This window comes from Urocitellus parryii, chromosome 10 (assembly GCF_045843805.1).
Source record: "Urocitellus parryii isolate mUroPar1 chromosome 10, mUroPar1.hap1, whole genome shotgun sequence".
Classification (NCBI taxonomy): domain Eukaryota; kingdom Metazoa; phylum Chordata; class Mammalia; order Rodentia; family Sciuridae; genus Urocitellus; species Urocitellus parryii.
In genome coordinates this window covers 2,600,736-2,742,970 of record NC_135540.1, presented here as the reverse complement: position 1 = coordinate 2,742,970, position 142,235 = coordinate 2,600,736, and the positions used below count along the sequence as shown (strand labels likewise).

Sequence of the window (142,235 nt, the reverse complement as noted above, 5' to 3'; positions counted from 1 at the left end):
ACCACTTAGCTGAACCGGAGGCTAAAACGGGTTCTTGTTAACATAGTTTAACGTTTTAAATAGCATTACTATTTCTTGTCTAAAAGTAATAGGCTTCTATTCATGCAATCATTTATTTCCTTCAAATAATCATTTGTTTCTAGATTCTGAAACTTTGAGAATCTCATGGGCCAGTTGTCAAAATGCAGATTCCCAGAGCCAGAAGCTATCTTTTAATTGAAGCCTGATCAGGTAAGTTTCTTAATGCTAGCTACACAAAGAGACCCCCTAAGGAGCGTTTAAAACTACCCATGCCCCAGAGCAGAAGCCAGGGACCAAGCAGGAGAGGATGGAAGGAAAAGGCCGGGGAGTGAAGTTGACCAAATCATGCTGTGTGCACATATGAATTGGTCACCTTGCATCCCAATTTTATATATAACTATAATGCACCAGTTAAAAATAAACAGAAGAAAGACGAAGAGAGGAAGGGGGTCAAAGCTGGGCACTGTGGCACACACCTGTAATCCTGGCGGCTCAGGAGGCTGAGGCAGGAGATTGCAAGTTCAAAGCCAGCCTCAGCAACTTAGCCAGGCCCTAAGCAGCTCAGTGAGACTGTGTCTCTGAATAAAATATAAACGAGGACTGGGGATGTGGCTCAGTGGTTAAGAATCCCTGGCTTCAATTCCTGTTACCAAAGAAAGAAAGGGATCAAGGGAAGAGAGGAAGGCAGGAAAGAGGAAGTCACAGGGATTGAATGGAGCAGAACATATGCATTTATGAATATTCCAAAATGAACCCCGCTTTTATACATGACTACAATGCACCAAAAGAGAGGGTTTCATGAGAATAGTTTTAGAGATAAGAAAATTACCAATGCCTCAACATACCCCCATCACTCCTTAGGTTTTAATTTCTGATTGTGGGGTGGTGCCTACACACCAGGTTTTGTTTTGTTTTGTTTAACTCCCTGGCTAAGGCTAGTGTGCAGTCAGGGTCCAAAACCACTCGTTTTGTACATGGAACCAAAATTAACTCGAAAAACCTGCACGTACCTCTTTAGGTCTTTTTTAGACACATAGACTCTTGAACGTGGCAAGGGATCTCACCAGCATAAGGCTGAGTGAAAGAAGCCAGGTACAGAAGAGAAATAGTAATTAGGACTAAGTGCTGAAGGTGTGGGGTTTATTTTGGCAATAGAAACATCCTGGAATTAGTGTTGATTACACAACATAGGGAATATACTAAAAAACATTTAGAGTGTACATTTTAGAGTGGTGAATTTTATGTCCATATAGACAAATAGCCTTAAATACTCCATCTTTGTAATTTCGGAAACAGGCCTAGCTAAGCCAAAGTGTTGGATGCAGGGTAGTGGTTCTCTCTGGGGAGGAAGAGGGAGTGCAGGAGGGCTGGGGCTGGCGCTGCACTTACTCCTGACCTGGGGTGTACCTGGCAGTGTACAGAGGTCGCTTTGTGACCGTTTTTTGAGCCCTGTGTTCCTGACTCATGCTTGGGGAGGCCCAGACATGAAGAGAAGGTTAGAAGATGCCTACAGTACTGAGAGTGAAGGACGGCTGGCTGGGACTCTGCTTCACCAGCAGCCAAAGCAAGTTTCCAGAACATGGGCATGAGTTTTGAGAGTTGAGGTCGTGATGTTGGAGTGCTTATTACCAAAGAAGGGTGTAGGATTGTCTTTGAACTCTTGCTGTAAAATCAGTTCTGTCCTGGATATTATCTTGTGGTAATGGACAGATGATATTTGGGATCTAATTCAGTCTGCGTTTAATTTGTTCTACTTTTTATTCTGGAAATCAAGATGTTAAGAGCTTTGAATTCCCATGGCCTCACCATAGAAACTTGGGCGATTCGGGTATTTTTAGTTGTGACAAGATTTGTTGTTGGAATTACAGAAGAATGCCACCACACCAGACTCATTTCCTCCTTTAATGTCCTAATTTTACAGATGAGGAAACGGCTTATAGGATCTATAAGTTAACTACTGGTAAAGGCCATCCTCACATTTCTTTCCCCACCATTTCATTGTATTTAAGTTATATCTGCTTTTCTAGATATCTTAACATGTTAATACATTTTTCGTAGGTATACTGAGGCATTTTAGCTTTTATTTATTTTCGTTAAAACTTTATGGTGGGGGGGTCTGGGGTTGTGGCTCAGCGGTACAGCGCTCACCTAGCACGCGTGAGGCCCTGAGTTTGATCCTCAGCACCACATAAAAATAAATAAATAAAATAAAGGTATTGTGTCCAACTACAACTAAAAAATAAATATTAAAAAAAACTTTATGGTAGGTGCTGGAGTTGTAGCTCAGTGGTAGAGCGCTTGTCTTGTACACATGAGGCACTACGTTTGAGTCCCAGCATCACATATAAATAAGCAAATAAAATAAGGAACCATCAATAACTAAAATATATATATATACATACACTTTATGGTAAATAACTCAGTCTTTTTTAGATTCCACTGTTTAACTAAGCATCCTTTAATACATTATTAGCACAAATTTTAGAACTTCCTCAAGATCCAAAAACTCCTCCAAAATTCTGTTAGAGCTAATATACAAATTTGGCAAAGTAGCAGGTTACAAAATAAACATACTTTCCTGTAAAACCAATAGCTTGCTTATATACCAACAATGAATCTGCTGAGAAAAAATCAGGAAAACAGTTCCATTCACAATAGCCTCAAAAAAAAATAAAACAATATACCTAGGAATAAATCTAACTAAGAAGGTGAAAGACCTCTACAATTAAACTATACAACACTAAAGAAAAAAATTGAAGAAGACCTCAGAAGATGAAAAGACCTCCCATGTTCACAGATAGCCAGAAGTAATGTCGTTAAGATGGCCATACTACCAAAAGCAGTATACAGATATGATGTAATCCCCGTCAAAATACCAATAACATTTCTTCACAAAACTAGAAAAAAAACAGCCTTAACATTTATTTGGAAGAATTAAAGACCCAGAATTGTCAAATCAATTCTAAGCCAAAAAAGCATTGCTGGGGGCATCACAATACCTGACTTCAAATTATACCACAGAGCTATCCTAACAAGAACTGATTGGTACTGGCACAGAGACAGGAGGATCACCAGTTCAGAGCCAGCCTCAGCAATGGCAAGGCACTAAGCAACTCAGGGAGACGCTGTCTCTAAATAAAATACAAAATAGGGCTGGGGAGGTGGCTCAGTGGTCGAGTGCCCCTGAGTTCAATTCCTGCTAACAATAACAACAAAAAAGTACACATAGACCAATGGTTCAGAATAGAAGAAACAAAGACAAACCCACACATCTACAGTCATCTGATCCTTGATAAAGGTGCCAAAAACATGCACTGGAGAAAGAACAACCTCTTTAACAAATGGTGCTGGGAACACTGTTTCCATATGTAGAAGAATGAAACTAGATTCTTTATCTCTTGCCTGCACAAAAATCAACTCACAATGAATCAAAGACCGTGGATTTAAGCCAGAAACCATGCAACTCCTAGAAGAAAACAGGGCAACACTCCAGCATATATGCCCAGGCAACGACCTTCTCTTTAGGATACCTAAAGCTCAGGAAATAAGGCCCAGAGTTGTTAAATGATATGACATCAAATTAAAAAGTTTCTGCACAGCAAAGGAAACAAGATTGTGAAGAGAGAACCTACAGAATGGGAGAAAATCTTTGCTAACTTCTCTTCTGACAGAAGATTAATAGCTAGAATATATAAAGACCTCAAAAAACTTTACACAAAAAAACTCCAATAAATTTGGCAAATGAATTATACAGACACTTCTCAAAAGAAGAAAAACAAGTGGCCAAATATATGAAAATAAATGTTCAACATCATTAGCCGTTAGGGAAATGCAAATTAAAACTATACTGAGATTTCATCTCATCCCAGTCAGAATGGCAGCCATCAAGAATACAAATAATAAATACGGAGAGAATGTGGAGAAGAAGAAACACATTTACAGTCCCACACTTTTACACTGTCGGTGGGACTGTAAATTACAACCACCACTATGGAAATCAGCACGGAGGTTCCTCAAAGACCAGGCATGGAACCACCCCCTGGCCCAGCTTCCCCTCTCCTGGTACTGACCCCAGAGAGTCAACGTCATCATACCACAGTGGTCTGTGCACACCGTGTTGACGTCGGCAATTGTCAAACTCTGGAACCAGCCTAGGTGTCCATCCAGAGATGAATGGATAAAGAAAATGTGGTGTATACCACAATGGAGTTTTATTAGGCTGTAACGAAGAATGAAATGATGTCATTTGCAGGAAAATAGATGGAGAACATAATGTTAAGTGAAAATAAGCCAAACTCACACGTCAAGGGTCCTATGTTTTCTCTCATATGTGGAAGCTAAAGATGAAAAAGGAAAAGAAGGGTGAGGGTGGGTCTCATGAAAAAGGGAGAGCAGTAGAGGAAAGGCCCACGGTGTGCAATGTGGAGAGAAGGGGGTGCTGGGGAGTGAACACTGGCTAAGTCACATTGTTGTGTTGTATTATATCCCACATTATTAACAGCTACAATGCACCCATAAAAATGTGAAAAAAACCGTCTCGGTGCAAAGTACCTTTCTTTGTTTTTGTTGTTGTTTCACATTAATTTATTTATTTCAGTTAGGTATATGTGATAGCAGAATGCATTTTGACTCATTTTACACAATTGCAGCACAACTTTTCATTTCACCATGTAGCGTCACACCACATGTACAGTCATACATGTACCTAGGGTAATGACGTCCATTTCATTCCACCATCTTTCCTGCCCCCATGCCCCTCACCAACCCTTCCTTCTCTCTGCCCAATCAAAGTTCCTCCATTTTTCCCATGCTCCCCCCCATTATGGATCAGCATTCACTTATAGGGAAAATATTTGACATGTGGTTTTTGGGATTGACTCACTTCACTTAGCATGATATTCTTCAACTCCACCCATTTACCTGCAAATGCCATAGTTTTTTTCTCTCTTTTAATGCTCAGTAATATTCCATTGTGTATATATACCACCGTTTCTTTATCCATTCATCTACTGAAGGGCATCTAGGTTGGTTCCACAGTTTAGCTATTGAGAATTGTGCTGCTATAAACATTGATGTGGCTGTGTCCCTGTAGTATGCTGTTTTTAAATCCTTTGGGTATAAGCTGAGGAGTGGGATAGCTGGGTCAAACTGTGGTTCTATTCCCAGTTTTCCAAGGAATCTCCATACTGCTTTCCATGTTGGCTGCACCAATTTGCAGTCCTACCAGCACTGTATGAGTGTTCTTTTCCCCACATCCTCACCAACACTTATTGTTGTCTGTGTTCTTGATAACTGCCATTCTGACTGGAGTGAGATGAAATCTTAGAGTAGTTTTGATTTGCATCTCTCTACTTTGTTGTGTTTTAGTATTGGTATTACTTTCTTTCTTCCACCTTATACTGAGTTTTCTAAAATGGTAATACTCCAAGAGAATACCCATCCCCCCATCCTCATGCTGTTTCCTTTTTTAGCCACAGGTTGGTAACAGCTGTTGACCACCGGGTTCACTGTACCTCCCATTCCACTGCTGAGATGACAGGGGCACAGGGTGCTGTGACACAGCAAGGAGCCCTGGGCTCCTGTTTCTAGTACGCTTTCCACTTCCTTTGCAGCAGTTCGGTTAATGAGTGAACACAGCGGAGTTCATTTGGGGGAATCACCAAGGCTCTAACTATAGAAAAGATCCGGAAGTAATTGTTCTAGTGTCAGGCTTCAGACATTCGTGCCTGGAGGTGTCCACATGGGGGGCACCCACTTCATAGAGGGAATGAATAATGCATGGAGAATTTTACATATTCCTGTAATAAATTCTGTCACTCTGTGTTTCTTAGTGCACATTCTGTCCTCACCTATTATTTAAATGTGCCCCAAAGCTCATGGGTCAGACACTTGAGACCCTAAAGCGAGGGTGGGGGAGGTCGGGCCCAGTGAGAGCACTGATGCCTCTTAGCTCCGGGCGGGCTCTCTGCTATGGGCCAGCAGTGCCAAGGCCCTCTCCAGATGCCATGGTCCTGCTTTAGAATTCCCAGCCTCTAGAGCTCGAGCTGGGCAAATGGCCCCACCTTGGGCTTTCTGCTGTAGCTGGAGAGAACAAACCTAAGACAGTAATGTTATTCATAATCTACACATTGGCAAAGGCAAAGAGGCCTGCTCTTTGCCTTAGCTCCTGGGGTGGGCTGGGAGCCCTTGGAATGTGCTTTCTGGTCAGAGTGCCTTTGTCTTTCCAGGGACGGGGGCCACCTTCATCACCTAGCAGTGCGAGGTCTGGCGGGGACTTTGGGCTGGAGAATAAGGCATGAGCACACCCAGTGAGGAGTGGACCTGGAGGTGTGGGAGGGTGCCCTGAAGCCTGCACTCCTGGTGCTGATCTGATCTGTCTCCTGCACTGTGTCAACCACAGTGTGAACAGGGCACTTTCACTGAGTCATATGAGACCTTTTAGTGAATCATTGAACCCGAAGGTGGTCTTGGAGACCACAAAATGGCCTTGGGCACTGCCAAACTCTGTTCGGGTATGAAAGAAAAGGTTGGCATCTTTACCAAGTTAATCTAGGTTATGTTAGCAAATCCATTATCTATTTGCTTCCCCAAGCTCTAGGAAAAGGTGATACTTTTATTTTTTATTTTATTAAGAGAGAGAGAGAGAGAGAGAGAATTTTTTAATATTTGTTTTTTAGTTCTCAGCGGACAAAACATCTTTGTTTGTATGTGGTGCTGAGGATCGAACCCGGGCCGCACACATGCCAGGCAAGGACGCTACCACTTGAGCCACATCCCCAGCCCAGAGGTGATATTGTTCATGGTGTATATCTTAGTTGATTTGTGCTGCTATAACAGAATACTTATAGATGAGAATTCATAGCAATAGAAATTTGTCTCTCACAATGTTGGAGGCTGGAAGCCCAAGATCAAGGCAGCAGATTCAGCATCTGGGGAGGGTCTTCTGAGATTCTGCTAGGAACCCTGTTGCTGTAGCCTCGTGTTGCAGAAGGACTAGAGGACAAAAAAGGACCTAGCTAGTTTCCTCCAGTTTTTTGGGATCCATTCATGAGGGTTCTCCTCTCATGACCCAGTCTCCTCAGTCCACCTCTTAATACTATCCCATTAGTGATTAAGTTTCAATGTAAATTTTAGGGGGACCCATTCAAAGTAAACGTAAGGCCACTTAGGTCAAAAATAAGTGGTGGCCAGATTTCACCTACTCTGACTGTGAGTTCTGTATCTGTTTTCTTCCCTTGGGTTATATTGTTCATGCCTTCCTCGTTTATTGGCCACATCAAAAATTGTTGCAGGGGGTACGGCAGCAGGGGGTGGGGGACGGTGAGGTAGGGGTGTGGGGGGGTGGCTGGAGTTGTGGCTCAGTGGTAGCACGCTTGCCTAGCACATGTGAGGCCCTGGGTTTAATCCTCAGCACTACATAACATAAAATAAAGGTATTGTGTCCTACTACAACTAAATAAACAAAATATTTAAAAACAATTGTTGATTGCTTTAGCACCCCTTAAAACTTTCTCCTGGTTAGTTTCCATGAAGTCGAAGGCCCAAGAGCTGAGGCCACAGTCCACAGGTGTCTTGAGCCCTGATACCCAGCACGGTGCTGGATTCCTCTGTAGGAGAAGGAGCCGAGGCAGATTGTGACCAGAGAATGCTGGAGAAAGAGGCTGAGCGGCCCTGCCCTCCTGTGCTCTTGCTCTCTGGTCTTTCTGAACCTCTGCTTCACTGTGGCACAGGGTCTAGACCTGGTCGTTCAGCCTCTCCCAGCTGCCTTCATTCATGGGAAGATGCTCTTCTCAAGGGAAGCCTTGTGCAGAAGCCCCAGCAAGCTGATGTCGGAGGGGAGGGCACAGGGCGCTGGACCACCTCCTGCTGACCGCCCTGCCCGCTCTCCTTGTCCCAGCACCGCTGGGCACCCGCTGCGCTAGTCAGCTGCCACAGACCTGTCGGGCCTCACAGGCTTTTCGAAGCAACAGCAAAATGATGACCCCAGATACTGTCTGATGGGGGAAACAAATTTTGTTGGATTCACAGTTTTGCTTTGCATTTTTAACACGGCATCTGCAGTGTACAGTGGAGTTCAGTTCAACTTCTGAAGAGACAGAACAAAGGACAAAGTAAATTGGAAGCCGAAGCCATCATTTTCCTCCTTCTTTTCCAACTTCAGTCTTGTTAATGCTAAATAGATGGTGAGACATAACAAGCCCAGAAAGCTCCGTGACCTGGGTGCTCATCTTACTTATTATCTTATTTATTTTTGACATTGGGGATTAAACTCAGGGCGCTCTAACACTGAGCTACATCCCCAGCGGTTTTTGTTTTCGATCTGAGACAGCTGCCCAGCTGCCCTTGCACTCAGGACCTCTCGCTCAGCTTCTAAGCTCTGGGATTGAGGCGTGGCCGTGCCCAGCTCTGGGTGCTTTCTTCTGTTGGGGGGCTGCCATCCTGAGTCTGCTGGGAGAAAAAGAACTCAGTGAACATGATATAGTAAAGCAAAACCAAGGGCCAGACTTAAAGTGCTTCCAGAACAGACTTCGAACAAGTCCTCTTAAAGGTCTTTGGAAAACACTAAACCAGGATCCAGTATGAGCACTATTCTGTGCTGTGTCTAACAATGAGTATTTCCATGGCATAAAACGCTAGATACTTTATGAGTAGTATATTAATAAATATACGACTATTGCTACTAGTCTACACTTGTGTGTTTGATATATTTGCATTGCAATTACTAATGTATTTGAACGGAAGCATTCACAACCTTATTTCTTACTTTTTATACACCATAGTTTCTTTCCTTTTTGTTTTCTTCGCTACTAACATGCATATTTAAGTTCCCAGCATTAATCAGCTATGACCGTCCTCTCAGACATCCTCAGCATACAGCTGCTGTCCCTCCTGGACCTGGGCCACTCTCTCCTTTCACATGCCTGGGTCGAGGCAGACACATCCTTGCCCCCGCTGCCAGGGGCAGGAGCCTGGACTGCTTCTCTTCTGAAGGGGCAGATAATCTGGTCCTCTCACTGCCCTTTTCCTTCGTGGTCCTGGGGGGCTTGTTTTCTTTTTGGATTCCTCTCCACCTCCACAATCTGCCTTTGTCTCCTCTGTTTTAAACATGTCTGGGTCTCCAGCATTGGTCCAGGCTACCGTATTGACTGCAAGTCTCCAAGATTTCTTACACCTCACCCCAGTACGTGTAGAGCTGTGATGGCTAATCCAAACCATCGCTGGAAAAGATAAAAGAGAAATTTTACTTCACATTTTCTGACTTAAAATTTACCATGATTTCTCTTACCTGGGGCCCTTTCCCCCTCAGTTATTTCTTGAAGTCATTTCTAGGCTCCTGTTTGATTCACAGCACATTAGTCAAGTTCTGCCTTCTGAGGAAAGTTCTGTGGACTCCCTGCGTCCCAGAGTGTTACCTCATTTCTACAGCATAGCTTCTCTTTTCTTTAATATTTTTAGTTGTAGATGGATACAATACCTTTATTTTACTTATTCATTTTTATGTGGTGCTGAGGTTTGAACCCAGTACCTCACACATGAGAGGAAAGCACCGTACCACTGACCTACAGCCCCAGTCCTCCTCCCCCTCCTCCTCCCCCTCCCCCTCCTCCTCCCCCTCCCCTCCCCCTCCCCCTCCTCCTCCCCCTCCCCCTCCTCCCCCCTCCTCCTCCCCCTCCCCCTCCTCCCCCTCCTCTTCCTCCCCCCTCCTCCTCCCTCTTTCTTCCTTCTTTTGTTTTGATACTGGGTAGTTGAACCCAGGACACTTTACCGCTGAGCCACATCTTCAGCGCTTTTCATTGTTCATTTTGAACAGGGTCTTACTAAGTTGTTAGCACCTCATTGAGGCTGGGCCTTGAACTTATGATCCTCCTGTCTTAGCCCCCTAAGTTGCTGGGACTACAGGTGTGTACCACCGTGCCTGGCTCTACCAGAGTAATTTTTCAGGAGTTGCTTTAAGCATCTTTTATTCCACGCCCAGTATCAAGAGACATGAAAGCAGTGAGGGCTTGAATGATCTGTCGGAGGCCGAGGTTTACTGAGCCCCTCAACTTTTACCTCTCTTAGGTGGAAGTAAAGACGTGAGTCTGTCACCTTTACTCATGAGTCCACAAAAACGAACTGACTCCTGAAAACCAAGGGCAAGAGCTTTCCCTGAGTGCCATCAAAGTAACTGGCTTTTGAGAAATCATACTGTTTTGCAGTGTTTCAGGTAAATGCATTTTTTTAAAGAATTATTCTCATTTTCACTGTGTTGGTATTTCCAGATTCTCAGTTCACACTGTTCTAGAATGTATCCTGATGCTCGTTATTCATTCAGTAAACTTTTTTTGGGGGGGGGGCTGCTATTCAGTGCTAACCACTAGAATCACAAAGATAAGGGAGAGAATAAATACATAGGGAAATCCGGGCCAGACACAGACCATGTGCCACACACAGACCTGGCCAGGAATCCCTGAGGAGGAGCACCCACTCCCTGGAGGAGGGCGGGACAGAAAGGGTGCACGTGTTCAAAGGCCTGGGCATGTCAGCGCAGCGCAGGTCTGTCTGTGCTGGGCGTCTAAATAGAAAGGGAGACTGGCAGGGACTGTCTCCCCAGATGCAGGTGTTTGTACTCATTCTGGAAGCACTGGGAAGCCTAGGAAAGACTCTAAGCAGAGAAGCAGATTTTCTCTAGCTACAGATCTTCTCTAGTTAATCTGCTCCTGGGGACTTGATCTTATTCTCATGCGAGGGCCCTACCTCCATAGAGGCCCTCTGCAAATCGAAGCATCTTTAATGGAGGGAGAATAAAATGACTTCTGCGTAAGAGAGAGACTAGTTTTACAAGGTTTCTCTTTACATTGCAGTGGCTCAAAAGGCCTTAATAAAAATGAGGGCCCCGTGAGCAGAGCCTGCTGCAGCTGACCAGAGCGGGCAGCGTCCTGGGGTGAATACAGCAGTCCCCGTGAGTGCTGTGGCATCCTGCAGAGCCTCTCTTCATCCTGTTGATGATCTGGTCCTTGGCCCTTTTCCTATTCCTTCTGTAATCCAACTTTTTACCTTCAAAGCATTCTACCACATTCACAAATGGGGTCAAGAATGAAAAAAATGGTTGATTTTATAAACATTTTAGAATAGCATTTTCACAGGAAGTCCCTAAATGCCATGTGCTTTCTTGAGGGCCTTGGTACAGAGGTATATTTATGCCCTTCAGAGAGTCAGAGTCATATAGAGAAAATAGATTATTCTCTGCTTCATTCCAATTTTGCTTATTAATAAAATGTGTATGGAATATTGAAACGAAATTTAAATTTATTTTCCCGGTGGTGATGGTGATTGTTTAATTTGTTGACAGTTAAGTGACCAGAAAGAAAAAAAAAATCATGAATTTTCTCTTATATATTTTAATAACTTGAAACAAGTTTTGCCAAATAATCTATACTTTTACTGACACATGAGCTAAAATTCCAAATGTTTGCTGTATGTTTGCCTCTGTGCCAACACAGGTTGTCCTTACAAAGCATTGCTGTTCTAATTGAGATATATTTATTGATGGTATGGCTGAACTTGTCGAGGTTGATTAGGAGCATGGATGACATATAGCTAATGTGTGATTCCATGTATTCATCACTAACGGGAGCCTTATACTGTATATAAGTGTTTACCTTATACTGTACATATTTTTAAGTTTATGAAGTTATAGTTAAGAAGACAGTGTGTTACCAGCATGGCATCATCAAACAGACCAATGATGCAGGAAAACAGCTTCACAGTAGGCCCTATCACATCACAGAAACCTAACTTGTGAGGCAGTAGAGTCTGATGGAAAGTAGCTCTCCCCAGGCCCAACAGCGAGCCTCGGGCCTGTCAGTGACTGCAGGAGTGTAAACGTGATATGTCACAGCCTAGATGTGAAGCACAACAGCTTTGGGGACAGGAGGAACCCTTGCCCTTGGGTTATACGAAGAATTCTGAGATATGATATCAAGAGTATGACTCTTTTTTAAAAAATTAATAAATTTTACTTCAAAATTAAAAGTTTGTGTTCTGAAAATCCCTGTTATAAAAATCAAAAATAAGTCACAGACTGGGAGGAATATTTACAAGTCATGTTTGTGTACAGAAATGCAAATAACTCCTCAAAGGCAACAATTAAGAGAACAACCAATGCCCTAAAAAATGGATAAAGGTTTTTGAAAAGATATGTTACCAAAATGCCTCAAACCAAAATCCATTTTTTTTTAGTATACTCAGAGAGTTGTGCAATCAGTCTTTAGTAGATTCATCGAGTTGGCTGGCCAGCAGAAAGATCCAGCATCATTTGTCAGTAGACTAATACAAGAAAAATGCAAGTTAAAACCGCAGAGATACCACTACATGCCTATTACAATAGCTAAAATTGTTGGGTGGATAATGCAAATTACAAGGATATTGAGGAGCTGGATCTCTCATGCAAACTGGTGGGGTGCAAATGAGCCTAGCCATTGTGGAGAAGATAAAGCTGACCACACACTTACAGTCTGACTCAGAGCTTCTTCTCCTACATTTTTACCCAAGTGAGATGAAACCTGTGCTCACATACACATTTGTATGCCAATGTTTACAGCAGCTTTATTTAGAATCTTACAATGTCCCCAGCTGGGGAAACTGTGGTATACCCATAGGAAGGGGCATGGGATGCACCTGGGTGAGGCTCAACTCACGGCTCCTCGCCGGGCGGTTCTACTCCCAGGCCATCCCGGCAAAGGCAAAGCTCCAGGGAAGCACAGGTCTGTGGCGGCCCACGGATCAGGAAGGACTCACACCCACAGGAGGGCGTGAGGATGTGCCCTGCTTAGAAAACAACCCGGCCATTCCCGCGCAGTCTGCAGGGTTGCCACGCAGCCCAACAGCCCACTCCTGGATGTTGAAAACCTACGTCCAGGCAGAAGCCTGGGCATGCTATTTACAGCAGCATTATGATAGCCGGGTGCCCATCAACTGGCAAGTGGGTACATAAAATCTAGAATGTCTAATACCATAAAATACTACTGGTCATAAAAAGAAACGAAGTACTGACACATGCTGCAATGTGGAAGAACCTTGAAAATAATGTGCCGAGTGAAAGAAGCCAGTCACAAAGGACATAGGACTCCTTCTATATAAAACGTCCAAACAGGCGTATCCGTAGAGGCTGAACGGTCAGCGGTTGCCTTGGACTGGAGAGTCTGGGGTCAAGTGGGCGGTGCCTGGTGGGGCTTCCTCTGGATTGATGGAGCCTCCTAGGCTGATCATGGTGGTGGCTGAGTGTGCTGTCTGAACGTGTGAGAATCACTGAAGTGAGCGGCGTGCAGGGCACGTGGACTGTATCTCAAGGAAGCCATCGTGAAACTGTGGAGTGCAGAGTGCAGTCTTGCTCCTGTCAGGAAGGGCGCAGCTCGGGGGCAGCACTGCCCAGCAAGTGCACAGCCCTGGGCTCCATCCCCAGGGGGTGACTGAGAAAGGGAGGGAGGAAAGAAACCTCAGTGATCAAAAGGAGGTCAGGACTAGAGTGGTGATGAAGATGGAGGAGCTACTGAGGGAAAAGATCCAAGGGTTAGCCATGTAAAAATGTGGAAATCGGAGGTCAGAAGGCCCCCAAGTTAAAAAAAAATCAGAAACAATATATTTTCAACAAATATGTAAAGAAAGTATCTTTACTATGGGGAGAGCTCACACAAATCAATAAAGAAATCATTTGTCTTATTTGATTAATAAATGTATATTATATTCCTATTTATTTCTGCAATAGAAATAATTAAATAATTAGAAGCAATAACTTGGGGGCTGGAGTTGTAGCTCAGTGCTTGAGCACTTGCCTCACAAGTGTGAGGCACTGGGTTCCATCCTAGCACCACATAAAATCAAATAAAGGCATTGAGCCCATATACAACTAAAAAAATTACAGAAACAAACAATAACTGGTATAACTGCCACATTGTGTTCTCTACAGTTTGGAGAAAATTGACAGAAAGTGTGACTTGCTCTTACTTCAGGAGTGAGCATGAGCCTTCTTCCTGCCCTATCTGAAGAGTCGTGGCTGGCTGGTTGACCTCTTTATGGCGAGTTCTTTTGACTCATTTCTCATCTGAGTCCATTCAGCAGGCCCAAAGGCTGCCCGTCTGGCCAGTGGAGACAGGTGCCCTTTAGCGTTGGGCAGTTTGTTGCTGATGTAGACTACAAAAAGGGGCAACCCAAGGTGCTAGTGACCGTGGGCACTGGGAAGGACCAGGAGGAAACAATCACCCTGTGATGAGGCCAGCGCCGTGCCCTGCTGTGAGGAGCGAGGGGTAGCGCAGCGAGGGGGAGAGACCCCCCTGTCAGTCTCCTTGAAGGACAGGGAGCAGCAGAACTGTTGGCTGTCACCAGCTCGCATGCTCACCACCTGAGGGAGGGGCCACCCTGTCAGGCCAGTCTGCAGCCTCAGCCTGTCCCACGTGGCCACTAGCCTCTCCAGGACACAAGGCCATCAGGACCCTGGACAACACGTCCCAAACCCCTTCATGGTCTGCAGAGGCCGTGGTGCCTGCTGATAGGCAGTGGCACTTTCCGGCATCTGAAGGCAGCCCGTGAGCTTCATCTGTGCAGAACGCCTGATGCCTGCTCCCTGTTCCCACCCTGCCACCAGGAGTGACAAACAAGTGTGCACTGACCATTACTAGGTAATAACCAGGAGGTGGCCCCTGGAAGCAGCAGCCCTGCCCAGAGTGTCACGACCTGTGTGGCAGGAGCTCCCTGCTCTCTGCCTGGCTCTCAGGAGGCCCAGGACGGCCGTGGCCAGGAGGACTGCCATGGGTGCATTGGCCTGCTCCCCGTGGCCGCCCGTCTTCAGAAGCTGGCTGGCTGCCTTACGTGTCAGAACCCTAGGAATGCCTGGGCGAAAGCCCTTCTGTTCCCATCACTATTACACCAACGGCCACGGGAGCAGAGAGCTAGGAAACCACAAGACTGTCCCAGACAGAATTCACAAGAGAAGTGGGGCACCCAGGCCTCTTTCTCTGTGCCAAGCCACCTGACCCGCGTGCTTTCCAAACTTCAGGTGCACCAGTTAGACTCCAGGCCTCCGTCGTCAGTCACAGAGCAGGGACCCCAACCAAGGACCTTGTTCCTTAAAGAGAATCTGCAAATTAGCTCCCTTGAGCAACCGTCAGTAGGTTAACATCTTCTGACAGGAATTTACATTTTATTACCTTCTACCTTGCGTAATTGATGAAAACTAAATGAGATTATTAATGTTCTGTGAATAGTGTAATACTTGGCTAAACCTTGCCTCTAAAAGCATTATACTTGCTCCCATTAAATTTACATGGTTCAGTGATGAAAGTTCTCTTAGGCAGTCTCCAAATATGTCTGCGTGGTCAGAAGAGTGCTTCATTAACTCACTTTAAATAGAGTGCTGGATCACTGGGCTTGGAGACTTTTCCGAACTAGAATTATCATTGCCGTATTCTACAGGGTAACACTTTGAAATATCCATTGTTTGTCCAGATGATGAAGACTGACTTCATACAATTACAGCAGCCAGATACTGCTGGGTAACAAACCACCCCTCGACCACCAGTGGCATCAAGAGCACTTGGCTCCTGGGTCTTTGAGGTGGCGAGGTGGTTCTGCCTGGCCCCTGGCACCCAGCTGACTTTGCTTCGTGCTGCAAGTCTAGAGGTAGCTTGACTAGCTCTGCTCAGCACATAGTGTGGTCCTCCCTGACCAGGGTTGGGCTTCATGAGAGTGCAAAAGCCATGTGCCTTCAACAGAGATGGTGCTTCAGATTTTGAATCTTGGTCCTTATTGGCCTTTTTGTGTTTTAATCTCCTCCTGGACTAGCATATGCTGTATGATTCTCTTGGCGCTGGGCGAAGGCAGAGAGCCCTAGCTCACAGTCAGCAGCTGGGGTTCTACAGTGCACTGTCGTAGGCACCATGTTCAGTGGGGTGAGTGTGTCAAATGCATTTTAATGTGTGGGCCAAAACTCACGAGATAACAGGCAGGGTCGCAGGGCCAGAGGAGGCGGGTACACGGGGACATGTGTACTCAAGTCTGGGTGGGGGGCACGGGAGACCTGCAGCCAAAGCATTGCCCCGGCAGGCTTCCAAGGGCGTTCTCCAGGGTGGGTTTAGAGAAGTAGGCCCGTGTCCCGTGGACACGCAGTGCTCAAGAGCGATCCTTGTGTGGTGGGGGTCCTGGGACAAGTCAGGTCCATTGCATGTAGCTATCCCATGAGGGGGCGGCCACCGGGAGGCGGCTATGTAAGGAAGATGCCTGGATGGACTTCCTGGAGAAACTGAGAGAAGGCAGCAGCTAGACATTGTGCCCGGTGTGGCTAGGTCCTACTTCTGTTGGAGAAAGACCACTTTATAACCTGGTGCAGTTGTGCACACCTGTAATCCCAGGACTCCAGAGGCCGAGGCAGGAGGATTGAAAGTTCGAGGCCAGCCTCAGCAACTTAGACCCTGTCTCAGAAGATTTTTTTTAAAAAAGGGCCTAGGGTGAAGCTCAGTGGCAAATCACTTGCCTAGCATGTGTACGGCCCTGGGTGCCACCCCTAGCACCACAAAAAGAAAAAGTCCAACTTATATTCAAAATGGATGCCAAGACAACATAAAATCATACGAATCTGCTCTGCACAATCACATTAGATCTTTGCCTCCTAACAACGAGGGGCACTTACTAAATCTTTGCTAAACTTAAGCGTTGCAAGGATGCTAACTGTGTCCTGGTGTCTTAAGACTGCTGATGATAATGGCACGTACTGTCATGGAGGTGTCACTTGGTGAGACAGCAATTCGGAAATGCAGCATTTGAAACTACAGAGAACACTCAGATTTAACACCTTCATAAGGAAGATGCTGGGGACACCAGTGCACGCTGCCATCGCGTCCCCGTCAGGTGGATGCAGGTGTGTGATTTTGCTGTTGTTTGGTGCTGAGGACTGGGCCAGGCCTGGCCTGCTGAGCACACCCTTGCCCCGGGGCCCAGCACCTTGATCACTTTTCTCTGTGGGAACAGTGAGACCATAAGATGTAGCTGTCATAAATGCTGGTGTCACAGCAGCTCCTGTGTTTGTGCATGTGCTGCGGCTCCCAGCTTGGTCTAGAAGTTAATAGCTTTACTGATGGTTCCCTCCCTTTCCTGCCATCAACTGTCAGAAGTTTGTGGGGACATGTGTGCAGCCGCTCAGGAGGTTCAGGAGGGGGCCCGTCTTAAAAGCTAAAAATCAAATAAAGGGGCTGGAGACGCAGCCCAGTGGTGGGGTGCTCCTGGGCTCCAGCCCCAGAGGCCCGGGGAGCTTGGGACACAGGCAGTGCCCAACACACCGTCCACTCGTCCTCCAGCAGAGGGGATGTGGGTCTCTCTGAGGCTTTATTGCAAGGGTGTCTCTGTTGCCATGAGATGAGGAATTCCTAAAGGCTGTAGGACAGAAAGTAAGTCCCACGGTGGCCTAGTCACCTTAGTATTTTACTCAAGGATTTAATCTCATGTTCCACCCTTTAGTTTGTTCAATCTGGGGCTAATTTAGCCATCTAACAACTAGGAAGTACATTTGAAGTAGGACACAAGGAGATACAGACCAAGCAATGCATCACACACATGGGGGCCTGTTGGTAGATGTGCAGCCAGGGAGCCTGGTGAACCCAGGGAGGGAGCCTGGTGAACCCAGGGAGGGAGACTGATGAACCCAGGGTGGGAGCCTGGTGACCCCAGGGAGGGAGCCTGGTGACCCCAGGGTGGGAGACTGGTGAACCCAGGGAGGGAGACTGATGAACCCAGGGAGGGAGCCTGGTGACCCCAGGGTGGGAGACTGATGAACCCAGGGAGGGAGCCTGGTGAACCCAGGGTGGGAGACTGATGAACCCAGGGTGGGAGACTGATGAACCCAGGGAGGGAGCCTGGTGAACCCAGGGGAGGGAACCTGATGAACCCAGGGAGGGAGACTGATGAACCCAGGGTGGGAGACTGATGAACCCAGGGTGGGAGCCTGGTGAACCCAGGGGAGGAAGCCTGTGCAGCGCCTGTGAACCCTTTGCAGCCGCGATGGAGGAGCTGGCCCCAGGTTTCGCATGCACAGGGACCGCGAAAGGCGGGCAGCCATCCGTGTGCACCCAGGAGTACCAGGAGGCGCCCTCAGCGGTCCAGCGCCACGGCCCCATTCCTCTTTCTTCCAACTTCAGCTTCCAGTCTCAGCTCTGCTTTTCCATTATTTTAAAAATCAAACATACAAGAAAATCACCTCCATAAGCAGACCGTTTCCCACCCTCTCCCCTGGGCAGGCGCTGCGAGTGTGCAGCTGTGCAGTGGGCTCCTGGCCCCCTGGCGTGAGTAACAGGCCTGAGACCCCAAAGCTTTGGGCTGTTTTCTCCAAAGCGCAAATTAATCTGTTTTCCCCAAGAATTATCATGTGATGGTTTGGATCCAATTCAAAGAGAATTCAAACAAGACTAGTATTTAGTTTGTCATCAAGAAAAAGAGAAAAAGGAAAAATCTACATTTTCCAAAAATTTTTTAGTTGTAGATGGACGCAATACCTTTATTTTATTTGTTTATTTTTAGGTGGTGTACAAGATCAAACCCAGTGCCTCACACATGCTAGGAAAGCGCTCTACCACTGAGCCACAGCCCTGTCCCCAAATCTACATTTTCTTTTCCCCCACATCTATAACAAATGCAGCAAGAAGTTCCTTAAAGAAAAGAAAAATGTAAAGTAAAAAAAAAAAAAAAAAAACTAGAATAGCATTCAAACTCAGAGGATCATTGACTCTGATGAAGTTGTAATGTAAACAACCTACAGGAACCTGGGATTTAAAAGCAGCTCCAAGTGCATTTCCAGAGACCACTGTGGGAGCACATGCCCTTCAACCAAGTGGAAAGGCTTCCTTCCCTGAACCCCTAGGCCCAGGGCTCTTCCAGCTCCAGCTCACAGTGGGTCTGTTCTCCAGCCAGGAAACAAGTCAACAGAACCCCAACAGTGACTGCCTTGCTGTCTGTCCCAGCCAACCTTGATCTCTTCTTCCTAACTGTAAAGACAGATGATTTCTTCTGGATCCCATCTGAATCCCTTTCTAGCACAGAGGCTTGTTGTGGAGATAAGAGACACTGCATATGAAAGGGCCCCCCAACTCTCACAAAGTGAAGGCCATGCCATTGCCAAAGCCTTTACTTTGAATAAGCAGACTTCTTCCCTTTTGCTTTTATTCTTCTCTTAATCCATCATTATTTTCTTGATAACAAAACTGCTATGTTAGATCATAATGTTATTCAGTTAGGCTGAAAATATTTAAAATATTTTTTGTTTTGGCTCTCAGTAAAACTAACAAAAGTACCCTAACAGCCAACTTTTACTCTAGACTTGTGTGTTTAAAATGACCAAAAAAAAAAAAAAAAAAAGCCAGATGCAGTGTCACAGGCCTGTAATCCCAGCGGCTCAGGAGGCTCAAGAGTTCAAAGCTAACTTAGCAATTTAGCGAGGCTCTAAACAGCTCGAGATCCAGTCTCTAAATAAAATCCAAAAAGGGGCTGGGGGTGTGTGGTTCAGCGGTTTAGTGCTCCTGAGTTCAATCCCTGGTACCAAACAGAAACAAAACCCCACAATGGAAAGATTCCGCTTTCTAAAAAGTTGTTTTTCTCCCTCATCTTCAATGACTGACCAGCTGCTCCCCACGCTCCTGTCAGGGAGGGCTGGGGTGCAGCTCAGTGGCAGAGCTTGCCTACTGTGCTGGGCGCAGCGTTCCTCCCCAATACCATAAACATATTAATTGCAGTGGAAGGGAAATTACGAAGAGGACGTGCACCTTCTGAAACCATCTTGTACACACCTCACTTAACCCAGCTCGTCACAAAGGTCACTGCAGGTAAAGAACCCAGTGGCGACACTAAGTTGTGCTCTTAGCAAGAGGACTGCAGGCCAGGGACGGTGGCCTGCCTTGGTGGCGTCTCCCGCCTGGGGGTTGGGAGCAGTCTGTGCCAGGGCCAGGGAGAGCTGAAAGGCAGTGTGCGCCCAGTAGGCGGCATGCTTTTGATTGTCTTCTGGTCATCCCAAAAGGTGTCCTATCAGACTGGAGATTTGGCTCCCTCCCCAGCTGCTCTCCCCGCCATTACATTACTATTTTTAATATTAAGGTTTTTGCCAGAGTACCAGTGCCTTCTTCATCTTTAATTCTCAGGTAAAAGATCAGTTTATCCTGAAATATGCCTCAAAGGAGAAATGGAAAGATTCTGTGAAAAGGTAAATATTTCAAGTGCAATACAAAACCCCTCATTCCTGGATGGACGAGGAGAATCAGCTAGGAGGCAGTGCTAGATCTGAGGCTTTTCATGGACTTTGGTTAAAAGCACAACTTTTGTCTCTATTTTACTTCTATTATTAAGAACCTCATATAATAAACCAGAAAATATGCTCTAGAAATTATTTTAAAAGGTTAGAAATTGAATTATAAAAATAACAATAAAATTAAAACACTTAAAAACGTGTTTTTAAGTGTGGGATACGAAATAAAGTAAAAAAGTTATTAAATCAGTTTTGTCATAATGACCAAAAAATGGAGCAACTCAAGGCTAAATTAGCATCACTGGTGAAATGGCATCTTTTAAAAAATGTTTTCTATTTTTATTTTCTGGTACTAGGGATTGAACCCAGGGGTGCTTAACCACTGGACGAGCCTCATCCCCAGTCCTTTTTGATTTTGAGACAGGGTCTCACCAAGCTGCTTAGGGCCTTGCTAAATTGCTGAGGCTGACCTCAAACTTGTGGTCCTCCTGGCTCTTGTGTTGCTGGGATTACAGGATGTGATACTTTGGCCAGTTTCAAATTGCGTCTTGAATTAATTTGTGATGTGGAAGTTAATTCAGTTCTTTAAATATGCATGAAATATGTTTATGAGAGTGTGAATCCATCTGCTAGAAACACGTGCGCACACATGCATGCACACACACAACACACACACAGCTTCTTTGTGCCCAACCTACCAGCTGATGTTTCCTGATTCCATTATCTTCAACGAATGTGCTTTGAATGGCCTCTGTGAGTAGTTAGTCACAGGCAGAGAAGATGGTATAAAGTTAACCAAGACTCTGCTTTTTGGGAAACTTGGAATGTAGCAGAACAAATTAATTGCACGGAGAATAAACGGTAGTAAAAATAGAGTAGAATACAAACCATAAATGAGACCCTTGACGGTAAAGGAGTTCAAGGAGTGTCTTTTTGTTGGGGAAAACAGAAGAGTTCCATTAGGAGCACCTAGTGTGGGCTTCGCAGGATGCTGAGTGACAGAAATGGCAGGACCCTGTGGTGTGAGCCTGGCAGCCACGCAGAGAGGGATCCCCCTGGAGTGGAGGCTCTGTGTGTGTGTGGACGCTCAAGTTCTGAGAACTACTTGAAATGCGACTACAGGCTAGACTAGCTGCTGGGACTGATCAGCAGGTGCACATATCACCCAGCAAAGAGGACACAGTGGAAATGGACAGGGAACTTGAGGCCGGCGACGTCTCAGAAGCAGAATCTTTAGGACCTGTGAACATCAACTTGGTGACAGCAGGTCACAGGTGTAGGCAAGTCTTGCAGGAGGGTGAGTGGAGGGAGAGAAGAGGGAGAAAGGTGTTTACAACCTGGGAGCCTTGGTCTGCTCTAGGCCAGGAGGAGAGCCCCGAGAAGGGGAAAGGGCGCAGGGAACCGGAAAGGAGGCTCTGGCCGCCTCGCTCCCTGGAGCCTGGTGCTCACAGCCTTGCCCACAAGACTTGGCAAGAACAGCCCCTGCGGCCAGACCTCCATCACATAGCAAGTCTGACCCTCTGTGCTGGGTGACTCTGGGCTCCTCAGTCCTCTCTCTGCCCCTCTCCTGCTCTGTGCCCGGGTGCTGATCTGGGTGGACTGCACCGAGGATGGATTCCAGCTGGGATGGCAACAGGATGCACTTGGACACCAGCGAGTGGGAGGAGGGCAGGGATTTCCTCCCCAGACCCCAGCTCCCTCAGTGCAGATCTGTTCCTGCAGGGAGAGAAGTGGTGGCACCTCCCGCTGTTCCCACTGCAGGGTGCCTGCTGTGGTCTGGATCTTAAGTTCCCTGCAGGCCCTTATGCTAAAGCTCTGGGCAGCTCTGGCCATGCTGGGAGGTGGCAAGGCTTTGGGAGGCGGGCGTCCTGGAAGGAAGTTAGGTGGGGGGTGCCCTTGAGGGTGCTGGGACCCTGCTCCCTCAGCTGGCTGCTTACTTGGCTGCAGCACCTGCTCCCACCTTCCCGGGACGTGAACGGCAACCCCTGAAACTGGCCCACACGCTTTCCTCTTTTGTTCATCCTAGGCCTCTTGTCACCATGACAGAAAGCTGCCCCACCCAGGTGCAGGCTCCTCACGCCCTGTGCAGACCTCTGTGAGCAGAATCTGTAAACTCCTGCACTTGCCCAGTTCAAAGAGCTCCTTATCTCCTGAAGGACAGAACTGCTCCCACACCCATGGCCCAAGGGCTTCAGTCCCATCCCAGCTCCAGTCAGTGGGCGGGGCCCCCTGGGAGCGATCTTTGTGGCAGATGCCTACACGTAGGGTTTTAGTGAGCAGCGGGTAATGACTGGGTGCAGCCCGGGAAGGTGTTAGCCATCCTTGTTCTGCATTTTAACAGTCTTGATAATCTCATGCTCAAATCCTCAGAAATTTTTAAACCAAACAAAAGAAGTCTGTATAAGTCTAGCATTTGGGAGGCTGAAGCAGGAGGATCCCAAGTGTGATGTAACCTCAGAAACTTAGTGAGATCCTGTCACAAAGCTGGGGGTGTGGCTCAGTGGTACAGCACCCCTGGGTTCAATCCCAGAACCACACACACATTACAGGAAACGGTCTTGTAGAAGGAGGCTCTGCAGGGAGTCACAGGATAACTGATGGAGTTCAATGCTTAAAGGTAAACCAGCAAGAACCCACACTTGCCAGCAGAGTGCAGGCCCTCAGTGCAAGGTGGGCATTTCTCTGATAAATGCAGGAAGTAAGCATGTCATGCCTCCTAGAAAACCAAGGAGCTTGAAATAGTTATCTGAAGAGCTGTCCTTGAGCTTGCTCACCAGTTTTTCCATATTGGACAGTTCTTCAGAATCTAGAGAGATTCCCTACCATTGCTAAAATTCCTAAAATTCCTGTCCATCCTACTAGGCAATGGCAACTGATGTCCAGCCCCCAGGGACCAGAGCCTAGGATGCCACACTAGTGACACACGCAGCTGAAGCTGCCTGTTCCTCACCCCCCCCCCCTCGTCAGGCCTCCTGGCTCTGTTCCTGCCAGAGTGACTGCGTCCCCTGTCCCACCAAGGAAATGCAATCCTGGGCACACTCCAACCAAGCAGGGCAGCATTCCCAGGGTTCCTCGGGGGTTGCTGAGCCAAGGGGAGAGCAGGAGGCCTCCTCTGACCCAGGAGGACAGAGGCTGGGCTTCACAGTGACCTTCTGGCGCTAGGCTGTGGAGTCATCGTCATTGCACAGCCTTCTGAGCCCATCCTAGGGGGTCCATCCTAGGGAGCCCATCCTAGGGGGCCCATCCTAGGGAGCCCATTCTAGGGAGTCCATACTAGGGGGCTTATCCTAGGGAGCCAGTCCTAGGAGGCCCATCCTAGGGGGCCCATCCTAAGGGGCCCATCCTAGGGGGCCCATCCTAGGGAGCCCATCCTAGGGAGCCCATCCTAGGGGGCTCATCCTAGGGAGCCCATCCTAGGGAGCCCATCCTACGGGGCCCGTCCTAGGGGGTCCATCCTAGGGAGCCCATCCTAGGGAGCCCATCCTAGGGGGTCCATCCTAGGGAGCCCATCCTAGGGGGCCCATCCTAGGGAGCCCATCCTGGGGGCCCATCCTAGGGAGCTCATCCTAGGGAGCCCATCCTAGGGGTCCATACTAGGGGGCTTATCCTAGGGAGCCCATCCTAGGGGGCCCATCCTAGGGGGCCCGTCCTAGGGAGCCCGTCCTAGGGAGCCCGTCCTAGGGAGCCCATCCTAGGGGTCCATACTAGGGGGCTTATCCTAGGGAGCCCATCCTAGGGGGCCCATCCTAGGGGGCCCGTCCTAGGGAGCCTGTCCTAGGGAGCCCATCCTAGGGAGCCCATCCTAGGGGGTCCATCCTAGGGAGCCCATCCTAGGGGGCCCATCCTAGGGAGCCCATCCTGGGGGCCCATCCTAGGGAGCTCATCCTAGGGAGCCCATCCTAGGGGTCCATACTAGGGGGCTTATCCTAGAGAGCCCATCCTAGGGGGCCCATCCTAGGGGGCCCATCCTAGGGGGCCCATCCTAGGGAGCCCATCCTAGGGGGCCCATCGTAGGGGGCCCATCCTAGGGAGCCCATCCTAGGGGGCCCGTCCTAGGGGGCCCATCCTAGGGAGCCCGTCCTAGGAGGCCCGTCCTAGGGAGCCCATCCTAGGGGGCCTGTCCCAGGGGGCTGATTGGGCTGGGCTGGTCCTGAGGAGCTTCGGGAGACATGCACGAGCACTGCCCATGAAAGAACGCACCCACCAAAGCAGGCAGGCTCCCAGCCACCCTGGGCACTGACCCCTGTGCCCACCGCCCTGCCCCTGAGCCAGGACTGTCTTCCTGGGCGAAGCCGTGGACGACCTGCTCAGAGCAGGGCTTGGCTTGCCTGGGCGACAACCAGGGACAGAGACGGAGACATGGGCTCGGCCTCTGGCCTCCCAGGGGATTTCCCGCCTTGCTCACAGGTCAGAGACTGGCTGGGGTCACTTGTTGGTGACGTGGTTTGCCTTGGGTTTCAGTAGCTCTCCTGGGCTTTGTGTTTTGAAGTGACAGGAGAAGGCGTGCCAGTGAGATGGATGCTGTGCAGACCTAGCAGTCGATCTGGGCTTTGGGGCATGAGAAGGTTCTGAAGGTGACACTGGGGAGGAAGGGCTGTCTGGGGACAGCGAGTCTAGTGTCCCCCAGGCCCCAACTGTGGTGCGGGAATGGAGCATTTAACATTCTCTGTCGCACGTAGGCCGTATCTTCCTTGTGATGTCCAAACTCCAGTTGGCTCTGGGTACACTGAAGTCCTCAGACTCTCCACAGCCCCTGGTCCTCCAGTGCCAGCTCTGGTGGGTGAGCCGGTCCTGGGCAGGCTGCCTTGCCAGGAGCCTGAGGCAGGGGTTCTTGTCCAGTGATTGACAGAGAAACTGAGAAATGAAGAAGTTAGCGGAGGCCTCCACTGGGACCTGCCTCAGCTAGCGCCATGGGCCCCACCAGGTAGGCCCACCAGAGATGGGAACTGGCTTTTGTGCTCCCCGTCAGTAGTGCTGGTGCTTGGGGACATGGCTCCTGTGCAGCTGGCCCACTGGTCCCTGAGAAGTGGCAGGGGAGCAGTGAAGCAGCAGGTGGTGACTGGGCTGCCGTTCAGAGCCCACCACACCAGGCTGGCCTGAGGGTGCGAGCCAGCCCCAGGTGAGCTGGGCGAGCCAACATGTCACCCTGCGGCTGCCCAGCCTGGGCTGGGTGCAGAAGCGTGCTCCACACAGGCTGCAGTCCTGACACCTCACCTAGCACGCGCCTTGCCCTGGCTTCAGCCAAGCAAAAGCGGGAGACGAAGTGGAGCAAACCTGACTGGGGTTCAGGGCGGACCAACAGCGTCAGCCCAGCCCTAGTGAGCATAAGTTTAGGCCAACAGCATTAGTGCTTTTCCACACCAAATTAGCACTAGTTTGGACCAATGACAACCGTACTTTTCCAAAACCTAATTAGCATAGTTTGGGCCAATGGTGTTGACCCAAGTGCTGTGAAAACCCGGAGCTGCTTCACCTTCAGCGGCAATGCTGGGGAGGTCTTTTTGCTCTTTGGGGGCTGCATTTCTGTGCTCACGGAGCAAATCCTACTCTTACACTTACTCATCTTGTCTCTGGACTTCATTCTTGCAATTCAGGAAGCAAGAATCCAGAAAGAAGAAGTTGGTGGGGACTTGCTGGGGTCTGCTGCAGCATGGTGGGCATGGCCCGGTGCTAAGAGCTGCAGAGGCCTGCCCCTCTGCAGACCCCACCTTCCATCTCAAAACCTCAGTTGTCCGACAGAACAGGACAGTGAGGCAACCTCTAAACGGGTGGTAGGACTGTGTGCAGTGGAAAGTTGGCCCTGCACACCGCTGCTGGCCAGCAATCGCGCAATCGCAGCCGCTCAGGCTGGGTGTGCTGGACAAGGGGGTACAGGGTGGGCCAGCCGTGCCTCCCAGAAGGCCCTCCCAGGTGCCCATCCAGGAGGCCAGAGTCCTGGTGCTGGTCCTGGGGTAGTGTTCTGCCACTCTGCCCCACTGGTGGTCTGCATTTACCCGCAGCTGCCACACTGATGTGACACAGATGTGTGGCTTGCCTGGTCCTCAGGTGGCCCCATCTGCTGAGGCCTAGCTGGGAGCCATCTGAGGGATGTGGCCAATGCTGTGGCAGCCTGGGGAGCTTGGATTCTTGTGGGTGAAGGAGGGTGCTGCATTCTCACCCAACCACAGGGCTCCCCAGCACCCCCGGGCGCCTCTTCAGTGCTCTGGGGTGCAGCCTGCCCCAGCAGCCCGTGGAGCAGCTGGGGGCCTCCTCCCCTTCCCGGCAGGGCTTCTCCAGGCCTGTGGTGGTCCTCCCTCTGGCCTCCACAGCCTGCTAAGGTTCAACCTCTGCCTGGGGACTGTTCTGTTACCACTTGAAACTCTTGGAGCTAAAAATACCTTTCTCTCTGGACAGCCTGTTTTTTTTTTTTTTTTTCTTTTAATACTCTCTTCTCAGCTGTGGATTTCGAAACTACTCAAAACAAAAGCTGAGGCATAATCGCTCCTTTCTTTCCCTGTTCTGCTTGAGTAACTCATCCTCCCCAGGGCGGGCCTCCCCAGAGCCTCCGAACCGGAGGTTGGGGGAGTGCTGCTTCTGCACAGATGGGGGGAGGCGGCTGGGCCGGGAGCGGACAGAGAGGCGTCTTGGGGACACTGAGGGACTGAGTTCTCTGAAGAGAAGGGTGTGTGCTAAGAAAGTGCCGGGAAGGCACATGGAGCACAAATGTGGAAAGCGAGCCCCGGGAAATGCCCGCTCACTTCACCCCACACAGAGGGCGGTCGGGCCCAGAGGAAGGTGAAGACCAGACCCCGGGAGACGCCTTCACCTGGCACTGTGGCCACGCCGTGATCCCAGGCCAGCCTCAGCAGCTTAGTGAGACCCTGTCTCAAAAAATAAAAAGGGCCGGGGATGTGGTCAGTGGCAGGGTGCCCCTGGGTTCCACCCCCAGTACCACAACAAGGTATCCATTGCTCACCCCGTGTGGCCTGAAGGTGTGATACTCCCAATACCCACCACCCACCACCAGAGGTGAATTCAAAAGTCGTGAGAAAGTAATTCAAAGTATCTGACAGCTATATAAAAACAGTAACAAGAAACAGGTCAGAGAAAGCATGTTTCTTCATTCTAGGAAGGACACATGAAGGGGAGAATCTTATTCTGGTTTAATAAATAGAAGTAATGATCAAAGACAGGTTTAGCCACTTAAGTGAGAAGTCCTGCTACCCGGTGTGTTCCAGAAACTCACCAGAGCAAACGCCACGCCGTCACTCTCAGGGCCAGATATTTGGATCAAAGGAATTTGACAGACTTTTTTCACAAGCTTTTCATGGGGGTTCTGAGCAAGCTGTGCCACTCACACAGCCCGAGCATGCCTGCCTTTCCACTGTGACACTGAGTGACAGTAGAGCCACAGCCGTGAGCTTCATTGGCTGCAGTTCACTCTTGCTCATGGGTCGGAGCTGGGCAGTCACAGGCTTGGATTCCAGTCCTAATTATTGATCCCGTGACGCGCCTCCATCCTACTGTGTCACAGAAAGGTGAGGAAGGGGTTAGGCGGCCCCAGGGGTTCAGGAGGCTGAGCTGAGAGCAAAGGCAGAGGGCAGTGGGCAGATGAGACTGGGGCTGGCTTCAGACCACACTCTGAAACACTCCTTCAGGCTCACTCTAGGCCAGGGCCCAGACGGCACCTCAGTGTCAGCTTGAGATGTCATCTGTGTCATCGTCACCGGCAGAAGAAACAGCACTAAGAAGGGCTGGGATGCAGCTCGGTGGGAACGCGCCCTGAGTTCCATCCCCAGTACCAAGATAAAGAAGTAATAAAGATTTGAAAGTACCTGCAAGTGGGCTGCACTGGCTCAGTGGCAGAGGGCTTGCCCAGCGTCCACTAGGCTCTGGGCGCCGTTCCCAGCTCCTCAAAAAATACAGTTGTTATGATTCCAGAGTGGCCTGAAGGCCTAATTAGCCTGGCCCAAGCATCATTTAAAAACAAAACCCAAAAAACCCTCTGAGGCTCTATCATTTTTCCTACTTTATACGTGACGTTGAGACTCAAGAGAATTTGTTTCAAAGTGATACACCCAGTAAGTAATGACAGTAAGTAATGATGGAAGAATTTTAAACTGAGCCTGTTATCCAAGTCAGAGAATGGTCTGTCCAATAAGAAGTAATTAGTTAGATAGTTAATGTTACACCCATATTATGGACTATTATGCAGCCATTCAAATGATGCTGAAAATATATTGATGCACAAATTATTTTAAACTGAAAGAAAAGGTAAAAATGTCTATTATATGGCTTTATTTAAAATATAGAAAATTATAAAAAAAATGTATAAAATTATAAATGTATGTCTACTTTCCTATAAAGAAATAGAAGCAAATTGAAACTATAGGAACCCTTGTCTAAAAATGATCAAGCATTTCACGATGGGGTCGGCAAGGCTCGGACCTCAAACACAGACCCCGGGCCGTGCCAAGCCAGCTCCTGGGCAGCGGCACCATGACCGCGCTCCTGGTATCCTCCCGACAGTGACCTGTGTCTTGCCCTGGTAATAGGAAGGACGTACTCATGGCATGGCCTGGAGCCCAGGGCAGCCCGTAGGTTGGGGCTCGGGCTCTGCAGATCTAAACCCAGACGTGCCGGGCAGAGCCATTTCCCTGCCGCTGACCTCCTGCTCTGCTTCCCGCTGGCTGTACTTGGGTGCAGCTTGTCTCCCAAGGGCTCATGAGCTGGGGGCTTGGTCCCCGGGTGATGCTGCTGAGAGGTGCTGGACCCTCGTGGAGAGTAGGCACAGGGCACTACCCTAGAAGGGACAATGCCATCTCAAGAGGGGCTTAGACAGTACCCAGCTGTAAGATCAAGTGGTTAAGAGGGAGTTTGGTTTTCTGGCTTATTCTCTTGCCTCCTCCCTTGCTGTGCGACCTCTGTCTCTCACGTGTGATCCTGCCACATGACGCCAGAAGCCAGTGCCAGAACTGTGAGCTAAATAAGCCTCTTTTCTTTATGAGTTATCTAGCCTTAGGTGGGTTATAGTAACACACATGGACAAAGACATTGCCTGAATAATTTGATCCCCAAGCCAGTAAGAGGGTGGAACAAAAATAAGCATTCCTATGAGGGAATGGGGTTGGTGACCCTGAATCAGGAGCCGGAGCCCAAGAGGGGTGGAAGGGCATCTGTGTGGAGTTGGGGTGGCAGTGGGGGATGTCACATGGAGCCCAGGCAAGACCAGGAAAGCACCCATGAGGGTCCGTCCTCCAGCAGGGGATGCTGGAGGCAGAATGAGGTGAGGAAGAGGCCCCTTCAGGAGCAGGGTGAGGAGGAGAGAAGGAAGGTTGGAGGGGAAGCTAATCAACCAATACACTGAGTAAAGGGAACCAGATTTCGTACTGTTGGAAAAGAGTTCCATGGCACATGTCTGTAGTCTCAGTGACATGGGAGGCTCAGGCAGGAGGACCAAAGTTTAAGGCCAGCCTCAGCAACTTAGCAAGACCCTGTCTCCATATAAAAAATGAAATGTGCTCGGGAGGTAGCTCAGTAGTGGGGCACCCCTGGGTTCTACCAAAAAAAGAAAAAAGAGTTACAAATATAAAAAGGAGAAAAATGTAATCGATACTATGGTGTTGTGGTGTGTAAGATTAAAACTGGGTATATCACTTGTGTTTTCAGTAATATAAGTGTGTGAGCGTGTGTCCATACACACGTATGTAGAGGTTTCCAGACCTGCCTGAGAGCAATGTCGTTGCTCTAACAGAGCATACCTAGCCCAGAACATCCCTGATTCCACTCTGTGAGCACACACACACCACCACTAGCAGCAGCAGCTGCAACCAACTTTTGAAGAAATAACTGATTTCAGGTCTAGGGAAGGGAATTTACAGAACAGGCAGTGACATTTGTTTGTGTCTGTCAAAAGTAAAAATGGATTCAAAGAATGACAGGAATCTGGACATGACAGATCTTGGACACGACGGCACCCAACTGGCTGGCCAGCCTGGGGTAAGAGGACCATCAGTGAACCGCAGTGAACCGCGGTGGACGAGGCAAGAGCAGGGTGGGCTCCAGGCCAGCCAGGTGGCTGAGTGAGGCCCTCTCTCAAAATACAATCTTTGCAAAAGGACAGGGGAAGTGGCTCAGAGGCGATGCTGCCGACCCGTGCTGGAGGCCAACGTGGCAGAGACATCATTGCCCGGGAAACCAGACCAACATGTGAGTCCTTCTAATGAGAAAATACCAAATCTACGAAGGAAGAGAAAGCTTTTCCTTACAGCGCAGGGTCACCTCATAAAAGTGGAAGGAGTGGTGACATCGCCAATGCCATTCCGTGTCACATAGAAGCTGTCGAGTGCCTCCAAGGCAAAGCACAGACAGCTTGCCAGGGTGGGAACCAAAGGGAAGGTCCGGACAGACACGGGACAGATAAAGGACGGCTCCTCTGCAGCCTCAGTGGACCCGGTAATGGGCACTTACGTTCCCAGTGACACCTCCCAATCTCAAGGAACGTCCCCATTCCCACGTGTGTGCAAAGTGGGAAGACCTTTCTGGGAAAATTCTCTAACCAAGTGAGAATTAAATTCATGATAAGGAAGATGAGAGTTCAAGAAACACTGGACGATGAATCAGATCACACTCACAGTGAGGTCGAGGATGACGGTGGCTGACTGGGAGTGACTCTGTTAGGGGTTGCGAAACAGGAGACTCGTTTCTCAATCCTCAGGCCATGTCCAGGGTGGCCACGCTGTCATTATCTTGTCCAACGCAAGACCTGGGCGGCAGGGAAGTCTCTCACTTCCCTGGGAGAGGAGGAGAGCCTAGAGCTGGAGATCCGGTGAGAAGTCGGCGAGCAGAGCTGGGCTGTGGCTCAGTGGAGAGCGCTCGCCTGGCCCTGGCGGGGCTCCAGGCTCCATCCTCAGCACCACAAAGAAATCAGTGAGGTCAAGGTGTGTGTCCATCTGCAACTCAAAAAAAGATGTTTAAAAGTCAAGGCTGTGCACAGTTGTGGTGTGTGAGTAGAAACACAGATTTAATAAGACCAGGAGGGCCGGACGGCTGTTAGGAAGCTGAAAGTCTGCAGGGACGAGCAGGGACAGTCCCGATGACTTACTCTCCACGTAGAACGGTGAACGCACTACTGTGCTGAGGGAGGTCCCCAGCTCAGAGCAGAGGCCAGTGGTGCAAATTCCCAGTGTGAGCCCAGGAGGGAAGAAAGGAACAGAAAGGGGTCCGCCCCATCACCAAAGTCAGACAGGGAAGGGACATGGAGAAATGAACAAAGTGGAGGGAATAAAGTCACATGAATGTTGACTGTGAACGCAAAGTGCTCCTACCCAAAGGCAAACGTTGGAAAACCAAATCCAGTCACGGACGACAAGGGTCCGAGTGGCAGCAAGTGACAGATGTGAAGCAGGATGATCTGAGGAGGGTGGCTGGGAAGGTGGGGGTGGGAGGAGAGCCTGAAGCCCCCGTGCCCTGGGCTCAGTCCAGCAGAGCGGCCACCTTCCTGGCCCAGAGGGCAGGGCGCAGTGCTGGGCCTGGAAGGGAAGACACACCGGAGGAGGCCACCAGGGAAGGGCAGTGACTGCAGCTGGGAGCCTCGCAGCCCCAGGGGCGTCCCAGGGAGGGCTGGAGAGCACAGGCAGCAGCTGGCCTGGACGGCAGAGCAGCCTGCGGGGCAGAGAGCAGGCAGGGCCCAGGTGACGACAGGTGACAGGTGCGATTCACAGGATCAGAGCCTGGGGAAGGGGTGGGAAAGGTGTCCAGCTGCCCGCCCTCTGATGGGATGGAGCGCTGGGGGGTCCTGCTCTCATCAGGTCCCTAACTGCAGCAGCACTGGTCCTACCAGCCAGGAGACACGGAATTTATGCCACACCCAAATCTGGGACGTGTGTGTGAGGGGTGTCACTGAACCGCTCACCTGGGTGCCAGGCCACCAGAATATGGCTCTGGGACTTACATGGGCACAGCGGCCAATGTCCCTGCCCCACCATCTATGTAAAGGAAGGAATGGGACAGGGAGGTGGTATGAGGGCCCTGGGAACGCAGTGTTCCAGGGGAGGGCTGCGGCTCCTGGACTGGGGGCCGCAGGGCCCCAGGACACCACTCCAGTCAGGTTGCATGCCAGAGCAGCCCGGCCAGAGAGCTCCCAGAGAAGGTGGAGGCCGGGAAGGGAGATCCGGAGAGCCTGGAGGGCGGGGCCAGGTGATGGCCAGGCTGAAGGGCAGGTGGGCGACCGGAGGCCGAGGCAGCGCTTCTCCCCACTCCCGCACCGGCGGGCGCTGCTCCGTGGGCCTCAGTCCTTCAGTACTGGAAACAGCTCCCGCCTGGCGCGCAGGTGTTACCCAGCTCTTCAAAGACTCTGTGCAGTGGGTGGAGAGTCCCCACAGAGGCCATTTGGTAAATTGTGTATGGGAGGTGCTTCTCCACAGCGTGGCAGAAGGAGCCCCCTCAGCGTGGCCCAGGAGCCCTAAACGCCCAGAGCAGCAGGTTGGCAAACACAGCAGCTTCCTGAAAGGTAATTCTGAGAATACTAATTCTCTCGCTGATGTAGCAGGACAAGAGACTCTAAGGTTGGGGAAGGAGAGAGTCATTCATTTTATGTATGAAACATTTATATAGATGAACCTTTAAATGTATCTGGAAATATCAACAGGAATGCATTTCTAGACTCTGATTGCAGCAGTCCCCAAAAGGGCCTCGGCCAGGGGACAGACACAGCGAGGGCCACGGTGCTCGGTGCTCGGGCTGGAGGCGTGTGGGTGGAGTCCGACTTCTGTTGTCCTCAAGTTGCTTAAGCAAGAAATGAAATCAGAGGCTGAGAAACAGGGACAAATGGGTGGAAGGACGACAGGCAGCCATGAGACAGCACTCAGGAGTTTCACTGTGGAGGAAGCAGGGGACGGGTGGACCCGGGAAGGGTGCTGGGTGGGGAAAGGGTCTGTGCCGCCGCGAGGCTCAGACACCTCTTCAGAATGATGGACTGACAGCTAGTGGGGACACCGGTGCTGCAGAAAGCAGGTGCAGGAGCCGTGGGGGAGGCCCTGAGCCAGGGCAGGCCGGGAGGAGGAGAGTTGGCGGAGTGGACGCAGCCGGGTGGGTGCCTGAGGGTGAACCTCAGGGGGATTCTGTTCTGATGGAGCCCGCGATCCCAGGGAATGAGCAAAGCAAGGGTCGACTGAAAGTGTGGAGTCTCAGACAAAGGCGGTGGAGAAGGAGGACCAGGCCACGCCAGCTTCCTGGGAGCCGAGGTCCACTGGAGGCTGGGCAGGACGGTCTCACTGCCACGTCCTGGGGAGACCCCGCCCGCCCCACCTTCTCGGCCACCTCCCCGGCTCCACTGGCATCTCAGGGGGTCCCTCTGAGAGGAGCCGGTGGTGCTGTCACCCTTTTCACCTCACAGGGAGCTGGCGAGCGGCCGGTGGCCGTGGGCCAGTGTCAGCTCCCGTTCCCTCTGGGCACTCTGTCCTCACAGGAGGGTGTCCGCAGACATGGGTACCCGGGTGCCAGGCTCTGCTCCTCTGGCCGGTTGGTGTGAATGCACCAGGGCGACCCCAGAGGCAGGACGCTCCTCGGCCGCTGTGCAGAAAAATCAAGGAATCAGTCTTTGTGCTCTGAGCCGTGATGCGACCTTTTTTCTTTTCTTTTTTTATTGGTGACTTTAAGTGATGACAGGGCCACACAAATTGCATGACTAACTCTGCTCAAAGCAGCCTACTCCTCTGTAGCCTTTTGCAGCTTGAACGCTGATGTCATGGGCACTGCTTCATAGTGGTGAGGTGAACGGGAGGGCACGGCGGGTTCATTCTAGGGGATCAGGAGATGACCAGGGAATGCACAAGAAACCCGAGGGGAAGCCAACACAGCGGCAGGGGAAAGAGAGGGAAGTGATTGAGAAGACAACAGCATTTTGTTCTTGTTCCTTTAAGAATACATGTTCTAGGCTGGAATCCACAGGCTGGAGGCTGAGGCAGGAGAATCATGAGTTCAAAGCCAGCCTCAGCAACTTAATGAGACCCTAGGCAGCTTAGCAGGATGCTGTCTCAAAATAAAAAATAAAAAGGGTTGGGGATGTGGCTCAGTGATTAAGTGGTGGCTTCAATCCCTGGTAACCAAAAAACAAAACCAAACCAAAAAAGCAAGACCTGTGATATCTGGGCACAGCTGAATACCAGTGGCTCTGGAGGCTGAGGCAGGAGGAGGCCACAGGTGTGAGGCCAGCCTCAGCCATTTAGTGAGATCTGCTGCAAAATAAAAAACGAAAAGGGACGTAGCTCAATGGCAGCGTGCCTGGGTTCAATCTCCAACACACACACACACACACACACACACACACACACACACACACACACACACACAAAGTTATCTGTGGAGTAAATTCAGCAGAAAAGAACAAGGTCAGTGTGCTGGACTGGGGTTTCCTGCCTGACCCCAGAGGCTAGCCCACAGCGACCCCTGTGGTCCACCGGGTCAGGGACAGCCTCTTCCCTTGAAGATGGCGAGCTGCACATCTGCGAGCCTTCGGCCTCTGGTCATGCCTGTCACCGGCCAGCGGGAGCCGGAAGACTGCTTTGAATACTGGTGTTCTGACACCTCAGGGCACATGGCAGTCAGTGTCCAGCAGTGTCTAGCAGACTCAGGAAAAGATCCCGGGTCCAGTGAGGGTGAAGTCCAGATTAAACCAGTGAGGAGCGGGCAGCGTGGGCCTCTGGCTGTCTGAAGGCTGCTTCCAGGGGACCATCAGGAGGGGAGTGCGGGGAAGGAAGCCCTCAGGCCACTTTTGAGACCCACCTGACCAAGCTGCCCAAGTCGGGAAACCTTCGCCATCCAATGGAGGCCTTACAGAGGGTCTTCTGTATGGAGGGTGGGCTGTTGCCTTCCGCCAGCTGCCACCAATAATCAAGTGCAGTGAGACCCGTGGAGGGAAGACCAAGGGACGCGGACCAGCCTGGAGTTACTTCTGAGAGAGTAATCAGAATCCTGCAGAGAGCAGACCGTAACGAAATGGGGATTAATTAAAAGTCCACAGACAACAGGTTAAATAAACTACAGTATTCCACACAGTGAGATAGGGTCATAATAAAGTCATGGAAAGCCAATTAATGACACATGGAAATGTTCAGGATATATGAACACATGGAAAATAAAGTTATGAAAGAGTGTGTTTGGCATGACCCAATTATGTAAAAACAAAATAAAGCAAAACAAAAACTGTCTCTCTACCCTCATCCGTTCCTCTGTCTGGGAAGGGTATACCAGCAAATGTTCCCACAATAATTCTGGCCGCAGACAGTACAGCAATCTTTTCTTCTTTAAGCTTGACTTCATGAATATTCCTAAAGTTACAGAAACAAAAACAAATATATAATTGGATTCAATATTACTGATATTTGAAAGAGAGGATCTCAGGGTGTATTAATCAACCCAACTCCTAAATTATCTATCCTCTTGTTAGATCAACACAGCACAATATCTTTGAAATATGACATTTTAATCCCTGCAGAAATGCTGCAGCATAGGTGTGATTAAAAATTGAACATTTGCTGGGTGTGGTGGTGCACGCCTGTAATCCCAGCTGCTCAGGAGGCTGAGGCAGGAGGATCTTGAATTCAAAGTCAACCTCACCAACTCGAGGCACTAAATAACTCAGTGAGACCCTGTCTCTAAATAAAATACAAAATAGGGCTGGGGATGTGGCTCAGTGGTCAAATGCCCCTGAGTTCAATCCCTGGTACCAACAAATAAATACAAATAAAAATTTAAAAAGTTGAACACTTGATTGACTTTGATATGAAGAACATTTTCTTTTTTTTTTTTAAAGAGAGAATTTTTAAATATTTATTTAGTTTTCGGTGGACACACATCTTTATTTTATTTTTTATATGGTGCTGAGGATCGAACCCAGCACCCCGCGTATGCCAGGTGAGTGCGCTATTGCTTGAGCCACATCCCTGCCCTGAAGAACATTTTCTTAATGATTTGCAAAACTATATTTCAAGACTTGGGTCCTATTCCTTTTGTAAAGAGCTGCTCCACAGGTTGATAAGAGAATTGATGCCAAGGAAGGGTTTATGTCTTGGTAAGTTTTTATCCTACAGCACGAATTTTACAACACATCTTGTGTTGCCTGCCTGAAAGATCAGAAGTGAATTTACTCATGGATTATTGTGAAGACGTGGCCACAGGTCTCCTGGGGTTTGGATCCTGATTGTGTTGCTCAGTTTCAGTTTTTAAAACTCTTCTCTCTTAGGTGTTTCATAGGAAACTCATCTCAAATGATATTTTCAAAACTGACATGTGAAGCACAGAGGTTCCCAGGTGTTCTCAGAAATGGAAATTAGCACTCTTTGTGTCTGGATGCAGGTATGAGCTAGTTTTAAAACAGTTCTCCCTATTTGTTCAGCCTTCCTCTCGGAATCCCGAGGGCTTCTGAAGTCAATTTTCACTGTCACTTCATTACAGTAAAAACTACTGATCAAAACAATGGCTTTCAGACAGTGGGCTGTTTGGGAGAGTTTACATCAATGGGATGCACTTTCCTATCAGAAGGGATATTAGGAAAACATTTGAAGTTTCCACATCTAGCCAAGTCCCACCCAGCTTAGGAAGCTCCCTGCTCATCTCTCCCGTGGCTCTGAGAAGACCTCCCTTTAGGAGCTGGGATTTGGTCCTCTGCTCATGACTACAAGCTTGACATGCCCGTGACCTTTTCTATCCCTGGGGGTGACTGCGGGGTTGGGCTTGAGGTCACGGGCTGGAGAATCACAGTGTGGCCATGTTGGGGGAGGAGAAGTGAACTTGCACTAGAGACAAGGCGGGACTTCCCCGGCCACGAGGGAGTCAGTCCTGCTTCACACAGAGGCTGCCTGCCCTTCGGCGCCAGCGGGGGAGAATCATGGAGAACCAGCCGTGCCCCGAGTCAGTGTCCAGACATGGCATCAGCGCCCGCTGGGCTGTCCTGGGAAGTGTCGAGTGTCAAGTTTGTATCCATCTGTTTATTTAAATCGAGGACCTAAAGTCACCAAGAAGCACAGAGGATTCTTCTGGTGATGACGGAGGCCCTGCCTGCACACAGGAAGTCCACGGCAGCCCTCCTCTCCTGCCCTGGGGGTGGCCTCCGTGACTTCGCAGCAGATGGCGCAGCCTGGACCTCAGGAGCTGGTATGGTCGTGTTCAGCAGGACAAAAATGTGTGCATTTTACTGGGATTTTCATAAGGAAATGGGTTTAATGGGAGTTTCACCATAGAAGGATGCACATGTTGAGTTCCACCACCAAGAGTGAAGGCGCCTTTCAAGACCTGCACTAGGAGTGTGAGTCTTGCGAAGCTTTAAAACCAAGCATGCTATCTTCTCCAGGCTGGCATCTACTTCATAGAGGAAAAAAACCCTTTTCCTCACCCATTGCTAGGATCACGGCTGAGCAGCCCCATAACAAAAGACAGATCAACAAGAAAAAACATACTAATTTATTTCAATTTTTTGTGACACAGGAGCCTTGGCAAACGACCCAGATGAAGAGAGAAACCTGGGTGTTTTCTGCTCAGTTTGGTGAGGAAGCACACTGTTGGGCGGCAGGCAGGGTGACCGGACAAAGGAGGTTTGAGCTAATGGGAGTCAATGGGGAGGGGGACTAGCAAGTGCTGTTAGGTCAGAGCCCTGTGTCCCTGTGTCTTCAGAGGTGAGGGAACTCTGTTCCTCCAGGTGGAGGGAAGGCATTTCTGCAAAGAGCATCGACGACCTGCTCCTGGGAAGGACGGAGGAAGTGAGAGTAGCCTTCCCGCCAGCGCTGCGTTTGGGGGTAGCAGGTCCTGAGCCCCATCAATTTGCTGATCTACAAAATAGACTACTTTTATCTTCATTGAAAATCCATGGGGATGCTTGCTCCCTTTCCAGATGTTCTCAGTAGGTGTCCCCGTGTCACCTGGTGCCTCCGGAGGACTGACAACTGCCGAGGGTTCCACTTGGGCGGGGATAAATCCAACCCTAACGTGGCTCAGCAACTACCCGGGAGTTTGGGCAGCAGCTACAAGAGTTAGATATTTACAGAACCAGGACTTGTGGAAGGAACTTCATTCCATGTTATTGTTACTTAGTTCCTTCTAAAACCTGGCCAGGGGGGAGCACTGGAAAGTTTGATATAGCTCTGAGAAGGTCCACTCTCCAAGATGGTGTTGATTTCAAGAGGAGATCATTGCAATGGTTGTCTCAAGTTCCTGTCTACTCCTCTCACTCCGTCCTTAAGTGCAAGGGGTTAGCTTTCAGCAGAACCACGGGCAGTCATGCTACTTACATTCTCAAATAATCACCAGACCATAAGGATAATATTTAGGTAAAAATAATTAGAACTAATAAAATCTGATAACATGATGGATACAAAACTCATTATTATGAAAAGTCACTAGGTTCCAGTGATAACTATTTCAGTATTTAAAAGGAGAAAAAATTCTCTCACATTACCAAAATGAATTACTTTGGAATTCTTAAGAAGTAATCAGGGCTGGGGTTGTGGCTCAGTGCAGAGCACTTGCCTGGTATGTGTGAAGCATTGGGTCGATTCTCAGCACCACATATCAATAAATAAAATAAAGGTCCATTGACAACCAAAATATTTTAAAAGAAGAAGAAGAAGTAATCAGAGGGGTTGGTGGTATAGCTCAGTTGGTAGAGTGCTTGCCTTACATGCACAAGGTCCTGGGTTCAATCCATAGCACCACCAAAAAAGAAGTAATCAGTATCTTAATGATGAAAAAGTACAATAGTTTATGAAAAGCTTGAAGAAAAACTCTCTAATATTTATGAATGGAAACATAATAAAATAACTATGGAAAATTCCTCCAAACATATTTAGGAATTTAAAATAGTACTAATTTAAGTTCTAGAACAATTTTTAAAACTATAAAACAATATTTAAAATTCGGTGCCTGCCTGTAATCCCAGCAGTTCTGATCACAAGTTCAAAGCCTTCCTCAGCAACTTACCGAGGCCCCAAGCAACTTACCAAGGCCCCAAGCAACTTAGACCCTGTGTTAAAATAAAAAATAAAATAAAATAAAATAAAAAAGGCTAGGGATGTGGCTCAGTGGTTAAGTGCCTCTGAGTTCAATCCCTCAGACAAAAACAAAAATAAAAATAAAAAATAAAATGCATTTGAAAAATAAACATGAGTGTAGCAAATCCTTTCCTTTTATCTATAGAGGAAAATGAAAAAGTTTTAAATGGATCAAAAAAGATTATTGGGCCTTTTCAATGTAAAACAAGTCACTATGTCAAAGATCTGACTTTATGGCCTCTCTGCTTTTCAGTGTCCTTGAAAACCTTACAACTCTTGTAAATCGTGGATCACTGACAATGTACAAGTAAATTGTGTGATGGGCCAGGCTATATGGCAAGGACCAAACAGACTCCATTGTACCCTGAGACTCCATGTCATATAGCAAATGCTTCTCCCAGGGAAAGCCCCACCTCTGTACCTATCAATAGTTGCTTAGCACAGCATGTTTGGCAACACAAAATGGCAATTCTTATACAATGTACCTGTCAGAGATTGATTGTGTAGATGCTAGTAACCATTCTTTACCTTGTACTCAACCAGGGTCATTTTGACCCACTTCCCCTCTGCTTATCATTATGGAAAGTCCCATGGGAAATGCCAGTGTACCCATTGCATTGGTTTTTTAAATTAATTTTTAATTTGTTTTAATTAGTTATACATGACAGTGGAATGCATTTATGTACTTTGATATATCATACATATGTGGGATATAATTTCTCATTTTTCTGAGTGTACATGTTGCAGAATCATACTGGTCATATAGTCACATATATACATACAGTAATAATGTCTGTTTCATTCTAGGATCTGATCTTTCCTATCCCCACATCCCCTCCCATCACTTCCCTCTACCTAATCAAAGGTAACACTATTCTTCTCTAGTCCCCCCGCCCACAGCCTTATTGTGAATTAGCATCTGCATATTAGAGAAAACAGTCGGCCTTTGGTTTTGTGGGATTGGCTTATTTCGCTTAGCATGATATTGTCTAACTCCATCCATTTACTGGTGAATGCCAAAATTTTACCCTTCTTTAAAGCTGAGTAATATTCCATTGAGTATATATACCACATTTTCTTTATCCATTCATTTATTGAGGATACCTAGGTTGGTTCCATAGTTTAGCTATTGTGAATTGAGCTGCTATACATATTGATTTTAAGTCCTTTGGGTATAAACCGAGGAGAGGTATAGCTGGATCAAATGGTGGTTCCATTCCCAGTTTTCTGAGGAATCTCCACACATAGTGGTTGCACCAATTTGCAGTCCCACCAGCAATGTATGAGTGTGCCTTTGTCCCCACATCCTCTCCAACACTTACTGTTGCCTGTGTTCTTGATGATTGCCATTCTGACAGGAGTGAGATGAAATCTTAGTTTTGATTTGATTTCTCTAATTGCTAGAGGTGTTGAACACTTTTTCATATAATTGTTGATTGATTGTATTTCTTCTTCTGTGAAGTATCTGATCAGATCCTTAGCCCATTTATAGATTGGGTTATTTGTTTGTTTGTTTGTTTTTGGTGTTGAGTTTTTTAAGTTTTTTATGTATCCTAGAGATTAATGCTTTATTGGAGGTGTGTGTGGTAAAGATTTTCTCCCAATCTGAAGGCTCTCTCCTCACATTATTGATTGTTTCCTTTGCTGAGAAGAAGCTTTTTAATTTGAATCCATCCCATTTTTTTATTCTTGATTTTACTTGCTCTTTAGGAGTCTTGTTAAGGAAGTCAGATCCTAGGTTGATGTGGCAAAGATTTGGGCCTGTTTTTTTCTTCTGTTAGGCGCAGGGTCTCTGTTCTAGTGCCTAAGCCTTTGATCCACTTTGAGTTGATTATTGTGCAGGGTGAGAAAGAGAGGTTTAATTTCGTTTTGCTACATATGGATTTCCAGTTTTGCCAGCACCATTTGTTGAATAGGCTATCTGTTCTCCAGTGAATGTTTTTGGCTCTTTTGTCTAGCATGAGATAACCGTATTTATGTGGGTTTGTCTCTGTGTCCTCTGTTCTGTACCATTGGTCTACAAGGCTATTTTGGTGCCAATAACATGCTGTTTTTGTTACTGTTGCTCTGTAGTACAGTTGAAGGTCTGGTATTGTGATGCCTCCTGCTTCACTCTTCTTGCTAAGGATTGCTTTAGCTATCCTGGGTCTCTTATATTTCCAAATAAATCTAATGATTGCTTTTTCTATTTCTATTTCTATAAAGAATGTCATTAGGGTTTTCACAGGAATTGCATTAAATCTGTATAATGCTTTTGGTTTTATGGCCATTTTGACAATATTAATTCTGCTTTATCCAGGAGCATGAGATATCTTTCCATCTACTGAGGTTTCTTCAATTTCTTTCTTTAGTGTTCTGTAGTTTTCATTGTAGAGGTCTTTCACCTCTTTTGTTAGATTGATTCCCAGGGTTTTTTTATTTGTTTGTTTGTTTGTTTTGAGACTGGGGTGATTGTGAATGGGGTAATTTTCCTAATTTCTTTTTCAGTGGATTTATTGCTGATATATAGGAATGCATTTGATTTATGGTTGTTGATTTTATATCCTGCTACTTTGCTAAATTCATTTATTAGTTCTAGAAGTTTTCCGGTGGAATTTTTGGATCTTCTAGATATAGGATGATGTCATCAACAAATAGTGATGGTTTGAGTTCTTCTTTACCTATTTGTGTCCCTTTAATATCTTTCTTTTGTCTAATTGTTCTGGCTAGAATTCCAAGGACTATGTTGGATAAAGTGGTGAAAGAGGACATCCCTGTCTTGTTCCAGTTTTTAGAGGGAATGCTTTCAATTTTTCTCCATTTAGAATGATGCTGGCCTTGGGTTTGACATATATAGCTTTTACAAGGCTAAGGTATGTTCCTACTCTCCCTAGTTTTTCTAACACAGAGGTCTGCTGTATTTTGTCAAATGCATTGTTTTGCTAACGGCTCAGTTCAGCTTCTGTACCCTTGCTTGCTTGCTTGCTGGCTGCTATGCCAACTGAGGTATGGTTTTTGTGAGTTTTGCCTTTAACGATCCTAAAACACTCAGGCTCAGGGCTGTTCCTTACAGAGACAGTTATGGGTCCTGCAAGGAGTAGTCACAGGCTGGCTGGCTACATAAAGACTCTCCAGTTTGGACAAAATGGACTTGGTATATTTTAGAGCAACCTGTCCCATTATGTCTAGTAGAAGGATGAGTATCTCTCTGCCCTGCCTATGGGACAAGCCAGCTTTGTACCTATCTGTAAATTCACTCCAGAATTCTTTCTCCTTTCATATTCACAAACATGAAGTCTCTGAATTGCCCTTCAAGTCTGTTGTAATACCTACGGATTCCCTCAATTAGAGTCATACAAAACCTTGGTTATCTGTATGAGATATAAACATCCTTTCACTTTATTAAAGTCATGATTTTACTGTTGAAAAGAACTATGTTTTAAAATGATAAAAGTAAGTTGGAGAAACTTACCCTCCCAGATAAAAAGTATTATGAACTGATTAGATATAAAACCTAGTGGAATGAATGCATACATTGATTGAAAGATCAATGCAATGATTAAAATCCAAGCTGTACCCAAATTAGTTACAATAAATTGGTAACAAAATAATTCTTTTTTTAAATCTGAGTATCACTGGTAAATATATTTATGTGTGTTTATGTGTGTGTGTGTGTGTGTGTGTGTGTGTGTGTAAAAAAAATGTGCCAAAGAGGAGCCCAGGAAAAAATAGCTTCACTGGAAAATTCTATGAAGTATTAAAGAGGAATTAATAAAATTCCTTTACAAATTCAACTGGAAAAAAATGGAAAAGGAGGGAATATTTCCTAATTCATTCATTGAGGCTAGAAATGCCCTCACACCAAAACCAAAGACATGAAAAAAAAAAAAAAACTAGAAGCCAGACCAATATTCCCTATGAATATAGATTCAAAATGCTTCAATAAAATACTATCAAACAGTATCCAGCAACACATGAAGAAGACTAGATATCAGTCCCAGGAATGCAACATTGGTTGGCCACAGGAAAATTACTGTCCAACCACCATATTAAAAGAATGAAGTGGAGAAAACTATATGATCATTTCAATATAAATTTCAAAAAGCATTTGAGAAGATCCCCCCCATACTCCTGAGATTTAAAAAATAAAATAAACAGTCACCTGGGCACAGTGACACTTGCCTATAATCCCAGTGATTCAGGAGGCTGAGCCAGGAGGAGCACCAGTTTGGGGACAGACTCAACAACTTAGGGAGAACCTAAGTTTGTCTTTCAATAAAAGGTAAGGACCTGGGATTGTGGCTCAGTGGTAGAGGGCTTGCCTAGAGTGTGTGAGGCACTGGGTTTGATTCTCAGCACCACATATAAATGAATGAGTAAAATAGAGGTCCATCAACATCTTTAGAAAACATAAAATTGGCTGAGGATGTGGCTCAGTGGTAGAGTGCCCCTGGATTCGATCCCCAATACAACAACAACAACAAAAACAACAACAAAAACCCAGCTCACAAACTTGAAACAGAAAGGAACTTCCTCAGTTGTTTCAAAGGGCACCTGAAAATCCTGCAGTGAAAACCATCCCTAAAATGGAGAGAAACCAAAGCTTTCCTTCTAAGACACCATTCCTGTTTAACACTGAAGTGTCACCTCTCTGAGAACAATTAGGCAAGAAATGAAATCAGTCACCAGAGAGCAGGGGGAAGAGTAAACCTCTATTTGAATATACCTTGATCTTATATAGAGAAAGAACCAACCAACCAAACAAACAAACAAAACACCTGTTAGGACTTACAGTAAATTCAACAAAGTTGCAGAATATAATAACAACATAACAACAGCTGCATTTGTATCCACTAGCAGAGAGCAATCAAAACATGAGATTTCACAAATCAGAGCTATACTGAGATTCCCTCTTACCCAGTCAGAATGGCAGTCCTCAAGATACAAATAACAGCAGGGCATGTGGCTTACGCCTGTAATCCCAGCAGCTCAGGAGGCTGAGGCAGGAGGATCACAGCTTCTAAGCCAGCCTCAGCAAGTTATCGAAGCTGTGAGTAACTTAGTGAGTCCCTGTCTCAAAATAAAAAATAAATAAAAAGGGATGAGGATGTGGCTCAGTGGTTAAGCATCCTTGAAATTCAATCCCTGGCACCAATATATATATAAAAAAATGAAATAGAAAGAATATAAATAACAATAAATGCTGGCAAGGATATAGGGGAAGGAACTCTTATACACTGTTGGCAGGGATATAAATTGGTACAGCTACTCTGGAAATAAGCGTAGAGGTTCCTCAAAGTTGTTGTGCTGGGACTGAACCCAGGGGCACTCTACCACTGAGCTGCACCCCTTTATTTTTTAAGTCCTCTTTATTTTTTATTTTGAGATAGGATCTCACTAAGTTGCTGAGGCTGGCCCTCCACCTCTCAAGGCACTGGGATCACAGGCCTGCACCTGTCTTCATAAGTGGAAAACAGAGGCAAACGCTAGGACTGAGAGACAAAAGTGCAGTGTGGGTACCTGCCAGGAGGGGTGACTCTGGACGGAAGGTGACTGAGGGACGGAAGCTGACAGACGGGCACCGGGTAGGACTCCCAGGAGGCAAGCTCTCCAGGACAGGCAAATCCAGAGACAGCAGAGGAGAGGCTGCCAGGGTGGAGAAAGGGCAATGGGCGACTGCTAATGTGGGATGGCTGTGTGGGGTGACAGGGTCCGGAGGGAGACAGAGGTGAGGGCACATACTGAAAACCACGGACTGCTGCCTTTCAAAATGGTGAATTGATGGTATGTGGACTTGATCTTTAAGAAGAAAGAAATTCATATTAAAACAAAAATCAAATTTTTCTTCTGTAAAGGATGAGGTGAACAGAGACCTCAAGAGCTGCCCAAGAGAGGTTAAATATCTCTAGCATTGGAGAGGGTACTTTAAAAAGCTGTATCAAGGCCTAAAAGTGTTGTGACTTGTTTTCTATTTGTTTGTTTGTTTGCGGTGCTGGGGATGGAAACCAGGGTTTCATGAACGCCAGGCAAGCCCTCTACTGCGGAGCCACAGCCCCAGTTCTGTATTGTTATTTTGAGATGGTCTCATTAAGTTGCCCAGGCTGGCCTCGAAATTCCCATCCTCCTGCTTCAGGCTCTCAAGTCTCAGGATCAGTTTTAAGATTTTAATATCAGTTGAGTCAAGTTTTAGTGCCAGAAATTTATTCTAAAGAAATAATCATGGGGGGCTGGGGATGTGGCTCAAGCCGTAGCGCGCTTGCCTGGCATGTGTGCCGCCCGGGTTCGATCCTCAGCACCACATACCAACAAAGATGTTGTGTCCGCCGAGAACTAATAAATATTAAAATCTCTCTCTCTCTCTCTCTCTCTTAAAAAAAAAAAAGAAATAATCATGGATGTACAGAAAGATTTAGTAATCTGGGTGTTCATTATATCCTTGATTAAAATGAGAAAATGTGAGATAAGCTAAATGACTAATGATGAGCTAACATGCATAATGTTAGGATAATAACTGGAAAGTGGTTGCAATATTCTCTTAATTGAAAGAAGTAGGTTGCAAAACTATATAATAGGATCTCGTTTACTTTGTAGACTCCCACATGCATATTAGAATGAAAATATTAAAATGTTAATAGTGATCATTTGGGGGTGGGAGAATCATTTATATTTATGGAAACAACTAGCAATTCCCTATCACTATCATTATCTACAATTGTAACTTCTTTCTTTCTTTCTTTCTTTCTTTCTTTCTTTCTTTCTTTCTTTCTTTCCTTTCTTTCTTTCTTTCTTTCTTTCTTTCTCCTTCCTTCCTTCCTTCCTTCCTTCCTTCCTTCCTTCCTTCCTTCCTTCCTTCCTTCCTTCCTTTCTTTCTTTCCTTCTTTCTAATGGTTCTCAGTCTCTGTCCCACCGTGAGACCCAAGTGCCTTTGGAGCATGGATCTTTCTGACCTACACCCTGCTGTGTCCTGAGGACTTAGTGGCAGTATGCAGACCCTCAATAGACTTGTTTGTATCAGTGAGTGAATACATTGTTTTCATTGTAAAAAGATCTACTTAAAATCCAACTCATTGGGCTGGGGCTGTAGCTCAGTGGCAGAGCGCTTGCCTAGCTTGCATGGGTTCCATGCTCAGCACCACATAAAAATAAACAAATAAAATAAAGGCATTCTTTCCATCTACAACTACAAAAAAAGTTTTTTAAAAACCCAAACTCATCATCTGCATTATAGAGGGGTGGTCGTGCATAGTCCCTGACACTTGTTCCTCCACAGGAACAAATATTGGCACCTTCTTCTAGAGGCTTCACCAAATCCCCCACTTCTGGGAAAGCTGTGTGGCAGCCACAGTGCTGGATCTTGCATGGCAGCCTTGGTGCTTCCTGCTGGCTTCCTGCTGGCTTCCTGATGCCCTGTCTTACCCCCTTGGGTGTGCCTGGGGAAGATTCCATCTGATTTGCCTCTGCCCAAAGCCACTGCCAATGCTTTGCATGTGGTGGCACTCCATACCTGTAAGTGTTCTGCATTTTGTGACTTGCGTGTCAGAACCCATTATTTGCTACTGAAAACCACCACACGCAACGAACTTCAGTTTTGTAGTTTGGGATCTTCAGGAAATATGCTGTCTCCAAGAAATGCCTAACACTTTAGCCAGGGCAAATGGCAGCCCGGGTTAAGACACTGACACTCTGCTGTGGAGACGAGGGTCCATCCTCATGTTACCACTTCCACTGAAGCTAACGGTGGGTAAAGAGAAGTGATGGGAGGAGAGGGGAGGGCATGGGGAGATAGGAAGGACAGCAGAATGAAACTGCCATTATTATTACTGTGTGCCTATACTGACTGCAGGACCAATGTGATTCTGCAACCTGTGCCTCAGAAAAACGAGATACTATACCCCATCTGACTCAAACGCATGATATGTCAAGGTCATCGTACCAAGGTCATTAATTAGTGTAACTAATTAAAACAAAACAGAACAGAAAGGCACCTTCCCTCTGGGCAGCTCGGGGGGCCCCCTTATCTGGCCTTTCTGTCTCCCGCGTTAGTTGAGCATTTCATCCCGCGTGTCGGGGGCGGCTCCCCGCTGCCCACCCTTCTCCCTCTTGGCTGGAAGAGGCTGCTTTGCTTTGAAACCCAGCGGGCAACCCGCGCCCAGGGGCCGGGCGCACGGAGGTCGGGCGTCCAGCCGCGCGCTGGGCGGTGCGGAGTCGCGGCGGGGCCCCTCTGCGCGGGCGGGGGCCGGGCGGGTCGCGCGCCTGCGTGTCCGCGCGCCCGGAGCCGCCCCGAGCCGAGCCAGGGGGCGTGCGCGGGGGCGGGCGCCTGGGCGTGCGCGGGGGCGGGCGGCGCACTGGGGCCCACGGCGGCTGCGGGGCGGCGTTGGCGGCGTCGACCCAGCGGGACAGCGCGGCGGCCCGAGGCTGGGGGCCCGCGGCCGCGCGTCGCCGGACGGGAGGCTGGGGGGCCGCGGCCGGGGGGCCGAGCGGGTCGGGGGCCGGGGCCGGGCCCGGGGCGCGGCGGCTCCGGCGGCTCCGGCGGCCCGGGCGGCCCGGAGGGACCCCGGCGGGGCCATGGCAGCCGGCAGCATCACCACGCTGCCCGCACTGCCCGAGGACGTCGGCGGCGGCGCCTTCCCGCCCGGCCACTTCAAGGACCCCAAGCGGCTCTACTGCAAAAACGGAGGCTTCTTCCTGCGCATCCACCCAGACGGCCGAGTGGACGGGGTCCGGGAGAAGAGCGACCCCCACAGTGAGTGCCGTCCCGCCCCTGTCCCCGTCCCCGTCCAGGCGCCCTCCCTGCCCCCGCCCCGCGCCCGCTCCTCTCCCGCCTACTGGGTCGGTGGCCTCTTTCCGAGCTGCCGGGCTGCGGGCTCCCCGAGTGGACGGTCCCCCTGCGCCGAGCGGGGGCGCCCCTCCCCTCGCGGGCCCCTGGTGGCGTCGCGATGCCGTAGGCGGAGAGGAGATCCCGCGGGGGAGCCGGCCGCGTCCCCGTCGAGTGACTGCCTCCTTTCGGGTGCGTGCGGTGGTCCCAGGGTCCCAGACCCGAGGGACTAGGGCAGGATTAAGTGTGCTCCATTGGGAAAATACCTTTCCCACATCCTGCTGTCACATTCCCACTCAGTGAGACGCGAGGCATCTGGCACAGTACCGACCCGCGCAGGTTTCTTTCCCTCCTGATGAACGTTGAAAGAGCCCGAGCGAAAAGAGATAAAAACGATTCGGGACTTTGTTCATAAGTGCGACAGACCTTTTATTCAACCATGAACAGACGTGCACAGCCCTAGCGTAACCCCCAAGTCGTTATCTTTGGGACCTTGAGCAGTACTTAACCGCTGAGCAGGTCCTTCTCCTTGGAGTGCTGCTAATCTACCCTTGCCTAGGTTGGAGGATGAAATGAGAATTACACTTCTGCTCTCTGGGAAAAGGATCTTTTTGTGCTTATAGTAATAACATTGGCCTGATCAGTGGTCGTCGAACTCTAGGGTGCATAGGGAATCACCAGGAGGGTTTGCTATAAGGCCATTGCTGGACCCCATCCCCGGGAATTCCATGTTGGAGCGAGGGTTGAACACCTTCATTACTAAGTTCCAGGCAGTGCTGACCTGGGCACTGCCTGGAACTTGGAGGGCCTCTGGTCTAAGAGAAAGTAGGAAGAAAAGGGCATAATTTACAACCCTTGGGATCTGAAGTGAGAGAGAAGAGACTGGAATCAGTTTTAAACAGCCCTCTGCAAATAGGTAAGACATCTGTTTCAAAGCTCTGGTCCCGGCACTCCTTCCTTTATGGGTTCCAGAAAAGAGCAGCAAGTTCCCCAGCTCCCTTGCCCAGCAGCCCTGCCTTTATCTTGAGATGCTCAGGAAGGAGGGGAAGGAAGAAGAGAAACATGACCATCAAACAGGAATGGGAAAAGCACTTGTAGATTTGCTGTCTTTTCTTTATACTTAAGTTTTTAAACTCATAAAAAACCAAAATTGTGGTGGCATGATGTTTCAGTATATGTGCAATAAAAATTGTGTAATGTTTAAATCAAGTCAAACATTTCTACCTCTCAAACACCTGCCATTTCTTTATGGTAAAAATTTCGAAAATCCTCTCTTATAGCTTTGTGAAATGGGCAACACATTGCTGTCTTCTCTCATTACTACTGCATCGCTACTGTGCAACAGCACACCAGAATCTCTTGCTTCTATGAAACTATAAATTAGTATTAGCTGGGTATTTATTGCTTCCAAAATAGCAACCAGTAGAAGATGAAGGTCATCAATTTTTTTTTTCGGGCCTACCATATTTTAAACAGCTGAACCACTATTCAGTAAAACTGAAGCTGCTTGTCACTTCAAATAGGGGTTAGCACTGCTCTGTTCCGTTTACTTGAGCAACCAGTTACCTTTGTTTTAAGCTTGCTCTGAAGTTGTTGGGCTGGCTCAGTTGATGGGCAAAGGTGTCTCAGTTTTATTCTTTTCTAGTATCTGTTGCTTAAGAAGCATGTTTCATGATTAAAGAACAGTAGAATTCCTCAGATTAGGTTCATAATTGGGGCTTCACTTGATACTCTTTTTTTCTTTTTTTTTTTTTTGAGAGAGAGAGAGATAATTTTTCAGTATTTACTTTTTTAGTTCTCGGCGGACACAACATCTTTACTTTATTTTTATGTGGTGCTGAGAATCAAACCCAGAGCCCCCCGCATGCTAGGCAAGCAAGCTATCGCTTGAGCCACATCCCCAGCCCGATACTCTTTTTAATACTCTTATCATCTAGAGTATTTTGGATACTCTGCTGCATTGTTTTTTCTTTGAAGCTCTTTTCTTTCTTTTTTTTTTAAGAGAAAGAGAGAGAAATATATATATATATATATATATATATATATATATATATATATATATTTAGTTTTTGGTGGACACAACATCTTTGTTTGTTTGTGGTGCTGAGGACTGAACCCGGGCTGCACGCATGCCAGGCGAGCACGCTACCGCTTGAGCCCCAGCCCCAGCCCCTGAAGCTCTTTTCTTTACAGTAAAAGGACATACACACTGTGAGTAGGGGCAGCTCTGAACTGCATACCACATTATTACCCTTGGGAAAACAGCCATCAAGGTTTTCTTCCCAACTGTGGCTTGGCTTTTCATTTGCACTTTAACTGTGGTTCTTGAATGGGGCGTGGCGATGGTGGGGTGATGATTTTGCCCCCCAGGGTACATTCAGCAATGCTTGGAGAAGTCTGTAGTTGCTGTAACCTGGAAGGGTGCCCCTGGACGGTGGGTAGAGCTACCAGAGTGCGGTTGAACCTACTGCACGCACAGGATAGTTCCAGCAAAGAAAAAAAAAATGGTCTCACCCGAATGTCATGCCCCATTCTTCAGTGTGTTTTGTCTCATTGATCTGAAAACCTGACATTTGGAGATTTATTCCTTTGACGTGACACTTTCTGCCCAGATCTTCTAACATGCTAATGGCCGAGTTTAACCATTTTTGAACTTGAAGTATGAGTGCAGTTCTTACCCCAGGACAGAGCAGGAGTGGAGTTTGGACAGGGTTGCTTCGAAGACTGTGGTGTGAATGGTGGGTGCCTGGTGGGTGCGGGTGTGGGGCAGGGAAACTGAAAACAGAGATAGGAGGAGAAGACCCAATACACACATGTCTCCCTGCTCCGTGTTGCTGAAATCAGTTGGAGTCACTCTGGGTATTTCCATTTGCTGGCTGGTCCCACCGCCCTGCAGTGTTCTTCATTTGACTGAGCCTTGATAGAAGCAGAGGTCAAAGGGCTGCAGAGTCCAGCATGTGTGCTGCCCTTGGCTGTCCTGGTGGCTGCTGGATCTCAGCAAGCCCCCTCTCTGGCCATGGGCGTGTAGTGTACTGGGTGTGCTCTGAAGCTTCGAAGCTGGCAGCAAACACAGGAGAGAACATTTGATCCCAAGCAGCACGTCCATCCCGTGCTGCAGCAGTGGGTGAATGTATGCTGCCTAGGCACATGTTAGCGTTCGATTTATTCCAGATGTTCTCCTAGAGGCCAAAAACGAGGCACTCAGAAGGGCTACATCTGCCCTGGGCTTCTCCCAGGAGGTGACTGCCTGCCGTTCACACTGTTCTGCTTCCAGGCACCGGAGGACATCAAGGCTTGGAGAGACCCAGGGCCTACCCCTCCTGCCTGGGGAAGGGGTGGGGTCCTGGGTGGCGAGTCCCTTCTCTTTGACACTACACGTGCTCCAGGAAACACAGTTCATAACATCACGGGACGTGAAACTCAAAGGGAGCTCCAGACCTCCAGCTCACCTGGAGATTGAGTTCAGGAGGGGTCCCCTTGTCTGAGTTCCCCTGTGGATTCACCTCCTGCCCGCTTCTTGCCCACCTGGTCCTGCCTCCCTACCCTCCTGCTCCTCTCCTTCAGTCAGAGCCTCCCTGCGCTGTTGATGGGGCAGGTGCTGCGCTGCCCAGCCCTTGGGAGTTTCTGCTAGCTCCAGGTTCCTCCGGTTCTGCCTTTGGGCAAAGCCACCTTACCTTCTCCTATTGCCCCGTGTCGGCGGGGACCCTTGGTTTAAGGACACTCGTCCTCACCTTCCTTGGTGATCTCTCTAGGTGATCCCCCTAGTTTGCCTTAATGAACATGATGCTTACTGAATACTGTTTGTATGTAGTCAACAAATGAAGTCAGAGTCTAATAGCGTTTTTAATGCTGGAAATCACGTAATCGGTCCAGCCACGAAAGGACAATTCATGAGTCACAGATGTTACCACACCTTGGAGTCTTTAAGACGCGTTCTGTGCCAAGTGACTTCAGCCCAGGGAAGGCAGCGGCCCTCACGACCTGCCCTGAGGGCTCTTGCTGGTGGTTATAAAATAGCCGTTATGTAAGAGACCTCGACGGTGCTAGACCCCCACAGTGCCGGGCGGTCGCCCGAGACCCCCGTTTTGATTAATGATGCTGTTTTACTCTGATGGCCATACTTTTAAAGTTTTAATTTGGAAATAAAATGTTGCAGCTGTAAGAAACAAAACAACCATTCTTTATGCATTATAAGCAAAAACTGACTTTGTGTACTTATTGATTCTGAGAAACTGCAGTCAGCGATGCTAACAAAGGCCATTTAAGGTATCACTTGTGGCCACCGCTGTTCCCAAGTGCAGGAGCCTCGTCCACAGTGTGGCAGCATGTGTGCCCCAGTGTTTGTGTGTCTTTCCTGACCAGCATTCTGGATTTTCCAGACACCCCTCCTGAGCCCCTTGGTGTGTAGCACACGTCTGTGAGGGGGCGGGCTGGGTGAGATGGGGGGCAGGGCAAGCCAGCAGTTGCTTGGCCTCTGCCATTCCTACAGGTGTCTTGTGAGTTCCTTTTGAGCTTGCCGTTTCCTGCGTTCCAAGATCAGGGGTCTGCTCTTCCATCACTGTCAGCAGTAGCACCTCATCACCGCTTGGGTTTTGGCAAAGTAGTGGGACTGATACTTGTCAGCAGAGTGTGGCTAGGAAAGGCCATTGTGTGCCGGGGCCTTCGGCCCTCCCTGGAGTAACCCCTGTTAGGCCAGCTGTTTTGAGTCCTTTCCTGTTAAACTTTCTCTGTAATAACTTAGGCCAGGGACACCCTGTCAACTAGGTCATTTGCAGACCAGGAACTTGAGGAGATGAACTCACAGTGGTGACTCCCAGAAACGTCCTCCAGGGAGCCCTTGACTGTGGCTCTCGGGGGCCAGCCTGGCCCTATCCTGAACCCCTGTTGGATGGGTTTAGTTGGAGAGACTTGGAGAGCCTGGTGGCAACAGGCAGCCGGTACTCAGCATTCAACTTGTGTGTAATCCTCTGTCACCCTTCGTGACCAGTGTCACCTTCACACTTACCATTTATAGACCTCTGGAATGGCTGTGTGCGTGTGTAGTAGGTGTATTTCTTTATGGTGTAGATGTGATGTCCTCCAAAAGCTCATGTGTGAGACCATGCAAGAAGGTTTGGAGGAGAAATGACTGAGGTACAGGAGCCTCAACCCAGTCAGTGAACTGACCCTGGTGGGATGAACTGTGGGGTACCCGGAGGAGGTGGGCCGTGGCTGGAGGAGGTGGGCATTGGGGGTGTGGCTTTGGGGGATATAGTTTGTATCTGGAGAGGAGAATTTCTCTCTCTTGCTTCCTGATCTCATGTGAGCCGCTTCCCTCCACCACATGCTCTGCCATGATGTTCAGCCTCACCCCAGGGAGTGGAGCCGGCCTTCCCTGGACTGAGACCTCTGAAACTGTGAGCCCTCAAATAAACTCTTCCTCCCCTACAGTTGTGCTGGTCAGGTCTGTTAGTCACAGCAGCGAAAAAGCTGTCTAAAACCATTTCCAAGGGTTTTTGACGTCTCCAAGTTAACTTCTAAGTTGAATTCGCTGCTAGAATTTTGAAATGAAAGGTTCACAGGTGTTCAAGGTATTTTAGAGGTAAAACAAAATGAGGTTATATGAATATTAAATGTTATATTCCAGGTATAGCTGAACTGTTGAAAGTAATGATCCCGGTTTAATTTATAATTAAGCTGCACGTTAATTTATAATGAAAATTTATAATTAAAGAATGACAAATCAGCCCAGAAAGAAGTGTTTCTTTTTTGAAGGATTGTAGGAACAGTGCTACCCAGGCTGGTCCTGTGAGTGGACTGTTCTCTGTCATGATTGGCACTGTGAGAAGATTCTGGTACCGTCGGGTAGGAGCTGCTGCTCCACCCTGTGAACAGGTATCCTAGAGGGCTCTGGGCTCACTGCAGGAGCCGGTGATGGAAACTGCTCTGCGGACCTTCCAGCTGCCCCTGGGCCATGCTCTGTGGACTTCGGTGAGGCGGCTCCATCTCTCCACACAGGGACGTGTCCACTCAGACCCTGGGCAGTCTCTTACGAAGAGTTGGGTACAACAGAGTTATATTCTCAGAGCCTTTGGGAACCCTAGAGCTGGCTGTTGGTGTTACTTAGGATGACCTGTAGGAAGACAGTCATTTTTCAGGAAAGATTGCTTAGAACTCTGTCAGGATTTCTGGTTTCTCTGAGAAGTGCTCAGGGTTGTCGTCCCACCGAGTGACGGCCTCAGGTATGCTGCACAGGTATGCTGCATGCACTCCATTCTTTTGTGGATTTGATTCTGGAATCCTGTGTCTTCACTTCTTTCTCCTTCCCTCCCTCTCTCCCTCCCTCCCTCTCTCCCTACTTCCCTCCCTCCCTACTTCCCTCCCTCCCTCCTCCCCTCCCTCCCTCTCTCCCTCCTTCCCTCCCTCCCTCCCTTCCCTCCCTCCTTCCCTCCCTCCCTCTCTCCCTCCTTCCCTCCCTCCCTCTCTCCCTACTTCCCTCCTTCCCTCCCTTCCTTCCTCCCTCCCTCCCTCTCTCCCTCCTTCCCTCCCTCCCTCCTTCCCTCCCTCCCTCTCTCCCTCCTTCCCTCCCTCCCTCTCTCCCTCCTTCCCTCCCTCCCTCCTTCCCTCCCTCCCTCCCTCCTTATCTCCCTCCTTCCCTCCCTCCCTCTCTCCCTCCTTCCCTCACTCCCTTCCCTCCCTCCTTCCCTCCCTCCCTCTCTCCCTCCTTCCTTCCCTCCCTCCCTCTCTCCCTACTTCCCTCCTTCCTTCCCTTCCTTCCTCCCTCCCTCCCTCTCTCCCTACATCCCTCCCTCCCTCCCTCTCTCCCTCCTTCCCTCCCTCCCTTCCTCCTTCCCTCCCTCCTTCCCTCCCTCCCTCTCTCCCTCCCTTCCTCTCTCCCTACTTCCCTCCTTCCCTCCCTTCCTTCCTCCCTTCCTTCCTCCCTCCCTCCCTCTCTCCCTCCCTCCCTCCCTTCCCTTCCTCTCTCCCTCCCTTCCCTCCGTACTTCCCTCCCTCCCTCTCTCCCTACTTCCCTCCTTCCCTCCCTTCCTTCCTCCCTTCCTTCCTCCCTCCCTCCCTCTCTCCCTCCCTCCCTCCCTCCCTTCCCTCCCTCTCTCCCTCCCTTCCCTCCCTCCCTCCCTCCCTCCCTCTCTCCCTACTTCCCTCCCTCCCTCCCTTCCTTCCTTCCCTCCTTCTTCAGCTCTCTCTCTCTTTCCCCACTCGGGTTGAGGCCTTCTCGGAGAGCTGTGGTCTGCTGGTGCAGCTCCATGGCTTCCCATTTGTCCCTTCCTGGCCGTGCCGGCCCTGCCCAGCTGCCCCTCACCGGGTGGGCTCTCCTGCGTCTCCTCTTTCTTCTGGTCTGTTCTCTCCGGCCCCCAGGGAGAGCTGGTCTTGCTTCTGTTACATTCTCACCGTCCTGCAGCAGAACATTGCTTGTCTGTCTGTCCTGGTCCTCTCTGCCTCCTGCTGCCCCAAGGACAGACTCACCGCCACGGCTGCAGTGGACTGGGTAAAGCGCTAGCTCGCGCCGTTCCTCAGCGGGAGCCCGTCCTGGCGGCCTTCCACGGGTCAGGAGGTCATTCTTCTGGGCGCCCCGAGTGGTTGGAGGCTGGTTTCCTCTTGGTGGGTTGGCCTCCCAGTCCAGGGCTCCTGGCCCTCGTGACTTTCCCTGGCCCCACTCTGCGGCCTAGGCCCTGACCGCACCTAGCTGGCCTTCCTGCTCCAGGGCCACCTCTGAGCCCGGCTCCCGCTGTTCCCTGCCCACACACTCCAGAGCCACCAGCTGTGCTTTCCCAGGGCTCTCCACCAGTTCACGGGCCTCTCCTGGTGACCCTGCTTTTGGGAAACCCTTTTCCTCACCCCTCCCTCTCTCCCCTCCTTCCTTTCTCCCCTGGGCTTTCTCCTGTGGTGCTTTTGCTACCTTCCCAGGGAGAAGCGAGGTTCTCTTTGCTCTCCACAGAGCCTGAAACCTTCTGCCACCGAGTGTCTCTTAAGCTGGACCACGGGGCGAGCGCTCGGTAGGCGAGGCCCGCTCAGAGTTCCCGTGTCCACGTGCACACAGTGGCCACGAAAGCTGCTGTGTTCCACATGCACCTGGCAGTGAGCCAGGCTTTCCTCTCTGGCCTTCCCTTGGTGGCCTTCCCCTGTTGGCCTTTCACCAGATTGACCCCCTGAGCCAGTGTCCTGTGTCCCCTGCTGACCCCAGTCCTGATCACGCACCCAGCCCCTGCTTTCCCTCATCCTGGGCCGCTTCCTTTCCCTGTGCTGTCTAAACTTCGGACACCCGCTGGGTAATCAACTTCATGTCTCTGGTTGTTTGGGAAGTTCCTGGCTGGAGTTTTTGTTTACAGAAGGTTCGGACACGGTCAGCAGGAGCTCTTTGCTCCCTTTTCTGCTCTGAGGGTCTGGGGCTGACGATGCTCTCAGGCGCCCTTGGCTCAGTGCTGAACAGAGGAGGCCCGTGGGGAGGTTCAGTCCACATTTGCTGAGTGAGCCGGACTCGACGTAAGTCGGCACGGGTCCGTGGTGACGTGGAGCACCGTGTGGCAGCCGCGTGGTGGCTCTGGGACGTGTGGCAAACACCTCCGTGGTACTCCAGGGAAGCAGCAGAGGTGACACGCTCCGTGGTCAGGGTTGCTGTGTTGTGGCCACTGTTATGAAGCTGTTGAACAGTCTGTCAGTGTCTGTAGCCAGAACTGATGAGCGGTTCCAGGCTGATTACTGTCCCCTAGGTGAGGAAGGCAGGCCTGGGGCGGACACCTCATCCTAGGCCATTCTGCCTCGGGTCTCGCACCCGTGAATCATCCACAAGTTAACGGAGAGCTGTCTGGCTTCCTTGTTAGCACCTTTCTCCCCGCGGGCAGGGACACAGACCAGTTAGCACCCACCCCCCTCCTGAGCCAAAGTCACGGGGACAATCTGCAGGACCCATCCGGGTGGAGAGTGTCGGGCCCAGTGAGTCAGGCTTTGTGATGTGATGTCTGCAGGGCTGGGTGGGAGCCGAGGCTGGATGTCTGTTCTATGCTGAATCATTTTGCAAATAGAAAACAATTCATAGGTGTTAGTGGTCCTTACATAAACGAGGAACAGAGGAGTGAGAGTCAGGTACCCACCTTACAAGTTACTTTGGGAAGCCTCTCACTTGACAAGCAGATGTGTTTTGAATTAGAGGTAGAATTGCCACTACCATATAAATCCCCTATGTGGCGCATGTAAGTCCTTGGAACCGGTCACTTGCTGCATGCTTTCTTTATGTATTCTTCTTTTCCTATTGATTTTCCCTCTTCTTGCCTAGTTTCGTTTTGATTCTGCCAAACATCATCTCATGGGCTTCTCATGCTTTTTCTGGACTCGGCGTGTGTGTGTGTTTGTGTGTGTGTGTGTGTGTGTGTGTGTGTATGTGCGCGCGCGTGTGTGTGTATGTGCGCGCGCGCGTGCGTGCGCGTGCATGTGTGTGTATGTTGGGAAGTGTCATTTGCTCACTGGGTGAATGACTTCTTGGATGGGGACTCAAGAGGAGAGGTCCCTTTGACCTTGGGGTCCTGACTCTGGGTGGTGGCTCTCTCGTTCCCACTCTATCCCACTCTTGTGCTACTTTTCATCTTAGAAACAAGTTCGCAGAGCTTTTGTCTGAGTCATATTTAACCTTTAGTCTCTGAACTTAGGCTTACACCTTTATTTTCTTGACTTCTCTGGGGGAGTAAGGCATATAAAAGTTAAGTGAAAGAGAAATATTCTGTTTGGAGCGCGTTTCCAAGTTTTGGGAGTTCTTCCCTTGTTTTGCCTTTCTCTCCGCTCCGTAACTCTGTGGAGAGGATATAATTCAGGGGAGACCAGCAGGAGAGTCTTGCTGCCGGGGAGTGATACCTGCACTAAGAGACAGAGAAGCCACTTTCAGCAGAGATGGGATTAAAACGTAGCGAGGCACAGAGACGCCCGCTGGGAGGAGAGAGGAAGCAGGCACTCAGGTCTTTGGAGGCTGGCCTTCAGTCCTGAGGTGTTCCTGGGCTGTGTCGGCCCCACTCACACGGCGAGGGGGATGGCCTTGGTGTTGGAGCCCCTGTGTGTGCAGGAGGGGTGGCCAGCCTTCAGCACTGCATCCCAGGACCCTGGAAGTCATGGAAGGAGTTTATTGAATGAGTGAAATTTTGGAGCGTGTGCTCTGTGCCAGCTTTACAGATACTGTCGTTTAATCTTAAGGACAAACTTACGAGGTAGGTATCTTGTCTTATTTTGCAAATAGGAAAACCTGATCTCTGTGACTGCAGGTAATTAATTCTGCACCTCAGCCTTCTTGGTGTTTAGAATAAGCTTCATGGCCAGGATTCCCTGGGATCGTGCAGGAGAAATCTGAACAGAAGTGGTGATTTTAAAAAAAGGTCTAAACTCTTCCCAGAGGCAGGGCCTCGCCCAGCAAAGGTACAGTCCCTGTCATCTGTTCTGCGCCTTTAACTGTGGCACTTGCTTTTATTTAGGGACCAGTTCTGTCATGAGTTGGCATAAAACAATCCTTTAATATTTAGGGGTAGCTCTCTGAAGAAAACAAGATTTTTAAATAGCACATACAAAAGTTGAGTAGGGATGTAACTAGGGATAAGTGAGAATGGACTGAACCTTGAAGCTAGGGCCCAGAACACCCTGGGGCACACAGAGAACGCAGAGAGTAACTACAGGAATATTTTTTTTTAATTTTTTTTTTTTAAAGAGAGAGTATGTGTGTGTGTGAGAGAGAGAGGGAGAGAGAGAATTTTTTTAATATTTATTTTTTAGTTCTCGGCAGACACAACATCTTTGTTGGTATGTGGGGCTGAGGATCGAACCCGGGCCACATGCATGTCAGGCGAGCGCGCTACCGCTTGAGCCACATCCCCAGCCCCAACAGGAATATTTTTTAAAAATATATTTTAGTTATAGATGGACACAACACCTTTATTTATCTATTTATTTTTATGCGGTGCTGAGGATCCAACCCAGTGCCTCACCTGTGCTGGGCAAGTGCTCTACCACTGAGCCCCGGCCCCAGCCCTGCCCGGATGTTTTTGAAGTGTGGTTAGACCCTTTCCAGGAAACTGGAGACAGGCTATCTAAGGAGAGGCCATGTAACATTTAACAACAACCAGAAAAAAACAAAACAAAACCAAGAACAAAGAAAAGTAAAATAGCAGACGTGCTGGGGCTGAACTTATTTTAATCTTCACCAAGTGATGTCAGTTGGTCAGAGGTTTGGGGGTGTCTCCTGTGCGAGGAGGCAGACTGTCCCTCTAGGGCTCCCTTGCTGCCCCAGTGTCGGTCTTGCTCCTGAGCCTTCACGCTCTTCTGCGTCTGGCCCGACTGTCGGAACTGCCCCTCGGGTCGGTCTCTGGGGCTGCCCCAACCAAGGGCCCCAGTCTGGGTGCCTGAAGCCCCAGAAATGTGTTCCCTCTCGTTCTGAGGCTGGAGGTGTAAGGCCAAGGTGCGGGCAGGGCTGGTTCCCTGAGGCCCCCCCCCTTGTCCTGCAGAGGGCCACCCTCTCATGCTCACACCCTGTTGTCTGTGTGTCTGGATGTCCTCCTCCTGTGAGGACACGAGTCAGATGGGACTCGGGCAGTGGCCCTGGTCATTTTAACTTGGTCGCTCTGTGGAGGACATGCCCCAGGTATAGTCCCTTGCTGAGGCAGTGGGCTTAGGGCTTTGATGGAGTGTTTCGGGAACAACTCAGCCCATCAGTCAACTGGACACTGTTCTTCACCAGAGTGATTATGCAGGTACCTTGTCCCACATGGTTCTTCCCCAAGATCCTGTTGATCATGTCGGGCGTCTCCTGGGGAAAGTGCTGCGGAGCTGAAAGCCTCTGAGCCCCGGTGCACCCGTTCCCCAGGGCTCACAGGGGAGGCCCTGCCCATTGCAGGTCACAGAGCAGGAGGCCGACCAGCAGGTGGGTGGCCGTGGCCCAGGTCAAAGGTGGGAGGAAACTCTAGGTAGTCAGCTCCCAGAACCATGAGGGCGTCTGCGGATGGGTGGGGCTGAGGCCTGGCAGAGACGGGGTAAGAGCCGAGGGGCGTGCGGCGTGTCCGTGGGACCCTTCAGTTCCCCCCGCGACCCTCCATGAGAGGAGGCGTTTTCTTCCAGAGGGGGTTTATCCTTTAGCTTTTCGGAGGGGGCCCCAGGAGGGACCCAGCCCCCTGGCCTGCTTGGTAAACAGCACCTTGTTAGTTACCTTGTGCCCGGAGGCCACTTCCGCACTGTGGTGGCCGTGGCCATGGCCTGGAAGCCTGAGGTGGCTGTGGTTTCCAAGAGCAGCAGATGCTGCGCAGCATGGTTCCTGCTACACCCACTATCACATTCCCACCAAGGTCAGAAAGCTCGTGATGTGGCCTCTGGCTTCCCTAGGTGTGGCTCAGCCTGAGTTCTATGTCCAGGCGGAGCCCACACTTAAAACTGTATGTGCTATCTCCTGTCTCTTAATAATCGGAAGCGTGCTTTCCATCTAAAAGTTAAGAAATGAAGAGAAAACGGTGCTGTCCAGTGGTCATCATGGTCTCATAGCATTTTTAACAAGCAGTTGACCCAGCCATCTAATGAGCGTCAAAAAGTCGTGCCCAGGTTCATTGTGAATCAGTTTCTGCAGACCAACCGCCACGTCCCTGTGTGGTGGGAGAGTTTCCTTCACTAATCACATTCCGTTTTGCACCTCGACTGGTTTTTCTTGGAAGACACTGCAGAAGGTTACGTTTCTCAAGGTCAGATATTCTCTGAGTGTTTTAATGAAACTAAAAATAATAATAATAAAGGGGATGTCTGTCTGGTTGCACCTACTTTGAATATTTCCCAGACCGAAATTGTCTTTGGCCATGGTGGGGTGCAGGGCCACGGGGCTTTTCTGGGGTGGGCTCTGCAGAGCGGGCTCTACGCGGGGCAGGGCTTCCAGAGGCGGGTGAGGCTTCCCGTCAGGTGCCTCCTGTTCTGAAGGGAGCTGAGCACCCCATCGTGCTGAGCACACAGTCCTGCTCTCTAGGTGACTCCTTCCGTGGCAGGAGCGTGAGGTGATCCCACAGAAGCCTGCCTCAGGCCAGTGGGGTGCCCCCTCCCTGTGTGGGGAGCTCCCGCCAGGAGACACAGACATGCCTCAGGCTTCCAGGTTCCCTCAGACACAGAGGCCAAGTATCAGGCTGTTTTTCAGATTCCCAGTCGTGGTCCAGAGCATGTCCAGGATAGTATCACCAGACACACCTGTGAGATGTCCTTAGCAGATGGTGTTCACCTGAGCCTGGGGCTGACGGTGACTTCCTGAGAGACATGGACAGGGGACTGGCCGCTGTCAATGACAAGAGCTGTCTGTGGGGCAGGGTGGGAGGAGGTGTGGCAGGTGTTCCCCAGCCTGGGGCAGCGGTGGCCGAGGGCAGTTCATCCTGCAGTTCACCGAGTGCTGAAATGTCACTGCGCCCAGGAATCTGCACCATCACTGTAAGTCATTAAAAATACGTGACTAATGAGACGAGACTGTGAGGGCGGCTGTGTGTCTCAGACAGTGTCACGCGGGGGCTCCTTGGAGAAGTGGCTCAGGAACCAAGCCAGGACCCGCGGCGTGTGACTGTGGGGAGGGAGCAGAGGTTGGAGACCTCCCCCGTGTGTGACTGAGCAGGGCAGGAGGGAGCAGGGGTTGGAGACGAGGCTCTGGGAAAGGAGATGGGCAGTCAGAGGTCCTGTCTTGGGAGGGCAGAGCTGTGGGGGGCTCTGCTCGGCCCCGGCTCAGTGTCCACCTGTGGGCTTGGAGCCTGCTGTGCAGTGGCAGCCCAGGCTCCTGGTGCAGGAGCCCACCTCACCTGCCTGGGCTGACTTCTTCATGTCCCCCTCAGGAACAGGCCTGGATGGACTCAGCCCAGCTGCTCAGTACAGCCCGGGGATGGCCGTCAGGGCTCAGAGGCACAGCTCCGCACTGTGCATTCCAAGGCAGGCACCCCAAAATCTAAACCCAAGCCTATCGGGTTCTGAGGTGAGGGACACAGCCGTGTTCTTTGGGAAACTGCTCCTGTGCTGTTGGGACAATGACGGGGAGAGGCAGGAGGGGACGGGACCAGAACATGAGGGTAGCTCAAGCCTCTCCAAAGGCAGGAGCCCGGAGGGGACCAGCCTGTAGGAGCATTCAGGTGTCCCTGGGGACCGGGATCCACCTGGCACAGTGCTCCCTGCAGGTCAGCCTGGCTCTGGAGTCCTGTCGCAGGGATGGTCCTGCAGTGTGGGAAGCTGTCCCGGGGCTGGTGGCCTGATGCCCCAGCAGCTCTTGGCTCAGCACAGCCGCTTCATCTCTGCTTTCCAGAGAAGCAGGACCCGCAGAGGCGCTCGGTCAGCCGAGGGGTGGAGGGAGTCCCTGGTAAGAAACTGGCTGTGTGACAGCACAGCAGCTCCCTGAGACCTTGGGAAGCCCTGCTGCTGTGGGTCAAGGCCAGAGGCTCCTGCCCTCAGACCCCCTGCCGTGCAGAGGGCCAGCCTCTTGTTCCCTTTTGTTGAAGAAATGGTATTTATTATGGAGGCCAATCTGAGTCAGTGAGTGAAAATGTAAATCTCATTACAAACACCCCTGGGGCTCTAAATCAATAAAATAAAGGTCTATCAACAACAAAAACAAAAGCAAACCACAACCGCACCCCTCGACAGACATCCAGAGGAACCTCTAAATGGGTGTCTGGCACCGTGGCCGCACAGTGATAGTGTGAAGCATCACAAGGCCCTGTCAGCAGGACATGGGGACTGGCCTGAGTGTCCCAGGGAAAGTGAGCCCTGGCGTGGTGTGCTGGCCGCCTCCCGCGAGTGTGACCCATCCCTGAGGTAATCGACTTCTCAGGAGAGTGGTGGATGTTGCCCACAGTTTTAGAGGGTTCAGGTGTGATTGGTGACTGGTGATCCCGTTGCTCTGGGGCCTGGGCAGCAGCACATCCTGGTGGGGAGCCACTGGGGTTCCCTCCCCCTTCAGGAGCACAACCCATGACCCAGGACTCCCAGGCGCCAACTCCTGCAGGCTCCTCCTCCAGGAGCACCAGAGGCTTGGGGCCCAGCCTCACCGACGAGCCCCTCTGGAGCCCAGCACTCAGGGTAGGTTGGGCTCTGGTCCCCAGCTCTGCGGAGGCCCTCAGGAGCTGCTGCGCCTTCCCAGCTGGTGCTTGGAGACCTGGAGTCTAGCTTCCTGCCTCTGGCTTCTCTTTCCCTCACTGTGTGTGCGTCAGCTTTACTTCTTCGGATTTCTGAGAACAAAACTACCATCCTATTCCAGAAGAAGGGACCTTATTAAGTGAGACAACAGAGAATTCCCAAGAAAATCCGGGCGATGCTTAGCCCGGGGCCAGGTCTCGCTGCTGGTGTCCGTGTTCTGGAGATCTGTGGTCACAGCCGGGAATGTCATGCAGCCCCTGGTCTCTGTCGGCCCTGGCCTGCCCACATCACAGAGTGGCCTGCTGCAGATGCCCATTTCTGAAGATCCGGGCGCTGTGGTCAGCGAGTCAGCACGGTTGCCGGGGCTTCTAGAAGTCTGCTTCTGTCACCGCACCCTCCTGCCCTGCGCAGAACATGGCCAGCAGGGCTCGCAGCAGAGGGAGAGGCACTTTTGCCTGAGGGCGTCTGGCCTCAAGAGAAATCCAGTAAAACAGGAGAGCTAGAGGGATTTGGGGTGCTGGTTTTGCAGGGTGGCTGGACTGCAGGAGAGTGGTGGGTTGTGGGGCAGCAGGAGCGGGCAGCTCAGTGCACTGTGGGTCTCCCTTGCCTGTACCCTGGGCAGTCTCATCACCCTGAAGCTGGCAAGTGGCTTTTTAAAAATGACCGTAGGGGCATCCCTGTTTGGAAGCTGAGGGCCGTGCCAGAACCCCACCAAGTGCGCAGATTTTAGCGAGTCAGCGTTGTAGCAACATGACACAAAGTGACATGCTCGCGTTGCTGGCTCAGTGCTACAGAAGGACAGACCTGGTCCGCTAGGAGATGAGCTGGGCGTGGTTAGGGCAAGGGGTAGGATTCAGTCTACTCTCATTTATCCTTAGTTACATCCCTCCTCAACTTTAGGGGTAGGAATTGGAGGGACTTCATGTTTGTGCTCCTCTTTTTCCTTCCTTTCTCTTTTCTGTGGCTCTGGGGATGGAACCAGGACCCTGTGCGTGCTGGGCAAGTGCTCTGCCACCGAGCGACCCCAGCCGCGGGTGCTTCATGGGATGGGAGGGGAAGCCTTGAGCTGTGTGGCTGTGGGGTGGCCGGCCTTCAGAGAGGAGGGGAGGAAGCCGGGAGCCCATGCCCAGGGCAGCTGGTCACGTGCGGGGACCCTGAGCCGCACCAGGAAGCCAGACGGTGTGTGGACCCAGAATCGTGGCATGGGAAGGCCTGTGGGGAAAAGCAGGAGATGGATGAGAACGTGAGCCCAGGACCTGTGGGTGAGTGAGAGGGTCAGGACCGGCCAAGTTGGCGAGGCTGGAGGGGTGGCCGCTCGACGGAGCTGGCAGGCCAGGTTGCTGGGCTGCAGGAAGCCGGGTCTTGGAGGTTGGGTTGTCAGCAGGTCTTTGACAGGAACCTTGAAGTTTTTCAGGCTGACAGTGAGAGGTGGGGGTGCCAACGGTGCATGACGGTGACCAACGGGTGGAGTGCCAACAAGGAGGAGGAAGAGGACGCCATGCTCAGCCTGAGGGAGGCAGAGTGTCACAGGTAGTGGAAAGGAGCGGTTGGAGAAAGGCCAGCCCAGGGCTTCCTGTCCCCAGGGCACAGGTGGCCACACGCAGGAGGCTGGACCCCTGTGCGGGGCTCTCGCTGGCCTTGTGTGGCCGGTGGCATCAGCAGCCTTGGGGGCGAGTGCTGCAGGGAGGGGAGGGATGTTGGTGCTGGAACGGGTGGGCGATCCGATTCCAGGGGCGGAGGCCCAGCTGTCCAGGTGGAAGGCGAGCTGGGTCCTCAGGCAGCTCCCTTCTGTGCACGTCACCAGAACCTCAGAGGCAGGAGGCAGAAGAGGTCACAGGACACTCCTGGGTCTGGGGCGTTTCGGGTCCTGGAGCAGTCTAGCTGGGGCAGCTCTTACACCAAGTACAAGGACTCGGTGTCAGTGCTCTCCAGAGTCCTCCAAAATAACACCCGCCTGGCACGCGCCCTTGAGGTGACCGTTTGTTTTCCTCTTGTGTAGCCCGGGGTACCTTTAGGAAGAAGCAGAAGACAAAAATCAATTTGGGGAGCAGGCAGGGAAAGGAAGTAGGAAGCAGAAGACAGAAAGAAGAGAGAGAGGAAAAAAAACCCAAACCAAACCAAGCACAGGCAGGGGCTTCAGCTGCTGCAGCAGCTCCTGTTCAGAAGGCTGCGGGGACTGGCCACCGTGGGCGGGGACTGGACACCATGGTCGTGCCTGCTCCAAGTCTGAGGAGGAGGGGTGAGGAGCAGCAGGACTGGTTTTCCTGGATCAGGGCAGGAAACACAGGCGGTGGCTGTGGTTTTAGGCTCCTCTTTGGGGATGGAAGTGTCAGTTCTGGGCCAGACGCTCTTGGCTTTACTGCTGCTACCCGGTTGTGACACTAGGAAAAGCTTTGTAGCCCTTGACTCTGTCTTTTTACCATGAAGAATGAGAGGGCAGTGGAAGAGGGCTGCCTGGGGGAAGGGAAGCCTCTCGCCCCGGGTGCCCCCCCCAGCCCCCCCCTGGTCCACAGCCAATTCTTGGGTCATAGCATAACTTTTACTCTTCTTTGGGACATACTTTCTTTGCTTGAAAATTGTTAACTTTTGTAGCGCTGGGAATTGAATCAAGGGCCTAGTGCATGCTGGGTGAGCGCTCTTCTCCACCCAGCTACATCCCCAGTCCCCATGGTTCTTTTTAAAAACACATTTAACAATTTTTAATTGACAGACAATGGCACATATTTACGGAGCACAGCGTGACATTTCAGTGCAAGCAGACAATGCGTGCTGATCAACCAGATCTGGGTTGGTATATCTATCCCCTCAAATGCTGATCCTTTCTCTGTATTAGGAACATTCAGATTTTGGAATTGATTGATTGTTGTGGTCATCTCCTGTGCTGTAGAATAAGAGGGCTCTTCCTCCCACCCGGCTGGGCTCCACCCAGCCACTCCCCAGGCTCTGGGACTCATTGTTGCGCTCACTGCTTGTGCGAGACCAGCTTCTTAGCTTCCACGTGTGACACGCAGTATTGTCTTTCTGTGCCTGACTGACTCCCCTGACACAATGTCCTCCAGTTTCATCCATTTTGCAGAGATAGTATTTTTTTCTTTTTTTTTTAAATTTTTTTCATTTCCTTTCTCTGTATACAGTAGACTTTCTTTCTTTCTTTTTTTTGGTACTGGTGATTAAACTCAGGGGCACTCGACACTGAACCACATCCCCAGCCCTGTTTTGTATGTTATTTAGAGACAGGGTCTCACTGAGTTGCTTAGCGCCTGCTGGGGTTGGCTTTGAAGTAGCAATACTCCTGCCTCAGCCTCCCCAGGCGGGCACCTCTGCATCCGGCTGGACTTCGTTCATCCATCCCTCCATCAGCGACCTAAGTTGACTCCACACCTTGGCTGTGGTGAATGGTGCTGTGGTGGATCTCTCTGACGTGTTCACCTGATTTCCTGGGGACACGTACGCAGTAATGTGATTGCTGACCACGTGGGGTTCTACTTCCGTGGATTCGAGGGGCCTCCATACTGTTTCCCTTCCCGGTTTCCATCCCCACAGCCTGTGGCTCTGCCCCCTCAGCATCCCTGCGGCTCGCGTTGTGCTCTGTCTTGCTGCTGAGGTCAGGGCACAGGTTCACCTCGTTTCAACCTGCTGAGGCACGGCCGGTGAGGTGGCTGCAGCCACGTGCTGCAGAGGCAGCGAGGCTCCGCTCCCAGCCAGAGCAAGGGTCAGGACGGCTGATGGGAACTCGAGGCTAGAGGATTTCTCAGGGCCAGCTCTAAAGATTCTTGATTCGAATTCTGCCAGTGAGTCACAGAATCAGTTTTGGGGAAGGGCTGATGATGTCCTCAGAAGCAGACGAGGCCAATGACTAGGGTCTGACCCAGCCAAGGGTGCTTTGTGTCAGAGCTGCCCCTGGAGTTGATCAGAGCGTGTTCAGCAGCCCTCACCCTGAGTGGAAAAACACCGGAGGAGGCTAGACGGTCAGCCGCGAGTGGCTCTCGGAAGCAGGCTGCCACAGAATTGAAGGACAGAGGTCGGCGGCACGCAGGAGCTGGCGTCTAGACAGGGCTGGAGCTGATCCCTACGGGACACACGCGCTGGACACACATGTCCCACCTCCGTACTGGAGATTAAACTGGAACCTCGAGCAGGAGAGGCAGCTGCTGCATCCCTGAGCCACACCCCCAGTGTCTTTATTTCTTATTTTGAGTCAGAGTCTCACCAAGCTGCCTAGGCTGGCCTTGAATTCGCAATCCTCCTGCCTTAGCCTCCTGAGTAGACTGGAATCATGGGCAGGCGCCACACCTGTCTGAACAGCCTTCTGGAAATTAGAGAAAATGCAGAATCCTACTGAAGGGGCTGTTCTCTGTGGCCCCAGTCCTCTCCCATCTGTGCAGGTTCCCAGAGGACCCGGGTGATGCCTCAGCCGTGTCTGGCCACTTCTGTGGTCTCAGGTCAATGCCTTTGTTTGTTTGGACATTAGTTCCCCCACTTACCAGTGGGAAGGCTGGCTGGCAGCAGTGACTGTCACAGGCCCTGCTGTGCATGGGGCCTGTGACACAGGCGGGATTTGGTGCACCCTGCACTTGGTAAGTCCTTGTCACACTGGGTTTGTCATCCCTACTGGGGATGGGACCCGGCCTTGCCCGGGTAGAGACAAGCACTCTCCTGCTGAGCATGGCCCTGCCCCTGTCTGAGAGGTCTGAGTGGCCAGGTCATTAGCTCCCCCTTCCAGGCAGCCACTCCTCTGGGGGAGGCTGCCTCTGCTCTCCTCCTGCTCATTCCTTTGGTTCTGGGCGCAGGCAGCCATGGGGCCTGTTTCTTGCTGGGAAGCCGCTGTTTCCAGCTTCCTCCTGTCGGGCCAGCCTATGTCATGCAGCGGGTGTGGAGGAACTTTCCCTTCGAGGGCCTCAGAAGCTCTGGCGGAGGGCTGAGCTCTTGGCGGGCGGCATGGTTTTCCATGGGGAGACTGCAGGAAGGCTCCATGGAGAGACATGCTGCCGGGCTGTTTTCAGGAGGGTCAAATAAAACTCTCTTGTCTTCAGCCTGCTTTGAAAGGTGTTTTCCTAATGATTTTACCAGTCAGGCAGAATGACTGGGGGACAGGCCGTGGAATAACTGGCACCCTGGCAGCCTCCTTCCCCGCCCCGTGCCTGCCCTGCTCCCCCTTCCTGGGCACACACACGCGGCTCTGTTTTCTGTTCTGGAGCTGCCTGAATTGTGCAGAAAGAAGTGCCAGGAACACAAACAGCCCAGCTAATTGGCACTCACCCCAGGGAGGTGCGCGGCCAGCCAAGAGGGTTGCATTGTCTGCACAGGGCACTTACTGAGCTTGAGTAAGACCGCAGGCTCTCGAGTCATCCAAAAGCGTTTCAAAAAGGAAGAAAGATTTGCCAGGAAAAGGCTGGGATCAGGAGGTTCTCTTTCTCTTGGGCATGTTGGATCTGTGGCAAAAGTGCTTGCTTGAGGCGGCTTGTATTTTTGGTTGATCTTCTGAGTTGCTTATGATTTCAGGGTACTCTGGCCAGGTTAATGACCTTTGACCCAGGGATTTCTGACTGGCGACCCACAAGCTAAACACCAGTCATAGACATGTGCATATAAAGTTTACGAATCCTGGTCGGCATCGAGTAGTGAAAGCCCCATTAGTTTGGGGTGTGTGTTCTATAGCTTGACACCATCGCCTCTCTTCCTCATGGCTCTTAATTTCAACCACAAGCTGCTTTACTCATATATATTACCTCCCCACTTTTCAATTCATTTTAAAAGATTTTTTTTTTAAAGAGAAGTTTTAGGTTCACAGCAAAATTAAAAGAAAGATATGGGGACTTCCCTTGTGTCCTTTGTCCCCACACATCCATTTTTTTGGTAGATCTTAATCCACAATTTAAAAGAATGATTATTAAACTAGAAGTAAAGATGTTGAGCAGGTTGGCTGATTTTTAAAAAATTAAATTGATGAGGGCTGGGGATGTGGCTCAAGCGGTAGCGCGCTCGCCTGGCATGCGTGCGGCCCGGGTTCCATCCTCAGCACCACATACAAACAAAGATGTTGTGTCCGCCAAAAACTAAGAAATAAATATTAAAATTCTCTCTCTCACTCTCTCTTTAAAAAAAAAATTGATAAACCTGGCCAGTTGTAGATTCACCCAGATGCCATTGTGAGAAATACAGACTCCACTCCCCCTGCACCCACTCCCCCACCGCAACTCCTGGCACATCTGGAGTGCAGCCACAGCCAAGATGGACAGGGCCCTGGAGACAGCAGCCCCGTCATCACGGGGAGTCCCCAGGTCCTTGCATAGCTGCACTCACTCCCCCAGCCCTCCTCTGGCCACCACCAGTCTGTTCTCCATTGATAATTTCATGGGCAACTTGTCTTTAGAAGCCATTTTCAAACATTTATCCAACTATTCGTTTCTGGGGGACAAAAGAGCATTAAGCCGACAGGGTTGGTGAGTCTGAGAGGCGGGGGCCAGCTGTGCACTTAGGAGTACTCAGCGTTGCTGGCGCCAGGACTCTCGCGGGTCCTGGAATCCAGGGCACCCAGACATCAGTACTGCAGCTGTTCTGGCCAGAGGGGCCCCTGCCCAGGCTGATGGGATTTTCCTGCCTGCATCTGGTACCTCCACACAGCAGGCCAGGAAGGGCCCCGTGAAGAGCGTTTCTGGCTCTCTGGACACTGGCTGGTGGGTTTGTGTGAAGCCTGGAAGGCCCCTTCATTCCTGTGTGCTGTTCTGCTGTGACCTTGCAGGGCACCTGGCACCTCTGGAATGCTCAGCCTCAGCTGCTGCTGCAGAGGGGGGCCCATTGTCATTCACCAGGCAGCCTGCTGTTGGCAGGGTCAGGTCATCTCAGTCCCCAGCTGCTTGAGCTGTGTTGGCTGCTCTGACCTGAGCTCTAGGCCTTGAGGTGAGAAGGGCCAGAGGAGATATTGGAGGGAACTGGCATTTGTGGGTCTTATGACCCCCGGTGGGGTGGCCCGCAGCAGCCCTGTTCTGGTGTAAATCAGCTGTGTGTCTTGGAATCTTCATTGCATAAATCAAGTGGCATGTCTTAGAAATAAAGTAATTAGGGGACGAGATCAGCTGTTTGAGATATTATACTGCACTTTTTAAATATCTCTTTTCCAGTTACAGGTGGACACAGTGTATTTTTATTTCATGTGGAGCTGAGGATCGCATGCCGGGCGAGTGCTCTACCTCGGAGCCCCAGCCCCAGCCCCAGCCCTTGTTTTTATTGGAACTATTTAAAATATCTTGGTGTGGATGTTCTTAAGTCATAATAAACTGACTTCTACTTTAGGGTACACAGAGAGATTTAATGGACTCCTGACGAGGTAGTAATGAAGAATGGCTTTTTGTGTGTCTGTGTGGTCCTGGGGTGTGTGTGGATTGAACATAAGAGTGCTTGACCACTGGGCTACATCCGCAGACCCTTTTATTTTAGTTATTTATGTCTGTCTTAGGGTCCTGCTGGGTTGCCTAGGCTGGCCTCCAACTTGGACCCCTCCTGCCTTCCCTTCCTCAGTAGCTGGGTCCTGCCACCTGCCATCCCTCCTGCCTCAGTCCATGGATTTCTCTCCTTCCCTCCCTCCATCCCTCCCTCCCTCCTTTCCTCCCTCGTCTGTTATGCCCAGTTTTAACCTTGTTTGCAAACTGAAAGTTGCACAGAGTATAGTGAACTGCCTGGAGTCTTGTGATGTCTGGGCTCTTACTGTCCCCAGGAGCCCGTGTGCTGGAGGGTGGCTCCCTAGCCCCAGGCAGAGGTGGGAACTGCAGGTGGTGGGCTTGGCAGGAGGAGGCAGGTCAGTGGGGGTGTGTCCTTGAAGAGGATGTTGGGATACCACCCCTTCCTGTCTCTTTGCTTCTGGGCCACTGTGATATGAGCAGCTTTGTGGTACACACACTCTGCTATGATGTCTGGCCCCATCACAGATGCAACACCATGGGGTCAAGTGACCACGGACTGAGACCTCATTTCATTGTAAATAAAAACAATTTCCTCCTAACTCTAAGTTGGTTTTCTCGGGCGTTTTGTCACAGTGCTGGACAGCTGCCTGACATACCTCTGATGTCTGTCTGAACTTGGCCAGTCGAGCTGGGAAGGGAACAGCGTGTGTGGCTCTGTGGTTCTGGGTTGACATGTGGAATAAAACAGGGAGCCAGTCTTTCCCTGAGAGTGGCTGTGTGAGCCTGTTCTGTTGGTTGGGTCACAGCTGTGCTATTTATCTGATTATTCCTGTGTGTATTCCACATAAACATAGGGAGACTTTAAAGTTTTACAGCAGATGCATTTCTCTTGTTCCTGGGTTCGTCCCTGCAGTGGGTTTTCAGTGCCTGATTCTCAGCACAGTATTGGATGGCAGGATTCGCACCCTGGAGTCTCAGTGACGGGTGACCAGTAAGCCTGGTGTGCTTCCTGTGGCAGTGAGCCGGTCACAGCTAGACAGTCAACTCAACGGAGCACAGGTTTATTTTGGCTCGTGGTTTCCGACGGCGCTTGCTTGGCCATGTGCTTTGGGCCAGGGCTGACACCCTGGTGGACAGGGTGTGTGGTGAGAAAGCCCAGCCAGGGCCCACTTCCTCTAACTAGGCCCCACCTCCTGCAGTGGCCGTCGCCCCAGAGCCATTAAGCTCTGATCCGTAAGTGACTTAGAGCCCCCATGGCCCATCACCTCCCGAGGGCCCCCCTCTGGACCTTGTGCACTGGGGACCGAGCCAACACGTGGGATTAAGATACACATGGTAGCACTGGATCGGTTATTTTTTGGCCTGGAAACATGATCCTGTTGGGCAGAAAACATAGCCTTATCTCTGCTTTTCATAAAAGAAGTCATTTTGGATCCGTAAGAAACTGAAAGCCCTGCGCCGTGTTCTGCGGTGGGGACGCCTGGCAGAGACGCCTGGCAGAGAGGCCTTGCTCTCTCTGGGCCACACAGCCACCCCAGAGCGGTTTCAGACAGTGGCTTTCCGGCTCCCTGACCACAGTAAGCTGAGAATTGTTGTCTGTTTGAGCTGTGAATTACTTACATGAGAAATAGCATTATTGGCTGCCCAGTTGTCGCTGGAGTACAAGGTCCCGCTGGGAGAGGCTGTGGGTCCCTTGCTCTTGTGGATTCCCAGCTCCTGGAGTAGCTCCCAGCACACAAGAGGCACCTGAGGCCAACGTATGGGTGAATGAATGAATAACAAGCCCAGATGGAGCTTGATAGATGGAGAAGCTGTGTCAGTCTGTGTCTTTTGTGCAGTATTTCCCTTGAGAATAGCAAAATTATAAATGGATTCTATAGGCAAAGAACTGGCCTCACTACAGCAAGATGTAATCACATTTTGAGAAGATGTCCCAGCCACATTTTGGAGGACATCTTGCTTTTTCTTAGATAATCTCACATCCTTGATCAAATATGAGATTTCCTAATACATACATAATTCCCTAAACCTCAAAGCAAAGCAAGTACAATAGGAAGCCAGAGAATTTGAACGCTTACTAGAAGATGTTTACATGGTTACATATCTACTCGCACACATACAGACATAACTGCATTGTAGCCATGGGTAACAGCAATTATTTTACATCCTATAGGAGAGACGTTTAGCTCAGCTACTGCCTGGTGAAGCTGGATTTTGAATATGGTTCTGAGCCCCAGATCCATGCTGTCATTAAAAGTACTGATTCTTTCATTTGGGGAGAGACGTGACATCTTCACTGTAATGGATCTTCCCATTTGTAAATGTGTAGATCCCCTGTCAGTTATTTTAAAGTGAGTTCAAAAAGTGTTACAATTTTTTTCATAAAAGTCCTAGATACATTTTGTTATCATATATAGTACCATTTCCATAATCATTTAAAAATAACATTTCCAATAGTTTGTTGTAGCTATAAAGAAATCCAGTGTTTTTATTTCTTTATTCTTTCTGGTATTGGAGATTAAACCCAGGGGTGCTTTAACCTGAGCTACATTCCCCTCCCTGTCTATTTTATTTTGAGACAGAGTCTCACTCAGTTGCTGAGGCTGGCTTTGAACTTACAACCCTCCTGCCTCAGCCTCCCAAATTGCTGGGATCACAGTGTGCACCACAGCTCCCAATTCAGTGAGTTTTTACATATTCTTAAGCACATTCGTGAATCATTTCTAACAGTTGATCTGTGTTTTATCTTGACTTAAATCTTTTTTTATTTTAAAGTGATTTTAGGCTTACAGAGTGTTAGAGACCTCAGTGTCTCCAAGCCCTCCACTGTGCTCTCCTGAAGGTCAGCTTCACATGTGACATGGCACTGTTTGATGTGAGGTGTCCTCCAAGCCCCTGTTAATGCAGGAGTAGTCAGAGGCGAGATGACTGGACTGAGAGAGCTGTGACCTAAACATCCATCCTAGTTTAAATGGACTGAGTGGGTGGAAACTGTAGGCAGTGAGTGGGTCAAGGGGGGTGCCCTCTAGGGTGCATCTGCCCTGGACCTCCTTCCCCCACCCCTCCCCTTCCTCCCGACCCCACCATGAGCTGGGCAGCCTTCTCCCCTGGGCCCTTCCCCGTGGTGTGCTGCCTCACCTGAGGCCCAGAGAGGTGGAGTTGTCTGTCTGTGGACTGAGACCCCGGAAACCGTGAGTCCCAAATAAGCGTGTCCTCCTCTAAGTTATTCTTAGAGGATATTTTGGTCAGAGTGGTGCACAGCTGCCTGAACAGGCACCTTTGAAAACTGAGGGGAAGCCCCTGACACAGTGCTGCGGATCCCAGACTTTGTTTGGATTTCCCGACTTTTCCCACTCATGTCTTTATTTCTGTTTCAGGATCCAATCCAGACTATCGCGTTGCAATTGCTCTTTTAATTTTAACGTAGAAAATGGTATCTCCTGCAAGTAGTGCCAGCTCTGTCTCTTACCTTCCCTGCCTGTGTGCGCACAGTAGGTGTGTATGTGCACCTTCCTGCCCCCGCTGGCCCTGACCACTCCTGTCAGGCTCTGTTGGCTCTGCGCCCTCCCCTCCTCAGTGCCGGGCTCCCTTGGCCTTGGCCTTCACACTGCCACTGCACTCCTGGCGCTCACATGGCCAAGCAAGCACTTCTGTCGCCCTGTTAGTGTGGCTGCGACCCCGAGTCTGGAGTTCCAGCAGGTTCCTTTTCAGTCTGCACAGTCATTCCTTGGGACCTCACTGTCTGGATTTGCCAGAGGCGCTGCAGACTTGAACCAGTCTCAGGGACAGAGCCCTGGCCTCCCCAGTGGCCAGCCCGCAGGAAGGTCTGGGGCCCACCTGGTCTCCTTCCTCTTCGCTGCGTCCCTCACTCCGCCCATCTCGGCTCTGGGTGGTTGTGTCCCTCACACTGGCCGCTCCTCCCTGTCCCCCTGTTCATTGGGAGCCCCATTCTTTTGTCCCATCTCACACCAAGTCCCCTTGACCCAGCCTCACAGCCCGGGGCCTGGCCTCCCCAGGCCCACTCTGCCCTCTGTCGGCGGAGCCGCCCTGCCTGGTCCTGCTGGCCCTCTCCTGGGTGCCTTCTCCCCTGGTTCCTGTGGGAGGCTTTCTTTCCTTCCTTCCCCTCTTTCCTGATTGACTGAGGCCTTCTCCCCTGGGTGGTCCCTGTCCCAGGATGGGTCGGGGGCAGGGCGAGTGCTTGGTGGCTCCTGTCTGACGCTCTCCTGGCTTAGTGACCTGCCTGTCAGTCCTCCTCCCCGCAGTGACACTGTTCTGTGGTCTTTTCCTGTGCCCCGTCATTGCCTGGGACAGCACCGGGACGAAGCTGGTACTGACGACTGTTTGCTGAGTGAGTGAGAGAACGCAGCCACCGCTCTTGGAAATGCTGACCTGACTGTTTCACAAACCATTTCCTCTCACCAGGGACAAACCTTTCTAGAGGCCAGCTTCCGTATGTCTGTAAGTGGAGCGGGTTTACACTGGCTGTCCCTTTACATGGTGATGAGCAGGCATTTTATAATTCTAAGACTTATCAGCCTTGAAGCTACTCCAAAGAACATGGTGCAGATTCTGGAGAAAATTCCAAAACAGAAGTTCTAACATATTTTTAGCAATGGTAGTAACATTGAAGCAATGATTTGGATTTTGGGACACACTGTAACTGACATGTTGACCCCTGATGATCTGAGCCCTTGAACATTTGTGGGTTTACTTATGGTGGTAAACTTTCCGTTCCTTTGCTTACATATCTAATCATTTAAAAAAGACTATCCATTTCCCTTTTGCCAGAGATTTTCAAGGAAAAGCTGGACAGGTGTTTGTCATGGATATTGTAGATATCATTTAAGTTACAACTGTATAATGATAGAACCAAGTGACCACTAAGATGTTGCCTGATGATGAGATTCCTGAGTTTTTTGGTTGACAACTTTTACGTTAAATGACGACAAGAAGAAGAAACTGAGATTCAAACTTGAATCACACCTTATTTTTCCATGGTCAGCTCTTACTGGATTTAATGTCAACATTAAAAAGCCACCAGAAGTCTGTGTTTATCAAGAGTGAACGTCCATGTGTCCAGACCCTGCTGGGGCAGCAAGTGGCCAGCACGTCGACCGTCAGCTTGTCCCCGTCAGAGGGCCTGATAGCTTTGCTCATCCAGGGGTCTTCTGAGTCTCAAGTGTGATGACTTGACTGGATCTTTCTTCCTCATGAAGGCAGCCTGTTAGGAGCCACAGCAAAAATATTGATACAGGCACCTTTGGATTTTATTTGACTGCCAGCCAGCAATTCACATTCATATGGTAATTGGACTCATGCTGTCCAGCTGGGCCCAATTTCAGGACTCAGGTTACTCATGTCACTCTTGTAATGGGAGAGTTCCCATTGGTTGGAAAAGGATGGTAGGAGGGTGTTCCAGGGGAAGTGGAAACCCCCCCGGCTCAGGTAGACACACACGTGTGGACCCACTTGTTAGGGGACGCACATGGCCTCTCTCTAAATAAAACTTTGTCTCAGTTTGACTGGCTTGTGTTTTTGTGCCCAACCGGGCTGTAAGATTGCAAGCCGGCGTGCACTGATAGCTCAGCAGGGGATCGCTCAGCAGGGGTGCCGCAGGCAGTGCTCGGCAGCAGGAGCGGGACTCAGCCGGCCCGGGGCCGGGCAGCTTGCGGCATTTTGGTGGCCCTGTACTGGGAACGCCCAAAACTTAAAGGTGAGTAATATCGCTCGCCCCTAAGGAAAGGCGACAGAATGGGTATTTCTGTTTTGATTTATTCTGCTCTTATTTCAGGCTCTCTAGCCTTACAATTTTTCCAGACGAGTTGGAATAAATGGCTGACTCAAGGTTTGAAGTTATTCGGCCCTGAGAGAGAGAAAATTGACATAATCATTTTCCTCCTCTCCGTTTCTGTTTCATTCTGTTTTGGCTTTCTTCTATCCTATCTTATTGGGTTACGTTACCTTTATAGTAGATTAGAATCTAGTAAAAAACAAACCGAAAAACTGTTAAGTAAATTGTTAGAGGTCCAAGCCATGGCAGAAAACATATTAGGTCAAGCAAAACAAAAGGTCTCTCAAGCTAGTCAGATAGAAGAAAATTTGAACAAGGCAAGCTCAGGGAAAAAACGGTCGTCAGATAGGGAGGCTGCTACTAACTCCGTTCCACCACCAGAGGGCATAGTTCAACCAACAGCTTTACCTGCCTCCATAGATGATGAACGGAATCCTGAGGCGGGACCCCAAAAACTAGCATGCCCTGTAATTGAGCAGGGAGAAGAAAAAGAACGAGTTTACCGTGCCTTAGATTTCAAAATAATAAAACAATTAAAGGAAGCTGTAGCAGCCTACGGCCCGGCCGCTCCCTTCACAGTCAGTATGGTCGAATCTATTACCGGCTGGAACTTAACACCAGCAGATTGGGCTAACGTGTGTAATTCTGTGCTAAATAGAGGACAGTATTTATTATGGAAAATTGCCAATGAGGAATTTTGCAAGGAGACAGCTAGGCAAAATGCAGAAGCAGGTTACCCTGAACGAGGCCTGAAAATGTTACTGGGAAAAGAAGAATTTCAAGAACAGATGCATCAGCTCAGATATGATCCTGGCGTATACGCTCAGATCGCTATAAATGCAATTAAGGCATGGAAAACTTTGAAGGGACAAGGGGATTTTCAAGGTCAACTATCTAAGATAATACAAGGAGTTAATGAGCCCTACGCTGACTTTGTAGCTAGACTTATTGAAGCAGCCTCTGAGACATTTGAAAATACAGAACAGGCAATGCCATTTATAAAACAGCTGGCTTACGATCAAGCAAATCGTTGCTGCAAAGAGGTCATTAGACCGTGGAAACAGGAAGATTTAAACACATATATTAAATTATGTAGAGACATTAATGAACAAGGACAAGTCATGGCAGCTGAAGTAAAACAGGCTTTAAGTACCAAGCCAAAAACATGCTATAATTGCAATCAAGAAGGGCATTTTAAAAGAAATTGCCCCATAGGAGGAGGGTTTAACAAAGCTAGGTATCAAAAGAGTAGAATCCCGGGTATTTGCCCACGATGCCATAGAGGGAGACATTGGGCTAATGAATGCCATTCTCAAACCACCATAGAGGGTATTCCGTTATCAAAAAATGGACAAAGACCAAGTGTCTACCCACGATATCGTGGAGAAAGGCATCAGGCCCCGTTGTCAAAAAACGAATTGGAGGGCCCAATGCCCCGGGGCCCAAAACCACAAATATACGGGGCAATGGAGGAACCCAGCAGCACCATCAAGGTGGTGCCCAGGACGCATTATCCATCAGATCCCTCATCAGACAGACTAGAGGGAGCGCAGGGTTGGACATCTGTGCCTCTGCCAGAGCAGTATTAACTCCAGAGATGGGAGTTCAAATCATTCCCACAGGAGTAAAAGGACCTCTTCCCCAGGGAACAGTAGGCTTATTATTAGGACGCAGTTCTTCTACACTTAAAGGACTTATGATAAGTCCTGGGGTAATTGATCCCGATTATGAGGGTGAAATAAAAATCATAGCTAGTTCTCCAAGAGGTATATCAGTAATTTCATCAGGAGATAGAATAGCACAGCTATTAATAATACCAAGCCTACATGATAAATTTTCCAGTTGTAATGTAGAAAGAGGTTCCAAGGGATTAGGCTCCACAGGTGTAGATTGGGCTATGCTATCTTTAAATTTAGATTCTCGCCCTATGCTAAAATTAAATATTCAAGGGCATGATTTTAATGGACTGCTGGACACAGGCGCTGACCTCAGCATCATATCTCGCCAGGAATGGCCTAAGCATTGGCCGTTACAGCAAGCGACCCAAACACTTAGAGGCCTAGGAGTGGCAACTAATCCCCATAGAAGTGCAATGGTATTAGATTGGAGGGATCCTGAAGGATGTGAAGGAACTATACAGCCCTATGTATTGGACCATCTCCCCATAAATTTATGGGGACGAGACGTCCTAGATCAATTAGGATTGACATTAACAAATAACGTCAATCCTAACGCGCCCACTACTAGGGCAAAACAAGGCTTTAGAAAAGAAAAGAGATTAAAAGATCAAGAACAAGATATAACAGCACCAATTCAAGTAGATCAAGAGATAGATAAACATGGATTGGGTTTTCAAAAAGGGCCACTGAGACAATCAAAATTACTTGGAAATCAGAAAGACCAGTGTGGGTTCCTCAGTGGCCCCTAACTAAAGAAAAGATACAAGTAGCCCATGATCTGGTCAAACAGCAATTAGCGGAAGGACATATACAACCTTCCGTATCTCCCCATAATACTCCCATTTTTGTTATTAAAAAGAAATCTGGTAAATGGAGATTATTACAAGATTTAAGAGCCATTAATAATGAGATGGTTATTATGGGACCTGCTCAATCAGGGATTCCCCAACTGTCTGCTTTACCAAAAACGTGGCATGTTCTAGCTATAGATATTAAAGATTGTTTCTTCTCAATTCCAATTCACCCCGAGGATAGTCCACATTTTGCATTTACTATCCCTGCACTGAATCATGAAGGTCCTGATCAGAGATATGAATGGAAAGTACTCCCTCAAGGGATGGCTAACAGCCCAACTTTGTGCCAAATTTATGTTGATAAAGCAATCCAGCCACTTAGAATTCAAAACCCTGAACTACAGATATTTCACTATATGGATGATGTGTTAATGGCACATAAAGATAAAAACACATTGCTAGAATGTTATGCCACGCTTACAAACTTATTAAAAAATTATAATCTAGAGATAGCAATAGATAAAGTACAATTAAATCTTCCAATTAATTATTTAGGAGTTCTATTATCCTCAACCATGGTCCGTCCACCAAAAATTCAAATACGAGTAGATCAACTCAAATCACTTAATGACTTTCAAAAGTTATTGGGAGATATAAATTGGATAAGGCCTTATCTAGGCATACCAACAGGAGAATTAGGACCTTTATTTGATATTTTAAAAGGTCCATCAGATCCAAATTCACCCCGCATGTTAACGCCTGAAGCTAGAAAGACATTAAAAATCATTGAAACATATATGGAAAATATGCATTTGGATAGAATTGATATAAGTTTGCCTTTATTATTTATTGTACTACCGACAAAAAATATTCCTACAGGGGTATTTTGGCAAGAAGGTCCATTATTATGGATACATTTATCTTATTCTCCTAATACTATTCTTACTAGATATCCTGAGGCTGTAGGGCAATTAATACTCAAAGGAATAAAAGCAGCAAAAGGAGTGTTTGGGATTTCTCCCAATAAAATTATTACTCCATATACTATGGATCAAATTGATGAGTTAGCTAATGAGTTAAATACTTGGGCAATAATCATGTGTAAATCTAGTGTTGCATTTGATAATCACTTGCCATCTAATCCTTTGTTGTCCTTTTGGTCTAAGCATCCTGTAGTTTTTCCAAAAATGACAAGAAAAACCCCTATCATAAATGCTCCAAATATATTCACTGATGGGTCAAATAATGGTACAGCAGCAGTAGTTACTCCTGATCAAACTTTTACATTTTTAGTACCCAAACAATCAGCTCAAAAGGTAGAGCTCAATGCAGTATTGCAAGCTTTTATGATGTTCAAAGATTCTACATTTAATTTATTTTCTGATAGTCAGTATGTAGTTAATGCTATCGTATCTCTTGAAGATGCTGGTAGGATTTCTCCTTCCTCTACTGTTTTCTCTTTGTTTTCTGCTATACAGAGTCTAATCTGGGATAGAAAGGATCCATTCTTTATAGGACATATCAGAGCACATACAGGATTGCCTGGAGCCCTTAGTTTGGGTAATGAACTAGCAGATAAATCTACACATGACATACATATTTTCTCCACAATAGAAGAAGCTATAAATTTTCATAAAAGGTTCCATGTCAATGCTAATACTTTACAAAAACGTTTTAAAATAACTAAAGAACAAGCCAGACATATAATAAAACAATGTCAAAATTGTGTGACATTTTTGCCACAAGTTAATCTTGGAGTCAATCCTAGAGGACTGATACCTAACCATATTTGGCAGATGGACGTCACACACTTGCCAGAATTTGGAAAATTAAAATATTTACATGTTACAGTTGATACTTCTTCTGGATTTTTGATGGGCTCCCTTCATCCCGGAGAAAAAACTAAAGATGTTATAGCTCATTGCTTACAAAATTTTGCCACTGTGGGTGTTCCTAAACAGTTAAAAACCGATAACGGTCCTGGTTACATCTCCAAGTCTTTTAAACAATTTTGCTCATCATTTGGCATTACTCATATAACAGGAATCCCATACAACCCACAGGGACAAGGCATAGTTGAAAGAGCTCATCAAACTATAAAAATGTACTTATTAAAGCAAAGGGAGGGAATTAGTAAGGGGTATATATCCCCCAAAGATAAACTTAAAATAACCCTTTTTACTCTAAACTTTCTAAATTTGGATGCATCAGGACTTAGTGCTGCGGAAAGACATATGTATCCGAAAAATGTACATAAGCCTAAGGTACTTTGGAAAGATATTCTAACAGGACAATGGAAAGGTCCGGACCCAGTAATAGTCTGGAGTCGGGGCTCTGTCTGTGTTTTTCCACAGGAGGAACAGCAACCAATTTGGATTCCAGAGAGATTAACTAAAACAATTTCTACAGAAAAAAAAGATGATTTGACTCAAATCCATAACAGCTGATATCCAGAGTTCCAGCCTGGCTATTCTTGCATCTGCAACAGTGATTTACCACGGTGCCTTTTTCAATATCTATTTTATTATTTGCATTTTTCCCACATCATAAAGTTCTATTTTATTTTATTTTATTTTACCTTATTTTTTAAGCTCATACAAACCTAGGTTAATGTTTTTCTGATCAGTTTTATTTTTTTGACTGTGTTTTATTTATTTATTTTTTTTAACTGTAAAGTTTTTAAACATTGCAATGGAGATTTCACCTAGCTATAGCTACAAGGCCTTTATTTACTATTGTCTTATATGTTCTATGTTATGTATGCTGTTTTGTGTTGTATGTCTGTATGTGTGTATGTCCATATTTCATTTATAAGGAGCGCTCATGTATATATAGATACAAGTATTCAAAAAAAAAAAAAAATTTAGTCACGTGACTTATATGGTTTAATTTACTTTAGGTAAACAGCTGTTATTAAATTTTGTTTTTAAAGGTGGTTAACAGATATGTTTGTTTACTTTCACCTTTCCTTTTCATTATATTTCATAATTCTGTTCAGGATAATGTCTCTTTAGCAACATGGCCATAATTCCCATCTCCATCCCAGTGCCGGTGAAGACTAAGACCAAACTACAACTTTTATGATAGCTATCACTATAAACTGTACAAATTGGTACATCAATCAAAATAACTCAATAAGACTGCTCAATCAAGGACTTAATTTACTTTGGGAGGAAATGGACATATTGATAGACTCCTCCAATTTGAACTGCTCAATCAAGGACTTAATTTACTTTGGGAGGAAATGGACATATTGATAGACTCCTCCAATTTGAACTGCTCAATCAAGGACTTAATTTACCTTGGGAGGAAATGGACATATTGATAGACTCCTCCACTTTGAACTGCTTACACAACTTGTCTGGACTATGTATCACCTGTATGCATTGTGTTCTATTTGTTGATACAGCGAACTGGTAGTGCTAAATATCTTAGCCGATGTGTCACCAGTGTTTCCAAAGGAGCCGTCAATTGGCTTGGTGTCGTGGCAATTCTGCATCTTTCTCCCTTCTGCTAGTGATGGTCTGATTTTGGGGGCCAACAGAGGTGAGGCAAGAACCTCACCCCCCCACTGGCACCAAGGTTAAATTTGGGGGCCAACAGAGGTGAGGCAAGAACCTCACCCCCCCACTGGTGCATAGGCCTATTACACAGGTATGGCTATATACTGGACCGGTAGTCAGTGACGGGTATGATTCGGTTACAGTGGTATCAACCTAAGCCAGGAGACTGACGCAATAAGGTCAGTTTTCCCATGACGGGTAAGAACCATATGTGAATTGGACATACCTAACAGGCACGGTCCCTAGCCACATTTGCCTGTTGTTTATTTAAACAGTAGGGGGCAGATGTTAGGAGCCACAGCAAAAATATTGATACAGGCACCTTTGGATTTTATTTGACTGCCAGCCAGCAATTCACATTCATATGGTAATTGGACTCATGCTGTCCAGCTGGGCCCAATTTCAGGACTCAGGTTACTCATGTCACTCTTGTAATGGGAGAGTTCCCATTGGTTGGAAAAGGATGGTAGGAGGGTGTTCCGGGGGAAGTGGAAACCCCCCCGGCTCAGGTAGACACACACGTGTGGACCCACTTGTTAGGGGACGCACATGGCCTCTCTCTAAATAAAACTTTGTCTCAGTTTGACTGGCTTGTGTTTTTGTGCCCAACCGGGCTGTAAGATTGCAAGCCGGCGTGCACTGATAGCTCAGCAGGGGATCGCTCAGCAGGGGTGCCGCAGGCAGTGCTCGGCAGCAGGAGCGGGACTCAGCCGGCCCGGGGCCGGGCAGCTTGCTGCAGCAGCCCAGCATGGGACAGTGACAGTGAAGACGCCAACTTGAAGGTGGCCAAGTTTAATTTCACTGGACTAGACTGTCCTGTGTCCTCAAGTCCTGGCTCACACTTCTAGAAACAGCAAAGCATCTCGGGGCTCTTATCTGGACGGTTAGCTCAGCTTTTAGAACCTTCAGCCCACTGCTACCAAACCAAGGTCAGTTAGCCAAGGAACTGCCCTTGATCAACAAGATATCTTTTTCAACTGTATATAAAATAGAGCTCATGTAAGGAGCGCCAGGGGCCGTCAGCACTTCAGCAGGCCCCAGGCCCCCTGCCCACCTGTGCCTGTGCCGGCTCTTGCCCTCTAGCCCATGGAGTTGTGGGGGCAGCGGCAGCAGCTGCTTCCTCAGATCAGTGGGAAAGTGGCTGCTTGGGCCCTTCCCCGTGAAGCTGGGTGTGCACGAACACCTGACGTTGCATCCTGAAGAGGAGGGCTTCAAAGACAATCGGTTTTAGTCTGTGCCAGGAAATTTAGAAATTCCCTTAGAAGCAATTGAATCAGTGTTACATTTCCCTGATGAGCTTGTGCTTTTATTATTATTATTATTTTTTATTACTAGTTGGTTTGCTCTAACCAGGATTCAAGCAAGGTTCACACATTGCTTTGGGTAGATATGTCTCTTAAGTTCCTTTTGGGAAATTCCTTCTCCTTCCTTGAATTCATAAATGTATTTATTTTCAGTCATGTTTAAAATGGTAAGTCCTTAGATTTTATTTGAGGTTGCTTTAAAGTCCTAACAGTGCTATTATTGTTGTGTTCTTATAATAAAAATAATATGTGCCTAACCAAGAAAAACTGGAATATAAAAAGTATGAAAACTGCATTTTGATTTTATCATCCCCAGATAACTGTCAAGCCTCAGGGCTCATTTCTCCTGACCTATGTTTATTGAGTGACAGTGTTTACACACTAAGTATCTCCTGTGCTATGGGGATAGTTTCTCCTTTTTCCTTGGTTCTTAAAGTAGAAACTCAGGTTTCCATAATTTTTTGCTTTCTAATGTAAATACTTAAACTATGACTTTCACTTTAAGCATCTGAATTTTTATCATCAACAGAACTATTTTCTAATTTTCCTTGGGATATATATTTGTTTTATTGAAAAATGTATTACTTAATTTCCAAGTATTTGGGGGATTTTCTAGATGTTTTATTAATTTCTAATTTAATACTATGTATAATTATTTTGTGGCCTTGCATATAAATCACTCTAGGCATAGGCCATCGTCCATGTTCTGCAGGTATTGGGTATAGAGACCTTTAAATGTTGATTCAGGCATCTCCACAGACAAGAGAGCAAAGCTGTACCATCAGGTCACCTATGAAAGTTAACTAAAAATGAATTAGAACACACCTAGGTGAGGTCAGACTCACCTGCCGGAGCAGGGGTCCATGCAGCTCTTCATGACCTTGGACTGGGCGCCTTTTTTTTAGCTGTGACACCAAGGCACCAGCAACAAAAGAACAAAGTCCACAAACTGGAATTCATGCTGACAGAGTATGCTTCAGAGGACGACATCGAGAGTGAAGGACAGTGCTGCCATCAGAGCCCGCTCAGGAGTACAGAGAGGACCCAACAGAGAAAGGGGCCAAGGGTCCGAGCTGACATTTCCCCAAAGAAGACCTGGCCTTGGCCCGGGAGCTCTCGAGACCAGAGGGAAATGCAGACCAAAACCGCAAGGACACACTTGTACCCAACCAGGATGGTTCATTAGAAGACAAAAACAGATTGTCACAGGTGCTGGCCAGCAGGTGGAGCCGCTGTCTCCCCATGCTGCTGATGGGCATGTCAGTGGTGCCATTGCTTTAGAAAACTGAGTTCCTCAAAGGATTCAACATGAGTCATCATACATCCTCGTGATTCTCCTCCTCCATATGTACCCAAAGAAGTGACAACATTCTACCCAGAATCTCTTACGCAAATGTTCACGGCAGCATTATGTAACCAAAAAGTGGACCCAAAGTCCATATATCCATAAGCTGATGAATGGAGAAACCCAATGTGGCTTGTCTATGCAATGGGCTGTTAGTTGGCAATATAAAGGAATGAAGTACGGGTGTGTGGGACAGCACACAGGACCCTTGAAAGCCTTTCGTGTAAAAGAAGCCAGTCACAAGACTGCTTTGAAAATTCCACTTACATGGGATACCCAGAACAGGCAAATCTGCAAAGACAGGAAGTAGATTAGTGGTTGCCTAAGGTGGGCAGTGGTGGTGTTGGGGACATGGAGGGTCACTGCTAAAGGGTGTGGGTGATGAAAATGTTTTGTAATTGATGGTTGCACAGCGCTGTGAAGGTACTCAAAGCCACAGAGTCGTATGCATGCTTCAGAGGGCAAGTAGTGAGGTGTGCACACCACGTCTCAGGTAGGATGTCACGGATTAAACCAGGAAGACCCACAGCTGAGGGCGAGGCTCAGCATTATTTAGCAACTGTTGACTTGAGGGAGAGGCCTTCTCAGATGGAGTCAACGGACTTGAACAGGCATGCCCAGGGAGCAGGTGGGCATGGAGTGGCTTCCCATGCTGGAAGGGTTCACTGTTGACCAGTTTGCCAAGCAGTATGATGTGAACAGGAGAACGATGTCTTATGATGCCTTAGGCATGTAAGAGAAAGGTCACTGGGTCCAGTTGATGGACCATGCCTTTCTTCTCTCTATTCCTGGTTCATTTCCTCTCTTTGGTCAGTTTTTGCTGCAGGTGGTTTGGAGTTCTGTACTAGGTGCTGTGCATTCAAGGTGACTGCTCCTCCTAGTGCGTCTGAACCTCTTGTCATAGAGCCGCCCTGTTTATCCCGGAGGTCAGATGTCAACATGGCCCTCTTCCTCTCTGGTCCTCAGGGGCACTCTTCATATCTCTGCCTCACATGGGTACATGCAGCTTTCCTGTGTCTTTGAACTTGAAGTGCTTTTCTTATAAACGACATAGTTGAGTTTTTAAAAAATCTTACTGATAGTTCTTGCTTGTCAGTGGTGTGTGGAGTGTCATACTCAGTGTGATCAATGGCTGGGCTCAAGTCCGCTGTCCTGGGGCTGTTTTTAGTGATCCCACCTGCTATTTGATTCCTGTTTCTCCCCTCCTGCCTTTCTGGGCTGGTCAGGAGTTCCCAAGCATCCTAGTTTGCCAGTAGCCCAGCTGCCAGCGGGTGGGGCCGATGGGGAGTTGACCTGGATGAACTCCATCCGCCTCTCGGAAGGTCTCTGTCCTGCTGCTCTGTGACTTTGTGCTTGGTGAAGACCCAGGTTCTCGGGGGTCTTTCTGCTCTTGTCCTGTTCCGTGCTGCTTTCATCAGCCAAGCTGGGGTCCTGCGGGACCTCGTGTTCTGGGCCACCTTTGCTGTGTGGCACCTGCACCTGGGGCCAGCTCCATGCCCAGGACTGACCGGCGAGCACGGATCTGCCCTTGGATCAGGGCTCCTCGGGTTAGGACCCCTCCCCTCAGCAGCTGCTCAGTTTGTTGAAGTCCGGCTGGTCTCTCCTGCTCCCCTCCTGTCAGAGATGAAGGTGGCTGTGTACCTGTTTTATGGAAAGATGTCATTTGTATGTGGAATTTAGAATGTTTTAAAAGAAAATCTCTGGTTTTGTGACTTATTCAACTTCTTGTTAGAGACTCTGGTTATCTTTAAATCTTATATTTTAAAAATTATATGTCAGCTGGATGTGATGGTGCACACCTGTAACCCAGCAACTCGGGAGGCTGAGGCAGGAGGACTGCGAGTTCAAGGCCAGCCTCAGCAACTTAGTGAGACCCTTTCTCAAAATAAAAAAAAAAAAATAAAGAAATAAAAAGGGCTGTCTGGAGATGTGACTCAGTGGTAAGCGTCTCTGGGTTTGATCCCTACCTCCCCATCCCCAAATCATGCCAAAGAAAACGCTTTCAGACATCTGCGGTCAGTGTGTTGCTTTGTGACTGCCCGCGAAGCCTGCAGAGGGCCGTGGGGCCAGGGCCGATGTGGGCACACGAATGCCCTAGTCATGCAGGGGACCCACAGTGGCTCACAAGTAGGCGTGGCAGGCTGGAGCACAGGCAGTTCACCGACAAGGAACAGAGAGAAAGCACAGTGGTCAGGTGTGCAGCCTGGGCAGCGTGCACTGTGCAGTGGAGGGGTTCAGGAGGCGAGCCGGTGCGCTCGGAGTTCCTGGGCCAATCCAGCAGGCCCGGGTCCCGTGGACCTGGGTGCCACCCTCACTCAGAGTCCTTCAGATGATTTAGCTTTTACATTCTTTTTACTTTGTGTTTTTTCTCCTTCCTTCCCTCCCTCTTCTTTCCTTCTGTCCCTTTCCTTCCTTCTCTCCCTCCCTCCCTTCCCCTCCCACCCTTCCTCCCTCCCCTCCTCCTTCCTTCCTTCCTTCTCTCCCTCCCTTTCTCCCTCCTCTCCCTCCTTCCTTCCTTCTTTCCTTCCCTTCCCTCTTCTTTCCTTTATTTTTGTGTCTGGTTATTAACCTAGAGGTGCTCTTCCCTGGAGCCACATCCCGACCTTGAGATAGGGTCCTGCCAAATTGCCCAGCCTGGCCTCCAACTTGTATCCTCCTGCCTCAGCCTCCTGTGTTTCGGGATTACAGGTGTGCACCACTGTGCCTGGCTTTGTACCACCTGTACCATCCAGGAGGACTGAGCAGAGGAGAAGCAGACATTGAGTCACCAACAGAATCACAGGGCTTGTTTTCTTTTTTGTTGTAATTTCTCAAACATTCATAAAAATATATAGGAATAGAATAATGAATCCATGCTTCCACCTATTGAAGCAATCCAGTCTTATTTTTCCTATTCACTTTATTTTTTTATTTTTTGGGTAATAGGTATTGAACCAGAGGTGCTTAACCACTAAGCCACATCCCCAGCCCCTTTTTTTTTGTTGTTTTGAGACAAGGTCTCACTAAGTTGTTTAGGGCCTTGCTAAGTTGCTGAGGCTGGCTTTGAACTTTTGATCCTCCTGCCTCAGTCTCCCAAGTAGCTTGGATTATAGGTGTGTGCCACCATGCTTGGCCCTACCCGCTTTACTAAAAAAAATATTTTTTATCACCAGAGAAAAGCTAATTGCAGGTATCATGTCTCATTTTATCTGTATATTGCTTTCCCTTCCTTCCTTCCTTTCTTTCTTTCGTAGATGGACACAATGCCTTTATTTATTTATGTGGTGCTGAGGATCAAACCCAGGGCCTCGCACATGCTAGGCAAGGGCTCTACCTGAGCCACAGCCCAGGTCCTATATTGTTTTCTATAGGAAAATAATTTAAAATGATTATTGTGATACATCTAATACATTTAATAATTATTTCAGCATCTTTCAAAAGTTGCGATGTCCTGGTCAGTTCCTCTAGCTACTTATAAACACCAAGAAAAGTTAACTTCACATTCCTAATGTTATCCAGATAATATTTTATTGATTTCTAAAATTTTGACTTTTTTTAATGCTCAATAATTCCTTCATAGGTCATAGGACGACTTAAGATAAAACTTGTTTTTTTTTAATAAATAAATTTGATAAACATTCTATACTTGATCTTCATGATGATTTACAAAGCACGTTATGCTAAGCAGAATTCTGTAAAGTTTGGCAATAAAGACTTAACTGGCTTCACCAGGAATTTCCTAAATTTATTTGACCTGAAAACCTGTTTTTTTGTGTAAAATCTATTAGCCATAATACGTTCTGGGGAATTTTGTTATAGGCAGGCAAATGCTGCCTTTGAATATCAAACTAGAAATGTTTAACATTGTTTAAATTTCAATTAGATAATTATTGGTTCATTTTGCATTATCATTGTAATCAAATAACATCTGGGTTTTCCACACAACCCTCTTAATATTAATAATGTAGTGTAAACAGGTCATCCTCCTTAGGGGCTTTTACTCTGGAAATCTTTGATCACACTGTATAATCCAATGAAGTATTCACGTATTTTTCTACTTTAAAAAGGTATTTATCCATTCCTTCCGTAAGGAAAGATAAATGCATTAGTATTTTTTTGAGGGGAGCCTGGAGATGAGATGTGCAGATGTCAAGAAGGTGCGCCTGAAGCCTGCAGTGAGCAGCTGCACAGTCTCTACTTGTGAAGAATTGCTTAGAAATGACTCTTACAGGGTATCAGCGAAGGCAGCAGCACAGACGTTGGCACAAAGGGTGCACCGACATTTCCAAGCACTCTTAAAATATGTTCACTTACAAAATGTGAGGGGGCTAACAGGCCAGATGGAACTGATCTGTAGTAAAAGCACAAGTCCCCGATCTCTCCCCCTCTGCTCACTGGTGGTACCAAGTGGGCAGGGAGCTGTGAGCAATGTGCGGGGCTCTGTAGCTCCTGCTCTAGCACAGTGGCCCCCACCCACCCTGATCCAGTGGCGCTGCCCTTCAGGGGGCCGGTGGGTGGCAGGCACCATGGTCCTGTTTGTGTTGTGCTATGGCTCTTCTCTCTCTGGTGCCACAAGAGTAATTTCCCCTTTATTTACAGTCAAGCTCCAGCTTCAAGCCGAAGACCGAGGAGTTGTGTCCATCAAGGGAGTGTGTGCAAACCGGTACCTGGCCATGAAGGAGGACGGGAGGCTCCTGGCTTCTGTGAGTAACGCCTGGCTTTGCAGGAGGTGCCCGGGGCGCATGCGGCTGCTCATCCGCTGGCCTTGGTATTTACTAAATCTGTTAGGAGTCCTACATGCATCCTATCATTTCATCTTCACACTCACCCTACTAAACAGAGGATTTGTGTCCTCTTTATTTCACAGATGGAAAGCCTGAAGTTCTAAGGGAGTGAAGTGACCCAGAAACACAGCACGTGGGAATTAAGATTGGGTTAGGCTTGGGGCTGCCGGGGAGGCCTGTGCTGATGTTAGACTGGGGGTCACTGCTCGTTCGTCTTGGGAGAGGGCCAAATACAGCTCTAAAATACTGGCTCCTTGCAACTTTCACTTCTGCCACTCTGGGGCTTTTTTCCTACCAAACTGTTGTCAGCTTGGTAATCTTCCAAACTAGCATTCTAAGTGTTTCCAGAACAGTGAACCAGGGATAATTTTGGGTGACATTGATGTTGCAGTAGAGCCAGGAAGAGGGGTTTACAGCTCTTGCCTGCCTCGCCTCAGGATGTGACAGATGGCCATGGCATCTACAGCAGTGTGGTGTGGCTGCTTTCAGACAGTCGAGGGTAAGAGGACAGAAAGGCAATGAGGCGTCTGCTTCTGTGGTAACCAACCAAGGACGCACTAGTCGAGGGGTCTTAGAGCTTCAGCCTTCTCTGTGTCTGTCTAATCAGCACAGGGATGGCCTTGAGATTCGTTACTACTCTGTGGTCTTACAGATTGTGTTAGTCAGCTTTCCATCGCTGTGACCAAAATACCAGGCAAGAGGAACTTCAAGGAGGAAACGTTTATTTTGGACACAGTTTCAGAGTCTCAGTCCATGGTTGTCCAGCTCTATTGCTCTGGACCCGAGGTGAAGCATGGTAGAGGCCAGATCCTCAGTTCATCATAGCCAGGGAGCATGGGATCGGGGCGGGTGGGGAAGCAGAGAGAGAGGGAGAGGGAGAAGCGGGGGTCAGGGACAGATATAGTCCAAGGCCACACCCCACTTGCTTACAGTTGCCACCAGTTGTCCAAATTATTAATCCATCAAATGGATTAATCCACCAAAAGGATTAATCCACTGAGATTACAGCCCCCACAATCTAATTGTGGCCTGAAAGTGCCACCTTTGAACATTGTTGTGTTGGGTATGGCGCTTTCAAATCATGAGTTTTTGTGGGGACATCAAAGATCCAAACCCTAACAAAGGCATAGAGGTTAGAAGACCCGGTGACCTGTGATCTTAGTGGCCCTGTAAGATGTCATTGGGGGCACTGTTCATTTCCACACAGCAGAAATTCTGGTACATCTATAGTCACGAAAAGCCCCCAAGTTGTCAAAAGTGATACAAACAAGCTGCTCTCTCTTAGTGCATCTTTAAAACGAGTTACTTCTGAGACGAGACAGACTTGAAGGACAGTAGGCCTGAAAACCCAACTGTTGTTTCATTCTGTTTTTTTCTTTTTCGCTTTTTTTTAGTTGGTGCATTAAGGTTGTACACAGCAGTGGGGTTTGTTGTTACATGATTGTATGTAACAATATAATTTGCCAATTTGTTGTCTTATTCTTACAGAATTTGTGACAGGATAGAATTCTGAGACTTCTGACCTTTTTCTTGGTAAACAGAAACTGAACTTCCTGAAGAGCTGACCCTACCCTAGAAGCGCAGGGCTTTCTGGTTTCTTCCTTGGCTAAGAGCTGCCAGAGGCCTTGGTGTTTCTGTAGTCCCCATGTGCCTCTCTCCCTGGGTTGTTGACTCTTCCTGAGGCGGTGGCTTCTGCCAAGCTGATGCAGTGAGCGTCAGTTTAGCAATGCTGACAAGTTTTATCACAAACTGTGCAGGGACAAAGCCATAGTGGTTGCACAATTGAAACTTCAGGATTTGTGAGTCTCCTGTAAGGAAGGGCAGGATCCAGGACTGTTGCTGACTCTGAGGTACATTTGGGGTCCCGTCAGGGGACCTGTTCCTGCCAAGGTCACGAGTGCACGTCTAGTCTTCTGTCAGCCTGGTGGCTGGCCACCCTGCCTTCTCAGCGGCAGTTTGGGTTCTGTCCCGTTCACCTGGGTCTGGGTGGGCTGGCAGTCCTCAGGCTGTCTGGTGGGATGCAGGTGGGTCTCATGGTCTGGAGAAGCTGGGGTTGCCGTGCCCAAGGTGTCGTCTGTCCCACTCTCAAACCTGGGCCCTTTCCAGTCAGCTGGGCCCAGCACGTCCCTGGGGCTCTGCATTTTACCCCAGTGGGCCTCCTGCAGGCATTTTAAGACATTTTAGTTCCTTCTCAGAGAGTGAGGTGGAACCCTGCCAGCTAAGGACAGGAGGACAGCTGTGCCCTTTGTCCACACAGCTTCACATGTTTATGGACCCAATGCAATCAGGTTAAGAACAGCATTGTGAAAATGCGTCTTGTGGCTCTCTTCTTGCCTTTAAAAGCTAGGAAATGTGAAAGTTCAAACGGTAACTATATTTAACTGCCCGGGCCTGTATTTGTAGGTTGGAGTTAGTGGTTCTTTAATATACAACAGACTGCTTACTTACCATTTCATAGCAGGATCAATTTTGTTGCTATGAGTAACAGAAGCCCAGAATAAATATTAGGGTCTGTGATTTCTTAAGTGTTTACAAAATTCCTTATTTAAGAAAAATTATTTATACTGAAGTTGATTGTAGTTTTACCTTTCAGTCTCCAAACAACCTCGATGTTAGCATTTTTATGAAACAATGTGACTAATTTGTCTACTAGAAAGTTGTACATTGTTTTCTACATAGTGCTACGAATCATGGTACCCTGAGTGAGATATCTCAGCATTAACTTGCGTGGATACACAGTAGTGAAATAGAGGATATATAAAATCTGTGAGACTATGCATTTAATACTGTAAAATTAGTTTTGAATATACAATAACATCCGATTTGAGGGGTCTTAACAAGGAAATGAATTCTATAAATACAGTAAATATAATAGCTTTTTTACTTTTTTATTTATTTATATTTTTGGTACTGGAGATTAAAGCTAGGAGTGCTTAATCACTGAGCCACATCCCCCGCCCTTTCTATTTTTTATTTTGAGAGAGTCTCATTAAGTTGCTGAGGGCATTGCTAAGTTGCTGAGGGCCTTGCTAAATTGCTGAGGCTGGCTTTGAACTTTTGATTCTCTTGGCTCAGCCTCCTGAGTTACTGGGATTAAAAGAATGTAACACTACACCTGGTAAAATAATAGATTTCTGACGGTTCAATTATGCAGATTCAGAATCTATACTGATCAAAATTGTCAGAAATATACAGTAATTGCAGAGGAACATGTGTCATTTTTAAGAGAAAATGAAATGAAAGACCTGGGTGTCAGTGGCGACGCGCGAGTTCAACGAGGCCATGGCCACCTACCTCCTGCTGGGCCACCAGAAACCCCGGGGGGGCGGGCTGCCAGGTGCGGCTGCAGATACCTGGGCGGCCACAGGTGGGCCCTTGCCCGTCCCTGTCCATCCCCTCCAGCTTGACTCTGGGCCCAAGGTGGGGTGTCAGCGGGCCGGCCATTCGCTCCTGGCCCCTCTCGGCTTGTGAGCAGCAGCAGCAGCAGCAGCAGCAGCCTGAGGAGCTCAAGCCTTCAGGGCAGGTGGGCAGCAGGAGAGCCAGCCTGCCCGCCATCATGCTGTGCAGCCTGTCGGCCAGCGTCCCTACTCCAGGCCCCACGGCCCCTCTGCCCGGGTCCTCCCAGGCCCTGGCACCGGATCCAAGCTCCTACTCCAAAGAGCAAGCCCCTGCTGGCACCAGGACCCCTGGCCTGACCCGTGACACCGCCAGGGGATGGAGGGGAGTGTTCCGGAGGATGGCCACCTGTCTGGCGAGGCTGTGCGGCTGCGTGCAGGCCCCCAGGACCGGCTCCGGACGCTCCAACAGAGTGGCTCCCGCAGCTGGAGCGCCAGCGCCACCAGCACCAGCACCGAGGGACCCCCCGGGACCTGCCCCCACCAGAGGGCAGGCCCTCAGAAGATTGTTCAAAAACAGAGTGGCTCCCGCAGCTGGAGCGCCAGCGCCACCAGCACCAGCACCGAGGGACCCCCCGGGACCTGCCCCCACCAGAGGGCAGGCCCTCAGAAGATTCTTCAGAAACGGAGTGGCTCCCCGGCCAGCGCCCAGCTGAGACGCCCACGGAGCCAAGTAGGTGGAGCGGTGCTGCCTTTGGTCTCACGTGTGCCTCCATGAGTGTCATTTCCAAAGGATGAATGGACACCCTCTGCCCTTGGGGGGTGCCACCAAAGATAGGTCCACCTGGGCACCACAGAGGGGGTGACTCTGACTCCTAGCCCCTCCCATTGTCCACAGCCAGGTGGCCCAGGGTCTACCTCAGGAGGGCCAGCTGCTGGAGCGAGAAGTGCAACCTGCCCTGGCCGCCGCCTCCCGGACCCCTCAGGCAGGAGGACACCCGAAGACACCCGGACACGAGTGGGCCCCTGCGCCCCACCCGGATCCCGCGTCAGGGACTTCTCCTCGGACACGTGCCCCGGCCCTGCTCTCCTCTGCTCTCTCTCCCACCCTCTGGGGCAGAGAGGCTTCCCAATAAGCTCTTCATCCATTCCCGCGTCCCACGGATCTTGGAATAAATTGGGTGCTCCGTGGGGATGGGCTGTTGCGTTCCTTGGCCGCCTCCTGGCAGCGGTGGGAGAGTGGGTGGTGGTGTCACAGTGGGGAAGGTGTAAGGGAGCAGTGACGGGGAGCCCTCCGGAGGTCCCCAAGGGCAACACGTGACCCAGAGTGGTCCCGGGGGAGGAGACTCTGACTGAGGGGAGGAGCCTGGGTGGGGGGGCGGGGAGAAAGGCAGACCTTGTGCCTGACCTGACACTGATGGTGCCAGGTCACCACATTCGGAAGTGAGCCGTGGACAGGAGGAGCCACGAGCCCAAGCCCATCCTGGGGTGACACCCAGATTGGCATGAGGAGGGTCCGGGGGCAGTCAGGGTAGAGCTGTGGGTGCCTCCCCCAGAGAGGCTTGGGGGCTGCCGCTTGCTCCCTCCTCTGAATGTGCCAGCCAGGGGCTGGCTCTGGCCCTGGTGAAGCTTTATCCTCTCTAGGGCTTCGGCTGCGCGGGACGGTCCCTGTGAGCGTCCTGACCCAGGGACGGGCCCTCCAGCCTGCCACCCCGAGCTCCCCAGAGCTGGGGCGCAGGTGTGGGCAGGGGAGGGTGTGTGGCCAGAGCCCCCAGCCCGCAGGAGTCGAGGGCTGGCAGGGAGGAGCTGTTTTCTGGGTCTAGTGTTCGGAGTGAACCTCTCAATTCCCATCCCTTCGACTCGGGGTGTGGGCTCTGCCCCCCCTTTCTTGGCGATCTCCGTGGGGTTTCCATTTGACGTGGCTCAGAGATCCCAGTCTGATGGGAATGGAGGGCAGCCTCACTTCCATCCTGTACTAGGTGCGGACCCCACCCCCTCCCCCTGGGTCTCTGATGTCACAGAGCCACCCAACAGTGTGTTCCTGGTGGGCTTGGTACCGCAGACCCTCCACCGAGTCTTCTGAATCGGTCCCTTCCCCGTGGACAAGAAAAGTGAGGCCAGCTTTTGTACTTGCCAGGAACAGACCTTCCCAGAGACCCCTGTGTCTTCACCCATCTCTGAGTCCCTGCCTAAGGTCGTTCGGTCCACCACCAGGGACTCCTCTCGTGAAGGGCAGGTGCAGGGGAGACCCAGTCCCTCGCCTTTGGTTTCCCAGGGCCGTGGCTGGAGGAGTGTGTTTCTCCAAAAGTGCTGCTGAGACTCCCCTCCCTTTGAGGGTGTGCTGTTGTGGTCCTTCAGGAGGGGGAGGCCCTGGGGCCCTGGCTCCCCAAGGGGATGTGCGCCTCAGGGCTGGACCTCCTCTGGCCGGCAACTAGGCCCTGGTTCTACCCTCTGCACCACACATGGTCGCGCTTGGTCTCAGGTGTGCTCATGCACCCCCCCCCCACACACACACACAGACACACAGAGACGGACGGACACAGACACAGACATGTCACGGAGGGCAAGGTGGTGACTGCCTTTCTACTTGTGGGTTGGGGAGGCCGAGCAGGGGCATCGGCAGTTCAAGACCTGCCTAGGCAAGGGTGTGAGATCCTTCTTCAAAGACAGTAGAAAGGTCTGGGAAAGTGGCTCAGGAGTGGAGCGCTGGGCCCCCGGGGCTTGGGCTGCCAGGTTCGGCCGCAGATGCATGGGCAGCCACAGGTGGGGCTTTGTGGGTCCCTGTCCGTCCCCTGCAGCTTGGCTCCGGCCCAAGGTGGGGCGTCAACACGCCCGCCACTCACTCCTGGCCCCTCTCGGCCTGTTGCCTGTGAGCAGCAGCAGCCGCATGAGCCTGAGGACCAGGAGCCTTCAGGGCAGGTCTCCATAACTAGGACCAAGGAGGAAAGAAGGGAGGAGAGCGGGGGAAAGGGATTGAAGGGGTGAGCCCAGGCCTCGGCCCTTTCAGCCATGCGGTGTGGGGACACGGCAACGAGGTCCCTCGCTGGAAGGAGAGAGCGAGACCTCCCTAGACACCCGGCCTCCTGGTGCCTGACACGTGGACGCCTCAGGTCCCAGAGGGGGGAGCGGTCAGTCTGTGAGGTTCCAAAGGAGCCAGCCCTGGCTCTGTGGACAGAGCAGCGGAAGGGACCGGGGCATCAGGGACGCCTCCGTCTCTCTGCACCCCAGGATGGGCACCTGCTGGCCCTAGGGTTCTTGGCTGGCAGGTTCGGCCTTCCTCCCTGGAGGGCGACCCACCCTCTCTCTCTCCTGTGGGCCGCAGGAAGGGTTCTGGCGAGTGACCTGGTAGGACCTTGTGGGGCAATGATGAGGCAGGCGCCTGCCGTGGCTCCCACACCCCACAGAGGTCGGGAATGTGGTCCTGGGGCTCAGGGGGCAGAGCGACCCGCACCAGCGTCCTGGCGTGAGGGGACTGCTACCACGCTCTGGACGCCAGTGTGTCCGAGTTGGAGGAGACGGGCGCTGAATGGCTCCAGAGGACCGGGGCTGGGGTCTTCACGGGGCGAAAGCCACGACACAGTTGTGCACTGGCGAGGCACGGGCCCCGGGGCCTGGTCCAGCTCCTCCCTTCTCAGCAAGGAGAGGTCGGGGTCCGGAACACACGGGCGCACCGAGGTTCCACAGACCCTCCTCGTTCTGACCAGGAAGGTGGCCAAGGTCCCGGAGGCGCGAGTGGGGGATGCCACCGTGGGCCACCCCCCCGGGTGTGAGTGGGCCACTCCTGGCTGTGACCTCACGGGGGCCAGCATTGTGAGGCGCCGGAGCCAGCGGGGATATAAGGCCCGGCCGAGGCCGGGAGCTTGTCCACAAGCACAGGAAGCTCTAGGCAGTGACCTGTGGGACTCCCATAGTTAGCGCGTTTGGTGGTTGGTGGTTTGGTGGTTCTGGTTGCGGTCTCGGGTTGGTTCTTTGATTTGGGGCTTTCTGTTGGGCTTTGTTGTGTTAGTTTTGCTTGTGTTCTTTGCTTTGTTTGTTGTGTTTGTTTTTAGCCAGCGGCCTTAGTGGGCGTGGGGCCGAGGATGTCTAGAGAGAGCAGAGAGCGTAGTGGGGTGCGGAGGGGGTGGCGGGACCTCGCGGCCAGCTCCTCCTTGGAGGAAGCCCTCACGGGCCGCTATGAGCCCCTGGGGGTCGTCGGGCAGGGCAGCTTTGCCAAGGTCTTCCTGGCCCGACACATCCTGTCGGGGACGAAGGTGGCCGTGAAAGTCCTGCGGAAGGGGGCGGGGCCCACCTTGTCCTGGGTCTTGTCGGAGCTGGACATCATGAAGGGCTTGGAGCACCCGCACGTGGTGCAGCTGCTGGAGATCGTGCAGACCCCCGGCACTGCCTACGTGGTGATGGAGCACATGGCTGGGGGCCAGCTGGGCCAGCACATCCCGGAGGTCGTGGGCCTGTGGGAGGACGAGGCCCGCACGCTGTTCGGGCAGGTGGCCAGCGCCGTGGGCTACTGCCACGCGCAGGGCATCGCGCACCGGGACGTGAAGGCGGACAACGTGCTGCTGGATGCCGCGGGCCGCGCCAAGCTGTGCGACTTCGGCCTGGCCTGCAGGTTCAGGGCCGGAGAGAAGCTGGGCCTGCTCTGCGGCACCGTGGCCTACTGGGCCCCGGAGCTGCACCGGCTAGAGCCCTACGACGGCCCCGCGGTGGACGTCTGGAGCCTGGGTGTCCTCCTGGTCCTCATGCTCACGGGCAGCATCCCGTTCACCGGGGCCAGCTATGCGGAGAGCAAGGAGCAGGTGCTGCAGGCCAGGTACCACCTCCCGTTCCACCTGTCCGACGAGGCGCAAAGCCTGGTGTCCTGGATGCTGACCCTGGAGCCCGCGCACAGGCCCACGCTGCAGCAGATCCTGGGGCACCCGTGGCTGAGCCAGGATGGGGAACGCTGCCCGAGTCCTCCCGCTGAGCTGCTCCCCAAGCGCCCGGACACCTCCATCCTGCTGGCCATGCTGGACCTGGGCTACGGGCTGCAGGAGACCTGGGTGTCGGTGGCGATGCGCCAGTTCAACGAGGCCATGGCCACCTACCTCCTGCTGGGCCACCAGAAAACCCGGGGGGCGGGCTGCCAGGTGCGGCTGCAGATACCTGGGCGGCCACAGGTGGGCCCTTGCCCGTCCCTGTCCATCCCCTCCAGCTTGACTCTGGGCCCAAGGTGGGGTGTCAGCGGGCCGGCCATTCGCTCCTGGCCCCTCTCGGCTTGTGAGCAGCAGCAGCAGCAGCAGCAGCAGCAGCCTGAGGAGCTCAAGCCTTCAGGGCAGGTGGGCAGCAGGAGAGCCAGCCTGCCCGCCATCATGCTGTGCAGCCTGTCGGCCAGCGTCCCTACTCCAGGCCCCACGGCCCCTCTGCCCGGGTCCTCCCAGGCCCTGGCACCGGATCCAAGCTCCTACTCCAAAGAGCAAGCCCCTGCTGGCACCAGGACCCCTGGCCTGACCCGTGACACCGCCAGGGGATGGAGGGGAGTGTTCCGGAGGATGGCCACCTGTCTGGCGAGGCTGTGCGGCTGCGTGCAGGCCCCCAGGACCGGCTCCGGACGCTCCAACAGAGTGGCTCCCGCAGCTGGAGCGCCAGCGCCACCAGCACCAGCACCGAGGGACCCCCCGGGACCTGCCCCCACCAGAGGGCAGGCCCTCAGAAGATTGTTCAAAAACAGAGTGGCTCCCGCAGCTGGAGCGCCAGCGCCACCAGCACCAGCACCGAGGGACCCCCCGGGACCTGCCCCCACCAGAGGGCAGGCCCTCAGAAGATTCTTCAGAAACGGAGTGGCTCCCCGGCCAGCGCCCAGCTGAGACGCCCACGGAGCCAAGTAGGTGGAGCGGTGCTGCCTTTGGTCTCACGTGTGCCTCCATGAGTGTCATTTCCAAAGGATGAATGGACACCCTCTGCCCTTGGGGGGTGCCACCAAAGATAGGTCCACCTGGGCACCACAGAGGGGGTGACTCTGACTCCTAGCCCCTCCCATTGTCCACAGCCAGGTGGCCCAGGGTCTACCTCAGGAGGGCCAGCTGCTGGAGCGAGAAGTGCAACCTGCCCTGGCCGCCGCCTCCCGGACCCCTCAGGCAGGAGGACACCCGAAGACACCCGGACACGAGTGGGCCCCTGCGCCCCACCCGGATCCCGCGTCAGGGACTTCTCCTCGGACACGTGCCCCGGCCCTGCTCTCCTCTGCTCTCTCTCCCACCCTCTGGGGCAGAGAGGCTTCCCAATAAGCTCTTCATCCATTCCCGAGTCCCACGGATCTTGGAATAAATTGGGTGCTCCGTGGGGATGGGCTGTTGCGTTCCTTGGCCGCCTCCTGGCAGCGGTGGGAGAGTGGGTGGTGGTGTCACAGTGGGGAAGGTGTAAGGGAGCAGTGACGGGGAGCCCTCCGGAGGTCCCCAAGGGCAACACGTGACCCAGAGTGGTCCCGGGGGAGGAGACTCTGACTGAGGGGAGGAGCCTGGGTGGGGGGGCGGGGAGAAAGGCAGACCTTGTGCCTGACCTGACACTGATGGTGCCAGGTCACCACATTCGGAAGTGAGCCGTGGACAGGAGGAGCCACGAGCCCAAGCCCATCCTGGGGTGACACCCAGATTGGCATGAGGAGGGTCCGGGGGCAGTCAGGGTAGAGCTGTGGGTGCCTCCCCCAGAGAGGCTTGGGGGCTGCCGCTTGCTCCCTCCTCTGAATGTGCCAGCCAGGGGCTGGCTCTGGCCCTGGTGAAGCTTTATCCTCTCTAGGGCTTCGGCTGCGCGGGACGGTCCCTGTGAGCGTCCTGACCCAGGGACGGGCCCTCCAGCCTGCCACCCCGAGCTCCCCAGAGCTGGGGCGCAGGTGTGGGCAGGGGAGGGTGTGTGGCCAGAGCCCCCAGCCCGCAGGAGTCGAGGGCTGGCAGGGAGGAGCTGTTTTCTGGGTCTAGTGTTCGGAGTGAACCTCTCAATTCCCATCCCTTCGACTCGGGGTGTGGGCTCTGCCCCCCTTTCTTGGCGATCTCCGTGGGGTTTCCATTTGATGTGGCTCAGAGATCCCAGTCTGATGGGAATGGAGGGCAGCCTCACTTCCATCCTGTACTAGGTGCGGACCCCACCCCCTCCCCCTGGGTCTCTGATGTCACAGAGCCACCCAACAGTGTGTTCCTGGTGGGCTTGGTACCGCAGACCCTCCACCGAGTCTTCTGAATCGGTCCCTTCCCCGTGGACAAGAAAAGTGAGGCCAGCTTTTGTACTTGCCAGGAACAGACCTTCCCAGAGACCCCTGTGTCTTCACCCATCTCTGAGTCCCTGCCTAAGGTCGTTCGGTCCACCACCAGGGACTCCTCTCGTGAAGGGCAGGTGCAGGGGAGACCCAGTCCCTCGCCTTTGGTTTCCCAGGGCCGTGGCTGGAGGAGTGTGTTTCTCCAAAAGTGCTGCTGAGACTCCCCTCCCTTTGTGGGTGTGCTGTTGTGGTCCTTCTGGAGGCGCCAGCATTGTTGGGCCCTTGAGCCATTGGGTCAATTGTTTGCAGTGAATCGTTTCAATCCTGTACTAGATGTGGCTGTTATGTGGTCCCCACCTCTTATCCCTGGGTGGCTGATGTCACAGAGCCACCTTGTATTTGAGGTGTGATGGGTTCACAGATGGTTCATGTGTATTGCTTTCTGAATTAATCTCTTTCATGTGGAGATGATAAGTCAATGTATGTTTTATACTTTGCAGGGACAGTAACTGTTGGTCCTTTGAAGACAGGCCTTTGAATACTCCTCTGGGCTCTTAATTTGCTTCCACCCTAGAAGAAGAATATCCTTTGAAATGGGAGAGGTGGAGATCTCATATCCTCAATAGGAGAAAAACCAAAATTTCTGTTCTCAAGTAAGAAAAATAATCTTAACATTCGTAAACCGGGGCCATTAACCCACGGAAAATACAACTTTTCTTTTAAAATGAAGATTGACATACTTGTGAGTTTAGTGGTGGTTATCTGCTTCTTGGCCAAGAACCCCCACCCAGGACAAAGGGGCGCTGGGATCCCCACAGTTACTCCCTGGAAATCACTGTCACCATGTCCACTTGGTGCCGGATCCCTGTGTGTGAACGTCTTCTTCAGATCATGTGTGATGGTCTCCTAGTTGAGGATTCACTTTGACCTTTTTTCTTTGGTCAGTGTTCCCTGGGCACTGAGAGAGGACCTCAGGAGGGCCTTGCCTAAAGTGGCTGCTGCGTGAGGCTTCCCCACTAGAGGGCGCAGGTAGCTGCCCTGAGAGGGTGACTGTCTTCAAGAAAGGCTGGGGCTGCAAGTGGCCTGACCACTGGGGGAAAATGAGAAGAAATGGGACTTTTCTGCAGCCTGGCTCCTTGATTAAGTTGCAACCAAAACCTTACGAGTAGTATTCAAAACGTGCCCATTGAATGGTCATGCAAAATAGGTCATTTGAAAGTTTTTAAAAATAAGATTTTCCCACTTCTAATCCAATTTGATGTTTTCCTATGATTGTAAGAAGTGGGAGCTGAATTATTTCCTATAAATATGACTTAAGGGGGCTGGGGTTTTGGCTCAGCGGTAGAGTGCTTGCCTAGCATGTGCGAGGCCCTGGATTCGATCTTCAGCACCACAAATGAATAATAAATAATAAAATAAAGGTATTGTGTCAACTATAACTAAAAAATATTAAAAATAAAAAGTGACTTAAGAGATTCACCCACGGGTTTAACAGTGGCTACTTATGAGTCAGTGACTTGAGAGAGGGTAAGCTGTTCACTGTTATTCAGCACACCTCTGTGTTATTAGAATTTATAAGAACACCCAGTTTTTAATTTAAGGAAAAAGAAGTTAAAGAATCAGTTACAAGCTGTGTGCATGTGCACACCCGTGACCCCAGCAGCTCAGGAGGCTGAGGCAGGAGGACCCAGGAACTTTATGAGACCCAGTCTCAAAATATAAAAAACAGGTGGGCAATGTGGTTCATTGGTAGAGCACCCTGTGTTATAGCCTCCAAAAAAGGGAAAAAGTTTGTTTTAGCTTATACAAATATGAACCCCAAAGTTACAAACTGTTGTTTCACATTTTGCAGAAGGTATGTGAAAGCCTCCTTTTAATGCTTGAGTTTGTCTCTTGATGTTGCATTTCTCTTGATGTCTTGCAGTTCCTTCATTTCAACTGTGGAACAGAATTCTATGTGAATAATGTGAATAAAACACTTTTTTCTAGAAGTGGGGACTGAACCCACCAGGTGTATCCCAGCCCGTCTGTTGGTGTTTTTCGACTGTGTCGCGCTGAGTTGCCAGGCAGGCCTAGGAACTCGCCTCTTCTGGCCCAGCTGGGGTGCCTACAGCTTTATGGACCCTGGATCCCCCTCGTCCTCCCCGTCCCCAACCCCGGGTATCATTTTATTGTTTCCTATCTTCAAGGTTCAAGAACCTCATCTTCCTTTTGCCCAGTTCCTCTTCATGCCAACCTCGGGGGTCAAGGCCCCTGATGCGCTTGCATATAAATGAGACAGAGATGATGCCTTCTGTTCAGTCATGTGGACAGACGGACTGCCCGAGGGGCCTGGACTTGTGTTTGTACTCCAGACATGCGCTGTCCCCTGGAAAGTCTGATTTATCAGGTGACTTTCATTCAGGGGGCTCCCTGCAGCTCGCTCACACTGCACTGGAGTGCCCAGCACAGCCAGCAGCCCAGCCTGTGCTGGTTTCCTTGGCAACCATCTGAGGGCCAAATCCTGGAACCATGGCAGGACCCACAGTGAATTCAGAGCTGGTGGGAGGAAAACCCCTCTTAGTCAGAAACTTTTCTCGAGGAGGACAAAATAGGTGGAAAAGTAACAAAGGACACCTTTGAGTTGCTTGTAGAGGACACATGCTGCCCCCAGCTGAGGGAGGAGTCTTGCCTCTCTGTCCTCTGGACCCGCCTCCTTGCTCCTTCCCCTGGTCTGTCCTCGCTGCTATTTTTGGCTAAAACTGAGTCCTGTAAGTGGTTAGGCGGATTCTTGCCCAGGTTTATCTTCAATGAAGCCATTAACACAGATCCATCTTTCTTAAGCACTCAAACACTGAAAAGGAGTGTGTTTCTGGATATCAAACCCATAGTCCATTTTTTAAAATGTCCACGCTGTCATCTCTGTATTCATGATGACACTGAAATCCAACTGAGTGTGCTTGACACTGGGCTACATCCCCAGGTCTTTTTCTTTTGAGACAGGGACTTGCTAAGTTGCTTTAGGGTCTCACTAACTTGTGGTCATCCTGTCTCAGCCTCTGGAGTCACTGAGATTACTGGGATGTACCAACATACTCAGGGACAGTTTCTTGGTAATACTATACCCCAAGTTCTTAAGTGATGAACAAACGACTTCTAACTCTACTAGTGGTAGATTTCCAGAAGTGCTCCAATCCTGTTGGGCAGTGTTGGGGCCAGGACATCACCCACCTCTTCCAAGCTCAGGAGGATGGGCATCTCAGAGGAACACATGCCAGTGTCCAGGGCTCAGGGACATGACCTGGCCCTCCACCCACCCTTCTTCTTGCCCCTGACAGCTGGTACCTCTCTGATTGGAGAACTTTTAGAGTGGCCAACAGTCGAGCTCAGATTCAGACGCATCCTGGATTCTGGAATTCAAAGAAAGGAGGGTTTTGATTTGTTTTCAGGGATTGATTCGCCATGTGACTGGGCTGGGCTGGGCCATTTCTGGTACACAGGGCCAGGAGGAAACTCTGGGGCTTTTTCTTGTCCTGCCCTGCCCTGCCCTGCTTCTCCTGAGCCTTCTCACTTTCTGGGAAGAGAACAGAGTCCAGCCAGCCTGTCACTCCACTGAGCCTTCCATCCGGACCTTCCCTAAGAGCAAGGACAGCCAACTGCATGACAAAGGGTGGGGGCATCCATTGGCCCCGTGCATGGGAGGGTCACCCCCAAGCCAGGGGACAAAGTGCATTCAGTAAGAGCTCAGAATTGACCCACAAGGTGGCCGCAGTCTATGGCCCTGGCTCTGTCCCCTGGTATCTTGCGAAGACCTCAGCAAGTACTTGAACTAGATATGAGATACACTATGTAGATTCAAGGTCATTTAACAATATCAGCTGAACTAAAGGAAGTCTGCAACATCTCCAAGTTTTTCAAGATATTCTTAAACGTTTATAGTTAAAATTTATATAGTTATCAATAGTGTGCTTTGCTGGTTATAAAATTTGTTGGGAAACCAGTTAGATGATGATTTATATTATCTGCTTTAGGATGTGATGCAGGCTATAGAAATATTTAAGAGCAAATCTAAGAAGAAATTTCTTGTTATAGAGATTACATGCCTATACCAGTTTGATTTTTGAAATATGAGCCAAAATTACTAAAGTAAGAAAATAACAGAGTAGCCGTTTTAATATAAGAGATTTTGTTAAAATAATAATGTTACTGGAGAATATCAGTCTGCTTTGAGAAAGGTCATGTTAGGAGTTTATATCAGAGTAAGTTTGTATCCATGAGGACTACAAATAGGAAAAGTATAGACTTCTGAGCTCTGAATTGAGAAAAATAAATTGATACACTTTTATAAAATTTTAAAAGAAATGGAAGATAAACATAGTTTCTACTTCCTTTTGTAGTTTCTCCAGAATTGGCTTTTCTTCTAACAAAACCTAGCCATTATTCCTCCCTGAAAGAAGCAGAGATTTCTGGAAGGCCAGTCGTGGGGAAGTGGGGTCTCGCCTTCAGGACCGGAAGGGGGCTGCAGGCCGGCGGGCCTTCCTCAGTTCCCAGTGGGAGCTGGGAAGGAGCAGCTCCCTGGGGCCCAGCCAAGGACGCCCTGACTGTCTGCCAGGCCTTCGTCAGCCCCCCTTTACTTACATGAAGCCTCTTGAGCATGCTGTCCCGGAGAACTGGAGGACAAGCCTAGGGGGATGTCCTGCCGCCTTGGCAAGCAGCCAGGGCCTCCGCCTATCCCTGCAGCCCCCGTGCCCACTTCAGGAAGGAGGGAGGGGTGCCCTGGAGAGGGAAGGCCGCCGCGGGCAGAGCAGCGCTCGGGCGTTATGGTGTTGTTCTGTTGACTCGCAGGGCTGGAAGGCTTTGGGCCGTCTGCCTGGGAACACCGTCCTGCGGGGAAAGGTGTTCTGGTTCTGATAAGCAACTTGTGAATGAGGTTGCCACACTTCAAACAGATCCAGCTGCCTTTTTGGTCAACTTGCATGCACGGGGTGGGGGTGGGGGTCCTGTGGTGAGACCTGGGGGCTAGGCTTCCTCAGCAGTGGCTGGCTGGTCCTCCCAGGGTGCCCCAGAATGAAAGTGTAGAGGCCTCTTGTTCTTAGCCTCTGCCAGGAAATCTGTACTTGTGAGCACACAATGCTAATCTGAATCTAAACCCTTGTTCAGCTAGCCAATGCAAGAGAAGAGGAAATTATTCTAGAAATGACCACATTTTAATCTGGTTTAAATGAGACCACAGTTATGTGCTGTCCTGGAGAAACCCTGTGTTGGCTGGCTTTCAGTGTGTCACAAGTCCCCTCCCCAGAACCCAGGCGCCAGAGCAGGACTGACGGAACCTCTCGGTGCCTGGGTAGTGACCACGCAGGCCGGTCCCTTGGGCAGCACCCTCCTGGGCTCGCTCTTCTGGTGTGTACCTTCGGAGGCCCAGGCAAGCGGGCAGCCACGGGGGGGGGGGAGCTCATCTTGGCAACAGCACAGGGGCGTGAGGGCACATTCGTGGTGCACAGCCATTTCCCTTCATTCTGTTCCCCTGAGCAAGCCGCCTGGCTGGACCCAAAGTCCAGGGGTGGAGAAATCCACTGCTCGGTCAGTGGGTGGCAAGAACAGGAAGGCCCTTGGCAAAGGGCATGGACCGAGGGAGGGGGGACCGGTGAGGGGAAGCTTGATGGTGGGGATTGGACTGATGATGCGTCCACCACGGTGGTCATTGGCCTGACGAACTTGATGGACCTGCCGTTGCGTGCTGCAGGGTCTGTGTGACTGTGCAGGGCTGGGAACAGGGAAAGAAGCAGGGCATGTTTTTTAAGATCCGAGACTCCGGATCAGAGAGGATTTGGGAAGCTTAATCCACTGGTCCTGCAGAGGTCGCTCCAGCCGACAGAAGCAGGCGGGAACCTGCCGTCGGTCAGGTTGATGAAAAGTGGTGCCCGGCAGGCAGGAGCACACAGGGAGGTGACTGCGGGGTTTGGTGCCCCTTCTGACAGTTTTGAGGAGCCCCAGTTATCTGGCGAAGTCTTAAGAAGGACTGTGACCTTCGGGGGATAAGCCTGGCTGACCACCTAACTGGGACACAGAAGAGAGCCGGTGTGACTGGGCCGGCAACCGGGCAGCTCTGGGTGGAGGGAGACAGAGGCAGGTATTGTGCTGTTGGCACCCCCCAGATGGGTGGCTCCGTCCAGCTTTCCCTCCAGCACCGGCTCCCCAGCCCTGCCTTGGCTGCTGTGCGTGAGTCTTCAGCTCTTTGGTTGCTGAAATGAGCTCATGACAGTGGCGTTTGAGAGTCAGTCCCGCTCTGCATCCTGCTGGTCCGTCTTCTCCTTCCTCCACCTCAGGCTAGATCTGTCTGATGGATGAGGAGCCTCCAGCTGCATCTTCTCTCTTCTGGCCGACCTGGGGTGGGACACTTCTGGTCAGTGTCCACACAGGCCGTGTGGAAGCTCAGTATATTTTGCCAACAAGGGGCTTCTTCAGGTGAAGCTCCCTTGGGCACTGGCCAGCTTGGCCATCGATTCTAAGTGACCTTCAGTGAGTGGTATTTAGCTCTCAATGCACCTGCCTCTTCACCAGAACACACACACATGCACACGTGCGAACATGTGCACACAGGCACACACGTGCACGCACACACACGCGCACACACACATACATGCACATTGCCAAGACCCAGCCCAGTCCTCGTCCTTTAGCACATGGTTAGGCCAGCAGGCCTCTCCATGCCCTCTCTCCACTCCCCCACTCAGGACCATGGGCCTAGGCAACGCGCCGTCTCTTGAAGCAGGTTCCTCTCGTGGGGATATAAATATCGGTCTCCTCTTGCAGGCACCCCAGTCTTTCAAAGAAATCCTAAATCTGCCCTTTTCCTTTCCGTCAGCTTTGGGGAAGGGAAGTTGAACCCCATGCTCCCCAGTGCTGCTCAGTGCTCCCCAGTGCTCCCAGCCGAGGGTTAGCCACCATGGGGAAAGCCCAGGATTCACGAGAGGAGCAACAGTGTGGCTGAAACTCTGGAAGACGCGTGCGGCTCTGGGTCCTGGCAGCTCTCCGGTTGTCAGTGTGGGCCTCCTGGCTGGTGTGGGGCCTATCCAGCTGTCTTTCAAGGATCTGTCCTGTTAGCTTTGGGGTCGGGCCTAACTTGGCTCAAAGCTGGAGCCTGGCTTTCTTCACCGGTGAGTGCCACTGGGCCTGCTGCTCAGGGTCATTTGATGATCAGATGAATGCCACGTTCCTGGCCTCCACCTTGGGGGCACTGTCTTCTCACCCGCTGCCTGGACCTGACTTGTGGCCACCTCGGTGCCTGTTCACTCACCAGGTTCAAGTGTGTATGTGGCAGCTGCCCTGTTCCTGGAGGGATATGCGGGGACTTGGGTTGTGAGCAACCCTGCAACACTCAGGAGCAACGGCCTCCACTCTGGTGTGTCTCCAGGTGGGGACTGCTTCCTGCAGCAGCGTGTAGGTGTGGCCTTTCCAGAACTCTCCAGAAGGCTCCCCATCATTTCAGTCTCTGTTTCTACAGAAATGACTAGGATGAAAGAAAAGGAGGGTTGAAACAAAGAACTGCGATCGTTTGTATGTCTTACCATCAAGAACACCCTTTGAGTTAAAATGAAATCATTCAAACGAGAATAAACAAATCTAAATAAAATCTTAGTTTTGATGTTGATTTCTAAGTGGAACTGGGTTTTACCTGATAAAATCTACAAAGACAAATCTTTGCCCTCAAAAATTATCAGCTGCACACAACCGGCTCACACTGTGACAGTTTCCAATATGGGAGATCCTCTAAGTCCTTCACAGACTGAGAGCTTTCTAGGTGGCATGAACTCCGTGTTTAGAGAGGGGAAGAGGCAGCTCAGTTATCCATTCAACCGTTTTGTAGAGTTACGTAAGGAGTTTCTGACCTTTTTTTCCATTGCTTTAGAGTCAAGAGGTTGAAGTCTAAAAGAGAAATGAAGTAAAAACAAAATCATACTCAGTTCTCCCCTCGCTGGTGCCCAGCTGGGCAGCGCAACTCAGCAGCAGCCTTTGAATCCACAGCCGTGGGCAGGCTCCTGTGCGAGCCCCAGGAGCCCAGCTCCCCACGCTGCGTGTGTGGCCCACAGTGGGTTTCTTACAGACCAGCAGCAGGGGACAGCGAAAAGCCTGGGGTTCATTTGAGTTAGTCCCCAAAGAGCCAGGAGAGCGCCCATTTGTGCCATGGGTTAGGGGCTCCAGGAGAGGCCCGCAGGACGTGGTGGAAGCACTGAGGACATCCTGTCCTGGGCGGAGGACGGCCACAGAGCCTGCCTTTCCCGCCAGCCTGCCCCTGAGTTCAGCATGCTGCATTCCCAAAGCACATTCCACAGCCGTCCTTGAGAACTGCTGCAAGCCGAGAAGAAACGGTCACCAAGACATCAGGGACCCTTCCACATCCATGCCACTGGCCCACTGTCCCCAACAACTTGGAAAGATCTGCCATGTGTGCTCCGCAGGGAAAGTCTACAACAATTCGGGAAAGCCTGGTCTACTGCTTCCCTGAATTTCACCATCTCAAAGTCTCCATGGTACTTTCCTGATTAACCAAGTCACCAGTTATTTGTCAGATTAACCAACTTACCAGTGTCTGCAGGTAGCTTTGGTAAACAAATCTGCTCAGGCTCTGCTTGCACTCACTGTGTGCTCGTGGGCTCATGGCGTGTGTGCACAGAGCTGAGAAGCTGCTGGGAGGCTGGACCTGGGGTGCTCTCTGAGCTGTGACTGATGTCTGCCAACACACATAGGCCCAGCAAGGTCCCGTGGGCTTTATTCACACACAGAAATAGATAATGACCAAGGAACTGGACTGACAATAGCATGTTGGGACTCAAGGTATCTTAGAAGTCACTAGTACAAAGCCTCATTTTATTAGCAATGAAATTCAGTTCTTTGTATCAGAAAAAGTTGTGAAAGAATGTAAATGGAGGGAAAAAGGAAAAAGGATCATGGGGTGTCCTGTGTAGCACACCCTTCCAGGCTCTTAAGACTTCAGTAAGTTGTAGAAAACTTATAATAATGCAAGTGATTCTTCTCCATAGAAAAGCAAACAAATATTTTCACATGGAATAAACAGGTTATGGCCTTGTGGTTACGCCCCAGCTTTCAATCGGCTTGAGAATTCATTTCAGCACTTTTGAAAGGTTTGTGTCATCTTACAGACTCCCTCCTTAGTTAATAAATTCAATAAGACCTTGGCCACATGCTTTGAGTGAGACTCATGGTTTTTAATTTCAAAAGCATCCTTCATCAACTCCCTGTGACATCCGACCGGAGTGCTGACTGAGGGTGTTGACTACGGTCACGGTGATAAGACCAGCCATTGAGCGTCCACCCTTCTGAGCCCTGACTGTCCGCTGGGAGCCAAGAGCAGAGCTAGGGGAGCCTGTGGTGTGTGCACAGAGCTCTGAAGCCTGCACAGCGGACACCAGGGCAAAGGAGAACACGTCTTTCTGATATGAAAGAGGCAATTTTGAGCTAAAGACAATTGGGAAGCAGAAAATGGGGGAAATCTCTCTATCCTCCACTTTCATGCCAAGAGACGTATATCCATTCTTTCCTGGAAAGACTCCACTCAGAGAATCCACCAAATGAGGGTGCAAACAGACCTCACCCCACTTGTTCTTTGTTTCTCTTTGGTGCTGGTACACCACTGAGCCACTTCCCCAGTACTTTTCTTTATTTTGAGACAGGGTCTGGCTAAGTTGCTTAGGGCCTTGCTAAGGTGCCGAGGCTGGCCTCCAACTTGCCATCCTCCTGCGTCAGCCCCCCTAGCTGCGGGGACTGCAGGTGGGCACCACTGCACCTGCTCAGTTGTTTCTTCACACGTTCACTTCCCACAGTGTCTTGGCTTTGGAGCTTAAAGCTGTTTCCCTCCATCCTGTGGTTCCTCAACACACGGGTTGCTCTGGGTTGAAGGTGCTGTGTGAGCCCCAGGTCACGGCTTTGGCTTGTCTGTCCCTGAGGTTCCCCTGCGCGGTGGGCATGTGTGTGTTGATTAACTTGCTGGATTTTCTCTTGTGAATCTGCCTTGTCCCAGGGTTTTTTTCCAACCTTGAATTTATGAAGGTTTGGGAAGAATCACATTTCGTCGCCACAACAGCCACCCTCCTTGTAACGTATTAAGAAAAACGAAGACGCTGGGAGCAGAGGATTAAACCACCTCAAAAAAGCTGTTTGCTGTGGAGACCTCTGGAGTCTTCATATGCCAATGTCCCCTGGTCGTACTGGAGAGATGTGCAGAATGTCCCAAAGACATTGGACCATCAGATCAGTTAAGATGGTGTTGGATCAGGAGTGACAGGAAATTCTAAATATCACTATCTTAATGTCTTAACCAGATGAGAGTAAAATTCCAGAGAGAGAGAGAGTGCAGGGCTACTTTGGCTCTTCAGGGGGTCAGGAGCCCGGGGCTTCCACTGTGGAGACCACTCAGCCTGGGTGGCCCGTCCAGAAGGAAGAGGGATGCGTGACCTGGTCCCCCAAGGACACGTCACTGAAGTTGCAGAGTAGACTTTGCTTGTGTCCTGGGGATCAGAACTCAGTCCCAGGTCCGTGCCTCACTGAAGAAGAGGGCTGAACTGTGCAGCCCACAGTGCCACTTCTGAGAGAGAGGACAGGACCACAGACCGTCCCGGATGCTCTTTCATCTTCATGGAGCACTTTACAAAATAAATGGGTAGAAATGCTGCTGTCGATCCAGACGTGGCCATCAGGGAACAGAGTCCAGGGAGATCCACTGGGTCTTGATCGACCAAGACGTCCTGGCAGGAATCTGAGGCATGAAAGTGGGAATGGCCGTGCTGTCACTGGAACCCAGCCACGGCACTGATTCACACGGAAGCCTAAAAAGAGGAAAAAATTCCAAGGAAATGACTTAAAATCAAACACTTTGTTCACTCTGAGAGTGACTACAAATCAAAAATAGAAATTCAGTTTTCCCCTCTGCAAGAAAGGGGAGAAGACTGCCCGACCCAGCCCCTTTCCAAAAGTATTTAGGAAAAGCTGTACTTGTGGTTCTTCTCTGGCCACTTGAACACAGACAGACATCTTGAAAGCCCCGTTTCACATCCCGGGAGCGTTCCCTTGAGCACCAGGGCACCTCCTCTTGGAATAAAATCATTTGGAATAATGCAGAATGGTCTTGTTCAACGGGTGCTTGGGGTCGGATTCCTCTTCTCACCCAGTGGCTGAGCAGCGTCCCGTGTGGCGTCCTGATTGATCAGAGCCACGCGGAGAGGCTCTGTAGCCTCTTCTCAGTCAGGAAGGGCCCCTTTCAGGACTGGCCTGCGGACCGGCCTCCTGTTGAAGTGGTGGGGAGGGCTCCCCTCCTCGCCTGGCTTCCCATCAACCGCAGACAGGAGAGCGGAAGTCACTGTGCTGAGCTGTGCAGGATCAGGGTCCCCCCAGGTCACGCTGGGGGTGAAATCAGATCCCAGCCCTGTCTACAAGGACAGGAGAAGGCAGTCAGCTGCTCATGGTTCTACTGTGATTTAAGTCAAAGGGGTTTGTTACGGAATCAGAATCGAAGAGTAAGACCGTGTGAAGACACCAGGTGTAGAGGAGCTGTGGCCAGCCCGGGAGCCCAGCTACTTGGGAGGCCAGGGCAGGAGGATCACAGACTCGAGGCCAGCCTCAGCAATGTAGCAGCGCCCTGAGCAACTCTGCAAGACCCTGTCTCAGGCTGAAAATATTTTTAGAAAAGGATGGAGATGTGCCTCAGTGTACAGTGCGTGCCCAGCATGTGCCAGGTCCTGGGTCTGATCCCTAGCACAGGAAAAACAAGAACCAAAACAGAATGCACAAGCCCATCTGAAGACCCGAGGATGCAGAGGCAGCAGCACCCTTGGCCCTTTTGTGAGGGTGCTGCTGGGAAATGTTCTCTGTGAAGCGTCACCATCAGTGAGCACTTGTCCCTATCGGGCCCCTGAAGCTGCCTCGGTCACAAGCACATGCTTTTCTCTCGAAGGACACGTGATGTCAATCAAGTCCTTCAGTGCAGACCGCTCTTCTGCCTGTGTCCCCCTGTCACGGTGGAAATCACGTCCTTAGCTTTCAGAAGTGCCAGGGCCAGTTGATGACACCAGTGAGAGCCAGGAGAAAGGCGGGAAACAAACAAGGCGGCTTTTCCTGGGACTGAACTCAGAGGCGCTTAACCACCGAGCCGCATGCCCAGCCCTTTTCATGTTGTTGCTGGGTTTTTTTGTTTGTTTGTTTGTTTGTTTTTTGAGACAGGGTCTTGCTAAGTTTCTAAGACCGACTTTGAACTTGTGATCCTCCCGTCTCAGCCTCCCAAACCGCTGAGATCACGGGCATGTGCCACCACACCTGGCAGAAGAAAACTACATTTTCAGTACTTTTTTGACTTCTAAGTGAACAAAAGGGGAAGGAGCCGTGCCAAGGCTCCAGGAGTCCAGGGAGGGTGGCTGGCTCAGGCCGTGTACTGGCCCTGCCCGCCCCACCACCCAGCTGTGCACACCACTGACGTACTCAGAAATGAAGACTCTTTCTTGGTGACTACTTTCTCTTTTCTTCTCCCCAGGTGTAAATACCACAGAACTACTGCACTGCCCCCTGGAGAAGGCCTTCTGTAGGACGAACTGGCCGTGGGCAGTGGGTCCCAGGAGGACTGGCTGCTACTGGACTTCTCTCCTGCCTCAGTGCATCCCTTGGCCAGTGGCCACTTGGCCCCCGGCTGCTGGAGCCCATGCTGTAGAGGTGGGCTTGGCGCAGAGGGTCTGGGCTCCGGAGGCATCAGTGACCGTTTCTTCGGAACAACATCACCAATGGTGCCACCCTAAGACTTGCCAGAGGAGGTGGGGCTGGGGGGCGTGCCTTTGGGGTACATATTCTGTGCTTATTTTTAGGTGCAAGTCTCCCTTTCTGCTTCCTGGTGCCATGTTTGAGTGCTTTCTCCTGCCACACATTCTGCCGTGACGTCCTGCCTCACCTCCGGCCCCGGGCCTTCTGTGGACTGAGACCCCTGGAATTAGAGCCCAGACAAACTTTTCCTCCTCCAAAACTGTTGTCGTGTCTTTTTGTCACAGCTAAGAAAAGCCGACTAAAACACATGTCAAGAGCCACCTGTTACGAGGCTCTTGTCTGTCTGTCTGTGTGAATTCAGTTATTCCTACTCAGTCTGTGAGGCTCTGCCTCTCCAAGTCGGTGCCTAACAGCACCTGCTCCGTCAGCCACGACATTCTGTGAGAACGAAAGGGGGTTTCTGTTGTTACCCTAGAAGGCAACCTTGGGGTTGGCTTAGACAGATTACACTCCAAGTCCAGGCGTCATCTCCCTGAACATGGAGGCGTGAAGGGAAATTCCCCTCTGCCCCTGAACATTTGCTGGAATAAATAAAGACAGATTTGATAGGAGAAGAGACAAATCCATTAACGTGCGACGGGGGCAAAAATCAAAGCCCAAGGGAAACTCCCAGGGTGTGATTATCCACTGACCCCAACCATCCGGAGCTGCCGCATCCCTTTTTCCACGGGGGAGGAAAACGGCAGTGTCAGGTACAGAGGAGGCTGCAGGGCCTCAGAGAGCTCGAGATCTCAGCAGGGGCCTGGCCGTCTGTTTGGCCAGTAGATCCCACTGGACTTGGTTCTCTTTGGACAGAAACAGAGAACAATGATGGTTCGGGTGTGTTGGCCACCTGTGTCCCTCTGCAGTGTGAGGGAGCTCAGCCAGTTTACAGAGGAGATGGGGTGGCGGCCACCTGGCCGGGACCCGACTGTCGCAGCCCCAGGAACTCTGCAGAAAGCCGTTCCTGCCCTGGGGAGGCCAGCAGGCCCCGACTCGGAGGCCCAGGGCGAAGGTTCTGTGAGCTGGAGGGCTGCATCTGACCAGGAAGGCCTTGAGGCCGGGTCCAGCTGTGGTTAGGTAGGAGGGGACGCTGTCCCACGGAGAGCCACTGAGAACCGCTGGGCGGTGTGGGGTGACTGACACTCCGTCACAGGAATATGAGGGCACCAGGAAGGACGTCTCATGGTCCGGGCTGCGCGTTGACACTGCACGGTGTCGGGGCTCTGGCCCAGCTGTCTTGGTCAAGCAGGAGGCCCACAGGGAGACCCCAGCTGCTCTCAGCGGCTTCAGACGCCTGGCGTTGAGTTGTCTGCCTGGTCCAGGGCGTGGTCTTCCCCCCCTCTGTGGGACAGCAGCCTCAGGCGCACTTGCAGCCACCTGGCTATAACTCAGGGTTCCCAGGACCCCTTCCAAGAGCAGCGTAGAGCTCCCTGTGCCTGATTTACTATTGCTGATTTATCACGAAGGCTGTTTTAAAGGACGCAGATGAACAGCTTGAGGCAGAACTTGCAGGCTTGCCAGCCAGCACCCTGGCACCTCCTCTGCGTGGACACCAACCCAGAGTCTCCAGGGCCTGCAGGTCAGGGCCTGCTGAAAGTTTCAGGGTGTTGATTGACCTTGGCCACTGAGTCCAGTCTGCACGGCCCCTGAAGGCTGGGGGTTAAAGGCCCAATCCCCAGCCACAGGGCTGGTACCCCGGGCAGTCGGCCCTCATCCTGAAGCTGACCAGGGCCTCAGCCACTGGGCGTCTCACTGGCACACAAGACAGACCCCCATGCCTGGGGCCAGGTCTTAGAGCCCTGCTGAGACTCCAAGGTCAACTCTGACGAGGGAAGATGCTGCCGTGAGCCCCGTCGCTCTGGAGGTCACCAAGGCCAAGGAAACTGCGTGCAAGATGCAGGGGCGAAGGTGGACAGGAACTTCCCGGGAAGCCACAGGGGTGTTTGCAAAAGGCATTTGACCCTAGAGATGCTGACGTGTGCCTGGGAACATCTGCTGAAGGGTGCGAGGAGCTCTGCGGGGGCTGTCGCCTGTCTTGGGGTGCCGAGCCGCCTGGGGGCCTGCGTGTCTCTGCTGAAGATGCGTCTGACGCTCAGCCGGCCTTGTCACGGCCCAGCAGGCTGGGAACCTGGCTTTCACTGTAACGAGACCTTCAGCCACTGAGATGTTGACCTATGAAATACCTCCCTTCTGGGCCGAAATTTGTGTAGCGCAACCAAATAACACTAGAGAGAAAAGTGGCTTCAGTCTCAGACGCTGAAGGAAGGATGAAACCGCGTCTGCCCGGAGCAGGCGCCCAACAACCCAGACCTGCCTCCAGGGAGATTCCAGCACACCTGTCCTGAGTCTCCTCCTGCCAAACCATAGCCAGTGGCACCTTCCTGTCCTGTATCTAAGGGATTCATTAACAAGGCAGCTAAAAGGAGGAACCAAAGAAATTGGTATATCTATTCTGGGTGTAGTGGCTGTGCCTGGAAATCCAGGAGCTTGGGAGGCTGAGGCAAGAGGATGCCGGTTTGAGGCCAGCCTCAGCAACTTAGCAAGGCCCTGTCTCAAGATAAAAGACTAGGGGTGTAGCTCGGGGTAGAGTGCCTGGATTCAATCCCCAATATCAAAAAAAGAAAGATGAGCTGAGCACAGTGGTGCACGCCTGTGATCCAGAGACTCTGGAGGCTGAGGCAGGAGGATTGAAGGTTCAGAGCCAACCTCAGCAACTCAGCAAGGCCCTGAGCAATTTAGCAACACCCTGTCTCAAAGTAAAAAATAAAAGGGGCTGGGGATGTGGCTCAGTGGTCAAGTCCAGAGTTCAATCCCCAGAACAAAAATAAATACATAAATGAGAGGGTCCATCTGTACCTCGATTCCCTGATGGAACTGGCTCCCCGTGTTCGGACACTCGGGGCTGCGGGTCGGCTCATCGCCGTGCTGCTCGCCACTTGCAATATCTCCAGCAGTGTGAGCTCCCGTTGAACACCCACCCATCCTCTGGGTCTTTCTGGAAAGAACAGCCAACCAATGAGACGGTGTGTACAATACAAACCCCCTGTCTACCAGTCACTTCCCAAGGGACACCCCCAACTTGAAAAGAGTCAGGAGGGATGTAACCCAGGACAGACGAGCGAAGAAATGCTGCTCCTTGTACCTGCCTGAGGCCCAGGTGGGGCTAGGGAGGCCCTGAGCGCCTGGCCCAGGGTGTCTGGACGGCTTTCCCTTCGGCCTTCTCTTGAACACCACGCCCCCTCTCCCAGAGGCACCTACCGCCTGCCCAGGGTGGACCTGTCCCAACAGGAAGGTAAGGGGAGCAGGACACCAGGTTCCATTCCCGCGCCCGGATGGGCGCAGGAGGGAGGCCGTGGTGGCAGAGCCGGACTTTGTGACGGAGACGCAGTTTTCTAACCTGACTTTCACTGGGACGGTAGGACGGCTGCAGGCAGAGAGGGCCCCTCCACTGTGCCATGAGTGCTTGAGACTGGCACCCCAGGGATGGGGTACCAGGGGTGCTGAGAGGGCACTGTGCACAGGGCACGGCTCTGAGTGTTGGGGACACGGCCCGTCAACGGAGGAGGCAGAGGCTCTAGCAGTGGGCGTGCTGTGAGCATGTGCAGGAGCCCCCCTGGCATGCTGAAGTGCGCCCTGCTGGGAGGCGCTAACGTCACCTGTCCCTTCTCCGGCTGAGACTGATTTCAACTCCAGCTCAGCGTGGCGAAGGGGTGTGTCTGCTGGACTTTCTGCCCCTGGTGTGACTTGTCCGTCACAGTGTTGCGGACAGCGGTGGGTGCAGGGAAGACGGGCAGGTCCCTCAACCTGGTAACATGTGGCGACATCGGAGCAGGCATGAGGAAGCCCGAGAACATCAGGAGGCATGACCCGTCTTCTCAGGTGACCCTGGGTGATGGTGCAGGGACGATGCAGGCATGGGACCCGCGGCCCTGCGGAGAGAGCTTGGAGTCCCGGGCTCCAGCGTGTGGACCAGCCCTTCACCCCAGCCACCAGTGCGGGAAGCACAAAGTCTAGCTGCTCCCCTAGAGACTGGGGGCATTGGGGTGGGGTGGGCATTGCTGGCAACTCCACCTCTCTCCAACTCTCCAGGAGCAGGAGAGGAAACGTGGAACCTGCTTCACCCCAAAAGAAATGGAGCAGACCGCTAGCAGGGAGCTCTTCCCAGGGCCAGCTTCGTGGACATGCAGAGTGCCCTGGCCGCTCCCAAACTCCTGTCACATCTCAAAACCCTTCACTTTTGAACAAGGAACCCTGTCTTTTAATTTTGCACCAAGTCCTGCAAATGATGTAACTCGTTCTCATTACAGTGTGCTGGGTTTACTCAGAGACTGAACTAAAGTTTAGACTTTTTCCCACTTGCGAGGGTGGGATCATGAAGAGACTGAGAGGGTGGACCGTTTCCTGCCCAGCCTGAGTGCCCAGGAGCCATCTCAGCCTGGCTCATGCCCCTGTGCTGTGGCCCCTGGCGACTCCCGGCTCTTGGGTCTCTGCACCTGCGCTTGCTCTTGGCCGCCACCCGCCCCACAGCAGGCTTGCGGCACATCGTCTGCCTTTCCTTCCGGGACCTTCTTACGACACCTCAGGGTTTACACTCAACCTCAAGCCACAAGCTTCGTGCACACCCATCTCTAAGCCCCCGTATGCCAGGGGGCTGCTCTCCCCGCTCCGTCCTCCAGCCTCGGTCACTAGCCCACTCTTAACCTCAGGACCGTCCTCGCCACCTGGCCTCCCACGGGCTTCGTACACAGGACCGGCCTGACGCGTGCACTGGTTCTCGGCTCTGGTTGCTGTGTTTTTACATGGCCCCTTAGTCATCTGGAAGTCTGGGAGCTTCCCGAGAAGACAGCCACAGCTTATGGATCTCTGTATCCCTGACACTGAGCACTGTGGCCAGTCCAGAGAAGTCCAAAAACGCTCGTGGGGTTGCAGTGGACACCCTGCGGCCTCGCCTTTCCCTTGCCCTCAGCCTCGGACTCCAGGGAGGAAGTGGGCCGGGGTGAGATACACCTGCTCTCCACCCCCTGGGAGCTCGGGTTTCCAAGAGTCCCCTCCACGGGCCCCTGTGCAGTCCCTGGCGTCCCGGCCCTCGCCACCACATCTCGGCATGGTGGGGCTCCAGGGCCCTCCAGGCTCCTGTGTGAAGGCAGAAGGTTCAGAGGTGCCCCACCCAATCAGTCCACCCCCGTTTGAATGGTGGATCTGTGGGCCGTGCCCTGGAAGGTTCCTCTTCCTTCCTTCCCTTTCTCTGGCCGCCATGCCTTCCGCCATGCTACTCTGCCTCATCTTGGGCCAAGAGCGGTGGAGCTGCCCCCGTGGACTGAACCTCTGACACTGAGCCCAGTTCATCTCCGCCTCTGTGAGTTGCTCTTGTCACGGGCTTTGGTCACTGATGAAAAGCTGACTAGCACGTATCCTCTGTCACCACACTGAAGTGACACGTCTCACAGCCACGGGACGTCCAGGACCCTCCAGCCTCACTCTTACTGCTGTGCACTCTGGCCAGGCTGCTCCCCACGGTGCTCAGCACTGGGCACCCTCTCCAGCCCCGTCCACCCCATCTTCCTGGCACCAGCACAGTGCCAGTCTTGATGGGCAAAGTTTAGCTGAGAGCAAGCATCTCTGTTTAGAGTTTTACCACACCTCTGAGCTCTGGTTTTTCATGCATTTAGGGACCAAGTATTTTAAACAAAAAGGAAAAAGAAATTTGAGTCTTCCTTTTATGCCTTCTACATCCTCAATTCCTGCTCTCCTTCTTCCCACCCCCAAAACACACACACACTCTCCCACACTCACATACACACTCTCATACTCACACACACTCTCTCACACACACACACACTCACACACTCTCTCACACACACAGTCACCCACACTTACACACATATACTCACACACACTCACATACACACACTCACACACACACACACACACACACACACACAGAGAGAAAGCGACTTCCGTAAGTAGAAGCCCTGCGAGGATGGAATGACCTCGGATGGGGTAAGTCGGGGCCCAGAGACTCTTGGCTCCCGACTCTGCTCCGTGGCTGGTGGACTCTTCTCCCATCTCTAGCTCAGCCGTGGGAGCAGGGGAGAGGTGGAGTCAATACTGGAACTTAGAGTGACCAACCGGGAACTCGGAAGACCTGCTGGGAAAGCTGTCCCGATGGTCCCATAGATTCAGCCCATTGTCCACGACGATCATTGGGAAGCAGCTTTCAGGACTTCAGAGGTTGGAGAAAAGGAGTTTGGGGCGTGGCTAGCAAAGAAGACTGCACTGAACTGGTCGGGGCCACACTTCCCTCCCACATTCCTGTCCGTGCAGGGAACCAGATTTTAAAACACACAATGGTTTTCTGGCTGATCCAGTGGGAGAAGAGGAGTGAGTCTGAGAGTTGATTATGGGACTCGTCTATTCTGACGAGGTTGATAATGAGGCAGAAGATAATGACTGTCCACAGGAAGTCCCTGCCATCTGAGGTGGTCTCCGTATCACCTTGGCTAGACCAGGTACCCAGACAACATGTCAAGCATCATTCTAGGTGTCACTGTAAGAAGCTCTGTTCAGACGAGATGAACGGTGAAGCCCCCGCAGACTTGGAGTGAGGAAGGCCACCTCGTGGGATGTGTGCCTCACCCAGTTAGTAAGCCTTTTGTAGAGGAGCATCGACGTCCCCCAAAGCTGAGGGGCTTCTGCGGAAGCCCTCTTGATACAGCAGGGCAGGTTCCCTGGGTGTCCAGCCTGAGGGTCTGCCCACAGTTTTGAACTTGTCAGACTTTTCCATTGTGAATGAGCCAATTCCTTAAACCACCCATTGTCTGTCTGTGTGTCTGTCTCTATCTACCTCCTGTCCACCTATCCACCCTCCTTCCTGCCCTCCTACCCATCTCCTTTTGCCTCTGTCTCTGTGGAACCCTGACTCCAGTGCATCCTGCGTCAGCTTGGAAACTTCCCTGAAGAGTGATTTATAACCTCTCCACCCTGACCCCACTCCAGTCACCCCCAGAGGCAAACCATGCTAACACCTCGTCTCCCCTGGAGAAGAACACCAGGCGTTGTCAGTAGACAAGAAAGGACAGATTAAGCCGAACTTGAGCTCCATCTGAGAGATGTGAATTTTGAAGTGGAGTGTGTGATTTCTTAGTTTGAGCTGATTTTAATGCCAGCCCCCCAGAGGAGGAAGGGAAGGAGCGAGAAGGAGCCATGGAGGAGAAATGAAATTATTAGAATGAACAATAGGTCTTTTAAAAAAAATCTAAAACAGAAAACGGCATCCGTCCATGATGAATCAGTAGGTCAGCCAAGCCCTTTTCTAGTAAAATGATATTCAGTTGTAAGAAAAGCAACCACAAAGGGTTTTTTTTTCCCCTTTACTTACTCTCTCTCTCTCTCTCTCTCTGTTATGATTCGTACACAGAGTATTTCAAAGTCTTATTTAAACTTTCTATAGTGAATCATTCTCATGGAATGATTTCTTGTAATAATAGTAAGTGCTTAATGTTTCTTAGCATTCAGTACTAAAGTTGCTCACTGCTATTATTAATAAATGCAGTTAGATATCACTATAAGGTAGACTTTCCGTGGGTTTGAGCATTTGAATGACAGAAGGAAGGATACTGATGGCTGATATTCGTGGAAACAAGTTAAGAGTGATAACATCAGGGTGCTGAAGAGCATGCAGAGACCTGGTCCCAGTCCAAGCCATAACTACCCAGGGCATCTTAGCAAATTTTGCTACCTCCAAAGCCGGGCACCATTTTCTCCATAATGTCCAACGTCGCTATGAGCATGAGGGGCTCCCTTCTGGGGGTGTGCTTGAAGCACAGAGGCTGCACCTGCACTGTGTGGTTTAGGAGGGTGCACTTTAGGAGGTGTGTAGTGGGATGTGTGGGGAGCGGGCCAGAGTCAGGAGGACCTTGCAAGGTGGCCCAGGAGCCCTGGCAAGGAAGAAGCAGGGGACCTCTGGCTGACAGGGAGGCCCTCTGGGGAGGATGTGGAAAGGATGGCCCCACAGTGTGCCGGTACTCCATGAGAGCTTACCCCCGCCCCAAGGCCACGCTGTTTCTGATGGCGGCGGGGGAGGTGGGGGTGGCCGACCTGCAGAACTGGACGTTTTCCAAGGGCGTCCCAGCTCTCTCTGGAACACTGCCTGGAAGGGACGGGTCTTTCTATCTAGAAACCCGGGGATCAACGTGTGTCTCTCTGAGTCCTAGCTCAGTGCTTGGCGCAGGGCCAGCCTTCCCTGAATGACTGCTGTCTTGTGTTTGCTGTTATCTTTATGGTTATTAAGTGAGAGAAGGAGGTGAAGGAAATTGCAGCCCTGGACAAGGACTCCGTGGATTTTTTCTGAATTACTCTAGAGAGGACTTTATGAGCAGAGCGTGACCACAGGCCAGTGCAGCTCCGCAGGCTCGTCTGGATCGTCTGGACTGCGGCGGTGGGGCCAGGCAACCTGAGAGCAGAGGCGTGTCGAGCGGTGTGGTGTGGGGGGCTCGGTTCCGCTGGCTCCACATCACCAGCCCAGGAGTGGGGCAGGCTGTGTGCACCGTGAGCCAGGCGGTCAAACCTTGAAGCAGCCTGGCCGCACTCAGGCACGTGTGTCACCAGACATAGAGGAAAGGAAGCTAAGAGTCCCCCTAGAGACAGGCTGAGCTTAGTGTTCTTGTCACTTATCTAAGACTTGTAGCCATCTCTTAAGTCACAGTCCCTACCCTTGAGAAGGTAGAAGCGCAGAGATCCTCAATGGGGGTCCCCAGCGGGGCTGAGGCCAGACCATCAGAGTTCGGGATCTCTGGCCTCCCCCCCATGGTGTAACTGGGACTTGTCCCCAGAGTTCCCCTGTGGAAGCAGTATTCATTCTGTGTGTCACACTGTGGTCAGGCTGTCGTCTTGGGAATGTGACTGGGGTTTTTGAAATGTTCTGCTTTGTGGCCTCATGCACCCCAGCACCTGTGTGAAATGATGCAGGCTACCTGTTTTTCCCCCCTAGTACAGGGAATCGAACCCAGGGGTGCTTAACCACTGAGCCACATCCCCAGCCCTTTTTATTTTTTATTTTGAGACAGGGTCTTGCTAAGTTACTGAGAGTCTCGCTGTTGCCCAGGCTGGCCTCCAACTTGCCATCCTCCTGCCTCAGCCTCCTGAGCTGCTAGGCCCACGGTGTGTCGTAGCACCTGGCACAGGCCACAAACCACGCATGCCACCAGTAGAAGCAAGAAAGGGACATCAAGTACACACTCATAGCACACAGGTGTCCAACCCCAAGAAGGCGCGTGTCCTGACTCACTGGAGGGTGGCAGTCTTGTAAAGCGATGGGGGCAGGGACCCCCCAGCACACACTGCTCCTGCTTGTCTAGACAGACTCACTCTCTGTCACTCAAGCCAATTGTGTCAAAACTTGATCTGATGTTTCAATATCTACTATGATAACTTCTGGTTCTGTGTGTTACCCAAATGTAACTTAGCAGAAAAACGTTTTAGCTACATTGGTAAGACTTACATCCTTTTAAAAACAGAATTGAACTTGGATCTCCCTGTGTTTTTCATTTATTCTTGTTCAAACATTACAAGAATTCATTGGAAAGAAAGTGTCCTTCAGCATTCTGTCATTTCAAACATACTCATCATTGATCACGAACATTCTCCGTTTCTAAAATCAGGTGATGCCAAACTTTCCAAAATATCACACTCGAAATTTTGGTCAACTCTGGACATCTCCATGATGTCTACGTATAAAATAAAGAATAATCCTTGTCAAAGGTTTCAGTCATTTTTATTCAGGGAAAAACCCTCATCTATGGCGGTTCCCGGTGGGTGTCTTGACATGTTCAGAGTGACAGCCCCTGAGAGGAAGGCCGGGTGTGAGTGTTCCAGCTGCCACCCTCCTTCCTGGGACAGTAGAGTTTTAACATCTCACAAGTAAAAACAGGACTTTTTCTTATTGTGCAAAACCTGGATTTTGACATCAAGGTTCAGAGCAGTAGAGCTGCTGGTGACGGTTCCGGAGACCCTCCTGCACTACCTCTCAGGGACTTCCCGCCACCTGTGCCACTTGGGTGGCACGAGTCACAGAGGTCACCTGAGCAACTTACCATAGTGTGGAATTCTACATTGAATCAAATTGAAATGAAAGGTGGTGCCAAGGTCCTGGTACCTTGCCAGAGTTCCTTACTGGTGCATTATCTAGTCAATCCATTGCATCTTTCAGAAGAATAAAGACCCAGCTTAGCACACAGGAAGCTTAACAGCAGCAAAAAGGAAATAGAAAATATCAAGACATATGCATGTGTGAGTCACATAAAATGTACATACCTAAAATGTTCAATATGTGCTATAGAAAACTCAATGACTTATTAAATATACACAATGATACCTACCTGATATATTTGAAATCATAAACCTTGTCAATTCAGATTTGGATTTTTTCTGATTTTTCAAAGTTATACATATGATGTAATCTTGAATCTGTGGTAGAATTATGTAATAGGAAATACAAAACATAGGTTTCCAGATTCACTCACAGCATGCTCACACGACCAAAGAAAATAGAGGTGCTTTGGGCCCCCCAGCTGATTCCCTCCTCCTGCAGCTCCGTCCTGCTGGACACACCAAGGAGCATTCGTGGCTTAAAGGGTACCTTCCTTTGGGTTGGATCAGGTCGGGTTCAAGGGATATGCTACATCGTCCAGCGGCAGTCCCGAGGTTTCCTGGGGTGAGTCCGTCCCTTGGAGAAGGCTCAGACCTTCAGAATCTCTCTCCTCTCCCCTAGGGGTTCCCGCGCTCTGTGGCCTCATGACGGGAGGCAGGGCAGCCCTGGCCACCCTCCGACGGGTGTCCTCTGAGATCTGCTGCCTTCTTCTGCCTTGGCCACCTTGCCTGGGCTGCGGCCTGGGGCGGTGTGGCTGCCTGCTCTCAGCCTGTGTGACCTCACGGCTTCTCCCGGAGGCGTGCTCCATAAGGTAGGCTCAGCCTGGCCTCCGTGCCACTCCCCTCCTGCCCAGGGACTGTGCCCAGGGGACAGCCGACACCATCGGCCTCCTGTGCGGCCTGCCTCCTGTCTGCAGGAGCTTCTCAGTGCTCTGTGTCGCTTGGGGCCCGCGGCAGGCAGCTCAAGAGGGATGCGAGCTCGGTCTCGGGGCCTGACTGCCCAGGGGCCACCAGGCACCGTGAGCCTGTCCGTCCCTGTGGTACAGAGGAGTGGGTCGCAGCCCTTCTTTCTGGAATTTGGGCTGGACCTGAGGCTCTCCTCCCCTGCTCCCTTCCTCCACCCACACCCGCTCCCGACATCCTCCTGGATTCCCGCAGGTTTCCAATCACCCGCCCCTGCACCAACCCCAGAGCAGCTCACAGGGCAGGTCTTCCCATGAACAGGACAAGGTGCTCACAAAACTGTCTCGACTTTCAAAAGAAGCAGATTTTATTGCCTCCACCAAGAAAGTACTGCTTTGATTTTGGTTTTTAGAAGCAGAGCAGTCAACTTTTAATTGGCTTTCCTGCACGAACGAGTCCCAGCCACCCTGCCCCAGTGCTGAGAAGCACAGGAACATGTTTTCAAAAGATGTAGCCCTGTGGCTGGTGTGAATGGGTCAGACCAGGGTCTCCTGGGCCAGCAGAGGCGTGACGGTTATTCTGAAAGTTGGGAAGCCCTACAGCAGGGCCTTTCTGTTATGTCATGTACTCCATCCAGCACTTACGTGGCTGCACTGGGAGGAAATTCTGAAAATTCGACTTCTGTTTTTTTTTTTACCTTATTTTATAGGATTATTTCCCTCTTTCATTTCCTGTTTTGGGTACTCTAAAATAGCCTGTGACCTAGATTAAACACCACCCACTCTATTTTGCCATAGATTTCTTGTAATTAAGAAAACTTCAGAAAATTCAACATTACTACGCTGCATTTGGGAGATGATCTCAGACGGATGCTGAAATGAGATTGTAATTTTTTTCTTTTGACCTCAATATGAGACTTACAGTCAGACTCTGTACATGATTTTCTTATTCAAAATCCTCCAAAACTGTCTAAACAAAACAAATCTGTCAGCTGATTATCCATACAACCTTTAAACTCAGGAACTTTTTAAAGAGTTTCACAAACTCCCTGAAATGATATATAATTTTATACATATATGTTTTTACAGGAGAAAAATCCATAGATTTCATTAACTTTGGTTTCCAAACATATTTGTTTACTTCTACGTTCCATGCCTAATAATAAAGTAACCAGTCAATTATTTGAGAACATTAAAAAGATTCCTACTTTGCAATGAAATAGGGTAAAAAGGGATCTGATTGTGGGTTAATTTTTAACCTGCTGAAGGTGTGAAGCAGTAACTAATAAGCACCTCTCACTTTGGACGTGAAGGCAGATGGAACCGCCCCCACCCGCGCTCCCTTCCTGGCACAGCCCCTTGGATCTGCCTGGCACTGTGCTCAGCCAAGCCCAGCCCGGCCACTCCCCCGAGCTCTGCAGGTCAAGCCTTCCTGTCTTTGCACACGCTGCTTTCTCTTCAGAACCCTGATGGCACCTCCTCCACCTGCAGGCCCTTCCTCTTCCTTGGCGGTGGTCCCTGCCAGGCACACTGTCCTGCAGTTATTTCCTTCCAGGTCCTCATCCCTGTTAACAGTGAATACCTTTCTACTCATCAGTATCCCCAGGACTGAGCACAGAGCCCCCAGATGATGGTGAACTAGGAAATCAAACAAGAGGGTTCCAGAGAGTCGCTAAGAGACAAAGAGGCCTGCATTCACCATTATTGCCACAGAACTACCTGGACTGATAATCCAGCTCCACAGAGACCCTCACCATGCGCTGAGAGGAGGGGTGGGCTGGCAGCTCTGCCTGAGCCTGGCGCCCCTCCATGGGAGTTCTGGGGCACACCAGCGTCCTGAGCCGCCCCTGTCTTAGCCTATGCCACAAGGGCACCTCCTTTATTTTAAGAAACAGGCTGGTGAAGACCAGGACCTGGACGGCTTGGCCAAGTGGGGGCTCCGGTGGTCCCCAACAGGCCAGGGCTGCAGCCTCCATGCAGAGCCCGTGTGCAGAGCAGGTCACAGCCTCTGTCATCACGTTGGATCTCGGTTGGCCAGAGTTGTCACAGACATGAAGAGAACCACATCAACTTACATAGCCCAAGGTAAGGCCTGTGGACGAGCCCAGCCTGGAGAGCGGCCTTGGGAAGGCCAAGGCGACGGGGAGACCACAGGTGAGCAAGGAAGGTGTGGGACCAGACACAGGAAAGGCAAACGTGTCCTTCCCTGCTGTGGCCCCGACCCCATTCCTGCTCTCCCAAGGCAGCCACCACGCAGAGTTCCTGTGTGCTCTTCCAGAAGTGTCTGCACACACACACACACACGCACACACACAGGTCATATTAAAATACCACACACACGTCTGTACAACTAGAAGCATGCATTATATAAACACACATGTAGACATGAATCATAAGACAGTACCTATGAAATCCGTGACAGCCTACCCATATGTGTGTATACACATGACGCATGCTGTATAAACTCAGTCTGCGTGTGCTGCGTGTATGGGGGTAGAAACACGAGGCAGCTGCCCTTTGTCATCCAAGAAGGAATGACGGTGGGGCTCCCTGAAGGTGCAAAGTCAGCCGATGCTCAAGTCCCTTATATAAAATGGTGCGGTATTTGCCTCCTGTAGACTCCAGAGGGTCTCTAGGTCACTCTGATGCCTGATGCTTGTAAAAGGCTGTCACATCATACTGTGTGAGGAACGATGTCAGAAGAAGATGTCTGTACATGTTCAGCCAGACGCAGATTTCTTTCCAAACATTTTTGGTCCCTGGTTTTAGTTCACAGTCACAGTGCCTACAGATACGGCGGGCCAACTGTGTGTAAGGCCAACCGTGCACCGAGCCCTGGGCTTAACCAGGCCTTAGGGGAGGGGTTGGTGGCTGAGGCTGGTGACTGAAGGGAACAGCTGGTTCTGCAGTGAATTTCAGGGCTCAGGAGCCAGGGGTTTTGCTGGTGAAGAAGAGGGCTGGCTGCTTTCATGGGCAGACCCCTGGTGGCTTGGTCCTTGCTGCCAGCTTGGTGGTGGCTCTCCCTGGGCGGCCACTCTCAGGAGCTGCTGTGCGATGGCAGCAAGGCTGGTGACTCTGGCCTCAACGCTGACCAGCTGGAGCCTGTTGCGCAGGGTGCCTCAGGGAGCCTGCCTGGCCTCCCTGCCTGGGACTGGAGGCCCCAGAGTTGGTGGCACATGCTGTGCAGACCTGAAGCTTGGGACCAGCACCTAACCCACTGTCTCCCCTGCAGAGTCCGGAGCACCCACGTGGCAGATGGCCCAGTGGCTGCCCCTCTCCCTCGACACGATGCCAAGAGCGTCTTGTGGGTGCATGTGGAAGTGTACCTTGCTCTTCAGTATCTATTTCCTCTTCGACACTCAAGGTACTTTTGAACTGTGCAGGGGAAGCCTGCCATTTGGTGCTTTTTATGTGCAGCACCTGGGGTCCCTGGGGTCCCTGGGGTCTCTGGGGTGAACTATCTGATGCTCCCCACATCCTCACCTTTTCTCCATTACCACATAGAACTCTTCTTCCTTGAAATGGGCGTAACATTCAGATAACTTACATATTTGGAAGACTCTTTTTTTTTTTAATGGAGCATTTAGACTTTTGAAGTTAGTTAGTCAAGCACCAGGACCTAATCAAATTTCTTATAATGACACCTAGAGTTTTGTGATATAACTTGCCCTCCCAAAACCCAGAGCTGGTTTCCCACTGGGTCCCTACCCATGGGGACTACACGTGGCTTCCTGAGCCCTCCTGGCTTTCCTCGGCCTCTGCCTGTCCAGGGACGCCCTGGCTTCCTCCCTGCCCACCGACATGGTCCCCATCTGCACCTGGCTTTCCTCTACACCTGGCTGGCCCTGTCCCCATCTGCACCTGGCTTTCCTCTACACCTGGCTGGCCCTGTCCCTCGGGGCTGCCTTCCTCCCTCCTCGCCCCTTTCCCGCCCTCGGGGCCCTCACCTCCTGGCTCTCAGCCCCCCTCTTCTGGAGTCTCCTCCACCTGAGCCCACCCAGGACGGTGCTCTGAGTGTGGTTTCTGTCCCACCTCTGAGCCAGAGCTGGGGGCTGGGCTGTGTGGGCGGGGGGCTCTGCAGACACCCCGGTACTCTCCAGATGGGCTGGGTGGCTGGGTGCAAAAAGAGATTAAAAACGGGGAGAAGGACCTGGGGAAGGCAGGGCATGGGGACATTCAGTTCTCAAGTGCCCGCTCATGCATCTATTTTTTGTCTATGTTTTTTTGTGGTGCAGTCAGGGTTACGCTGGGCCTCACCCTCTGCCTGAGACAAGCGTTCTTTAATGAGTTCGTTGCTGGAGGTGAACTCAGGAAGTCGGGACTGGAACCTCTCAGCAGGAGAGCCTGTGTTCAGAGTTGGTGATGCCAGAGTCTCGGGCAGGACTGAACTCTTCCAGGCCTTGGCCCTCAGCTGTGCCTGGGGAAGGGGGGCTGAGCAGACGCACTGGCTACCCCTGACCCCTGAAGTCCCAGGGGAAAGGAGCTATGCCTGTCCTAGGTGTCTCCAGAGAGCGCAAGTTACAGGACTTCGGCCCCACTGCAGGAGGGACTTCCTGACATGAAGTAGAGTAGGCCACTCGGCAAGTGATGCGCCCAGCATCCTGAATGGAGGCAGGTGCTGGGTAGTCTCCAGGTCCTTGACATCTCAGGAGCACGGTGCTGGACCAGTGCGTCCCCACCAGGGTGGCTCTGTCCTATGGAGCTCTCTGCGGGGAAGGCATGGCCTGTCTGCCCAGCCAGCCAGGGAGGCCGACGCTCCTGAGTGAAGAGCTGACTTTGAAGGTGACTAACTCTGATTAATTTCTATTTAAATAGCCACCCGTGGCTCCGTCTGGTCTGAAATCGCCGTCTTGCGCAGCTTGCATCGCCTCCCACTGATGATCACTGACTGTGACCTGACGCTGGATGTGGAATCGCAGGGTGTTCTCCTGGACCAGAGGAAGCCACCTCCTGAGAGAAGCAGAAGTCATGTAACAGTACCGACGGGGACTGAGGGCTAGAGGGACATGAGTATTGTCCAGCTGGAAAAGGCAACGCCAGAGAATCCTGCTCGGCTTTTCCAGGGGCACAGGGGACCCCCGCCCTGGCCCGCCCCTTCAGGGCTGGGTGCTACTGGAGGGTGGTGCTCCCCTGAGCCCCTTCAGGGCCGGCCGCTTTGGCCTGTATGGTTTTAAGAGTGGTTGAGATGTAGACTGAGGTGATAAGCAACCTCAAGCTTCATGTCATTTAACCAGAAAGAGGAAGTTGTCAGGAAGAGGCCTCAGGGATTATATAATCCCGTCCCCACATTTTACGGAGAAGAAAGCTGACGTGTGCAGCCCAGAAAAATCTCGACTTGCCAAGGTCATGTGGTATTTCAGAGTTAATCCTGTTATTGTGTAAATCAACATGTAGTAAGCATCGAACAGTTATCCGTCTAAAATGTGCCCTTTTCTTGAAACAAAGACAGAAGTCGTGCCCCCCAGGGGCTCGGGAGCTGGAGAGGCCAGGGCGTCCCCAGTACCCTGCGGTGGGCTGGAAGGGCTCAGGGGTTGGGGCTCTTTGGTGCAAGCCTGATCCGAGGGGGGTTGGCTTCTGTCTGTGCTCAGCCAGATCCGTCCACAGAACAACCTAAGGCACTCACTGTCCCCACTGCCACATTCGCTCCCAGAGAGCCCAGCAGTAGCAGTCCCCAGAGTCTGCCCCCCCCCCCCAGGGCCGGGTGGCACTCTGCAAGCCTCCTCAGCAGCAAGACCTAAACAAACAGGTCCTGTTCTGTTTGCCTTCTTGAAAACCATACTTCACCCACGTGAAACCAGCTAGCAGGCTTCAAACCAGGAAGGCCTCCAGGTACTTTCTGAGGCTGCTCTGACTCACGTCTTACCTACATTATTTACCCCAATTTAAAAAGTGAATAAAATAAAGCCAAGAAATGAGGACTCTCTGTTCAACGTGAACTATTTGATGCTCCCCACATCCTCGCCTTTTCTCCATTACCACATAGAACTCTTCTTCCTTGAAATGGGCGTAACATTCAGATAACTAACATATTTGGAAGACTTTTTTTTTTTTAATGGAGCATTTAGACTTTTGAAGTTAGTCAAGCGCCAGGACCTAATCAAATTTCTTATAATGACACCTAGAGTTTTGTGATATAACTTGCCCTCCCAAAACCCAGAGCTGGTTTCCCACTGGGTCCCTACCCATGGGGACTACACGTGGCTTCCTGAGCCCTCCTGGCTTTCCTCGGCCTCTGCCTGTCCAGGGACGCCCTGGCTTCCTCCCTGCCCACCGACACGGTCCCCATCTGCACCTGGCTTTCCTCTACACCTGGCTGGCCCTGTCCCCATCTGTGCCTGGCTTTCCTCTACACCTGGCTGGCCCTGTCCCCATCTGCACCTGGCTTTCCTCTACACCTGGCTGGCCCTGTCCCTCGGGGCTGCCTTCCTCCCTCCTCGCCCCTTTCCCGCCCTCGGGGCCCTCACCTCCTGGCTCTCAGCCCCCCTCTTCTGGAGTCTCCTCCACCTGAGCCCACCCAGGATGGTGCTCTGAGTGTGGTTTCTGTCCCACCTCTGAGCCAGAGCTGGGGGCTGGGCTGTGTGGGCGGGGGGCTCTGCAGACACCCCGGTACTCTCCAGATGGGCGGGGAGATGTGTTCAGGTCACACGGGATGGACGCCGTGTCTTCAGGGCCAGGCTAAGTCACCACACTACCTTTCATATGCAGCAGACTGACACCTAAGAAAGAAAGAAATGGAACTTCAAGACACATAAATAGAAGTACATCGCTGCCTTAGAATGCTACTTATGTTTTTACTTCTAAAAATTGTCTCTTAACATTTTGATCACTTACTGTGAAGAGGTGGTGAACTGATTGTGTTACAACCTTTCTGTAACCAGCGTGCAGAGCCTGCGCCTGCGCCAGGGTGCCCAGCCCTCCCTCAGCCCCCCTGCAGCCCCAGGCAGCCTGACACCTGGTTCTGCCAAAGCGGTGGGTGTAGGGGTCGTGCAAGCGGCTTCCATGCCTGCCCTCGACAGCCTCCTTTGCTGGTCTTTACGTCTTCTCCTCCTGCTCTGCTGGCTCCAGGGCCACCTGGAATGTTCAAGCAGAAGATGGTGGAGTCGCCAGGCAGAGTGACATCTGTCTCAAGCCACCACTTGGAGGAGAGCTGCTTGGTGATTAGGGGACACACTTTGAACTGTGAGTGAGCAAGACATAGCTACCACCACGAGGCCCCTGAGATGCCTGCTAGCAGTGACGCATGCATCAATTGGTGAGTTGCATAACATTCCTGTGAAATGTCATCTCCATTTTACAGATGGAAGACCAAGAACGAAAGTGATCACATTTCTTGCAAGAGGCAGAGCTAAGATTTGAACCTGGGCCTGTCTGACTCCATGTGCCTTACCTTCCCCCCTCCCCCTCCCCCTCCCTTCCTCCTCCCTCCCTCCCTCCCTTCCTTCCTCCCTTTCTTCCTTCCTCCTCCCTCCTTCCCTCCTCCTCTTCCTTCCTCCCTTTCTTCCTTCCTCCTCCCCTTCCTCCTCCCCTTCCTCCTCCCTCCCTCCTCCTCTTCCTCCCTCCCTTTCTTCCTTCCTCCTCCCCTTCCTCCTCCCCTTCCTCCTCCCTCCCTCCTCCTCTTCCTTCCTCCCTTTCTTCCTTCCTCCTCCCTCCTTCCCTCCTCCTCTTCCTTCCTCCCTTTCTTCCTTCCTCCTCCCCTTCCTCCTCCCCTTCCTCCTCCCTCCCTCCTCCTCTTCCTTCCTCCCTTTCTTCCTTCCTCCTCCCCTTCCTTCCTCCCTTTCTTCCTTCCCTCCCTCCCTCCCTTCCTGCCCTCCCTGTTGTCCATCTCTCTGCCTTTCTCCTTTCCTCTTCCTTCCATCTGCTCTCCTTCCTGCAGAGAACTTCACCTAAGGGCTGGATGGAAATGGACCATGGGGTCAACGCTGCAGAAGCACATCAACCAACAGATGGTAGTGACAGTCCCTTGTTGGCTGTCACTCAATCTAGGAACAAAGGGGCTTAAGGACACCTTAAAATGACCGGCCTGCTCACTGCACGGAGGAGTTTTCTGGGTGCCACGCTGCCTCGTCTCTGGTAAGGGATGATCTCACCTTCTTGAGCATTACTGCTGCCGATGCACTCCAACCTCTGGGACTTCTAGTTTGATTCTCTGAAAATGAGGAAATCGGCTTAGAACCCTTTGATCACCAGTTTTCCCTTCAAGCTCCGACATTCCAGTGTGCAGGTGGCACACACTGTAAGGAGCTGGTCGGCCTGCCCGGGCGTCCTCTTCCCTGGGGGGCAGCGTGGCGCACGGGCAGCGTGAGCTACAGGCCAGTGCTCTGAGGCCAACTTTAAGGGCTTCTAATTTGTTTTAGTTAGCCTCTCCATATTTTTAGATTTCCCACCATTGAACACACATATAATTAAAATAATGTGGAGAAATCAAGCGACGTGGATGCCGGGTTGTAAGGAGTGACAGAGTGGCGGGGTAGGAGGGTCCCATTCACAGTGTGGCGCCAGGTGAGCACCCCGCCTGCCCGAGGTCAGATTCCCCACCCATCAAAAGGAGCAAGGTGGTTTGTATCTGGGGCTCAGGGCTCTGTGGGTGAGGCCCACCCGTGGGCCGGCCTGGAGAGCTTGGTGCGAGGGGTGGCTCAGGGCTGCCGCTGACAGTGCCACCCTGGGGGCCATCGAGCGCTGTTACCACTCTCACTTTCCTGGTGTGCAGGCAGACCCCACCCCTTCCCCAGGACAGAAGGCTCTCTCCTGCTCGGTCCCCGCAGCAGGGCTGGCAGGCACAGGAGCCCTCGGCCTCTGAGTCAGGAGCTCCAGCTCCTCTCGCTCTGGCCGTGTCCCTTAGCTTCAGGCGCTCACCCAGCAGGCCCTGGAGGCACCAGGAGGCACCAAGGAGGGAAGCCATCTGGGAACCACTCCACGCCATCCTGCATGAGTGACACGAGACCGCTTAGACACAGACATGCTCATAGCACATCCCGTTCCAAACACAGGTCCTCGCGGGAGCCACATCCCCAGGGCTGCCGAGGGGCGGCACCCTGCACTGTGCAGACAGAGCCGAATCCCACTCCCCACGGCATTCCAGTGGCTGGCACAGCTCTAGCCTCTGCCGAAGCCCCGGAAACCTGCAGGAAGAGGAGTTTCTGAAGCAGGCCCTCCGAACACTTCCTTCCTTGGTGTGGGATATTCAAAAACGATTAAAGCTGACTGTGCACATCTACCTTTATTAAGCACTGAGTATGTGCAAGACGTCATGCTAAACATAGCACACACATCATTTGCCCAGTTTGCACACCCTGGAAGGCAGCACCCTTGGTGATCACAATAGCCATTATCCCTGTCAGTGATAAACATCATGACAATTATTATTAAGTCAATAATTACTGTTAATGTGCAAGATCCAATAACTTGTCCGCAGTCTTAGAGTTTGCAAGTGGTATTCAAACTCAGCGTTTATCTGGCCTGACCGTCTCTGTGCTTCACCCCTGCCTCCCACCTTCGCCCTGATCATACCCATCGGAGGCACAGTTCAGGGCTCCAGAGATCTCTACATGCACAACACTGACTCTACCTTCACAGCTTTCAGTCTTGTGAGGGAAATCAGTGGACAGAAATGTGTGCAACTAACTGTACTCACAGAACGAGCTCTCAAAGGAGGGTGGGAGGCCTGGTGATAAAGAAACCTGGAGTGGACCGAGGTAGCAGACCCGTGGAAAGTCCCTGGCCTAACCTTGACATGGTGAAGGGGTGGGGTTGTAGCTGAACACCAGAGATGGTGGGAATGGAAAAAGGTGTAGAGAAAGAGCAGTTCTTATTCAGGAACAACTTGGATTTGGGAAGGAAGATGGGGAGGCCGGTTCCCGATGACCTCTGCACCCCCAGTGAGCCTCAGCTCCTGGCGTTGATGCCTGGCGCTGGCCAGGGGCCCTCTGCAGCTCTGCCTGCTGAGGCAGGGATCTCTCTGTGGGAAGTCACGCTGTGAGCCACCAGGATCCTGCAGGAGACCACGTGGCAGGCACCTGTGAGAAGTGATGTGTGCTTACCGGAGTTTCTAGCCACCAGGCTTTGGGTGGTTTAAGCAACAATCCATCGCTAGCAGAGGAGCCACCAGATTACTTCATGATTTTAAGCGTGGTTGATGCTGGAGCTGATTTCATTTTCCTTCTTTCAAAGCATAACCCATTTAGGCTACTTTGTGACCCACCAATAAGGTCTTTCAGGAAACAGCCATCTGGCCATCGAAAACTAGACAGAAACTCTTTAAACCTTTAAGACGGTCTGTCCTAAACGTGTCATGTGATGGGGCGGGGGCCAGCCTTCAAAATACTTAGCTAAATTCCTTTAAAACCTCCTTTCCCCGTCGTATCATTGTTGCCTTGATCAGCCTTAAAGCCTGTCTCTAACACCACCGCATACTCTCAAGCCAGGAGGCTTCTGTGGCTGCCTCCTCTGGACGAGTCTCATCATGCAGCTCTCTGTTTGTCTCTGCCTCCCGGGCCTTCTCCTCTTCCCGTTGCTGGTGTCCTGCACCACAAAGGGGGCTCAGGAGCCGTCCTGGGGGCAAAGACCCCTGTGGGGTGGTCAAGAGGAGGATTGAAGGGAGTGTCCCTGCCAAACAGGACAAATGAGCAAACAAAAGGGCCCTGTGATTTTTTTTCATGTGTATATTCACTAAGAGAGCAGCCCCAGGTGGCAGCCTGCTTTGAGACAGTCTGCTTGATGTCTGTGACACTGGGGACAGTATATCTGTGTCTCAGTGTCTTCATATGCAAAGTGGCACCATCTGCCGCTGGCTCCTGGGGAGGTAGAGTGGGGTCACTCAGAGCAACTCTGGGTGCCTGTCCTGTGGGGCGAACTGTGCATGCATCTGAGCTGCTGGAGGGTGCACGTCCTTCCGTGCTATCCACGGGGGGCAGCTGAGTTAGCTGCTGGCATTTGCTGCTCTTATTTGGGAGATGGCCTCTCTCGTTGTCCAGGCAATAAGTGGCTGTGGTCTTGGTGTCACCTTGAATACCATCCGTCCCGTCCCTCCAGCACAAACGCTGGAAGCACTTAATTCTGGTTTATAGGGTGACATATGAGAGAGAACTTCCTGACTAGCATGGCAGTTGCTGACTCTCACTACCTGGTGAGACTTAATGCAACTGCATAGCCATTTTTTGAGTCCCTAATAGTGCCAGGATAGTTCTAGGTACGTTGGTTGCACCCGTGCATAGAAAGCCCAGCTAACCTCCACTCACTGGTACTGTGTGTGCACACATTAGGCCCCAAGAGTGTGTACAAGCCAGAGAGGAGAGAGGAGGCAGGTAATGACAGCTAGCATGTCCTATGCCAGGAGTTTTATTGTGTCTTATCCTCACCAGAGTGCTTCAATTCATACCTTCATTTTATAAAAAAGAAAAGTTCAGTTGATGGCCACTAAGCCACTTGTCACAGTTAAAATATGAACAAGCGGCCGAGGTTTCCTCTCACCTGGGCTGTTTGTCCCCAAGATGGAGTCCTTTAGGTCGTCCCAGGAAATGCCCAGCGAGCAGGCGGCTGCCCCACCTTCTGGGTCCACACCACCAGCTGCATGGCTTGTCTCGGGTCTGTTCTGCGGGGTCCCCGTGTGGCTCTGCTAGAGGGTGCCGCACTCTGGTGCCTCCGTGAACTGGGCAGGGGGTGAACCGGCTGGTGCAGGGCAAGGGGCTGGGCGAGCGGGACGGGTGTGGCAGGCTGGAGGGGCCGCCTGGGTAAGGGCCTGAGTGCAGATCCAGGGACATGGAGGGGCTGTCATCTCCCCTCACTTTCAACGTTGAGCCAACGTGCTCTGACATTTTTAAGATGCTGTTTGGATTAAACATCCCACTGGCCAGAGGCAGGAAGGTGGCTGGCCTGCAGATTCCCCTCTGGAGAGGACAGTTCTGACGTCTTCGGGTCTCTGTGTGTTGTCTGGGCTCCCCCCAAATCTTGCCAAAATACACTGAGGAGGGAGAGGGCAGGGTAGGCCGAGGGGGTGAGGCTGGCATGGGGTCCACAGCAGGAGAGAGAGGTCGGTGGAAGTCTGAGGGGAGGAAGAGGAGGGAGAGGTCGCAGGCAGCTGCAGCCCGCCCGCCCCTGGAAGCCTGTTTCCTAACACGGGACTGAGGTCAGGTGGGTGGGCGGCAGGACTGTGCAGACAAATCCAGGAATTTTTCCTGGTTGCTGCTTTTATCAGTCTTTCCTTCCTCGCAAGTTATAAGTTCCCTGCTGTCTCTGTGCTGTTTAGAAATGCCTTGGGCTTGCTTGGGGGCATCTCAGAAACCCAACAAAAAGGGAAAAGGGTGGAAAACTCAAACCCAAGGCTGCCACTGAGGTCCAAGGTCCCGAGACCCTCCTGCCTTCCTCGCCAGCGGAGCCTGGACCTGGTGGGCGAGCCAGGACCACCCATGCACATGGCAAGCATCCCGCCAATCAAGCAAGCACGTTTACCGGCTAAGCGCCGTGGGTCCGGCCCTGCCGTGGTGGGGGGGAGCGAGAGAGTGGGCCTGGAGGCGTGCAGGCCTGGGGTGGGGCTCTGCCCCAGGCTCCCTGTTCTAAGCCCAGCTGGTTCCTCCAGGGGGCCAGAGGAGGCTGAGCATGTTCTGAAACTTCTTTTTTCCACTTTGTGAGAAAAAATTACACAATCTGAGGTCATGCTCGCATGGTGGATATGCAGTTTTCACATCATGAAAACGCAGGTGCTAAGTGAGCCTGGGTGTGCAACACTCCTACGCAGAAACCAGCCGCGGCAGACCCAGCGTCGGCCCAGCCAGGGCGGCTCGCACTCCCAGGGTGGGAAGGAGGCCCAGGTGAGGGTAGAGGCTCCCGGTGTCTAGGCCGGGGAGCTGCTTCCCGTTGGAGAAGAGGCAGCCGTGTTCTGACCTTGGTGTCTGCTTCCAGGTTTCATAGCCCCCCCCCCAAGTGAGAAAGATCTAGACCAACTAAGGTCAAGGCTTCTCATTGAGGGCCAAGGGCCCCGACCTTGACCTGCCGGGGTCAGAACTCCCTGCAGGGACAGGAGAGAGGTGCAGACCGTTGTCCTCAGCCATGGAAGCCCACAGAGGCGACGCCGAAGGCTCCCCTAGGACAGCGGCTCTCAGCTTGCCCGTGCATGAGGGCCACCAGAGACAGAAAGAATGGGAAGAAGAGCCTGGACCCCCCAGAAACGGCAGGAGCTGGGCAGCTCACCCGGACCCGGGGCCAGCTGCAGGTCTGAGAAACCCACCCCGTGCCGGGAGGGCTGAGAGGCAGTGTCCCCATGGACGCTTAGAAGGAAAAGCCAAACCAAACCCATCCCAGGAAGTGCCATTTCCCTAAACCTCCCCGTGGGAGGGGGTCCCGTACAGGGTAGAGGGGACCAAGAGGAGAGGAGAGGCGGACAGCTTGTCCCCCACTGCAAACTCCAGGCGATTCCTGGTCTCCTTGCTCTAAGAATAAAGCACCAGCTTTGAGCTCATGCACAGGACCTCTGCAAGTCCCCACCCTCCTTCCTGGAGTGTCTCCTCTGGCTCATGGCTGTCATTCTCGGGCGCTGCTCCTGACAGCTCTTGGTGACTGAAGTGTTGGTGTCGTCCTTCTGACCCTGAGCTTGTCGGTTCCCTGGCTCCATGGGTTTCAGAGACGTCCCCATGTCATTGCCACGGCTTCTATGGCCACGTCCTCCTAGACCTAGCTCTCGACGTCGTCTTAGAGCCTGTGACCTCCACGCCCAGCCCAGCACTGCCCGCGGCCCCGTCTTTGCAGCGTGTTCTCTGCAGTGGCTCCGCCAGGCTCACTGTGTGGCTCCTCCCGCCTGGGGACAGCCCCAGTCCGGCTCCGGCGCAGCTCCATGTCACCTCCTCTTTCTTAACTGGCTGGCCAGATCTCACAGCGGCTCTGAATTCACAGGCACACGGCTGAGCTTGGCTGGAGAAAATCGTGCAGCCCAGCCCACTGCCCCCACCTAAATACCCAACCGTCACCCTGGAAAGGGGCTGGTGGGTGCCTGGAGGTCATGCTGCAAACCCCCATGTCTCTCCCGCATGCCCAGGGTCTGTCCATGTCCCCTCCCTCCGTGACTTCCTTCCCCGTCCTCAGCAGCACGGGGACACCTGGTGCTGTGCAGGATGCTTCTGTGGGCCCCCTGGAGGCTCCGCTCCTGCCCGGGGTCACTTAGCTGCTCAGAGGCATCCCTGCAGATCCTGCTCCAGCTCTCCGGGCAGCCCAGCCCTCTGCTCGGGCTCATTTCCACTGGGGTAGAAACAGGACCGTATTTTTCCCATCTTAAAACAGCTTTGCTGGCTCGACCCTCTCTTGGCTTACTTCTCTCTCCCACTCACAGGGAACTCGGAAACACGGCTTCCTGCGCCTCTTTCCCTCCCCTTCCCCCTCTCTTGAGCCCCCTGCACCTGAGTTCTCCTCCCCAGGTCATGGGAACCGCCCTTTGCAAGGCGGCTGTGGCAGGAGCCCTCTGGGACCCTCCGGGAAGCCGCCTGGTTCCTGCACCGGCCCTCTCTTGCCTGGCCGGCCGCCCCACCTGGCCACGACGTTCCTTCTCCCTTTCCTTAGCTCCCGGCCCCCTCACCCCACACCTGAACTCTGAGGTGTCTGAACACGGAGGCTTCATCTTCACGACCCCTTGGCAGAGGCTGTGTGACTCCCTGGTGACCCCACCAGCTCCGAAACCTCAAGGGCCAGACCGGCGGTCGCTGCCAACTTGCCTACTGCCCACACCTCTCCAGCTCCCGGCTTGCACGCCTGGCGGCTGCCTCAGTGCCCAACTGGCTGTCCCCTCGCCTGCTGTCCTTCCCACAGGGGTGCACAGGCCGCCTCCCGTTTCCCTCCAGGCCTGTCTGCGTACTATGTGGACGGCCCCTTTCGGCCCCCCTTCCCCGTCCTCTGCTGCTGCTTGTGTCCTCAGCACTTGTCACTTTACATCTGTGCCAGCAGCCCTCGGTCCTCTGTCCCCACCCACGAGAACATAAGATCCCTGAGGATCTCTGTTTCCTGGTACCAGGTGGGTGCTCAGTGGATATTCGTGAGTGAATGAGCGACCAGGGGGAGAAGCGCAGACGGCATCGGCTCCCAGATAGGACCCCCTGCCTGAGCAGGCACCTGAGGGAAGCCCTGTGGTGGCTGAACCAGGAAAGCTCGACCTGTTCATCAGGAGCCCCGGCACCCTGCTGGGCTGTGCCTGTGCCACGCTGGAGCACCCTGCTGGACACTGTCCTCTGGGGCCTATTCCTTCCTGCCCTCCAGGAAGGGCCTCTGGTCACACGCTCACACTCAGACAGACCACCTCTGGTTTAATTCTTCTGCCAAGCACGGCGCACCACCAACGCACCTCCGAGACTTGCCCACAGCTCCTTGCTGTTTTCTTGAAAGACACTCTCGGGCATCTCATCATCAGAGCAGGCTGACACCAGGTCAGGGTGAGTGTATAAAGCAGGGCCCACAGGGAAGACGGCCTCCGCACACCCTCCACCCACCTTGGTGCTCTGGTGAGACAGTGCTGAGATCTGCGTGGTCAAGAAGAGACATCCAGGAAAGGGAAACAGACGTGGATGGGAGGGCCCGGCTGAGCACGGGGCGCTGGCGTGCTGATGGAAGACACGCACGGCCAGCCTGCGCCGTCAGGTCAGCTTGCGCCACAGAAGCCGCAGCTTTCCCTTGATGGTCTTGCCATTGTCACAGTCACCATAGGTTCTGGGCAGCTCCAGGGTCATTGGGCAGCTGCTGCAATGAGACAGGTAAGGGCAGATCCCATCATTTGGTGCTGACTCCTCCAAGCACCCTGGTCTCAGTGGGGTGCAGGGTGAGCCTGAAAGGAGAGCAGACTCTCCATCAGACCCACCCACCTGGCTTGCTGGGAAGCCAGCTCCGCCTGCCGGGACCCTGGGCCAGGAGGAGGGTGGCCGCCAACTGAGTTTCCTGCCACTGTGAGGGACAAAGCCTGGGGCCTGGGACCATCCCAATTGACCCCACCCGGGTAGCACTGTCATGTCTGAAGAGCAGACATGGGGCAAGGCTACACGGTCTAGAGAAAAGTGAGGGGGGAATGAGGGTGAGGTGGGAAACGCGGTCCTGTGGGACAGAGTCAGACGAGCGTGGACCGCGGCTGAGCCGAGGCACTGGAGATGGATCTGCACGTGCAGATCTGGAGACATAAGGTGGGAGAGTGTTTGCCAATCCTGAGAATATTTTTGCAGACTCTGAAGCAAAGATAAATGAGAATTCTAATCCTCGACTGAGACCTCAGAGGACTTGTAGGTCATGATAACCATGGATTTGCAAAGCAGTGGGAACCGGCTCTTGGGTGGGTGCCTCTGCCTGCTCCTGGTTGGTTTTTATACAGTCAGGATACCAATTTTTGTGAAAAGGGAAGTTCATCTCTTGAACTTTTTTTTTTTTTTTTTGATACTGGGGATTGAATCCAGGGGTGCTTTACCCCTGAGCTAAGTCCACAGCCATTTTTATTTTTTATTTTTAAACAGGGTCTCACTAGGTTTCTTAGGACCTCACTAAATTACTGAGTCTGGCCTGGAACTTGCAATCCTCTGCCTCAGCCTCCGGAGTTGCTGGGATTACAGGCCTGTGCCACCACACCCAGATGTCCTGCACTGTTGTGAGTGGTGTTCCCTGACTGTGTGACTCACGGTTTCCATCTCACATTCTTTATCTGCCTAACTGACCTGTAAAAGTACAGTTAGAAGAGGTCCATGGAGAGGTTTCAGCCCTGCTGCTTGCTGTCTCTCTGCTCTGCCTACACACCCGTGTTGGGAGCTCAAGGCTCTGAGGGAGTGGGTGTGGCTGTCCCAGCCTGACTCCTGACACAGAGCTGCTCTGAGGCCTTCACATCTGTGCCTCGGCCCACTGCATCGAGACTGCAGCCGGGCTGTGCAGGGCAGTTGACCCAGAGCCCGCCAGACGTGGTTTTATTAATGGGAACTAGGGATTTACCTCTGCTCCCTGTACTGCTTGGGAAGACATGTCCTGTGGCATATGTGCACAGTGACCACGAAAAACCAAGGACTCACTGCTGGGTGAGTTGGTGACCTGGAGCCCTTTAGAACCCCTTCCTGTGTGGCAGGTTACAGTAGTGGCCCAGCTCTCCACGCCTCCCTGTCCTGACTTCTGATGGACCCGCTCCGTGCTGACCTGTGCTGGCCGTGGGGTGCGCTCCGGCTTGACAGAGCGAAGGCTTGGAAAGGGACAGGCTGGTCTCCACTTTCCCTCTTGGATCCCTGCCGACATGTGTGCCCTGCGAGGCATGAGAGTCACATGAAACTCACATCAACTGGTGAAAATCACAAAGGCCACTTGAAAGCCACGCAGTTCATGGGAGTGGTGCTGAGGAGAACTGAGCTGTGTGACCCCACAAGCAAGGCCAGAAGCACTGTGCACCCAGCCCCGGGCCTCGGGAGAAGTGGCAAGGGCTTAGTTTTGTTTGCTCTTTGGGGTGGGAGGGAGCTGGGTCACGCTGAGGGCCTCCCACACACCTGCAGGCCTCACTCCAGCTGCACCCCCACCCCCAACCCCCATGTTGCCTTCAACCAACAGCAGTTGCCGGCGGTGAGCAGGGCCTGCTGACACAGGGGTGTGCTCTGAGGTGTGCCAGGAACCCACCTGTGTGAGGGACTGTGTCAGGACAACACCAGCCACTAGATCCAGGCAGAGCCCACTGCTGCGACTCTTGGGAGCCAGGGAGCGGCTCTGCCAAGGCTTCGAGAGGACTGTGATCGCTGTAGACCTGGGGGCTGTGCGGGGCCCTGTGGATAAGCCACTGAGCAATAGCGGGGGGACTGGTGCCGGAAATCTGCCAGGTGGAGGAAAGGATTGGCTGCGTCGGGCTTGCTGGGGACAGGACCACATGGGCTGCGGAACAGTGACGAGGGTGGCACCTGGCACCCACTGAACCCTCACCCGCACTGTCTCATTCAATTCTCATGGCACCACTATCAGCTAGGCAGTAGGTGCTACCATGGTCTCCACTGGACCAGGAAAACTAAGGCTCAGAGAGTCAGTGTCAAACTCAAGTGG

General features: G+C 51.1%; 1 protein-coding gene and 1 non-coding gene across 3 annotated transcripts; both read left to right on the top strand.

Annotated features, from left to right (window-relative positions):
* The first annotated feature begins 38,894 nt into the window (after nucleotides 1-38,894).
* On the top strand, nucleotides 38,895-38,967 carry Trnav-uac (transfer RNA valine (anticodon UAC)). The gene has a single exon. It is a non-coding gene; the product is annotated as a tRNA-Val (tRNA).
* An 8,877-nt stretch (nucleotides 38,968-47,844) lies between these two features.
* Nucleotides 47,845-113,579, top strand: LOC144257245 (fibroblast growth factor 2-like). 2 transcript variants are annotated; one of them, XR_013344400.1, is made up of 4 exons: nucleotides 47,845-48,022; nucleotides 89,651-89,754; nucleotides 112,913-113,088; nucleotides 113,238-113,579. XR_013344400.1 is itself a non-coding variant. In XM_077803371.1 (3 exons), the coding sequence occupies exons 1-3, from the start codon at nucleotides 47,845-47,847 to the stop codon at nucleotides 112,916-112,918; spliced, it is 288 nt and encodes a 95-aa protein (XP_077659497.1). In that variant the 3' UTR covers nucleotides 112,919-113,579. The 2 variants fall into 2 exon arrangements, 1 of the variants encoding a protein (XP_077659497.1); XM_077803371.1 differs by having other exon boundaries at nucleotides 112,913-113,579.
* The last annotated feature ends 28,656 nt before the right edge of the window (nucleotides 113,580-142,235 follow it).

Excerpts from the sequence above, each read along its gene's own strand:
- LOC144257245 (XM_077803371.1), top strand. The coding sequence starts at position 47,845 with ATGGCAGCCGGCAGCATCACCACGCTGCCCGCACTGCCCGAGGACGTC. Across the intron at positions 48,023-89,650 it reads GGAGAAGAGCGACCCCCACA|TCAAGCTCCAGCTTCAAGCC; the intron begins GTGAGTGCCGTC and ends CTTTATTTACAG.